The 124,992-nt window shown below is 40.1% G+C and overlaps 2 protein-coding genes across 3 annotated transcripts; one reads left to right on the forward strand and one right to left on the reverse strand.

Moving 5' to 3' along the window:
• Nucleotides 1-4,444: 4,444 nt before the first annotated feature.
• Nucleotides 4,445-100,780, reverse strand: LOC140284391 (uncharacterized). The gene is made up of 17 exons (XM_072378266.1): nt 100,665-100,780; nt 77,000-77,123; nt 46,857-47,012; nt 42,008-42,091; nt 41,588-41,755; nt 40,668-40,835; nt 38,320-38,550; nt 37,924-38,154; nt 34,030-34,267; nt 28,831-28,915; nt 26,389-26,479; nt 15,342-15,451; nt 15,123-15,197; nt 14,101-14,194; nt 13,964-14,004; nt 8,573-8,675; nt 4,445-5,612 (listed from the first exon to the last, which is right to left on the reverse strand). The coding sequence occupies exons 1-17, from the start codon at nt 100,688-100,690 to the stop codon at nt 5,295-5,297; spliced, it is 2,343 nt and encodes a 780-aa protein (XP_072234367.1). The 5' UTR covers nt 100,691-100,780; the 3' UTR covers nt 4,445-5,294.
• Nucleotides 100,781-104,159: 3,379 nt separating this feature from the next.
• Nucleotides 104,160-111,873, forward strand: pex2 (peroxisomal biogenesis factor 2). 2 transcript variants are annotated; one of them, XM_072378177.1, is made up of 2 exons: nt 104,160-104,251; nt 110,334-111,873. In XM_072378177.1, the coding sequence occupies exons 1-2, from the start codon at nt 104,248-104,250 to the stop codon at nt 111,320-111,322; spliced, it is 993 nt and encodes a 330-aa protein (XP_072234278.1). In that variant the 5' UTR covers nt 104,160-104,247; the 3' UTR covers nt 111,323-111,873. The 2 variants fall into 2 exon arrangements, with proteins under 2 accessions (XP_072234278.1, XP_072234279.1); XM_072378178.1 differs by having other exon boundaries at nt 110,337-111,873.
• The last annotated feature ends 13,119 nt before the right edge of the window (nt 111,874-124,992 follow it).

The following is a 124,992-nucleotide window of genomic DNA, read 5'->3' on the forward strand; positions in this document are numbered from 1 at the left end:
ACGTAACTATATATTAAAGCATTAAAATACACTGTCTAAAATGGATGAGGGTGCCTTTATCCTTGGCAAGACAAGTGACATTTACCACAAAAAAAGTTTGCAGTAGTGTCTTTGAATGAAAATGTTATATTGATGTTTTAATGTAATGGCAAAGTTCCCAGTGTAAATACTGTTGTCAGAATATTCTTGGACATCTTATGTCAGTACTTATGTGCTCAGTAAAATTAGCCTTTTCTAATTCCTTCCTTTTACTTCAATTGGTTTTGCTCGCGGAGAAAAAAAAGAACTATGTGTTTTTATGTATTTCCACCCAGCAAGTCCATTTTCAAGTTGTTGTTTTTTTGTTCCAGCATCACAATTTGAGAAGTTTTCTGATTACTGGATACACATTTGTATCACACCTTGTGCTTGTCTTAAACTGCTCTGTACTTAGTGTATATTTGGTGCTGCTGCTTCTCATTTGTGATTATGCTATGTTGACCTTTGTCACAGATGTAACTGGGAAACATAGATGGTTTGTCTTAGTTCTTATCTGTGTACAAGATTTTTAATTGTGCACGTATCTGTGCAAGATTTGCTGTTGTGTATGTAAGATGGAGCATTATTTATTCATTCTGACAAAACTGAATCTCTCTCTAGGTTAAGTTACGAGTTATGTTCAATTAATGACAGAAAACTTCCTGGTTGGGTTTAGTAATGACATTAGTTGGTTTGGGTGAGAAAATGACCATAGTTTGGGCTAATTTAAATGATTTTTCAACACCAACTTGGACACCATTTTATTGGGCAGTTTCATAAGTCACTAAATCCACTCTCGACATACTTAACACAGTTTTTTGTAGCCACAAACACTGTGGAGTGTATGCCGGAACACACTACTTTGTGCTGTTATTGTACGTCACTTGCAACTGTTCAGGGTTAGGAGTTAAATATACATGTTTAAGTTTAGATGTAAAAAATACAAGATTAAGCTAGAAATCTATACATGGTTAGGATAAATACACCATTCATGGGTCGTGACTCTCATCATGTCTGTTGATGCTGCCCTGCAGAAAATAACAGCCAAGTGAGATGTTTCCATTTTACAATTTACAGTACAATCGTGGATTTTGACACCACTGTATTTCAGAGATATGGACAAACATACCTATCACATGTTTTTGGTAATATTGGGCTTTCCATCTAGTTTAATGGACATGTGTGCTGTTCACCATTCCAAGAGCTTCTCGGTAATGAAGTTCCCATCACATTAATTTCCATACCAGTTTACTTGAGGTGTCTCTTACTTTTTCCTTTCGCAGATTCTCTTACCATTATCTTCCATTTCCACTGGACTTGAGTTTTTTTTTACCCCAAATATTCTGCTTTTTCTCCGCTTCAACTGTTTACCTCATTTGTCAAAAGTGTTTGAACTGCAACGCTACAGAAAAGGACAAAAATAACAAACAGCGTATCTGATCTGTACATAGGGAACAACATCAATAATGAGAAAAAGAAACATAAGAATAAAAAGAGGAATTATTCAGTCACTTAGTTGAACAATCAAACAGCCGCAAAAAGTAAACGCTGGACCACGGTATGTCGTGTCCCCATATCCTTCAAACAACTGCTCTTCATCATCTCTTTTAGGTCTGACCTGTACCTTCTCTGAAGAAGCTCTGCCAGTGTAAAAATCCCTCCTTACATTAATTTGACTTTACTGACAACTCAGTATGAGAATAAATCAAGTAGTATTGGTAACAGCTGCTTTAAATCATCCTCTGGGGTATTCGAGTTGAGAGCTGGTTGGAAAGTTCATGTTATTAGTTTCCGTGTTGTTTAATGGAAACAACAAAGCTAAAATTTAGTAAGTAAAGGGTTGTATTCCCCGCAGTGCTGCAAAATAAATCGTAATATAACAATTTAATGAGTTGGATCAATCTAATGTATGACATTAATACATTTTATTTGTCTGAGTGCTGCTTTCAGATTAAAACACACTGCCAACTTGTCTTTTTATCAGACAAAGCTAATGGGAAACACTGTAATCTTGTCTTGGGGGCAGTTTAATGGCTGTGGAGCATGTGATAATGCTGGAATCAAAATGTCTGGATGCCTGATTTAGCTGGAGCCATATATGCAAAATGGTTTAAGTTTCAGCTCATAGAAACCAGGGCAAAACTCACCTTTCACTACATTTAGTGAAGAAGAAAATGCTGAATTTAAGCGCAAGAGTAATGCTATTCATTCTAGGCCACCAAGGTCATATAAATATGTTTACAGATGAAAAAAACTGGTGCTGATTCCCTCTTCAGTGTGTGACAACATTAATAAAGCCTTCTGTATATAATCTGACGGCTTCTGCAGGGGCATTTTGTCACAGTGAAAATTAAACTCTGCCTACAGCTTAAATTCAACTACAACAGCAGAACGTCAGCATTTTGCTGTATATTCTATAAAAAGTAACCAGAGAAGGGAAAGACTGTCTTTTTCTTTGATTTGTTCTCGAGTGACCTATAATTTTACAGGAGATATGTGCCAGCTCTCCTGTAATTTTTTTCTCCCTTTTCTGGCCTGCTTTTCACATTTCTGTCATTCTTTTAATTGTGGTGAGACAGAACTCCATCCACTGTCTAATGTCAATTCATGATACTGAACTGGTCCCATTTGAAACATGTGGCTCACAGCGAAAGGGATGTTCCAGCTGCTGGATGCACAGTTTGTCAGAAAAAAGTGATTTACATTAAAGATACATATTCAGTCGTTAAAATAAAAGTGTTTCTGCATCAATCGTACCTCCCCAGCATCACAAATGAGTCAATGTTGTTGCTTGTTTGAGGTTAAGTTCTACGCTTTGCCTGGAATGATTTGCCATTTGTTTTCGTTAAACCAAATGAAAACAAAAAAAAAAATAGTTAGGAAAGAGTTTCTGTTAGAATCCTTAATTCAGAAGTGAATGTATGACATTGCAGACATACAATACATGCACAGTGTACACTAATTTCTGTTGGTTAACAGAAAAACTTGAAATCCCAAGCCAACGTTATTTAGTTGCAGATCTGCTTACAAAATCAGATTTTGAAAACACTTTGAAAGCTTTATGTATGATTATTAGCACAGGCAACCACACACACACCACATTGCAACCAAAGTGGAGGTAGTTACTCACAAAAAACACATCCTGGGCACAGGCACCCCAATCATTTGCATCTTGAAATAAGGATCAAATAATCCCTTGTAAACACAATAATGCGTGCTGTGATGATCAACAACTTCTTTGTCTCCGGCTCTTTTGGTTGAGGACCCACACTGTTCACAAACAGAGCAATGCTAATTTGGGATGAAAAGAAAATACTGACTTGCAATATTTTGCTGGTTTACCACATATTTCCAAGGGACCACACATACAGGAGCAAAGTACCACACAGGCTCATTTGATGAAATTAGGTTAGGAAGGAGTCTGTTCTGTGCTTTTCGTCTTTGTGAGAGAAAAGCTCATGGTGTGGAAATTAAGAGCTTGCATGTGCTTGTGTATCTGTGCATGTGTGTGTCTGTGCATGTGAGAGGCTGACTAATCCCTCCACAGAGCTGAAATGAGTTAAAAACACATCAAAGGGAAGCTTAACCTCTGTGAAACCTCACCGGGTTTTCAAGAACAACAAATGATCATTCTCCTCATTGTTTCCAGGGGGACTCTTTTCACCGCTGCGCCGCTGACTTCCCTCAGTCCTTGGAGTTTTCAAAAAGCCTGTGGTGTCATTTTTAATGACTGTGCCATTTGTACAAATGTGTGTGTGTTTGTGAAAGAATACACAAGCGTGGATGTGTGAGTTGGTGTGTGTGTGTGTTTGCACATAAAAAAAGGTATTTTTGAGTGTGACATTGCAAATGAGGAAAACTAACAAGGACCCGCAGTTCTGCAGAAAATCATTAAAATGTCCAACTATACAACAGCTTTGTATGCACAGTTCCAATGAATGATTTAAAAAAAAGGGGGATTGAGAAGACAAATGAGAAGGGGGCAAGAAGAAGAGGGCAATAGCACCTTGAGATCTGCTTTTCACCCAAAATTCTTGTTATCATGTTATAATAGAGATTTCTCTGCATAAATCCAGATATTTTCATGGTTCTTTTCTTGATTTTTACTTTCACGAAGCTCCACTCTTCACTTCAAATGCTTCAATATAAGAAAGAGGTATATGTGTACATGGGAATATATGGTATGAGCATGCCATATGTGCTAAAATCATATTTCAGGTCATTTACTAGAAAGATTTTACTGCAGATCTTTGTCTGACTCAGCAATATGAACTTTTAGAAGGGCCTAATAATACTAACTGCAGCAGAACAAGCATCAAGCTGGCAGAAATAACATATCATCAGCAGATTGAATATGAGAGAAAATGAAGATAAACATAAAGGCACTTAAATAAGGATCTGTTTTTAATTTTCTGTAATGATATATGGGTAAAAATACAAATTAAAACAATCAATTAACAGTAGGATAGGGATAGGATAAATCAAGATATTAAACAACATTAAACAAGATAAGACAACATACTCAATCACATACTCCCCACAGGCTCCCGCAGAGACTGAAGCACAGACATGCTCCACACACATGAAGACACATGGCCATATTCACCACAGTAAACACAGCACACATGGGGCACAGCTGTGGTGTAATCAAAGGCTGCATTACAGCCATTTACATCAACATCTGGGCCATGTCTGTGACTACTGACGATGTGCCTTACTTCATTTATCCATAATAAAACTCTGCTCTAGTGTAACACTAATTTACACCTAAATGTCGCCTTTATTTATCTATTATGTGTAGGTCAATTGCCATTTAAGTTGAACAAAAATGTATCTAATTTATATTCATAATAATGCAACTACAACATGAAAACCATTTCAGTGCTTAGTGTTATATTTCTGTTGTAAAACTACATTATTATTGGAAGACCGTAATAAGAATTGTTTTTGCTATAAAAACACTATCAATTGCCAGATTTCAAATCAACAAAACTATCTCTAAATCTGTAAATATTCTCTTAGACTGAATCTCTGTAGCCTCAGTACAAAGACATTTGACCATTTGCTGGTTCTGGGCCCTACCAGGAAAAAAATAACTTTGGGATTTGACTGACCTGCAGGACATTAACCTTATGCAGAGTACATTCCCCAGTGAGAAGCAAAGGGTCATAAAGCCATGACAAGTCAAAGTCTTTAGGGGGCTTCATTTGGCCAGATGCCGTCTCGTCCTCCCTGATCAAGCACCTTCCAGGAAGCGGAGGCAGCAGACTTTTTAGTTAGCTATCCCAGAACGCCTTACCAAAAGCCTGGGACTCACCTGACTTGTCTACAACAGCTCCACTCAGCTTATTAGAATCCCAAGAGTCCCCTGCCACAGGCTCGATGCTCAGAGGATGAAGAAGGCCAAGGGAGGATGGAAAGGAGGAGGAGGAGGTAGGAGGAGAGTGGGCATTAGAAGAGAGGGGGAGGTGGATGGAGGAGCAGTGCTGGGAGGTGGAAGGAAGTGAGATCTGTTGCTCCACTTGTCTGCGCATGGACCTCTCCCCCTCCAGCTGCCTCCGCAACCGCTTATTCTCCCTGCAGAGGATGTTTAACTAGAGAGAGAAAGGAGGACAAACTGAGACATATGCAGAATGAGACATCAGCATTTTTGAAAGTGTGTGACTGTGAAACAGATTGAAGGACAGTTTTGGGGGAAGTTTCAAGGAACCTTGAACAACCCACTCCAGCAGTTAAATTAATCAAATTACAAAACTTAATTTAAAGTTACAAATGCCATGCCAACCATCAAAAGTGAACCACCATCATGTTCATGACATGCCATTATGTGTCAGCTTTTACAGTTGCTTTCATGCATGTTGAAACAAAAATGCAAATGGAAAAAATTGCAAGGGGTGGGGGGGGGGGGTTCAGGAGTCTATTGTGCACACAGTTTGAAATGGTTGCAAGCAGAAGTCATGCGACGGAGGAAATTTCTACATGAAAACAACCAATTTGAGCGATCATTAGAGGTCGATTTGACACAAAATCACCCGTGACACAAAACAAATCGCACATCGTCAGAACATGATTGGGCTCCCCGAAACACAATTACAGACTAGCTAAATTGAGGGTGTTGTATTTTATTTCATTATTTTTCCTTTTTGACAAGGACATTTGGGTAAAAGCAGGGAAGAGTGTGAGTTAAAAAGTGGATTTAAGTGCAAAAAAAAAAGAAGCATTTGGTAGTCATTGTAAAGCATGGTAATTATATTCAAAATGGGCCTGTCGAAAAATTGTAATAAGCCAGATAACAGAGGATAAAAGATTTGAAATAATGTATTTTTAGCGATGAAGATGATTAAAATATGAAATTATGAGATGCAGAGACAGAGAGACAGTTACACTCATCCACATCTGTTTTGAGTGTGTGTGTTTGAATGTTGTGGTTAAAGAATGATGTCACAGTGATATGTTTGGTCGCGCTTGTGTGTCTGTGTGTGTGTGTGTGTGTGTGAGGGAGGGAGAGAGGGAGAAAAACACAAACGGAGATGAGACAGACACATTTCCGGATGCTTCCGCTAACATTACCCATCCAGACACTACACTCACACACACACACACACACACAACTAACACGCACAATAAATCTGAGCAAATGTATTACATCTGATGACAGAAATAGCTGGGTCTTAGGCTTAACCCTTGGCGAGCCAAAAAACATGTTGATGTGTCAAAACCGTTGTAAGTCGCTTAAAAGAGTATTTACTGTCATTGCCAGGCAAACATCCGTGAGTGTGTTAATTTTATGTTATGCCAAAAGCAATAGAACTTCCAGATGAAAAACACTGAGGCTGACATTTATAATTAACTGCGTTTTCAAAGGGACCTGTTTAATTTTCCTCATCTTTGGTGGCTCCAGATACTTTTCTAATTGCAAAGGAGGGGGGTAAAATTAAAAATCACAGCTTGTCTCCTCAACCTTCACATACTACGGGTGAACTGGTGCGCCAATGTTTGGATGAAAAGGATGTGAGGATGTGTATAACTGGGGCTGAAAGACAGACAGACGGATGGGGGCTTCGTCCTTTAATGCTGCTGCATTGGGGGACCGCAGCTTCCATTCAGAAGATTTAATGTGAGCTACGAACATTTCTGAGCTACAAATGAGACTTTAAATAGAGGTAGAACATTTTAGTCTATTTAAAATGGAGATTTAGCTCCTTTTGAGCAAGATGAGATTCTCAATGACATCAAAAGTAGGTTAAAATGTTTCATTCTAGCCAAATGTGTACAAGAATATTGTCTAATCTAAGTGTTTTCCATCTCAGCATGAAACATTTTGGACAGTAACTGAAGCATAACAGTCTAACTTATGAAGGTATTGCTTTCCATCTATCTAACCTTTGTCTCATTTAATTTTGAATGACATTTGCATGTTTGCATGAATTTAGCCTGACAGTTGGATGGAAATCATGCGTCTGCGCTCTGTGGCGTGGCTGTGGGGAGAGTGAGAGCAATGGCCAGTTTGTGATGAGCAAATAAAACTGATGCAAAGAGACACCAAACGGATTTCAAACAAAATCCCTTGCATATAGATAAAACTGAGCAAATTCATCCAACTTTTGAACTGTAATCTGCATGTGTTAGTGTGTGCTGGTGTGTATGTAACTGTGTGCAGAAGTGTGTTATCAGTGGCCAGTGAAGTGTTTATGCCCTATCCTTTCCTGACAGATGTATGTTTGCTTGTGAGTGGATTGTCCATGTTGGATCGATGTGTGTAATGATTCCCAGTGGAGATTAAGAGGTGCCATTACACACCTGACCTGTGAAACAACAACCCTCTCTTATTTTTGCCTGTCGCTTCCTCGGCTCCATGCTACTGTGTCTCTAACCAACAACTAATGTCAACATTAAAACTTCAACAAAAAACAGCTTTCCTCACAGCACGTCAATCTGCGGGCCACTCCACAAACTAACTAAAGTCAGGTGAGCCATTCCCTAGGCCCAGGAGTTTTGGAGAACTGAGGGGGCTGAGGAGTACTTTTGATTCCTCTCTCCTTTGGTGATTTGTTGACTCTTGTGAAGTTCAACGCAGTAAAAAATGTCAGCATTTCTCGAGAATATTCCTCTGTGTTTTTTCCCCACACATTGTTTTATCACAGCGGGCCATTTCCCTATGCTGTCATGGAGAGATCAGCACGGCTGTATTGATATACATCTTTTTCTGAGTTTCATGAAAGGGAAATCATTTACCGGTGGAAAGAAACGTCACTGCCTTTTCCCGATACGATTTGCTCTCCCCCCCCCCCCCCCCCCCCCCCCCCACTTTCCCCTCGCCGTATCCCCACCCCGCTGCAGACTTTTCACTTTTATCGTAGGAAGAGGAAATGGATGTCTGTGTGCGCCTCTGTGTAAGTGCGATTGTATGTTTGAAGTTGGACGCATGAAAGCTTCCTCTTCTGTGTGAGCTCAACAGCAGGTGGGCTGGTGTGTGGGTTTGTGTTTGTATCTGTCGGGTAAAAGGACTGTCAGGACCTGTTGTGTGCTTGTGTATGTGTGTGCACGCTCTTACTTGTTGATGCAGCATACCGATGGCCTCCAGGTTGCTTTGCAGTCTGGAATGCATGTCCTCGATTGTTTTGAAGTTTCGAGCAACACAATTCTTCTTTTCAGTGCTGTAAGATAAGTACAAGAGGTACACAAACACATTTCTATAAATGAAATTAACTTAGGACTTTGACGTCTTTAACTAGTTGAGAAAAGCAGAAAAATAAAAACTTTGCTTTTCAGCTGCAAACTTGAAATGTCTCATATGTGGTTTTGGTCTGAGAGACATATTAAGTTGACACTTGCTTTTACCTATTCTTCAACGATGATATGCATTTGCAAAGCAGTCTTTAGAAATCTAGGGCATAAAAAAGTTGGCATACATCATCTGCATTATAAACATCGTCATTATAACTTATTACTAAACTCAAAGATGGGTGAGCAAATGGGTTCCAGAAATCATTAAATCATATAAGAATGTGCATATAAAAGAGAAAAAAAAACAAAAAACAAATGCAAGCGCAGCCAGGGAACATTAAGAGTACAAGAAGCCATTTAAGATTTTAACTGTTTATTAAAACTGTTTTGGGAAATGACAAACAAATGTTAGGGTCTCGTATCTTCAGACCCAGGGCTGACTAAGGAATGACTATTAAATTAACGACGGTGGATAATGGTGCTCTGTGCGAGCTGAAGAGCTTGCTGCCCCCGCTTTACGCTCTTTCTTTCATGCCCCGATGAACCTGTCCAGTTAGCATTTGGAAAAAACCTTCTAAATACTTTATTGAAGAGTTCTTAGCCCATTAAAGTACCACTGTACCTCCCCTTTGTTAATTTTCTAGTAAAATAGCAAGCTGGGATTTTCTATCAGAGGAGCGGAAGGGAAGACAGTCCTGTTTTGCTTCAGTTGAGAAGATGCATGTGCTCATTGAAACGCTAATAAATGGCATCATAGTTCCTGTAGATGTGTTGGGACACACACACACACACACACACACACACACACACACATAATCATAAACTTTCGGCCCTATTACCGAGAACTTAAATAATTTATATTTGAATAAAACACTTGAGTCAAGCTACGAGAACTGACAATTTTTTTGAAAACACCATGAAATTCATTAGCTCCCTTGTATATGGCATACAACCATCTATAGTTAACTTCATGTACAATAAAATAGCACTGCTCGCGGCAACATTGCACAAAAGCCCGAACCAGTGTAGTATTCTAACGATCTCCACTGATTTCTGTTTAGATTTTTGAGTCAGTCAGATGCTTTTTTCAGCCATTTTTAGAGCAATACCATATTTCTTTCAAAAATCGTCCAACTTTTAAGTTACAGCGCTGAACAAAAGAAATGCACACAATCTTTTTCTGAAAAGAAAAGAAAAACAAAACATCATTCCAGGTAAAATGTAATGTAAAATGTAAAATTGAAATTTGGAAACATTTGGAAATAGCAGTACATGTATTTTTGGTTGGTTTATACAAATGAGAAAAACAAAATAAAACCATATGACAAAACAAATAAACCCAAACATGCACCAGATGACATCCCATCATCTGAATTACTGACTAAACTCATTTAGTTTGGCCAGTGTACGCCATTTTAAAGAGACCTCATTTCCCGAAAATGACATTTACAAACTGAAGATAATTGCAGCTGACCCTTGCAGATCTTTTAATTTCACACCATAATGATGATACAAGGAGCATTAATGAGAGAAATGCTGAAATTTCCTTTGATCTGTTAAATTGTAAATGACATTTTAAAGATGAGTTCCGTGAGTTTCCATCGCTGTGGCGAGGGGAAAACAGCAGGCACAAACTTTAAACACAAGCCAGCTCCATAAAATCCAAAGCGCCACATCTCCACAGATTCTTCAAATGATTTAAACTCTTTTCTAGATGGTAATGTGGTCTTCAGCAGATCATGAATCATCACCGCTGCTTAGACAACTGTGTGAGATTTATGCACTCGATGTGAGAGAGCGGCGATGCGCTGAGCGCTTGGCGTGACGCCCGTGTAAACATATGTTCCTGTGTTTACATGCAAACACAGATGAGTGTAATTAGCGGCCTAACCCAATCAGTGTGTGTATAATTACAGTCATTAGTGTCAAAGCCAAGCGACCATGCTCTCTAAACCAGGCAATAAACTACACAGTTTCTCCCTTGCTGTAGTCACACTCATCTTTCTTATTTACTGCTCTCATTTTGCTGTAAATTTTATGCAAGACTTGACTGTGTTCTTACACAGCCTCCTTCTTATCGCCTCTCTGCCTTTCTCTGTCACTTTGGTTCTCTGTGTTTGTACAAATCCTCTGCTGTGATCACTGGGTGCTGTTAATTGGAAGCACATCGTTAGCGGTGCAAGTGATGAAGCCTGATGCTTTATGAGCGCCTCCCCAGATGGGTTCGGTCAGACAGTCACTGAGTCAATGTTGCCACAAGCAAACAGCATCAATCTCTGCCTCTGTCACTCAGTGCAGTTCATACTGTGAACAGCTTTTCATATTTTCACAGGGTTTGAGATGATATATGAACAGACTTTTACAAATCACTTAATGAAATTTATAAGAAACTTCCTGTAAGATAATTCAATTTTCTCTTTTTTTATACTGCATATGTATGCCATTTAGATTTCTAAACAATCTTGTTGTATATACTACTTTCCAGCAAAAATACTACTCCATAACACAGGAGACATTTTGACGGTGTGGAGTTTTATCCTTACCTACATTTTGACACCTTGGACAACATGACAGTAGTATCCAGATAGTACTTTTACAGTGAAATCAGTTCTTGCTATCAAGAATTTATTTTTCTTAATTCTATTCTTCTATAATCGCAGCTATCCATGTTTTGTGGTTTAAGTGGTCAGAACTAATAAAAAGGATCTTGTGGCAAAAGAATAGCACTTATTGGAACCTTAATAAAGAAATGGATTCATGATTTCTCACACGCCGACAGCAGTGGAGCTCCCATGGAAAATGTTCAGGATACTCTGACAAATAGAGGATGAGAAAGGAATCAAACATCAGCTGTGGATAAAGAATCATCTGCTCTAGCTCCTGGGCCACGTACCCACCATGAAATTAACTTTTTACTTTCCGCTGTATACAAATGAGTGACTGTTTTTTCTCAGCTCGAGAACTTTTCCGTATAAGATGAAATAGTGTAAAGTCGAGCTGCTCTTCTCCCTGTCTTTGTGGGAGGCCGTTCGCCGTAGAACATCGTTTACTCAGAGGTGGAAAATCTAGTCGTTCCCTCCTTCCTGAGAGCCCTGTCTGCTCTGATCTGCTCTGTCTCAATATTTGATGAAAATAAAGGGAAAACAAAAAAGCTGAGGTTGTACTGCGGAGTGATAGTGGTAGAAAATACATTTTGAGCTCATTCTTCACTTTGCTGTTCCCTCTTCATCTTTTGATTGGTGCTGGCCAGATTTTCCTCAACATGCAAACTTCTTCTCAATCTCTGCTCTAAATAGCTTTGTCTTAGGGTTGGCCAAATTTGCCACGGGGCAGGAATCATGCAAATATGTTGCATGGTGACTTTAACAAGTAACAGAGGAAAAGGCTAGACTGCCAACAGGACATATAGGGCAATTAGGAACAGTGTTTTCTGTGAAAGTGTGCAACATTTGTTGGCATGAATGGACAAATACTTGCAGAATGGGAGGCAACTGAGAAGACATAGTGGTGGAGCGAGATCCAGATTGAGAGGGTGCTCTGTTTGTGACGCCAAAGCGGTGAAATGAGAACAATACAAAATGTTAATTTCACAGAGGTTATGCCCATAAAAGTGTGTAAGATCACAAGATTTTGTGTTAATACAGCCGAAGTGGACTTTCTGCTTTTACTGTAGGCTCAGTGTGGCAGTGCAGACACTCCAGCGAGCACCGTCAGAGTGGAGCGACTTCATTTGCCCATTCTACCATGAACCATAGACCTCAGTGAAAATGCAACAGACTCAGAGCTAAAATAATCGTTTAGTTCCTGAAGAAAAAGCTCAAGCCCATTTAAGTTCTGGGTGCTGTTGGTATAAATGCACCTATCATTATTACCTTTTACCAAATGTTTGTCTAATGCTGTTTTTCATCATTTTTGTGAGCAATATTTGTAAAAAATGCCATGTGCACTGTAAAACCATGCTCTCTTCGAACTATAAGCCATGTAATCATAGTAAATGTCTTTAATACAGGTATATCTAATGACAAAACCTTCCCTTCGTGTTGAGTGCTGTCAGTGATAACGGGAGCGGAGAGACACTCTTAAGATATACTCTTTGCCACCAGTAATGAAATATACACACAGAACTTATAGGGCTGCCATGCAAGCATTATGACATATCATTTTCCTTACAGATGTATGATTTTCATATATATGGCATTTTGAGTGAGTCTGTGTGTGGGGGTGTATAATAATGGAATGAAATAAATTAAGAATTCTCATAATAAAGAAAAGAGACCAGAGGAAAAAAAAAAGCAGAGAGAATGGATGGGGAGACACTATGGAAGATGCTTTCATTCACTGTTTTTATCTTGTTCCGTGTTATTATATTCGCTCAATCAAAACCCCTCTTATGCGCACGTCTATAAGAACTGCCTCTCTCACTCTGCCCCACTCTCTTGCTCATTCGCAATTATGAGGGAAAGACAAAGAAAAGCGATTCATCTTTCTGTCGCGGCCCCTTAATGATATCATTAAAATGACTGACAGCTTTGAATAGCATTGGGAACCTACCCCAGTCAAAACAAATCTGATCCGTTTTGGAAACAGAGCTTGGTAGTTCGTTAGGGGAGGGGGGCAACATAAAATAAAATGGGGTGAGGTTTGAGAGGGGTGTTAATGAGGGATACCTTGGGGGGTTCTCAGTGGCAGTATGGGGAGTGCTTCTGCAGGCAGGTGCCCATACAAACACCCTTTGGCCTACGCACACACCGTCCTTTCTCACTTCCATCCTACACCCAATCCCATCTGTGGCACATTCATTTTCATTGCCTTAATGAACATAATAAATATATCTCCGCTCTATTGATGAATGCTATTTGACAGCCATGGGGGTGGCAAGCAGGAGAGGATAGGCACTTGATTGGAGTGTAATCATTGTTAAAGGCCCAGCATGAATAACGTATTCAGATTAAAGAAGAGACATAACACATACACACACACACACAAGTACACACAGGTGGCCCAGGCCCACGGGGTGTTTCATTCACAACTTGGCACCCCTGCTGTTATTATCATCATCAGCTTTGTTCGGGCTAGATTGTGTGTGAAAGAGCGAAACATGGTGGGCAACGCTTTTGTTGCACGTGAATGCTTAACTTTGATCAGCTGGTGAATGTGCACAAATGTATGCACTGATACGCACTCTCTCTAACACACCACACACATGTAGATGACTCACAGTTTCCCGTCTTGCCAGATGCCCCAGTCTCCAATCTGGGCCTGTAAACAATTAGAAAATGAAAGCCAAACTTGTTTGTGATCGACTCTTTTGTCTCTGTTTGTAGTTCATTGCGTTTCCCCTCTGCACTTGTTCACCTTGAAGCGCTCCATGTCTCGTTCCTTCTCATCCACCACTTCTTTCAGTCTCTTTACCTCTGCCTTCAACATGTCATTAGCCTCCTGAAGATGTCTGACAAAGAAGGGAAGATGCAGAGACAGAGTTAAACTGAGAAATCTGCACAGAGAGGCACGCTACAACAGACACCTATTATCATCAAGAGGCTCTTGTTAACACGGCAGACAAAATATTCTGCCACACAACGGCACTGGTGCCTGCATTTCTCTTTCCAGAGCAGCCTTTAACTAGATGTTCAGATATTATGCTTGATGCATAAACACAAAGATATCATAGCTTACTACAGTGAAATTATTTTTCCACAGCCATTTAAAACCTATCCTGGTGTGCATCTAATCCAGTATTTTGGTATGCCTCCAACTCATGAGACTCCACAACTATAGATAATTTTGAAATTGTTTTATTTATGGAAGGGGGATCACATACAGTATTTCCTATTCAGAGTAAATGCTCACAGTCCATCAAAATGAGGTAGAACCATTCGTTCAGGTTTAAAGAAATTAGACACCTAGATAATGTGTTCCCCGTGCAAAAAGTCTGTTGTCTATGACATTTTAACATAATCATAAAAACAAAACACCTCTTTGTCTCAGTGTACATTGAGACAGAGAAAGAGGGAGACACACGTGTGATCAGGATTTTGCTGGGTGGAGAAGAAGGATGTATGTCACTGTAGGGGGGAGGGATAACACAGGATGGCTAGACTGTTCTGATCTGTGGGAGGAGCCCATGTCTGTGTACACGTCTATGTTTGCGTGCGTGTGTGTGTCTGATGATGCAGACATGCTGGAAAACTGCCAGTGGCATATATGTCAGAGTCAAGATGATTCTCTCAAACACATGAATAAAATACATGGTCACACATTCACTATAATCCCAAACTGACTCCCCAGGCTGCTAACTTTAGTTAACCTTCGGGAACAAGAATGCTCTGCAGGGTTGAGATACATCAATCCAGCTCTCTGCAGCATGCAACGCTTACTCTTTCTCTTTAGTGATGATGACCAACATCTTGTTTTGGGCCTTCATCTGGGCGGTGAGCTTCTCACTGGAGGCCCTGGAAGAGAAGGTGAGGCAGATGAAATCTAATGCTGGACCTCAAATTGTGAAAAACAATATATGTGTTTTAAATCAAAGACACACAAATAAATTACATTTAATTAGATGACATATCTGATGAGCTAACTTTAGTAGATCATACTTTTGTTCAGTGATCCACAGGTTCACATTTGTTATGACCTGCTGGCTCTCATGGCGAAGTTTTGCACTGTCCGACCGTGTATTCTCCAGCTCTGACTGCAGCGTGTTCAACTGAAATAAACCTTCAAAGTGTAAATAGTTGTGTAACCAAAGGCAACTGTACACAATGATGTGCATTGATTTTTCAGTTTGTTCTCTTATTACACATTTCTTATGCAAATTTTAAGCCCCTTTCTTTATTCACTGACTTGATTTGTAAAGTACAAGAATGCACCCATTTAAGACTAATACTCACTCAGTGTATCATTTTAAATACTTAATTTTGAAGCAGAGCATATATATTGTATTCGGTGTAAATGTTGGGGTGAAGAGTGACAGGTGTCACTGAAGAATGGTTAAAAAAAAAAGAGGGGGGTAAGACTTTAATAGCAGAGAGGCAAAGAAAAGGTAGAAATAAACGTAAAAAACAAAGTATAATAGAAACATTAGGAGAAACTGGGTAAATGAAGAATAATGGCGAATGAGAGAGATGGCATTTGCAGACAGGTATAAATAGCAAGGTGAGGTATTAGGCATGAGGAAGGAACGACGGAGGTAGAGGCAGAGTGAGGACGAGATTGGAAGAACAGTAACTGGATGGCACTGGCCAAGCTGCTGACTTTTTCATTCTGCTTATCAGTCAGGACCTTTCCAGGCCTAAACTCTGGGGACCCTGACATCTTACCCTTATCACCATAGAAACACCTTGATATACCATACCATCATCCCACAAAGACTTGGACAAACATAGGAAAACTTTCCAACATGTGGGCAATGATTTAGGCACGTAAAAATGTCAACGATTAACCTAAAATGTCAAAAATAGCACCTGCTGCGGCAAGATGAATGTCTGTATGTGTATTCTGACTGACTATCATAAAAACGGCCAAATATTTTCCTGCTGATGCGTAACTGGAAGACCCAGGAAACCTTAATGTAAGACACAGATGCTAAGAAAGCTGATTCTGATAACTTTGAAAATTAAAAGAAAAGGAAAAAAAAAACAGAACGCTGGAATTGATCAAAATGATTATATCATGACAAACTCTGGAGTCATGGGAAGAAGTCAGAGGATAAGCAAATGGCAGTTAAAACGAAAGGGGAATTATCAAGATGTAATCCATAAATCAGCAAGCGGTGTGTCGGTATGGTCATCAAACACCTATGACAACAGACATGCCAGGTTTTAGTTACCTGAGACCAAAAGTGAGCACTGGATAGTGAGAGTTGAGTGTTTGAGAGGTCATTGTCAAGTTTTTACCTGACAGACATGTTTGACCTGGAATCCTCACATTTTCCTTTCAAATCAAGGAAAATTGGGTGTAAAATGAAGTTGCAAAAATGACAGTGACAATGATTCAAAGGTCATAAAATGATGAAGAAGTACACTTTTGATTTAGGCCACAGAAGGGCTGCAATTTAGTCAACGAGAATTGGCAAAAAACTGTGAGAACAATGAAATTACATTTAAAAAAAAAATCATTATAGTTTTAAAGGATTAACTGAGTCAGGGCATCAATCGTAATTACATTTATAAATATTGTAAATCCTCCACAGTTTCTGATTTCATTTGTTTTGTCTCACACACTGACAAATCTTTAAACAAAATAATTTATTTCGAGAACTCAATTTCAAGTACGCGAATACACAGAAACATCTCAAATCATGTCATTTAAAAGCTAAAACAAAACAAAAACAAGACAGAAACAGCCACTCACACGTCACCTGCAAGAAGCCCAGCCACACACACACTGGCAGAATTTGCAGCATGCTGTAATGACAGTAATTACCTGTGGTCTCACATTAACATCTCCCTCCTGACTGTCTGACTGGCCCGGCTGGTGGAGGGATGTAAATCGCAGCACAAGTCTGATGTTGTGATTAGGACTAAATTACACATCATCACTCTGTTTCCACCAGTGTCAAGGGATGTAGTGAAAGAGTGTGTGAAAAAGAGGGGGTGAGTGTGTGAGGGAGACAGAAGGACATTTAGAGAAAAAGGGAATAAAACAAGGAGGCGCGACTGCAGGATGGGGGAGGAGTAAGGTAGCACACCTGCTTAACATTTAGATTGGTTTTGTTGCACAAATATTTTAGCAGAAGATTGGGGGGCTAAAAGGGGCAGCAAAATGCATTTATATCCAAGTTTGGTGATACCACTTGTCCTTTCAGCTTTATGCTGCTGAATATGAGTTGACTACTGCAATGCTGGTGAAAGATTTGGATTTTTTACAGCTGCTGCACAAGTATTTATAGTTTTGATTTCAACTAAACCTCATCGGGCTGAGGCTGACTTGTTCACTCCACGGGACTCACTCTTCAAAGCCAGTGGATACAAGATGGACTTCCCGGACTAACCTAGTTTTTTCTTTACTGATCTTTTACATGTAAATGAACTATCTTGACAAATCATAAAGCTACCGGTGGACTAAAAAAGGAAAGTGATGGTTGGGACTTCTGCAGGGAATGGTTTTCCATGGTGTCACGCTGCACATGAACTGAACATTTTCATGGATAAACTTCATTCACGGCTAACTATTTTTTAGTAATGAAAACGAGTATAAAATCAGAAACAGCAAGCACAGTTGTTGCGTCTCCCAACATCAAATCACAAGTGCTGAATACGAGCCATTACTCCATTCCACTCAGCTCATCAGAGCACATCCTCTCATCAAATTAATGAACACATTTATTGTTAAACACGTTTTTATAAAACATTCATTCATTCTGTCTAATTAAAAGACCCAGTAGGCCTGACATCACTTAAATATGCATACTTATCACTCAAATGGTCTGAATTAAAGATCTACAAGCATGGATGTGTGTGTGTGTGTGTACGTGTGTGTTGTATTAGTGCATGTGCTAGTATGATGGCAAAGAGAATGTGGCTTCCTAAGCAGGCCTTCTCACTCTAAGCTTAATGGTGGTAATCATGGTGTGACCCAACATTAAGACTCTCTGTGTGTGTGTGTGTGTGTGTGTGTGTGTGTGTTTGTGTGTGTCCTACTCTCCCTAATGGTGACTATGATGACATGTTCTCCATTAGACTAGTCAGTGGGCCACAGCAGATCTAGCATATTAATGATGCTGATGATGGCTTCTTTAATTACCTTCGTCTGCTGCTGCTGCTGCTGCTTGGCCTAACTCTCTCCCTGATTCCTTTCATCACACACACTCCTACGCATGCTGCTGGGTTGTTTATCAGTGGCTGCCACTCCTAAAATCCCCTATCTTGCATCTCCTGTGCATGAACACAACCGCATTATCAGCCTTAGAGGAAGTTTCTTGACCACTTCTCAGTGAGATGAAGTCCTTAATCTATGGCAGGCGATTTCATTTAAATCTGCACAGGTATTTGAAACAGAATAGGTCTAAATTAGAAAGGTATACAAAAATATTTTACCAATTTCATTGAACATGTCAGCACTGGTTATCTGTTGAGGTTTAAAGAAGTTGAGTTTATACAGCTTTTTACATTTACATTAATTTCCCCCCAAGATCTTGTATTGATGATAGAAGCTGGACAACTGTGGTAAGTTTTCTCCAGCAAACCTAAAGTTTCTCAATAGGGTTAAGGTGTGGACTCTTTGGTGACATATCCTTGTGATCCTTGTCATGCTCCCCAAACCACTTTTTCACAATTTGAGCGCAAATAAATCCTGTTGCAATCACTCTGAAAAAAAAACCTGTGCCATCAGAAAGAAGACAAACTGATGGAAAAACCTGGTCACTCAGTATATTCAGGTAGTCAGTCACCAGACCTCATATTTTTGGGTACAAAACATTGCTGAACCCAAACCTGATCAATGGAAGCATCCCCAGATCATAAGAGTGTCACTGCAGGCTTATACGGTCGGCAGTTGGCATGATGTGTGTTGCACTTCACCCACTGCTGTTGTTACACTGATGCAGCCATCACTCTAGAAAATGGATAAATCTGGACTCATCAGAGCATATGGCCTTCCTCCATTACTCAAGAGGCCAGTTTGATGGAAACACAACTAGTGGCTTCATTTAGACTCAGAGGCTACATCAGTTCCTTAAATACAGTCTATGTTTGGTCTAAAAGACATTAGTTTAGGAATAGTAACTGTCTATTTTAGGCTTGATTTCTTTAAAATGGGCAAGAGTTTGGACAAACTGCTGAACCTAATTAAATAGTAAAATCATTTTGTGAACTACCTTCTCAAAATAGTTTAATTGTCAGCAATTAAATGCTGAAAACAAAGGAATGTGAAGACTTGCAGGGTATCTTTTTAAAGGCAGGAAACATACACACACACATTCTTACACAGATGTAACGTTAAATACCGTATTTTTCGGGCTATCACCGAGTTATAAGCCACAATATCAATGATTGACTGCTAATGGGTCTATTTTCATACAAAAAGCGCACCGGGTTATAAGGTGCACTAAATGAAACTTTATTCAACTCACTTGTTGTAATGTGTGACTGATAGCGTTGAGTTTGAAATCCGCTTCGTAAGCATGTCTCTTAACAGGAGCCATTTTTGGGGCAGCAGGTATAGAAAATGAATGAATGAATGCACACACCTTAATGTTGAAGCACAGATCGTATTATTCTGTGAGGCTCGTGACTACGCATCTTAAGGCACACTGTCGATTTTTGAGAAAATTAAAGGATTTTAAGTGCGCCTTATGGTCCGAAAAATACAGTAGCTTCCATTTACTGAGGATAACCATTACAAAACCCTACGGCACTGCGACTTCAACCAAATTTGTTCAAACTAATTCACAACTTGACCAAAACCCTAATCAAAAGTTATGTTTTGGACTGAGCTTTGGTTTCCATGACAGCTACTGGTTGATATTTATAGTGGAAAAGGTCCAAACTGCTTGTAAAGGTTTTTAGTGCAGTTTTAAAATCAACAATGCAGAGTTATCACTGAGCATCGCGGTAAACATTTCCTCTGGAAAACAAGCATTTATGTGAGATGCTACGCTTGCCTAAAAAGGTGACAAAACTGTGGCAAATACTCTACTGAAATAAAAAATGATTTTCAAAGTTTCTTTTCAGGGCTCTCAATTATGGAAGTTTAGGCTCATTCTTTATTCTTTGTTTCTTAGACTAAGACTGACATTGATATGAGATGTGACACAAATTATTCTGTGATTTGTGAAGGAGGAATTTAACAGGGCAAAATTTGAGGCTAGCCTGAGATAATTGGATGTTAACCTTGGATAATTACAATAACAGCATTCTTGCTTACCATCATAAATTAGACAAGGTTAAATGAGAGGAGGTGTTGATCTGTAAAAACAAGTGTTAAAACTCAACCTTGTAACTTACAGCCTTGTTATTTGAGTCTGAACTCTGATTGATATGAATGTGTCTCGGAATGATACAAAATAAATCACCTCACTTGGATAAAAAGTGTAATAGTAAAGTGATACTTTAACTTAATATGTTTCATAAGAGAGAGAAATAATCTTGGAATGTCTTTTTTAATGTTTCATGACTTTCTTTCTGTATAAAATTACATTCATATTGTTGTGTGCTGCTTCCATGAATCTTTGCACTTCCTGCATCTGCTTCAATGCACAGAAACGCAGACTTGCAGCCTTGTTTCGAAGATACCATTTGACAGTTAAGATGGACCGAGAAAGTTATAGAGACGACATGAGAATATGTGGTATGTTTGTCTGTGTGACTGTCTGTTCCATCTCTCAAATGAATTACAGCACGGCAGCTTAATGAGCTGTGTGGGATGGTGATGGCACACACATGCACGCACTGAACAAATACAAGGCCATTCCATGGTTTAACGGTCAGACAATTGGAGCACTTCTTTTTATTCATCAACTAAACAAATGAGCTTCATCTGACTGTCCTCATTTCAGTATCATCAAACGTGTGCGTGTCTTTGTGTGTATAAAAGTAGTGATCTAGTGCAGGTCATTCTAAGCTAATTAGGCCAGGCTTGAGGCTTTAATTAGGTTTTATAAATGAGATCAATGATCAACTATGGCTGTTTCTGAGACCAATGCTGCGTAGCATCTTCAAAATTTTAAGAATCAAAACACACTAAGGCCCACACACAGTCGCATAACAAATAAGAACAAACAGAGACTTAAGGTTCTTCACACTGAGCTATTCAAGGATTTATGAGACGAGATGTAAGACCAGTTGTAAGTTGTCAGTAGAGCTGCCCACTGTACTGAAAATGTATTGTTATCAATATGCACAGTACAAATAAACAAAAACAACAGGAATATTGCAAAGATATTTTAACTTGAAATAGGACAAGCAAAAGTCTATTAATGAGGGCTGAATTCCACTCAGAGGACCTTCAGGTTTTATGGATCTCCTACAACTCCGTGGCATGAAAGGTAGCAGAAGTGGAATACAGCCCTCAGTATTACCCCAGAGATTAGTACCATATATTCAAGTGCTTGCTTACATATTACAGGTCATATCATCGTTGCAGTATTCAACAATGATATTGCATATTTCCTAATATCGTGCGCCCATTGTAGTCATTTATGAACCCAGTGAGGTGGAAATATGAACGCTAAGCTCTGAAGGTGCAGTGCGTTGTGATCCATATCCACTTCTTCAGACCTCACAACCAACTAGTCAGAAAATGGTGCACGTACCATTCTTTAAAAAATAAAACCCTAATGATGGAGGTAAAAGGAAAAATGTGTTTCTTTAAGCTCTGTCTTTAAGAGTTTAGAAAAGCAGAATCTGAAAAATATCGAGTGCTGCAGTTGAATGATACAAGCTGAAAACTCACTTCTGCTATCAAATGCCTTTTTGCTTTATATTTTATTTAGCACTATAATTCAACACACAATCATTTGAAAAATAAATAGAAATACCTCAACACCGAGCATACCTCAAACTGATACTTTACAGTCTGTGGCAAACTGAGACCATGACTTTGTGACATCCATCTTTGCATATTGTGAAGCACAACACGTCAACAGTGAATTAAACCTTTGCTGGTGCCTTTACAGGCGAAGATATGAATCTTACCCAATAATCCAATGTTATGCAGTAAAATCTTGTCTATTCTTGTTTGAGTGCTGCGCAAATTGGAGAAAGCATGAGCGAAAAACATTTGGCTTGACCAATTCACTGTTCAACCAATACAAAATGAAAACTGTGTTTTGAGGCTTTTTTTTTTCAAACAGGGACTGGGCTTGTCTTTCTAATCACTTGGCAAGCGCCCTACTGATTCAGAGTGATTAAAATCAACCCTGTCATTGTATTTCTACGGGATGACATCAGTAGTTGTTAAAAATTTGGGGCAAATAAAACAAGTTTCTGGGCATAAAAACATGCTCATAAACTTTTGCTGTCCAAAAACTTCTCTGCGGATTCTCATTAAATCTGTTTGAAACCCTTTTACCCCATGCAAAAAGAAGTTGAGGTAAACACACTAATGACTACGGTTGTGTGAGTGTGTGGCACAGTGAGAGTGAGGGAGAGGAGGATGACATGATCAGTCACAAAAACATGCCTCATGTTTACTATGAGCTGTTTTTGAACTGGACTCATGCAGAGGGGCAGAAGTGTGTGTATGTGTGTGTTCGTCGACTGTCGCATGTAAATCCTTTTCCCCGGGTTAGAAATTAAACACTAAACAACCCTAAAAAATACAAGGATGTATCAAATACATACCACACGCAGTGCTTACAAAGACATAGACACAGATCAGACAGAGCCATCCGAGGTTCAGCTTCTGTGCACCAAGGCAATTTGTAATATGGATTTCCTCTATAGGCCTCACTGTAGTGTACCATTTACCATTTCAAACCCTTTGATTTTTTTCACCAGTGGATAATTCATCTTCTGAGCATCAATAACAGAGATTTGGACCTAATGAAGGAGTTATAGTCACAACGGTCATCACAATGGTGTTTAAACACTGTTTAGAATCAAATTCAGTGAGAACCTCATCTGCTGTGGACATGATGGAGGACAGTTTGCACTGACGAAATGTGTGGAACTTTGTTGCATGTCTTCCCTCACTCTTTCTGCCCCCTTTCCTGTCTACCTACTGTCGAATAAAGGCCACTAGAGCCCAAAAAACCATCACATAAATAAGATAAGTGCACACAGTCACACCCATAAAGTTTACAAGGAAATCATATGATCAAAGAGTCGAATCATTTAAAAGCAGATATGGCTTTACAAGCTGTGAATTGAATAACACTGTGTGTACTGCATACTGAGCCTTCAGAGCTACGAATGAACCGAAAACTTCAAAGTAACCCAAACAAAAGCCCAAGAGGAGCTCCATTACAGGCAACTTTCCATATTCGTTAACGGCTACTGTTAACACATTTCATACCTGTGACTACCCGAGGATCCAAGAGATGCAAATTTGGGCATCACACGATGTGAACAAGGTTCTGTGCAGACATCCGTGTTCTCTCCAATCAAATTTCCCGTGACCTTATGCCACTACACTCAAGTTAGCATGTGTTTACAAAACCAAAATGGACCCAGAATTTGAACTGAGGGTGTTATGAAGAGGTCGGTTCCAACCAACATTTGTACAATTTGTCTTCAGTAAATAGAAAAACATTTAAACATGCAATAAGTCATGGAGAGAAACTGTACCAGATTTAGGTAAGTGTGTGTTGCAAGTGGTGTGAGAGGCTGTCTGTCAACACACCAAGAAGGAGTTTAGAGCCTGCCACATTCATCAGTCCGCCACCGTCATCTGATGGAGGTGTACTGCCTGCTTTATTACTCGCGTCTCTGTGGGATATTTGTGTCTTGAAAGAATAGTTTGATATTTCAAGTAAAAGATTCATTCAGTCTCTTGCTAAGAGTTTTTTGAGTGGATGGAGACCATTTTTTTTACATCTATCTACTATATAATTCCACAGCATCCTTTTATCTAAGCTTACTGCAGCATTAGGTCTGGATACAAGGAGAAACAGCCATAACATAGCCCAGAAACTACAAATATCTAGAAGCTTATGTTTAGTTTGCTCTGTGAGAATCTATGTATCTCACTTACCATTTAGGCAGATTTCTACCCAGCCTTGCTTGAACTGGGCCTATAATGAATGTTAATTTAATATGGGGTTAAGTTTTGATATGATATGACTTTTGATACAATAGGTGATCAAGTATTTGTATTTGAGGCAGTTTTGTAGGTACGTAAGATTGAATTATCAACAAAAGAACAGTGCAGTATGTTTTTCCATCACAATACTGGTTGTAGATCCATTCTGTTGTATCCAGCGGCATTTTGATCTGTTAATGTTGATTCTGCCCTGTAGGATTGAGCTGTGAGGTTCAAGACAAATGCACGAATGTGACATATTCTGAAACTTCTCCATAATGCCGTGCTACATGTAGCCCCAAGAAAAATTAACATGGTCATTTTCATATTTAGTTTTTTGTACAGATGAAACCGGAAAGATACGGTGTGTTAGTGAGCTTTAAAAGTGCTGGAAGGTGCATTTTGCTACCTGCTTTCTGGTATGTTATGAATAAGTACCGCTTGGTGAGTTTAGAGTACGGCTGGGGCCCAAGTGTAAAACCAAGTTGAAAAATGTATTTACACCAGTCAGTCCATTACGGGAGCAGCTGAAGAAAACTGATGCCAGTACAGGAAGATCACGCAATCTCCAGACCGAGAGGCCTCAGTTGGCTGGCAGGTTCAAACCTGCAATTTTCTGGCTGTCAGACAACAATTTGAACAACTCCACCACTGCCACCATTTATGAAAAAAACACTCTCTTTAATAATGTAACATTGATTTTCAAACATTTAAACAATTCAAAACAACTGACTCCAGCCACTACTGCTTCAAATATTAATAACATACTGTACCTTGACTTTACTCATGATAATCTATACACTAGCAGCCTTTGCTGGCTTTATGGAGTGAGAGACTCCTGACAAACTGACAAGTCATGAAACATTTTTGATCACAGGCAATAGAGAAAAAAGGGGCCAGTTGCTCTGCAAAGGCAGAGATGAAAGGATTTTTAACAGTCGTGAAATAGTTGAAGAACTCTTTGTGAGCACTGACTTGATCACTGTCTGTCCAATCAACTAGCTTCAGCTGGTGCCTTACTGGCCCAGGGCAATCACAATCGTCAAAACCCTGGTGCACCAAACAAGAAAAGGAGAGCCAAGCACATGGGTTGAATTATTTACTAGGACAGAGTAAAAATAGTAAGGTGAGGCACAGTGCAAGAAAGACAAAGATATGTGAGAAAAGAACAGGAAAAAGAGAGTAAGAAAGAAGACGGAAAGAAGAAATAGAGAGAATAGAAGGACAGGGGGAGAAAGTAACATTTACAGAATATGGTAAAAATGAATGAAACAAAATGCAAAATCAAGATCTGAGAGACCATCACAGAGCAAAGAAGCTTTAGACAGAATTCAAAATTTCTAAAATGCTAGTGAACATCACTTCTCCTTCTTGCTTTACCCTTAATTATCCATTCCGCCCTTTGTAAAGCAGCGTCTCAGCTCTGACAACCGTTTCCCACTGAGATTCACCCTGCTCCCAGTCAGAACATTAGGGAATATCAGGGAGTATTACACCCAGGAATTAACGCTCCAAATCACCTTGCTAGGTTTAGGTCCCACACACCCCCCCTCCCTCTCTTAGACAAGATAATCCAGGCTCTAGCACCGGATATATGCCACTAATCATGAAAAAGGTAAGGGAAGTTGCGGGGAGGGAAGAAAAGGTAAGGAAGACCTTGGAGGGAACGGAAGGAGAGGGTGGAAAGGAGAGCATGTTTATTAGTATTCATGTTTATACTTGGTAGTACAGTAAAGCTGGCTCAAATATTTGACCCAAAATGGGTTGGGTCAGCAGCTACAGTACAAAAATCAATGAACTCACTGGCTTAGATATCAACATTTAAAAAATGAAGCGGTATTATTGGTAACACTTTCTCTAAGAATATGCAGCAGTTCAGTAAATTGGCATCTCACTATGCAGGGAAGAAACAACATGGTACGCTAAGCTCTTACCCTAAAATAAACAATTTAAAATATTTACCTGCTCCTGTGCATCCTGTTTGTCTCTTTCAGCCTGCTGAAGGTTCTCCTTGAGCTCGGTCACCTCCTTTTCTTGCCGTACAGCCACCGACCTGCATAAACATAGAAAATAACAATGCTTATTGTCGTTCTCAAACACAGCTTACCTATCAGAAAATAAATACCTTGTTTTGGTTTTTTTTTTTTTTTACGAGCAAGCATTCAAATTTCTTTCTTGAAATGATCTCTTTTTTTTTACCTTACATGCATTTTCCATTCGTTATTTTTTGTAATTCTCCTAATAGCGAGCACAACTGTGTCACTTAGATATTAAGTGTTAAAGTGGGCCCATGAACGTGTGAGTATATTTGTGTGTGAGAGTGTGCGTGTGTGGCAGCCGAGCTAAGGGAATGTGATGGGGATCAATATGGAGGGGTCTATTTCTGCCACGCAACCGTGTGCCTGTGTGTATGTGAGTCGGTTAGTGTTTGTGGGAGTGTGCACACACGTGTGAGTGAGTTTGTGTGTGCCGGCTACCCTGGCTACAGCGGAATCAATACGACAAATGATTACCATTTCCACAAACCTCCCTTCACAACCTCGCTTCGGCCGCTCTTGAGCCTTCACACCCCCAGCAGCCTTCTGCATGCACATACACACAAAAACCAAAACAAACCACCCCCATCCCCGACGCACACTTTACTTCATAAACCAATAAAAAATGATGAATTACAAGTCTCGGAGTAATAAAAATGTGTGGGTATTTTACGGGGCAAAAGTTTGGGGCGCATCATCTGAAGTTAACATATTATAGATTTTTAAAAGAGAATGACAATTCAGCAAGTCTATTCAAATTTATTGGTGTTAAACTGACCTATTCAAAAATACCCAAACCTTAAAACAGAATTCATATATTTACTCATCTGAATTGGGACAAAATTGGATGCAATTTTCTTTTACACCGTACACTTCGATCAGTATCATTAATGCAAACAACAAAAAGAGGAGACGCAAGGACATACTTTCACTACACACAGCTTCTAACTTTGTCCGTGTTTTCTACAGATTTCTTTTGAATGGATTCTTTTCTTGATAAATTATAAATATCCACAGCTCCTTCTTTGAACCTAAAGTGCTCTGTTCAAATTGCACGGTTTAGTAAGATTCGATTAATTGTAGCTTTAAAAAATTGCTTAAATGACTAACTTTATGTGAAAGTGAACAACAGAGAGCTGCCAGAAATTAGAGTTGTTGAGGTCGATCGCACATTTTTCAGCCTAAGAAAGAATACGGATGAAAAAAGTATTCATCTCAAAAAAACATTGCGGTATTTAGGGTAGCATTACTAGCAAGAATCTTAATTTTCTTCTCTGATTATCAAAAGCATGACAAATCTAATATACAACTACTAAAATATACGCCGAAAACTTGTGACACAGTACACAGATTGATTGCCTTACTTTGGCGGCAACTTTAAAACCTATTATAATAGAGTTACTTGGTGGTAGGTAGTAAAAGCTAAAGCAGAACCAGACAGCCAAAACAATAAGGAAAGAGTAACCCTGATAGATTGGTCCACGGAGAGAACATATGATAGGATGAACAGAGTGGGAGAGAGAAAGGATAGAAAGAGAGGAGGCATCCTGTGGAGAGAGGAGGGGATTTCCCACAGCACAGATGGAAGCCATTAGTATGGTGTTGTTGCTTAAAAACCTTTCATGTCTTTGCAGTTATTAGATAATACTGGGTTAACAGTAAACAGCATGATTCTGCAAATGGATCTAATATGCAGACACAGCGATTGTTTTACCACGCAGTACCTAAATATGGTTTGAATGTAATAAAATGTAATAATTCAGAATGTAGACTATAAAGTCTCCATACTGAGTTTTAAATTGTCGGTTGACGATGAAAATGTTCCATGGCTCAACTTAACCAAGAAACTCCCTGAGACGGAGACTGTTGCAGTGAGGTCATGTCGAAGCCAAAGCCACAACCACAGCTATGTGTGCACAAACAGACGCACACAAACACACACTCTACTGGGTGATACATGCTTGCTGATGTCATCACCGCAGCTCTGGTAACACACAGGGGTCAACCGGGGGTCTCAACTTTGAACTCCTTGACCCAACATCTGTTTTCTCACCATATTCTAATATTACTGTTAGATCAGTGAAGGAGCGGAGAAAAACAAAGCAGAAACTAAATTAGTTTTCATGTGGATTGTTCTATAAAAAAGTAATTTGCAACTGACCGGCGAGGCAGGCTTTCTCCTTTGTACCATTGTGCCTGCACTGTGGGCTTAAGGCTGTTCTGTTCAACATATGTTCAGTTAAAAAGCCTACTGTATGCTGCCTGTAAAAAATCTAAATGTTTTTGATTACGGAGCTTACACAGGGGAGCATGGGAAACGGGATGGGAGAGGACGCTTCTTTCCCTCTTTCCTTCTCTCCCTTCTTACCTTATTTTCTCCTCTGCTAGCTTCCCCTCATTCAGGCACCCCTCCATTTGCCTCGCCTCCTCTGCACGAGCTGCCAACTCCTCCACTGAGCAGGAGACAGAGAGAGAAACGTGTGGGATAAAGTGCAACAGTTCACTCCAGACGCTAGAGCTTAAAATTAATTAAGTGGTAGACCTAATTTGAATGGCCATATGACAGAAAAAATGAGACATTCCTATTAATATATCAACAAAATCGCTTCAGAAGGCTCCCGAGGTCAGTTTGGTTGTGTGTTTTAATTCACCTAAAGAAACAAAAATGCAACATGAATGCAGACACACAGAATGTTAAATCTCTTCAGACCAAGGTTGAGAGAAGGACTCACAAATTCTGCATATATACTGAGGTGATTATTGTTTCTTGTCAAGTTCAGCATTAGTGGAGAAAACATGAACTGTGAGTCACCTTCAGAGCAAACGAAGAACTCTGCCACAGAAGAGGCACTGAATGCCTTTCAGAGGCGGAGAAAGAAAGAATTAACGCATTACATTACTTACACTTGAACATGGAAGCAGCAGTTCTGTTGGGGGACAAACGGAGTGCTCCCTGGTTTGGTCAATAGATGGCACTCTTTACCTTGAGCAGGCCACTTGAGCTCATACCCCTGATAGCAACCCTTCAATCACATTCTGTTTTCAGCCGTCTCCTCCGTCTACATGCAATAAAACCTCATTGTCCAACACTTAGTAGTTTAACACATTGAGTGGATACATAATAAACCACTATTCGGGTTTCTTGTTTAGGTTTGTTTTGAAGACCCTTAGCAGTTTGAATCTAAATTTTAGGACTTGCTACCTTCCTCCTTTTTTGTTTCCTGTGCTGTTTTGTGAGTCAATGTTTCTTCATAGCTCCTAAAACCTTTTCACTAAATTCAGTATTCATTGAATATAACATTAACTGTCAGCCATCGGTGGCCAAGGCTAGTGAATATTGAGAGGGTGTGCACACTGAATATGAAGAGATGTGTTTGGGGATATGCGTGTGTGTGTGTGTGTGTGTGTGTATGTGGAATATTTACAGGATGGACCTTGACTTTGAGTGTGTGCATGTCTATTTGACTGAGACAAATGGAAATAGAGAAAATGTTAAGTGAATTTCTGTAATGCTTTTAAAGCTGTGACAGTAGCGGTGGGACAGAATGAAAAAGAGGAAGCTAAAACCAATACAATAAAGAACACAATACAAAAAAAGAAAATCTACATTTCTCAGAACTAATAATAATTTATGGTTTCGTAGCACCTAAACTGTTTAAACTACAGCCCTTGGAAAATTGAAGCTGCAACTGGTATCGCTAAATATTTCATGATACACTAACACTTCTTGTGTGTCTGCGTGTGTGTTTCAGCCCGACCAGGCTATTTTACTGAACCTCAAGGTGAATGTTTGCTATGAATCTCAATAATCAATAAAGCAGGAATGCGAAAACTTGAGATGGGGATCAAATTCATATTCAAGGCATTAGTCTTTAGGTGACCTCAGTGACACCTCCCACCAGGGGAGGCCACAGAGAGAGCAATTAGCTGCAAAAAATGATCGTTTACACAAACTCTCCTATTTGCAGCCAAACATGCATAAGCAAAGGTACACTCACAGGAAAAAAATGTGACAACTTGCTCTATAACTTGAATTTCACAGAAATGTATTGGGAAAAAAAAACAGACAGATGGAATACTGGAGTGCACACACCGAATGCTAACTTTAGATAAATAGATCATTAAAAAAAGGGTATGTTTAGCTTAGAGGGGATTGATGACCAAATACTGACAACTTTTTCCACATAAAACCAGGATCTGCAGAGGACTGTAGATTTCTTGATACTTCTTAGTATCTTAAAAAAGCACATCAGTCCACACGCTGATGTCTGAGGTGTTTTCCAACCTGTTTTTAGTGGCTTTGTGAGTTAAGTTATGACAGTAGTCCACAATCTAAGATCTTCAGTCCCCCAATCTAAGACTTTCTTGACCCTTTTATTCTGGCTTCACAACTTACGGTATGTTAGTCCACAATCTAACTCTCTCTCAATCTCTCCCTCACAACTCCTTTCGTAGATGCTTCAAAGCCCATCATACAGCATCAGCCGTATAATCGCAGATCTGCGGTCAGATTACCCTGCTCTCGCAGCTAACCTTTAACATGAGAAGGATGAAAACCTTGCTAACCCTGAATCAGTGGTTGGGGCTGGGCTGGGTCCTGCCTGGCCCTCATAAAAGCTTCATAAGGCTTCATGGGAGCTTCCTTTGGCTTTGTTGGGGGATTCGTAGCTGGCTAAGGTGCTCCCGAGAGACATCCCAAAGCCTCCCAAGACTCTTTCTCTCTCTTTCTGAAGTTTCATAGACTTGCAACACTGCTTTTGGGTAGAAGCCAAAAGGTGCGGGCACACTGCCGCACACTGTCATGCACACAAACACACCACAAAAAAAAAAATCACTAATATGCAAACAATAGTGACTCACAAAGACTAACATACAGACAGACTCACGCACTTACACCCCAACACACTCCCCTCTTGCTCTCTCCTCTCCGCTTTATTTACAATCCTCTGGCAGCGGTACAAGGGCCCGGGGCTATAACACACGGCACCTAATGCTCAAACTGCCAGGTAATCTCATGTCTGACATCCCCCTTTGATAGAAACTGATCAATAGACTCTTGTAAAGGAGTCATTTTCTCTGATGTTTCTACCAACCACTTCTCTCTATCTCTAACTCTCTCCCCTTTCTCTCCATCTTTGCCCCCCTCTCTTTTATTAGCCATACATTTATAATTCATATTTTGTGGCTGGGCCGAGTTAGCTCTAAGACAAGGTGGGGGAGCGGGGGGCTGCTTCTTTGTGTAATAAAGAACAATAGTGTTGAAATGATAGGGAGAAATGCCAGTGTTTGCTGCTGGTTCCGGTGAACAACAGTTTTGGGGATCGATAGAGTGTGAAATGGGATTATAGCTAGTAATAGAGGTGAATTGGAGGAGAGAGGCCTGTGCACGTGTGTGTCCAGGGATCCAGATTGGATATGATCTCACACACAAACACATACATATGCACACACAATATGCACACATAATGATTTCATCATCTTTAGGAATAGGCGCATCAGCAGCACACAGGGGTGGTAATATCACATTTCTGTTTTTGTGGAAGTGTGGAAATAAGGATATTAAGTTTTACTTATGCTGTTATTTCATCAGCCAACCTTACAAAGATCTTCTTTAACATATAATGGACACAATCAGTTTATTGGAATATTTTAAACATCCCTCCACATTTGAATTTCACAGATAATGAACCTTCACTTTGCTCTTAGACAGGTTTGCATGCATTTCTTTAATTGCCTTGGTGTACTACATGTTATACATGATGCATAGTAATATGTGGCATGTACCAAACACCCAAGCATACCCAAGAGCCAAGCATGACTGACAGCCAATTTGACACATAAAGCCTTACACTATATTTAAGTATTTTCTTTAAATCTATCTTTTATAATCGCTCTCGGCTTTCATGTTTCTCTACCCCTGACATAATATGATTGAGTCCACCTGCCTTCAGACACTTCAGTCTCATTCATGTGACAGCCTCCCTTCTTTCAAACTTTTTGCTCTTCTCTTTGTGTCTTTCTGACCATTGAAACCTTTTGATGTAATATACATCACATTCAACTATGTCCATGTAAGCCCACTCTGAACTCTAGAATTCACACCACTAAACAAGTAAAATTACTTGTATTATATTAGTGGATTTAAAATCTCATCTTACTGGATATTTGATTGCGTTTTAACTATGTGGCAAAAGAACCATAAAAACACGACATACAACAAATAAGTAGGTCAATAAAGTGCATGTCAAATATTGTAAGATGGGTACTTTTGATAGCAGATGTTTGCTGATGAAAGCCTCTTCCAAACTGCTTTCTTTTCATGATTTTACACAACTCTGAGCCCACATTTCTATGACAATTTCCATTCTAATCTGTTTGTTTTCTACAGTCCACTCCGTCCTAAAACCCGATCTTCTGTTCTCAATCAACATAGTCATCACCACTCAATGCAATGTTTTCATAATAGGAAAAGAAGCACAACAAGCTCAAGTTAATAAAAAGGCTCTTTGTTCATGGCAGTAATTTCACAAGCTGACTCCTCACCCAGTCCATTCAGACCACTGCTATATCCAGGTAAACAATGCCCCTTTTGTTATAATAATGCATCTTTATTCTTCTTAAGTCACAACAATAGGCTCTACATTGGTGGACTTTATTTGCTGAGGTAAAAGCTGAATAATATGTGGTTTTGTGTGGAGAGTAGAGTTGAGGGAATGCGTTTTTGATCACAGACAAAGGCCAAGCTACACAGCGTTGTCCTTCTGTCTCTATCTTGTTAATGAGCACTGTTCACTGAGCAAGCCAGCCACTGTCTGCCACAGAGTGAGACCTCAGATTCATCTCTCTGCGGACAATAGGTGATTGTATGCGTGTGTGTGTGTATGTGTTTGTACCTTAGAGAAGCAATGTGTATGTGCTAATTAAAGCAGTGGGAGTCGGAAGAAATGACTGTGAGTGTGCGTATGTGAGGTGTTTGCCTGGCGTGACCATAGATATGTACGTTAATTCTTAATGAGACATTTCTGTGCCCAGAGAGACCCAACCATCAAAATTCCTGCGCTGACACACTACTACAAAGGCCACCATCGGACACATGTGCGCACTCACACATAAACTAGATCATTACCATACAGCTAAAGCACTGCACCATTAAATCAAATCTCTGTGTCCAGTGTGTGTGGATGTGTGGCGTGAGCATTACACGCAGACTGCCAGCAACTGATTCACCACATCGGTGGCTTATTTGAGCTAAATGGAAAAGCTAACAGCACTGTGGCTGGTTTTGCCAGTCCATTTTTTTTTTAGCAATCAATAAGAAAAAAAAAACCCAACAAGAGTAATGAGTGGATCAAACTGTGTACTGAAATTAAATCTCAAATCATTATAAAATAAAAGCAAGTTAATAAATAGATGCTACTTAGAAACCAAGGTGAGTACCAATGTAACTGTAATTGTTTATTAAAATAACTATATGTTATATTGATAAATATATTGTCAACTGTGATGTCCAACTGGACAGAGGGATATGTAAAATGAGTAAGTAAGGACTAAACTGGCTAATAGCTACCTGTCTCTTGGTGCTTGCTGTGTAGCTCATCCAGTTCTTGCTTCAGTTGCCTGCTGTATGTTCTCAGGCTTTGCTGCTCTTCAGTGGCTCTCCCCATCTTCACCCTCTCCTTCTGTAACTCCTCCTGAAGTCTCTGCACCTCTCCTCTCTGCACATCCACTTTCTTATTCCTCCTTACAGACTCTTGTTTGGCCTCCTTCAGCTGCCCTTCTGCCTGCCTGAGGAGCGTCACATGTACCTGCAGCATGTGCAAGAGCAAAGAGGATCAGTGAATGAGTGATGCGTGCATGCATGATGTCTGTGGCCAAGTCCAGATGAAGTATTTAACAAAACTGTTGAAAAATGCACTTCAAAACAACTCTAAGATATGTCTTCATACACCAACCACTTATGTATTTGATTTTCACAGAATGCTTGGATTTGCTTTTATCTATTGGAAACCTTGAACAAAACTCCCAATTCAATGTATTGTTAGACTAAAAAGAAAAAAAGAAAAGGGATTTTAAATGGTTTCAATTGTGTTCATTTGCAAAGCTAACTGAAAGCAAGTCAAGCCCTTAATATACAGGACAAATCTATTCACATATACAGTAACGTACTGTACAATATGTAGAGCTGTGCTGCTGACCCTTTGTGAATGCTGCTTGGGTGTTAGGCACTCACATGTGTATTAAGAGCTGTCTGTTGCTGCCTTCCATAGCTTATCCAAAATTCAATACTTAAGTCCAAAACATTTATTTTTTGTCATTTCAATGCATCATCCTTCAATTTCCCATAGAAGTCTTATTGTTAATTGACTTGAACTCAGACAGAAAATGCATGACTAAGCATTCATGTAAATCATTAACTCTTGTATAATTATGTGTATTTGCATAATGATAATGATTAATAATGTGTATATACATAATGTATGTGATGAATGTAGATGTAGCCCTCAACTTCTATGTCTCTACGTGACACAGACTGATTATGTGTTATTCCGCAGGGAGGACAGCTACATTAATGGACAAGACCTGACAGCAAGAGAAAATACTGTAGTTGGGTTTGTGTGTTTGTGAGCTTGAATTTATGTGCGCATGCAAATGATCTTGGTAAGAATAACACGCCATGCACAAATTAATGTGCAAAGGGAAACGCATCCACTTATGCATAAAAGGCTACGGACACACACGATATGTGCAGGACTGCCAGTAATGTTGGCACTCTGCCAGGCTTGAGTCACCACTTTGAGTAATTTGAATATTTAGTGTCCCATTGAGCTCTTAATTGGAGTCAATTTTACCAGCCTTGGCACCGTTTGGCGCTTTAATTAATGGCAAGGCAATTTGTTTCTGCCAGGCAATCACAGGACAATCACATGAGTGGTCGGTGTGGTGCCCGCTGCAGTGGTTGGAGGACCACTTTTTGGCAGCTTGAACTGCATCTTCAAATAATGTTTCTCAGCATGTATGTGTGACATTTACAACTAGATCCATCTGCAAACTGCAAGATTTCAGCTTCCACCCACAACAGGTCACGCCTAATTCAGGTTACGCCTGCTCACAATGTTTTAGTAAAGAAAGAAAGAGAGAAGCGATTATACGATCTTCCATTTCGAAGAAATGCATTTTAACAGTCATCGTAATGTAGAAGTAATTACACCAGCGGACTGTCTTAATTACAAGAAGTTATTTTGAATGCACTATGCTACTTTTCTCAGACATTCTGCAGTTTGACTTTATGCAAGTGGAAAGTTAAGAGAATGAGATTGGGTTAGGGGTGGAGGCGGATGAGAAGAGCATGAGAGGAGAGACAAGGACAGACACCAGGATCATCACAGGAGAATTAGGAGAGTTTTATAGACTCCATTATTACTGTCTCGCCAGCTCTGACTTCAGCCTTTTCACACTCCGAAAGGCGATCAACTTGGCCAGTGCAGCGCTGAAACAACAAACAGATACAGCTGCAAAGAAACGAGTCTTTGGTTTCTTTGTTAAAGGTTTTTCTGAAAGACTGAACATGAACGTTTGATAAACTAGAGCGTATATTCCAGTAGTAAACTCTAATTAGAACTAGAAGCACTGCAACTGTAGCAACAACATGTTAAACTTAATGTTCTCCAGTGATGGTAGAATGCAGAATGTGTACTCCTACTAATCCAGGACACCTTCTGTAACTGTTGCCTGAGTCTTGACAGACTGAGATACTCCTCATCAGGATGAGAATGACTCTGCTGATAGAGGCGAAGGTCGCACTCAACCATCAGTTTCTATGAGTAAAGACAACTAAAACGGATAGCAAAAACGATTAAAAAAAAACCTCAGACATAACTTGAGATCAAGCTTTTCTTTTTTTAAAGTGTGATTTCAATCAACGAGATAATAAGATAAAACCACCAAAATGCAAACAACAAATGGTCTAAAACAGAACAGGCACAAAATATATGTCTATGCAGTTCAATATTTAGGTTAAAAACAAATAAAGCGAAGGTGACATCGGTTTTCTATTAAGAAAACACAATGTGTCACAATCATTTCTGTATTGATTTGAAGAAACACACGTGCCGACAAAACAAGCTTAACAGCTCAACATTAACAAGTAATCTAGTTTTGAACAAACGCATATAAAAGACATTCTCTGAATTACTAAGAGAGAGAAAAACGAAAAATAGCATAAAATGAAATTTTAAAAAGTACCTCATTGTTTCCTACAGCTGAAAGTGTTTCTAAATTCATTATTTAAAGAAAGAATTGCTTAAAATATCACTTCTGGCGATCTTAGTCCATTAACTACTGTGCTTTATGTGGGTAAATTATGTAACTAATTCAAAAGTAGTCATCTTTGTAAGAAGGGAGAGAAATTTTACTTGTCCTCTGGTGTTCATCTTTATGTTGCGGTGAAAGAAAAGAGACAGAATTAAGATACCGTGCTCATACTGTGTACGTTTTTTAACCTTTCACACAAAAATGTAAGGTCCTGTAAAATCATACAGTAGTTTTATAGTCTTGTTTTAGAAGATGAAAAGAATTTTTTGAAAATTAAGATCTTGTAAACTGATTTTAGGGTTAGCTGAGCCCAACAGTGACATGAGGTAACGAATTAGCGGGACGTGAAGCTCCATAAGAACTCCTAACCTCTTGATAGGCGCCTCACAATCAAAGTCATTAGCCAGTGTAATAAAGGGCCTGAGATACAGCCATTCTTCAACAGCCTAACTCTTTTATAACCAACAGATTAAAGTTGATTGGATTAAAATGACATTCTGCCCGTCTGACCTTGGCGGCAGCAGTTAAGTTCATCCAAATTAAATTTCTCCGTAATAAAGATGATTCATTTGTTGCCTGACGTAGTAAATATAAAACAGAAAGAAAGAGGAGAAAAGATTAAGTGACACACACCAGTGCCCACATGCACATTTGTGTACACGCAGGCATACAAAGAGGTACACTCACATGCACAGGAATATACCCAGGCGTGCACTCACACAGGGAGATGGAAAAGCACCTTTGTGTGCGTGTAATGACATAAAAACATTAAACTGTGTGAACATAAATATATTCAAACATTCAATCTACACGCTATCTTTGAGAACTCGGGTAACATCTCAGCGTGACAACAAAAACATACTAAGATGTGTCATCTGTCTGCCCAATTATCATCTTCCACACAGCTTTATTGATTGTGACATGTAGAAATTATGAGGAATTGGGACAGTACAGTGAAACACAGCGTAAAAAGGATATTTCAAAATGATCACACTGACCGAAAGTTAAAAACTACTCTTTCACTGTTGCAAATAAATCAGAATCAACACAAATATGCAAAGGAAATACTGCAATCCTGGGTGTGTTTGTGTCTGGATTCAGACCATTGTGTCTATAGGTGGTGTAGTAACTAGTGCATGTGTGTACTAACCTGCTGTTTGAATGTGTCCACCTGCTCCTGCAGGGATCCCATGAGGCTCGTAAAATGGTCCACTTTTTGTTGACTCTGTCTCAGTTTGTTCTGATTGGTCTGGAGCTCATCCGTCAACTGGTCGAGAGCCTCCTGCGAGCTCTCCCACTGGCTAATCTTTTCCTGGTATCGCTGTTCCAGCTCAGCTAACTCTTCCTTCACTGAATGAGTTGCTAACTGCGACTCTTTTAGCTGCCATTTGGATGCAGTGAGTAAGCAGAATATTAGACCACCGACCAGCTTTAGATTAAGACATAAAACATGTAGGATGAATCTAAATCTAATGGAATACTGAGCAGGGAACAATGCACTTTTCTGGAAACTAAACTAAGTACATATCGACCAACTATCATTCACCTTTTTCTGTGAATATCGTAGTTCCTCTTCCAGTAGTTCCACTTGCCCTTGCACCTTATGCACTTTTTCTATTGCTGCAGTATACTTTTGTTTAAAAATGGCTATGGTTTCTGTCTGCTCCTGTGTTTTCAAAACAGCCAATTTTAGCTCATCTTTAGCTCCTTTCAGCTGCTGACGGAGAAGGTCCATTTCCATCTCTTGTCTCTTCAACTTCTCTGTAAATGCCTCAACCTAAAACCAAACACAGTCACAAGAAACACAAACGCTGACAAAGCAGTCACTTTCAAGTCAAAAGCTCATAGTTTGCTACTTACAGGTTCGTAATCTTATTTTGAGGGTCTTCTGAAACAGGTTTAGAGGCTTTGGTGTGGAACAGCCATAAATTTCTCTACTTTTGTTCACTACTTTTAGATGGCCAGCTGGACATAGCAAGTCGCCTATTGAATAACCTTACAGATTTGGACTGGAATCAGGCCTATTTTCACATCACAGACTCTCGCTGGAGGTCTATGGCCCATATCGACAAGCATCAATTACTGCGTTTGCACGCTACAAAAATGTAATTTGTGAGACGAGCAAAGATGTCCCTATTTCTGACTGAGTTCTTAGCTTGCTAGGTAGAGGCTGTTGGCGGGGCAGGAGTTGGCAATTGAAGAGCTAAAAGAGATAGGGTCACCCAAAAAAAGAGAAATTAACTAAAAAAAGATCAGTCAGAAAACCTGGTGTTGACCTTTAGGATGCCATAATGTTCCAAAACAATTAGAAAGGGAAACAGAACACAGTACGTGTCCGTAATACTTCATCTGTCATACAACGTGCTGCTCTGCAGTAACCTCTCTCATAATGACTGGGGAACCAAGGAAGTGAAACCAGCCTTAATCCCAGCGTTACACTTGGAATCCTACCGTAGCTCACCTCGCAAGGGGAGAGGTTGAGAAAGTTAAACCCGCTCTAACACTCAGCTTGAGTTCATCCACGTTAATCCTGTTGTAATCTGGATCAGAACATGAGGGTTTACAACTAATGACAGCCAACTAGTTAGATTTCAGTGGTTCACTGCAGCTTGGTTTAACCAGGGATTAACTGGGCCTTTCTAGGACTAACACTGCACAGAAGGTAGCATGACTGAGTGGAAAACTTGCTCATGCAAACGGAAAAAAAAGAGACCCGAAAAACCAGAGGGGAGGAGAGGAGTCATAAACTGCGATGATCTACTTTAGGAAAAAACGATCAACCACTGCAGGTGTACCACTGCAGGTGTACGGCCATGTGAACTGGGTAAAACCAAGTACTCAGCCAATATACACCTCATTTTATCCGAATGTGATGGTGGTGAGTGTCAACAGTTTCAAATGCACACCATGGAAGATGCACACACACACCAAACATAAGGTCACATATAAAAAAAAAATAGCTGTAGCTATTATTCTGCAGCTGTGGCTGTAGACTGCTTTTTGTTTTGCTCTGTGTCACAGTATTTCTTTCCCCACTCTCTCGCAGTGCAACCACTACCGGTTGACTTAACATCTCATATCTGTTACTGGATGAAAGACTTCATAACAAGGCTTAATGTGGACACTATGGCTTTCTTGTGACCATAATTAGGAGCGTGCGCTTTGGTGAAATAAACAACTCTCATTAAACATGATGGAAAATGCATTCAGCTCTCATGACCTAACGAACCTCATTGGGCCTGTCATTTGAGTGTTCATGGCTGTCACATGACTACCCAAGATGACCCTCAGTTGATAATAACTTTATTCTTATCTTAATCCTCTTTTTTTCCTAATCTCTTGGTCTGTGTTCATGTTTGAATCCAATTAGATGTGAGAGGTTGACAAACAGAGCGGTCATCCTGTCTTATTTAGTAATTCAAATGATGTGGATGGAGATATATGCAAGCTGACAACAAACTAAAGCTCGTGATTTAGATCTAAGTTGCATAAGTGCATCGGGTTTTGCCTTTTAAGTTGTTCACTGGATTAACACAGTAAATGTTTTTTTTTTGTTTGTTTTTTTTGTGAGATCATGGCTCATTTGATTGAGCACTGAAAGCTACAATATTTTTCTGTGGCATAAAGCTCAAGGAGGGTCTAACTTAAACCCTCCTTGAACTTTACGACCACCAAACTCTCAAATTTCATCCCGTCATGGAACTGATTGAGCTTGTTCAGACTTGTGCTGTTTCTGTGAGACAGGGGTGCTGGTTCCAATCCAATATACCACTTCAGTTTTGTGAGCCTGTTTCACAGCCACCAGGCCAGAGTTCAACTGAATCATGGATTATACAAGATATATCAGCTGCTGGAGGGAGAGGTAAAATTATCAAAAGTTTTTCTCTACCTTACCTGTTCCTGACTAATATGGGGCTGATCATGTAACAGCTGTTGTTCTTCATCCTTTCGGTTCTTATTATATTTGATGTCTATGACCTTTTGGCTTAACTCACAGGCCTCTTCCTCATGTGCTCTGACCTTGTAGTTCAAGTGTCTGACCTCTTCCTGCGGTGCTGTCACCTATGAATAAAAAAGGGGGGAAAAGGAAAACTGCATGTATGCATATGGTGTTGAAAGGCACACAAACAAACAGAAAAGACAGAATGGCAATGGCACTAGCCAAGAAGTGAGTCAGGCTTGAGAGTCCCAGTTTAGTCTCAGGGCCTGGTGGGAAAACCTAAGCACTGCAAACATCAATGAGGGAAGCTGCTTAATATCAAACAGCAGAGGACAGTTGCTGGTCTGGGCTTTTCCCTTGAGTGGATATGTCCAAGTCTGTGGGTGTAAAGCAGGACATTGTTGAAAAGAAAAGAAAAAAAGGGGATGATCACGAAACTTGCATGTGAATGGAAAAGAAAATAGCAAGGCTAAGACCATTTTTAAACCTGGAAACAAACTATTTTCAGAGGAACACAGCTGGACAAAGTTCTACTGAGATAGTTTATAAGCTGTACATTTTCAGGATAAAATCTCTCAAAATCGTAGTAATATAAACTAAAAAGTCCCACTAGACATAATTCGATTTAAAAAGAAAAACATCTCATCTGCTTCCGTGTTTCTTGATGCTTTTGTTCAGCTATCTTCATTTCAGCTCTCAGTTGAATAATCAACTGATCTGTGCTGAGGACCTAAACCAGCAGAAAAGACACTAGAAAGTAAATTCCAGTCAACTGCATAGGTTGGTATTTTGTTTCTACAGTGAAATTTCTGGTGAACAACATTTCTTTCTGACCACTGCAAGTTCATTCACACAGACACAGATTGAGATGGACCTCCAGGTGAGACGTGTGCAGTTTCTCTCGGCTCAGGGCCAGGTCAGCCTCCAGTTGCTCTTTGGTTCGGTCGAGGTGGACACACTCTCTGTTCTGGTCCTCCACTTTGGCTCTCAGGTCATCCTTCTCCCTGTTTAGTTTTTCCAAAGTTGTCTCCCTTCCAAGTAACTGTTAAATCAAAGTAAGTGAGCAAGTCAGTCATTCCTATTCAGCTCCCATATCATAGTGTTTTAGCACCCACAATTTAGAATAACACTTTAAGAAGGAAATTAACAAAATTAGGTTAATTCCAGGACTTAAAAGAAAAAGGATGGTTCTGATTTTTCACTCACTGCATTTTTAGAATAGCACCATGTTCTAGAAATTCATTAAACATTTAATGTGACTCATTTCAGTGAATAACAAAGTCGATGTTTTCACCTCTCTCTGACAATCAGAATGCTGCTTCTTGCTTTCCGTGAGCTTCTTCAGCAGCACACGTATCTTTATCTCCATTCGCTGTATCTGTATGACAAAAGCATTTTTCTCACTACTGAAGGATGTTGAAACTAATTGTGGTAATGCAGATATTTTTTCATTCATTGGCAACAATAATTGTTTTTCAGTAAGCAGGGGAACTCCACTGAGTTTGCAGAACTTAAGATGCATTATTCCAGTCTAAGGGAACAGTGGTGGTGGGCGGATGACAGTTCTCACAGAGCAACTACAGTTTATTGCACTCTTGGGTCTACAGTATCTCTGACAATTGCTTGTGTTTTCCCGTTTCCTTGGTGACCTTCCTTAATTACCCACTTCGGCTGCATGTAAGTGCACGTATATTTCGGTGTGCATGTCTGCACATGCTTTTATGTGGGTGTAATTCCTCACAAGTTTGCCCGGGGAAATGTTTTGGGTTTTTTCCTTTTTTTTTTCCTTTTTTTTATCTCGTCTGTCTGTGTTTGCCCAGTCTGCATCTCGTCAGGGTCTCTCTCCGTTTGAGGTCAGTGAAAGGGGCAAGGTTTGGTTTTGAACCAACAAGTTCTCCAACATATTTAGGATATTTTCATCTGGGCTTACCTTTTCCTAACATTTCAAAGACGTTCAGGCGCTTTTTTTTTTGCTATTTCCCTCTTCAACCTCTCAGTGGTTGAACTATGAATCAGATTATCTCCCCAAAGGAAGACCGTGTCTGGGAATCGGGAGATCAAGGCCAGTGGATTGTTGTCATGTACAGTACCAGCCAAAAGTATTGACGCATTTAACAATTCTGAGCGATACTGGATATAAATTATATAAATGAACTGGTTTTAGTCAGAAATTAAAAGATAAGAATACTTATAACGAACTTGCTTTTGAAGTACTGGATGCAAAGAAGTTTACATTTAATTTGCAACAGAACTTCATGCCAAAGTGAGTCAAATGCTCAGTCTCACCTTGTCCACCCCTCCCTAACTCCTGTCTGTCCTGCATGATCCAGGGTGTGTTTTGACCAGAGTTGAGGGCTCGTTTGTAACTGTCCAGAGGGATTGATGGAGTTAACTTGACTTTTTGACCTTTCACCTCTGGCTGTCGGCGGCCAGGCTCGCTTAACACACCGAACCTGAGCAGCGGCAAGGGGAGTAATAAAGAAAACGGTACCCAAAGTGCCATGCCTGAAGCTAAAGAACACATAAGCGTTCATGTAAACACTTGGACCCACATAAATAGGCAGTGCCGTGGACATATATAATACTTGTGGTGTTTTGTTTTCCATGAACATAAATAATAAAATAATACAAACACAGTCCATCACACACACATGCAAAGGAAAAAAAAAAAGAAAAATGACCGAAGCTTTTACTCATGTTAAAATTGCATTTCTGTTAATCGAACCCAGACCAGATACAGCACTAACTTCCAGCCAATTTTCAAATCTTTGCTTGATTTATCTTTGAGCGTGTGTGTGCTTGAATTCCCAATGTGAGCGTGTGATAGGCAGAATGGATGTTGATAAACACCAGAGGATGTCGTGTCAAAACAGACAACTTGTCAAAACGACACGCTAACTAGGTCAATCACAAAGTTTAAGAAGAAACTTTGGAGTGGAGCTTTGGTTTATGCATATCTCAGAGTGGATGTCTGTGCGTTGTAAGCTCCTCAACGAATCTGCAGGAGGGGACCTCCAATATCGAAGGTATTTTTAAATCAATGAGCTCTTAAGTGTATCTCAGTCTCAATGTGTTCACACATAACGCAAGCACACGACACTCAGCGTAGATAGAATCCCTACTGACAGGCAATGACAAGATAAAGAGAGGGAGAAAAAAGGGGGGACAGGACGACAGGAGGGGGGAAAATAATATTTGAACAGGTGGGGGTGGGGTGGAGAGAAGGGGATAGGGTGGGGTGGATGAAAGCAAGAAATGGAAAGAAAAGACAAGAAATGAGCAATAAGAAAGATCAAGAGAGAAAGCAAGCAGAGAGAAAATTCAGTAAGCTATTCTGATGGTTGTTGAGAATTGTGTTCAGGACCAACATCTCTCCATGTTCAACAATGAAGGCTTGAGCAACTCTGCTTACCTTCCACTGTGCCACTCTTCCTGTCTCCTTTCATTTCTGTTTATTTCCATTTCACTTCAACCTTCTTGTCCTTTTAAAAACATTCCATTTTAACTCTGTCATCCAATGTGCTTCATACAAAAACCATTAGTGCACCCTTTTGTAAACTACAGAGTGGCTGAAAACCCTCTAGGATGGAGCGTTACCAGGACACCGCAAATAAAACCAACATCCACAGATTTCTTTTTGGTCAAAGTTTCATTTGTTTCAAAACAGCCGACTCTAACTGGTCGAATCAATATTGAACAGTTGAAAATCTAAAGTAATGGGTCACCGAGACTGCTCCAGTACGAACAGCCTTAACCCCGACTCGATGTCTCTGAAAAAAAGAAAATCGCTTCGGCCACATTTTGTGTTTCTCAGCATCCGTAGCCCAAGCAAGCTGCTGCAAACTCACCCCCCCTCCCTCCTCGTGTCCTTTATGACACAAACTTTTAAATAGCAGCCCCTACTGAGCAAAAAGCATGCCAGGGAATTCTTTCAAAGACAAAGGCTCATGTGATGTGTTTAATGATTTTACTACTTCCTAGTTTTGGGAAAGTTTTGAACACTTTAACCTCATGTTGAAATTACAGCAACGCGTGGTTATTCACATGATGATGATGATGATGATGATGTGAGATAACAAGACGGGGGAACCATAAATAAGAATAGAGTATAAATATAGAGGAATTTAGACAAAATAGGAGTAGAGAATTAAATGGATTAAGGACCTAATGATCATAATTACTGCATATAAAAAAAAGCAAACTTCTGCATTTATTGAATTCATTTCCTGTGCCATTTTTGTAACTGGACTGTCAAAATCAGAGTTGATTCACTTTTCTTATCAAAAATAAAACATATTTGCCTTTAGTGGTTTCTAAGATATGGGCCTCGTGTAGAGAATTATCCAATCCCCACAGAAAAGGCAAACTACTTCTCTGATCTCCCGAGCAAAAGTAAGAGGGAGTGAGAGTACAATGAGGACTGATCAGCAGAGTACATTTAAAATGAAGGAGAGTGTGTTGACAGTATTTGTTCAGCTGGGCTAATGTTAGGACATATAGGGCTGCAGAGGAAAATACTTAATACAGAGTTCTCAGTTCCATTTACAGTAGAGTGGGTGCAGGCTCGCTCACTCTGCCGAACACACCTACCACTACCACCGTCCACATAATGATGGAATGAAGCGTGCATGCATAGCTGTGAGTGTGTGTGGGTTCATGTGTGGGTGTGAGAGAGGCCTTGTAATAGATCAGAGCAAAAGCATTTTTTTGTGCATAAAGCAGCGATCAGAGCCAGATGTGGAGCAGAAACCAGAACCCTGGACGGAGTGTAATGATCCATCCGTTGACTTAACAAATTAAAACCTGAGACAAAACCTCACACACACACACACTCACACAAACTTGTTTTTCTGTCTTTGTGTTGATTTACTTTTGGCATTATGCATTCCCTGGCCACGTACCCTAACACCTAACCGTAACTCTTACCATAAATCTGACCATAACCTTACTCTTACCTTACCCATAAAAACAAATGTTGACCCTCAACAATCCCTTTAAACGTGTAGGACCCACCATCAGGTCCCACCAAACACGTTGGACCCCACAAGTACTGTGGGCTCCTTGTTTTTTTAGGCCTTATGAAGATAGAAAAACAAGCACATACTGAAGAAATGCACAGCAAAGGCACACATAAAAAGTATGACTAAAAATCAATTTATGCACTCTACCTCAAAGTGGATTATAACGATTTAATGAAAATGTCATTTTAACTATAGCCCATTTAATGTGATATAAAATTAACTGTAGAGAATGTTATTAATTTAAATGTTCTTTCTATAAACTGGGTGACTGTTGCAAAACAGCCTCAAAAGCAGCCAGCACAACGCTGACCTTAACCCTCACACTAGAATTACAGTGAAAGAGTATTGTTAGTGAAGAGGCTTGTCAGTAGAAAGGACTGAACGTCATGTGCTGCTTCCCTTTTTCACAAATACAAGCCCTTGAAATTCACCAATGGCTTAGGGAAAAGTGTCTTTCCAACCTGGTTAATTGAAGGTTAAATACAAACCACTAAGCACTGACATATGCTTTTGGTGTATTGCAAAAAGGGCAGAGCATGAAAAGGTCTGAGAAGCTATGCAGGATATGAGCATGTGGTTTCTGAAATTTTACTGTAGTCCAAGCTGCTAAAATGCCACTTTGGAAGAAAAAAATTATTTTTTCCCATGCTTATCTACATCATGAGTGTGTCTTTTTAATAAGGGTCTAAATATCTGAGCTTCCCCAATACCTATTATTTTGACATCTTATCATGAGTGCCATTGTAGAAACAGACAATCCCTGTCACAGTGAATGTTACATTTGACAATTTCCTATTTAAATGAATCCCTAACCTGTGCAATCCTTCTTATCAGTCCCATTGTAGGAAAAGACAAAGCATTACAAAAAAAATTAATATTTGATCTCACATCCAGTTGATACGGTCTATCTTTATATTAACCTTTATTTTCCTGATATAGTTCTCTTAGTTTAGAAAATGTCTGTTGATATGACTAAGATGCAAAAATCTTCCCCTTAATGTTATCAATGTCAACAATTCCTGGTCAGAACAGAAGGGTTAAATTAGCTTTTAGATGTGACAACGCAAGAAAGATTTATGGGCATTCATGATTCATTATTCAAAGGAATGAGATAGCAGTTACCTTCTTTTCAGTGGTGTGACGCACACCAGTTAGTTCCTGCTGCAGACACGCCACCTCTTTGCTGGTATGGAGCAGCTGGTCCTGAAGCTTCTCTCTCTGCTGTCTGTCTGTGTTCAGGCTGGTTCTGGTCTGATCCAGGGCCTCCCTTGTTTGTAACTGTGGGGAGTGCGGAGACAGAAAACTGTAAAAAATGGAGAATAAGCGCAGTATGTCTAGTTGTTTAAGGTCTGATGCTGGCACACAAGCAGATGGCAGCTGAAGAGAGAACTGTGGAGAAGAGGTGCACATGGAGAAGGATGGGTAAACCATTACAGTGAGATAAAGCAAGACAAGGAGGAGATGAAAGTAAACTTAGAGATGTTTTCCTCTGCTTTGTCTCCATAGCAGTGAAAGGGAACATCATAAAGGCTTTGTGGAAGACCAGGGAACCCCACTGTTATAGCTTTGCCTCTGGACCAATAAAGCTGCTTGGATGACATAAAGTTGTAAGACACCAACTTTAGAGGACTGCTTGTTGAGAGTGGAGGAAGGGCTGCCAGAACCGGGGTCATTTTTCTATCTGCTCCCCATCAGAGAACAAAAGCATGCTTTTCTAAGGGGTATAATAAATCCCAATTGTCAGTTGTTGTTTTTAAACTCAACAGTCAAACTTGACCCCTGACTAGTGCGCTAAACATATGAGGGAGAGGCAGAAAAGCTGAGTTCTGAAGAGTAAAGTGAGTGTAGAAATGCAAGTAAGAACAAAGCAGGGAATTAGAGCAATTAAGTATTGCATTCTTTATGTTCTAAAGCACAAACTTACACCTACACCTCTGCACACTCCTAAAGAAAGGCACCATATTGTTTCATTTTGGGTCAAATCTTTGCTTTATTCGTGTACCTCAGCCCTGCCTAATCGAGCAGACACCGAGCCGCAGCTCTTCGACGGAGACTGAGAAAATAGTGGAGCAGAAAAAAAAGAAAAGAAAAAGCAGTGTAACCAGTTCAACACATTCTACATGTCCTGCCACCCTGCATGCTGGCTCACAGCTACACACACTCTGCCAAAGGGTTGCAGAGCGGGATCTCACCAGATAAAAACAACTTTGCATTCTTTTAGTGGATCATAATTGATGATTGAGAGGGATTTTTTTTTTCTTCTTCAATACAACTTCTGCTCAAACATGTTTATGGGGAGAGAAAACACTTCAAATCATTACTGAAACATGTGACACCTTAAAGCTTCAAAGTGGACCCCAAAACATTGGCAACACAAGCAAATGCAAATACTGGGTTAAAATGAACGCGTTTAACTGTGATGAGCAATAAGTTAACCAGAAGGGTAAGTCAGTGTTTGAAAAGGAAGAGCTTTAAGATGACATCAAAGAGTGTGCTGCTTCAATGTTAAGTTAGATGTATCTAATTTAATTGGCTGACAGGCATCCACACTGCTATAATACTAGCAGCAGACAAATGATTTTGTTTGGTCAAGGACACAGTAAAAGGGTTAATTTAAGCCTAAAACACATCACTGCCACACGCCACTCTGATATACCTAGAGGGGTGAGAGGAGGAGGAAAAGGCGAGAGAAGAAAAAACTGGAGGGAATGAGGCAGAGAGAGGCAGAGAATGATAAGAAAGAGAGAGAAAGGACAATGAGAAAAAAGCTAAAGGCCATTCCATTCATCATGCGTATGACTCTTTAATGTTCACATTCATTATCAGTGGTTCTTATTGGGGCAAGAGTGAAGCTGGATGGAGGAAATGTGAGAGGAAAAATAAAAGAAAGACAACAAAAGAATTATTTGAAGAAAAAAAAATCTAAACTATATTTAACCCATCCCTAAGTTTTGTTCGCTGCAATAGCTAAGTGATAACCGCACAAATATTGGTTCTTTATTGTAAGACTAGCCAACCCTCAGTGGAGCTAAGATGGTGGCAATGAGTTATTAAATATGGAGAGAGGGCAAGGGAGGGAAGTCGGAGGAGGAGGGGAAGAAGGATAGATGATTAACTGTGAAGGAAGTAAAAAATGAGGAGAATTCCCAGATGTACCACACTGGATTTGATTTAGAGAACGCTACCCAATTCTGTTCCTTATTTAAAAAGAACTCCCTTCCTCTGCGTGAGTGTGTGTGTATGTGTGTGTGTGTGTGTGTGTGTGTGTCTATCTACTCTGCTCTGCAGTGTGGTCAACCTTTCTGTTAGCTTTGTGTTGCACTGGGCCAGCTGTAGAGTATGTTTCACCTTCGAAGTCAGTGTTCTTTTCTAAGAGTCCTTTGTGGCTTGCAAACCAACCACATGCTGATCCAGGTGATCTTCTTTCACTTTCATCTGACACAAAAATACAGTTAAACAGTCTGCGCCATATGTACTCGCATAAAACTCCTGCAATAAAACAACGAACACCGAACATATATTTTACTTAAGTGTTTGATGCCACTACAGCTTGTAGATTTGACATACAGCCTGTGTACCAACTCCAAATGGAGAAATAAAAAGACTATGTTGGGAGGCATTCTTTCCATCTAAGTATTTTTTCCCCTTTGGATGCACTGAGAGGAGATGGGACTAACTAAGTCAAGATTTACCTATTAAAGATGATAAATTCATCTTAAGCTATAGCTTGTTATTTTACATTATGCTGACATAGTCTTGCACATAAAATAGGCAGCTTGGTCTCACCAGAAAACATGTAGTCGGTAAGTTTGCCCACATGTGCAAAGGTTGTAGAGTAACAATCCCTGGTTTTAAATTGTGAGATGTCAACACACTTTTCTTTTCTGTTGGGCAGTGAGTGGTTAAATGCTGCAGCAATGTAGATTTTTGTCACTCTCTGACCGTATCTTTTCAAACATGTAGATTTAAGCGTGCACATTATTCCTAAGCCTAACCATTTCCTTTTAACTCCTGAGGGAAGAGAGTAAGAAAAATATAGTTACATTTTTGAGTCCGTGAACCAAAATAACTCTTTGCACATTCTCTCATGAGATCGAGTTGAAATAAGGCAAATTCTTATCACTTCCAAGTTAGATGGCTGCATTTTCACATTTCATCATTCACCGAGATTGCCTCCTATACAGCTCCTCAAATCATCTTTTTGTTGTAGGAATCAGAAATTCTTGAAATGTGTCTATTTTCAAAGAGCCACCGAGTTCTGTCAGATTGTGTCTAACCATCTCCATGAGTCTCAGAAATGAGTTTTTCAGTGTTTTTTTCTAATCAAACATTTAAAATGTATGATAAAACTAAATGTATTTACACTTAAAAAAAAAAAAAAAACTCAGGGGAAACAACATTGATCCTTTCCAAGGAAGCAGACAATGGCTGAACCCCATGGATGAACAAGTGTGTGTAGGCCCGTGAATCGGATCCACGATCAAATCAAATTTTCATTAGCACTGTATGAAATTAGCTCTGTGTTAGATTAGTAAGGAGGTTCTACACACCATCAATAAACACATACAAACACAAACTCACAAACGCATTTACCATAAGTGCACGATTCCTGCTTTAAAGCACACACACGCACACAGAAGCTAGATGGTTTAAGATTTGTGGGACAGAGAGAAATTCAGATATAACTATGCACTTAAATTATGTACAGCATTGCTAATGGATGGTAACACTTACAAGCAATGGACTAGTGCACTCTGCAATATTGAATTACAATTGCTCTTTTACCTGGATATTCCACAAATGTTAGTGTGACTTCTGGGAAATAAAATACGTTTTTTTTTTTTACAAAACAATAGTGGGTGAATTTCAGTACCTCAGCACTGCTCAAGCTCTATGCATTTCACAGGGAGGCAAACGTTAATTGTTATGTCAAACCCTCTATATTGCATGAGGGATTTCAGATAAAATATGAACATGGAGCAATAGAGCACATCGTTCCACACTTTTTAAATATCATTACTGTTAATGTAAAAGCAAAAAGATGTTGCTACTAAAATAGTGCTCTGAACTTACGACTACGATCCATGATTAAAAACTCTCGAATACATTCTTTTTCAATCACATCATAAGACATAAGACATCACATCCAGAAATATATCTCTGATATAGTTCTACAATATATAATATGTTTCTATAAAGTCCAATCTGCATTGAGTAACACTAGCAGATACACACACATTTGTAGGGTTGGGCCTAAATTTGACTTCAGTTTTTTCACAGGAATAGTAAATAAATATATCTAGTCTTTCACCATAGTTGTCCCTACCATTTTCCAGGCGCAACAAATTAGCATTTTTTTCATCAGCATCTGAGCGAAAGTAATGGAAAAGCCTTTGTTGAATGTTCTGAACTGTTCACTTATGGTAAAGCTGCAGTCTCTCCTCTTTGTCTGGCACACAAAGAGGATGCAGGGAGACAGCACACAGCTTGAGTCAGTGTTTTTCTAGACATAACAGCAACTTTGCTTGCTAGTTTAAAGACAATAAAACCTGCATGACTACGAAGCCACCAGCAGATGTTCATCACAACAGATCAACAAGCTTGAACGTGTAGCGAAGTGATAAGATCAACCACAAAGATATCCACAGCCAAATTTAGTTTGTCAAGTTAATATGAATCATCATAGCAAAAAGAGGCATTGTGGTAAGAAAACTTTCACCTGCTTTACACCTAACTTGAAATACTAACTAATCACACATGAATGATGATGGTATGTGGGAATAAAGCATTGAGAACATTGACTGTTAAAGCGATGGACTGGATGTCTGAATCATGATGTTGTTAACGTTATGTAACCCAGGTCTGAAAAGAGCTTATGTGTTTGCTCTGTTCTAAACCTCTAAAATATAAATAGCAGTGGCTTTGGGCTTTAAAGTTTCCAAGAATTCTGACTGCCTTCGTCTTATGCAAAATATCGATCGCCTGTAATTTAGCAACTTTTTGCAAGTGTGATCGAAAGGATATAACCTTAGACTTAAAAAAGACACAATAGGCTGCAAACAAGTTTTATGAAGATTTGATATTTTCCATATTATTTTGTTGTTTCTATTTTTTTGTGCATCTGTGTAATCTGCACAACAACATGTTGACATTTCTGTAATCCCACCCCACTGTATCTATTCAGCCCAGCCACTGTCATTAAAGATTTCACCGTCTGTCAAAATCCCTCCTTTAGCCTAAGGTCTTTAAAGCAATGACTTTGAGAACTCTATAATATTGTTACATAATTAATACATCACAGTGATTTTTCTCATGTCCAAATCTGCCACCATCAGAGATGATTAAAAGTTCCCATGTGGTCTGTGTGACGTCTTAATTCTACAGTGGGGGAGTACAGGACCTTGGCTGGAGGTCCAGAAGAAAGATTATTAGATTTGTGATTTTATTTCAAATAAGTGCTTAAGTTTTGGACTTTCATATTAGTGGAGCTCCTACTGAGAGAGAAACCTCAATCTGATCAAGTCTCATTACTTTAGCAATCAAAGTTTCGCCCCCGGGGTTCTCTCCTCAGCTTCTGCCACCCACCTCCTCCCGTGTCCTTCCTTTTTTTTCTCCCCTCCACTTCTAAGCATCATATGTTTTTGCCACCAAGACAGAGAAAGGGAGAAAGGGAGAGTGGCTTGTGCAAATCCTTGATTGGCTAAAGTCTATCTTCCTCGTAGGATTAGGAATTGAAATGGAACATTTGAGGACAAAAGAAAGAAGAATGAAATGGGAAGAGACAGAGAGAAAAGGGAGAGATAGTGTGTTAAAGAGAGATGTGAGGTGCCGAGTTATGGGCACAGAGAGAGACAGAGAAAGAGGGTGGCTAATATAATTGAATTAAAAAGATGGAGCGGGGCCATTTCTAAGCAGGTGGGAGTGTGGAGTGAGAAAGAGCGGGCAAGATATTAACTTCTAATAAAAGAGAGATTAGAAAGTGGCTAGGAGGACTGTTCTGTCTTTACCTGTGGGAGTGACGGCCCCCACATAACCTTTCAATGCAATATGCACACTGATATTGGTGCTCAGATCATACCACACACAGGCAGACATACACATATATGTGTACCTGTGCACATGCTTGTGTAGGAGTTTGCACCCAAAAGAACCATGTGAACAGTATATATAAGCAGAAACACAGGACGTTGATGTGACACATGAGCACATTAACATAAAGTGTTATCAGCTTATATTCAATGATCCAACAAGCAGCAGTCATCAGATAATGAGGATACGGCTCTCTGGGAAGCCACCGCCATGCAGACAATTAATTAACTAATTGGTCTAATGAGCTTGTTAATGCCATGCTTTTTTGGCAGCCTGTGTGAATACATTAACAAGGCTAATTAAATTAAACAGGTGCAGCTTTCACAGCTGCCTCTCATGGATACACACATACAAAAACACACACGCAAATCCTACAGGTGTTGTTGTGTAGACGTTCGCTCCAATTGACTCTGATGTCTTTCTCCACAAAACCTTGGCATTCGATCAACAGCATAATGACATGCAGATCAAGTAGTGTGTACTCATGCATTTGTGTGTGTATGTCGGTGCTTGTGCCTCAATGGGCCGGTGTGCCTTTGAATGAAAAGTACAGCTCAATAAGCTCCACCAGCAATGGTAATCTGTATAATTGAAAGGGTGTAAAATAAGTGGGTGGAAAACTGATTGAAGCACTTTGATAACGGGTAAAGTAGCAAACAGAATCCTTGGAGGTCAACCGCTAATGTTAGCCAAGGATTCCCAATGCAATACAATTCATTTGCGAAAGATAAATGATAAAATGAAATAATCTAATGCCTTTAAATTTCATTCAAACATCAAAAGCCTTTTGAAGCTTATGTTGGTATACATTTTACAAGCATTTACCCTTTGTCTCACTCCATTAAGATGTTTGGTTAGTTGGTCAATCCTCATCTCTTTCTCCCACCATTTGTCTTTCAAACAAGGTGCTGAGTTCGTCCTTTGGACACACAATTTCATCAGCCTGGATACTATCAAGCCCCCTTTCTTGTTATCTCTGCCTTGCTTTAACTTAAGATGATGTTGTGTCTTAAGTTCAATTCCCTTAACTGAAGAAATAAATGAGCTAATAATGTTCAACCAGCACTTTGTTTTCTATCTTATATACTGATAAGGATATCTCATTTCCAGTTGGTGCTCTTTAATTTTTTTTTTTTTTTTACCAGTCGGACGTTATTTGGAGCAATTTGTCATTAAATGCACCATCAATAAAGTATGAAGTGAATCACTGAAATGTCGGCCTGATAGGCAATAGTTGTTAGTGTTAGCCGCTAAAAACTTAAACAGAACAACAAAGAAAGGACAGTCCAGAGTATTTGGTTCCAATATGTGACAGAGGATATATGATGCGAGTTCTAAATAGTTTTATTCACCAACTCGGGCCTGTGTTTTACAAAACTGTGTCTTACAAAGGAAGCCTACCAGCTGTGCTTGGTTGAACTATAGATGCAACTATTTGAGAATAAAACTGACAGTTGAGCATTTTTCAGGTTGGCATCTGGTCCGAGCTCTAAAGCTATTGACTGTATGCTCTGTACTAATGTGTTCCAGGGGTTATTGAGTACTACAGATCTTAAAACAGACAGACTCTGTGGAAGAGAGGGGCAGGGAGGAGTTAAATGTGTCCCTCCATCTTGCAAAATTACCCGTTACTGATGTGTCTCTGTGTTATTCTGTCCAAATGATGTGAAAGATATTTCATTAAAACCTGAAAAATTGTGAGCTTGTGAAAAGAAGAGCATAAAATCTGTCCTGTAACAATTGCATCGTCAGAACAGTTCTTTCTCGTTCTATGACATTTACTGGAAATTCCTGGGTTTCCCACCAAAGTGGTTCCAGTGTGGGTTTAGCTCCAGAACCTAACTTAGAACCTGTTCTATCTGTTTTAACCACCAAAGCTCTGGCTCCAGCCCTGAAATAAATGCTGATAGACGAGTAACAACCTCAAAAAAAAGCTTACATCGGCGGCTGGAAATGGGGTTATGGTGTCCAACCAGACCATTTACAATGCTGTAACCTCCACATTTAAAAATCCATTTTTAACAGAGTCTTAAGTCTGCCTAATTTAAGGGAAAACAATAAAAGGATGTTTGTCTCATGTTTTTTCCTGTTGCATATTCTAATATGACGTCTGTGAACGCTGCACCGCTTAGAGTCACATCAATCATCACATGTTGCCATTCATAAACATTGATTACCGTTTGGAAGTCCTGCTTAGCTTTGCACAAAGAGAAACTATACTGGTAATATCAAGACATGCTTTGCAGGGAAAACTAAACAAACACCGAGATCTGTTGTTTGTGTCTCCCTGCATTGTGGTCCTTGACAGAAATTCAAAATACCCTAAAAGGAAGGTCAAATATATGTTGGTGGAGTTTGCGTTTGAGTAAAGGTGTGACTCCGTGTTGGATCTCTGGCTGCAGAAAACCAAACCAGTTCTTGGACAAAATAAACTTAAACCGACTTTAACACCAGCTCTGATGCAGTACTGGAGCCGCTTCGGTCGAAAAGGGTACGGTGTTTGTGTGAATCATGCATCACTGGCTCACACAAGGTTTCATTTCTGAAAATTCTCATGCAACTTGGAGGATGTCTTGAGGAATTAATAGTATGAAGACGTCCTTTTCAGGTGCTTAAATGTAATTGGACGAATTTACACCTCTTGAAGTGTGAATCCCATGGACATCACCTAAGAGTGTGTCACCACCTGTGACTCTTCCAGCTGCTTCTGTCTTCATTCATATAGGCTTCGCATTAATAGTTGAATCTTTTGATGGGTTTGGTTTGGTTTGGCAGTAACATCAGTAAAATCTCCCTAACAGACAGTGTTGCGAACTGGTGGTTTGCTAAGCTCCCCCGGAGATGATACCACTGATTAATTTCCTACCTCCTCATCATCTCCACGCCTTCCCCCATCTATAGGTCCGCTTTCTCTACCATCCCCCAGCCCCTTTAGCCACTGCTGAATATTAAATCAGTCCCCCCTTTTTTTAATTTCCAGATAACCACCGTTCATTTTTCTCCAAGTGTCATATAGCCAAGACATGGTGTAGCAGCCTATATATTAGGGATGGCTGATATGAGTTATTGTTATCTTTTTTTTCCCCATTTACTGCTTGTGTGTAATTCTGCACATAATACATAACTAAATCAGTACCTGTACATGTGGTACGAGTATCGGATAACACCATTAGCAATTTCAACTAAATAAAGTGGAATTTCCTTCTATGACATGTTCGTGTTTCTGTGTTTAAGAGTAAAAAAGAACCTCGGTAGCATAAATATTGCCAGTGGTGTTTTGTGTGGTGTTTGTTTCCTCTATGCTAACAATGCAGTCTGTGTTTGAGTATATATATATATATATGTTTTTGTGTACATACCAGCAAAAGAAGAGGGGGAGGAGAGGTGCATGTATACTGCTGTTGTGTGTCTTCCACGGATTTAAATTTTGGCCACTGTGGTGGACACTGATATGAAAAAGGACACTTAGAGACCTACACAAGCACCCCAATGAGTAAACCTGTAATTTTGCATATGCAGTACATATGATATTTTTGTGCATATGAACTTGGTGTGCCAATACACACTCAACCAAAAAATGTGCACACAATTTTGAACAAACACACACAGACAAGCCATGGATGCCATCACTCACTGTCCTAGCTGCAAATGAAATCTCATTCTCTCTAACAATCTCTGCAGTCCACTCTAAAATATCTCCCTTCTGCCTCTCTAACCCCTTCTTATTCCGACTCTTCACTAAATCACACCCTATGTTTCCCTTACAAGTCTGCAACAATTAAATCTAGTTATCAAAAACAGATGTCAAAGCAAAGAGTATCACTTGTACAACACGTGTGCTTGTTTTTTATTACATTTTTACTTTACATTCTTACTCTTGCATTTTCAACCAAGAGAACCCTTTCCCATCCCATCACAAGGCCTTGATTCCATGTTACAATACTGGCTGCTATCCCGTTTTAGCATTTTCTCTTTTCAGTTGTTGTGTGCCTTCCTATCATCATATTACTTCACATCACCTTGCTTGCATAGCCTGGAACCTCGCCCAGGAAACTGGGGGAAGTGGGAAGTGATTTGGAAAAATGAGGGCAATAAAAAAAAAAACACAGGGATGAATGGAGAGATGTGATATAAGGTAATACGCTAACCCAATCAGCAGCCTGCTGTTTGCCGACAGTATAATCAACATATCGGCCTAATGTCATTACAGCTATATGAGAAATAATATTGCGTGAAATGATACTGCGGTGTGTGTGTTTTTGCATGTGTGGCTGAGTGGTGCACACATGAACAAACTCTTGTATCCAGACGTATGTATCAACAACAGTCCTGGCTCAGACAAACTCGCAAATGCACTGAGACTCAAAGATGCGAAATCCTATACGTATGCGCACACAATGAAAAGATTTACCCCACATATTAATTCACGAAGGCTTTCGGCTTTGCTTTCGTTGGAATGTTGAGAAAGAGAGTTTAAGACGATTAACTGATTGGTTGTTGTTAATGATTAGACATATAATATGGTTAGTTACTTTTTCAACTTTGAAAATTTTGTTCCGATACAAGATTCTAAAAATTAACAAATTGCATGAGGAGAGACTGCCCACTGGCTCTGACACAGGATGATATTAGTTAGTGTGTGGCTTCCATGTCCTGAATGCATGACGCCGATGATGGCCTCTATTGATGGACACTGGCGTGAAGCCATCACTCAAGTTATGGAGCTTTAATTGGACACAGCATAAAACGATAAACCAAGAAACATGCATGGCTGAACAGCCCAATGTAAACCATTAATCATAGCATAGGCAAAGACAAGTGGCCGCCACATACACAGAAGCACACACAGATACATCTCTATGTGCACACGCGCACACACAACTGCAGACGCATAATCGTACTGGTCTTTGCGCCACACACCTTGCATGCGTGCATGACACACACAAAAACACGCACACACACGAATACACGGAGCATGGCAGAGACAAGAGTCCCAGTCACATATTCTCATGATAGATGACCCATTTAACTTTGATTTCTGAGAGAAATGAGCTTGCCAGCGATACAGGGTTACCGCAGCAATGCACACGCACACACACTCACACACACACACATCTACTCACTCATTCATAATATGCAAAGATACTATACATGGGTTATATCTATGAACTCATTTGTCCCTTTACATTGTCTATAAATGTTTGTTTCATTTGGAAGACCTGCGGTAAAGCCAGTTTTTTCTTTCACTTACTCCTGTTCACACACACACACACACACACACACAGTGCCACTTATTTACAGGAGGGGACTTATAATATGCAGATGATTTGTGATGTAAGTAGCACAAAATTCCACTGGTTATAAATGCAAATCTACAAACACACACATGCAAAAGAATATTCACACAGTTTTACCTGCTCAGAAAAACTGCACTGTGCGAAACAGAAGAACAAATCAGACGCACCAAACAGTTCGTTTACATACTTATATTTTCCATATATGCATTAAAAGTAGAACTGTCTTTACAGCAGCAGAGCAGTGTTGTCAATATGATTTGGTCCAGTGGTGTTATGCACCCAGTTGCTTAAGTTCATCGGTTAACTAATTACCTCTACTGTGTATCTCAAATCTCTCTTTCAAACTGAATCTGATTTGATTTGACTGTTTCATTACTTCACCACTGCAGCTCATGTGTAGTCACAAAAAGTAGTTCCGTAGTGCCATCTCATCTAGTACTAAAGTGAGATTAAAAAGAATATGAACCATTCAATATCCCATATGACCCGCTATGATGGTGAGACAAGGTTAAACGACTTGAACGTTATGTTAGTAATGAAATGTACATAAAAGCAAAAGGCACAGTAAACATAAGCAGGGAAAAACCTCTTTTTATGATATGGTATAGATAGTAGAGACTACCGAAAGGGAATTAAGAAGAACATTAATATTTACATTAAAAAGCAAGATGAGAAGTGAGTACTGCTCTGACTGGAGTAAGAGGGTTTTTCATTGATTGAGAGGATAGAAGAGTGATTGAGAAAACTCAAGGTCTCTGTGTCAGTGTCAAAAAGATGGACACAGTAACAGAACAAGAGAGAAATAAACTTTTTTTTTTTGGTGTTATTTCCCAATATTTCTGCTAACAAGTACGGCTGCCAAATGCTCAATCATTTCTGTTCCAAATTTGCTCCCATGAGCAACTGCTTTTTGCTAAGTAATGATGTTAATCCAGACCTTTTCCTGTTTGCTTCATGATTGCAAATATCAACACCCTACAACCAAATGCTCTCCACCATAGCCACTGTCCAGTGACTTATGAAACAGCGTTGATATTTAGACAGATGGATGGTCTATTAGAAGGATAAAAAAAAAAAAACTTCAAAATGCACACAAACACATCCAACACACACACACACACACACACACACACACACACACACACACCCACACGTCCCATGCAGCGGTTGAAGCCCCTCAGCGCTCCTCTGTCCTCACATGCTTGGTTTCCCCATCTAATTGCTGCCATTCGTCAGTGGGTTTGTGTGTGTGTGTGTGTGTGTGTGTATGTGTCTGTATCTCATGCACTTTGTGTTTTTGTCCTTCTCTCGTGGCTCTGTCACTGTGCATTTACAAACAGCTGTGGTGAAAAGAGGGAAAGCACTAAATAATCACACAAACAGGTAAGAGCGGGACGAGAAAGACAGAAATATAGAGAGACAGATGCATACATACACACAGAGTTGACAGAGCCATGGGGCATACAAAACCTGTCAGCATTTAAACCTGATGGCGTGTACAATGGCTTACCAAGTGGAAGTAGTCTCGCATATTATGCCATCGTTTTTTTTTATCAGAAACAATAGATAGGTATTTTATTTTTACTCTATAACATTTTTAAAAAGATCAAAATCTCTCTTCAGGAGATGCAACAGAAATATGTATATTTACTCTGAGAAGCACATTAGTCTATCTTCCTACAGTGAAGACATTAGCAATGTGATTTTGTGTATAAAATGCAGGCATATTAAGGAAATAAGAGGTGTATGTGCCCCCCACCAAAAAAAAGACAACAGACACAAAGAAAAGATTTATACAGCTGATTGCAACTTGCTGTCACTTTTGTGCTGCACTGACATTTTATCATTACGATTAAATTAGACTGTTTGCACTCATCAGCAGTCTTTGCTGATTAGTAAATTATGCTGTATATGGACAATGTGTGTCTGTGAGATGTATGACAACATATCTGTGTTTACTTAATAAGAAAATCAAAATTATTACCCTTTTTTCCCCCCTTTGCCTTCATCCATACTTGTGTATGTGCACGTGTGTTCAACATGATAATTTGTCAGCTGTTGTGAGGGGGGTAAACAGATAAGCAATTCACAGCCCAATCCTTCATCCTGCTCTGATTATAAATCAGCTGGAGCTCTCAGAAGCAATCAGCAAGCGCAATCTGCAGCCGCCACAGACACCTTATCAATCAGAGGGGACCATCACACTGTCACACAGACACATAAAGAAATACACACAAATGTGTACAGCTCGGCTACCACCGCCGCATACACACACACACCCTTGGACATAGTAGCAGATATGACGCAGTTCTACGTCCGCACACTGCAGTCTCCATTGTCCTTTCAAAATGTTCTTTTCTTTCGTCTCTTTTTTCCTTGTCTTGTGAAACGGGTTCGCTTCAAGTGAGCCGCGACGACACTCTTATCCAGCGAGCTGCCTGGCGGCCATGGAACAGTGCAGAGCAAGACACATCACTCCTAATTACAGTCTGATATTAATAACAAAGAAAAATATTAATCTTGGAGGTAAACACTAAGCCGCTTAAAGGAAAATTGCAAATAAATCAGATTATCTTATAGGAATATCCTCCAAATAGGCCAGGGGGGTAATGAGAAACCTGGGCCCAACCTCTCTTTCTGTTCTTCTTCCCCTCTGTCATTTCCCACTCCCCATTTTTCTGCCGGATTGAAAAAGGTGTGACTGTGTGTACGTGTCTGGCTGTGTGTTTGCGAGTGTGTCTGTATATATATAAAGCTGCACTGTGACCCCCCACCACTAGCATCGCCTCCCTTCTTCTCTCCCTCTCTACTGTTGCATTCATTTTTCACCTCCAATTTTATTTTTTCATCAGTCGGGGGGGGGGGGGGGGGGCACCGCCGAGCAGATTCAATTAGGTTCTGTGATTGGGCCGCTGGCATTCAACGGGGTCACGGAAAGGTTAAAGAATTCAGTGGCACAAACATGATTATGGCTCTGTAGCATTTGATCAGAAGTAAGGTTTGTCACAGCAACGTGGAGCTCCTCTGTTTCTTGAACCGGGACCACCAGTTTGGTCTCTGTGAGAGCCTTTCTGAAGTGTTAGTGTAATTGATTCTTCCACTTAATGATAATTACATGCTGAAGAGGCCGACTATATTCCAGGCTTGGAGCCATATGTAGAGATATATGGTGAGAAGATAAAGTAAAATCATTCTAATTTATGTATGAATTTATCTTAAGAAATTTGGTCAAATCTTATAAAGATGAGCTAATCAATAATTGATTGATTTGTATAAAACTTGAGAAAGGTTACAATTTAATCACAATGAGTTAATGCCGTTTGTGATGTGTATCTGTGTTTAATTGATATGCAAGTTGTTAAAAAAGTAGAATTTTCTGTTAAAAAGGTGAAGTTTTATCACTTTTACATGCATCAGGTCAAACTGGGTGGAATTATTAGAACTGTTGAGTTGTATATATGGAATATCCCAAGAAATAAAAGCACAATGAAATGTTTCCAAAGCTTTAGAGGTTGTCAAGAAGTTTTAAAGTTGTCATAAAACTGTTTAGACACATCAAGGGAATGGTGCTAAGAGGAAACTCAATGAGAGAAGTTAAACTGTGCAAAAAACACAACGAAAGACATCTGAAGAGCTTCAGGCTGACCTTGAGAAGTAGTTACAGTCTGTGTCATACATTGTATACTGAACCGAGGAGACTCCAATGGGCAAAGGCCATGAAGGACACCATTATAACAAAAAAGGCACATAAAGGCAATACTAATGTTTGGAATAACGTTCAAGGACAAGCAGTCGTGTTTTCTGAATAATGTTTGACAGACAGGGAATGTGTAGGCAGAGCTATTTGGAAGTCCAGTTTGTTTGTAGGCACTGAAATGAAACCTAAAAAGAAAAAAGACCCACAATAAAACATGGTGAAGCTTCCGGGAACATGTTTTGCTGCCACAGGTCTTGGAGGTCTGAATGTATCAAGTGAGATGAAATCAGAGGATCAGCGTGGCATTTTAAAGAAAAACATGTTCAAGTCTTAAAGACAAAGTTTTGGGGAAAATTAACTGATGGATAAATAAAGATAGAGTAAAAATGTTTGGGATGAACTTGCAGCATTGTGTGTGGCATTAAAACAGTAACTCTGAGCAGATGGATCAGCACTTAATAAAGTAATTAAATTAAATTAATTTAAAAAAAAACTAAAAAACATGTATACATTCGGACTGTTTTATCTGTTTTATCTAATGATTGATTACTTGCTGGTATCACTGGAAAGAAAAAAAAACTGCACAACTGCTGGCTGCATGGAAAGTGACCTGAAGCACATTAAATCTAATGTGTTACAGCTATAAAGAACTCAGAAAGAGTAATCTCTTGATTTGTTGGTCAACTGACCTTTTTTGCTGGTTTTGAAGCTTTGCCTCCTGGCCTCCCAGCAATTGCACACATCCTTGGCTGTTCATGTAAAGATTATTGACATTTGCTATCATGAGATTCAGTGGGTTCCCCTACTGTAAGGTCTTTAATCTTAATGGGTTATTCCACGCATGCAAACAAGATTCTTACCACACTGTAAGTTTTGACTTCCTTTTTCTCAGGAATCATCACTGTGGTCGATGTGATCCCTCTGTGGCTATATTCTGTAAGCAATGAGGAGAAAGTGCAGTTTGACTGTGTGCAGGTCATCAATCAGCCAGTAGCAGGGATGCACCGAGATGCAGCGTAGAAGATTTTGAATAAATTCACAAATGTCAAAAATCGATCTTCTACACATTAACTGAAGAGATTATGTTGACAGAACGCAAAAGGAGATATATTTCAGAAAAACACAACTGGTTGTAGTTGCTGCCAACCAGAGGACCGTCGAACAAGCAATGTCAAAACTTCAAACCACTCAGAAAGAGTGAAGTGAGTTACAAACTCTATTGCAACTTTTATTGCCAAGGATTTGTGTCAGTATTCGCTCTGAGAACCAGAGCTTTTGCTTCAAGTTGCACACTTTGGAGCCAAGATACAAATTAAACATATTGACGATATTTCATTGATACAGTGATCCCAGCACTCTACAACAAGACAGAAAACAAAGTCCCTGAATAATTTAAGAAAGCAGGTAGGATAGCTCTGAGATGTAGAAGCACACCACATTGCTACAGAACTATAACTGCGCACTTTATCACAGTCAGATAGCTTCTCATGTGCTCCAAACAAAAGCAGCGATTCAGTGACTATATGCTTATTGCACATATTAAGAGGATGTTGATTAGAATTCTGACAAACAAAACAGAAAAAAGTCTTCATAACAAGTCAGAGTCATTGAATGAAAGTTTTACTTGAGTAAAAGTTTGTTTAATAAAGGAGCTGTAAATTAAGTGTTCAAACTACGAACTGCAGAACACGGGCGCATGTAACACTTATCATTTTAACAATATCAAGCATGTAATAATACAGCATAAACGCCAATATCATACAGCCTAAATGATCAAAGTGATTTAAATAAAAAGAAATGAATCCTTTTTAAAGGGTAAAAAATAATATGATTAACTTCTGAAGTGTAAAAAACATGTGTGCATATGAAAAAAATGTTTTCTCTGAGGAAGCACATCATAGAATCCTCACTTTTATATGTTCAGTTCTGTGTTAGTTACTCTGTTTCAGCCACCAGCTGGCACTGGTGCATATTAACCATACGATGTAATTAAAAGATGGATAAGGTCACAGTGACCTCACCCACTGGTTTGGGAAATGTGTCTGCCTTGAGTTTGTCATCCAGTCGCGATCATAGTCGTCCTTTTGGAATTAGAAATGGCCATATTTAAATAGGAAACTGGAAGAGATGCGTACAAGCTAAATTGATTAACAAAATATGCACTATACTGAATTATAGAGGTACTTATCCAATGAAACTGTAATTATTTGTGAGAATTGTGTATTGACCTAGCATTTCATGGGACGTTTACGTAAATATACACCAGAGTAACTTCAATCAAAGAAATGCACATTGTGGAGTGAGCTACTTGGACACCAGGAATGACCTTAAAAGAAAAATACACACTAGACAAGAACATAGCTGGGTTTAAGCACTTGTGTAAAGAATGAGTGACCAAAGATTCTTCCTGAAATACTTTTATGGAGTACAAATAAGTCCAACTAATCAAAATAAAAGATTCACTTACCTGGTAATGTGTTTGTGTTATCAGTTGAGGCACATGCTGTCTGTGTTATGTTAAAAATGTTAAAACTAAATCTTTCTGCGTTTGGTTGTTGTTGCCACTATGTACAAGTACGTGTGAGCACAGATGTACTTCAATGCTCGGCCTCCATAAAAGAAAACATATAGATCTATACACGGGAACATTCAGTCTCTTCCCATCTCGCTCTCTCTTCCCCACAAACACACACACATTCGGAGAGTAGCAGAGTAATAAAGCCCACCCTTGCAGTGAAATTAAAGCTAGTCAATGACACCGTGTGCTGAGTACACACTAAATCATTTTTATACCCAGATGAAACAGCCAACATAATACTAGTTCGGCACATGTATCCAATCCAATATCACCTGGAGACCAGGAAAACAAACAAAAAAAGCAACTAATCAAATCATATTGGATGTGTCAGACACATGTCAGTACAGGAGATTAATACAAAATATAGGAAACATGGTACAATAAGAGCATGAGTTCTTTTTTATATTCAAAGTGACCAAGCGGAGTGCACATTATGAGATATTGGATTGATAACAAGCTGTGATGCTGCTGTTCACTGAGTATAATAGAACAATGACGCTACTCCTGGGTAAGCAAAGATTGCAATGTGATTCTAATGTGTTTTATAGACACAAGCCCTTCACTGAGAGGAAATTGTGTCAATAAATAAGCAGACTCGCATTTAAAAACAAAGGGAATCATAGTCAATGAAAAAGAAAAAATGTGCAGATATGTACTGTTATGGAGTTTTGTTACTATCAGAATGATATACAGCAGCTTCACACACACACACACACACACACAAACAAACACACATTCAGTGCTGTTGTATGCACAGTTGAGTCAACCTACTCGTAAAAGCTCAACTTGGTCAATTAATTGTCCCAGTATACATGTACAGCAGGGGATTCGGGTTATTGATGGAAGTATGTCCAACACTGATGTGATGAACTGTGTGAAAAAATGTTTGAGACATTCTGCAGCTTCTAATATTCTCTGTGGGAGATCATTGTGCATGTGAGTGTAGCCGAATTCGCGGCACAGATGTTATCTTTAAATGACCTGAATGGCGATTTTGTCAGATGACACTAGGGTTGAAAAGAAAATCAAGATTTTATTAGAGAAGAGCTACATCCTTAAAATGCTTTATGTGACCGTGAGCTGACACAGTTAATGGGCTGTTTTTCCATCACGATTTCTGACGCACTTAGCTGTCTGACAAAAGAGACAGAATTAAATGTGAATGAGAGGAGCTTTATGGGGAATCTGGCTGTTATTAATATTCACTTACACTTTACTGTATTTACAAAAAGATGCAAAAGATGACACTTTGGAGGAGCATGTTTAGTGCTGCTGGGCCCATTTTTAATCCACTTGGGCATACACATGCAGGAATAATTTGATCCCCAACCGCATTATGAAGGAGTGATAGTCCGAAGTTTTCAGTTGGGCTAACATGTTTATGTGGATTTTAAATGTCTGGTCAGACTAACACAATTCGTGTTTTTTTTAGTGTTATCCAGATGTGCTTATTGTGAGATCAGACCCCTGAGATCATGTCTGTTCCATGGAGATATACATACTTTATACATTACCAATGTGATATACCTTTGTTCTTTTTTTTAAACAATGTTGCATGCATGCTTTTTTTCCTTATAAATCTAACTTAATGTTAAATATTAAGAATATAATAGAACAAAACTTGATATTTGTAAGACTTTCAGCAACTGACATGTAAAATCATCACGGTCTCTGACCTACAATGCCAAAAAAGTTACAATAGTACCTACATGCCTGCATTCTTCTTTTCCCCCACTTGTGCCTGATATAGCTCATAAGTAGATTTATTTTACACGTTTAGACATCTAATTTTGGGAGCGTCTGTCAATCATCTTCTCTGAAATCAGTGGACATCCTCCTCAGTTGAGGAACGCTAGCCAGACACAACCAGTCAATACATCTGTTTGGTACTACAGTCCCTTGCTGCAACCTAATTGCCAACGAAACCCTCAAGTATGTCCCACACTTCTCACTTCTTGTGAACCCCACCCCCACCGAGCAATCCCCATTCCATTCTCAAGATGGGTATTTACATGCCCCACACCGTGGAAAGCAAACAAGCTCATTTAAAAGTTCACATGCTAATGTGTGACATTTAATCCAAACTTTACACGGGAAAAGGACACGCTACAATAGATTTTGATTCCTTTCTTGTCTGTGAATCTCATCATCTTTTTACTTCCATATTTATGAGTTGAAAAGGCGGGACACCTTAGAGGAGCATAGGGGGAGGGCAAAGGGAGTTCACTGTCAGAAAATTGGGCTGGCTAGTGTAGATGCATCTAAGAGTCTTGTTCTCTGTTGATATTGCTGATATGCACAATTCATTGATTGTTCTTTCTATTTGAAGCCTTGCAGCAGAAAGAGGCAGATAGCTCTTAAGTAGCTTACTTCAAGTGTTTGGAATATTCATTATCCACAGTATTTCCAATTGATTATCAAATCTTCATGTCGGCAAGCTTCTAGTACTGTTTTTGGCAACTTCTCAGTATCATTAGCTGAAGGACAACTGTCTGCATTATCTGCTGTAGCTAATTAACAAAGTTAATTCCTTGTGTTGGCCAAGCCACAAAATGAAAGTCTTAGCAGTTGTCTGGTAAATGTACTCTGCACAGTCAGCCAAAGACAATTTTGCAGAGATACAACACTGTTGTTTTTCTATTTCAGAGGAGTGGAAAGAATGGAAAGTGGAAAAACCAAAAAGTCAGCCAAAGGGGCTGTGGCTGGGAGGGCCAGCTGGGTCTGTGTGTGTGTGTGTGTTTGTGTGAGTGTGGTCGAATGGCTGACACAAAACCGCATGCACTGCATATTAGATTCCCATGTAGATTTATGTCCAAATTAGATTTTATTTGTAGATACTGTGTACCGGGTGCTTGTATGTGCGTATTTGAGTGCATTTGTAGAAAAAAACAAAAAGTACATTTGAATAAAAGCGAATGAAACAATTGTTTTTGCACCTCACAGAAAAGTGTCTCCACTCTCTGGTGAAACTCTGGACACTCCCTACTGTGTCATACCACCTGCATTCTGCTGATGTCCAATTACAGAGAGACTGAGATGGTATGAAAGCCAATTAAACAATAATAAAAAAAGAAACTTTCAATATAGCCTAATCGGGATCTTAATTGGATGTAAACTAGTTTACCAAGATTTGATTTTGACTCAATTTTGGCACCTTGTGACTGAATGTGGTCTTGTAGACAGCTGCTGTATCATCAACAGCAAAAGTTTGTGCCTGAGAAGAAAATGAAGGCCTACTTTTAAGGTGAAAGTAGTTGGGACAATACATTTATTGTATTTTAACTGGTGTTTGCACAGTGATTAGGATTGTTGCTTATCCAGCAAGAAATCTCTGGGGTTGAACTTCAACAGCAGGGGTCCCTAACCCCCTGATCACAGCCCAGCACTGGGCAGAGAAGCTTAAAGTACTTTAAAACTTAAAATAAGCCTATAACAACCAATGTTAATAGTGCAAGAATGACAATAAAAGCAGCATGGGTGCAGAGTTGCACCTTTCCTTACTGTAAGCCTCTCTGGCTAAAAGTGTAAATGAAGCAATGTTTGCATGAAGTCGGTTCTTTATTAGTTCAGTTTTTAGATGGACTGTGCCCCTGTGAGTGGGTTGAAGAGTAGCTGACGAGAAAAATCTGCAGCTAAATGTTCACTGGTTGGTAAACTATTGATGCACATTTCCACTCGTTATTACATTACAGGTGACAGAATGCCTTCATTTTCCTTTCTTACTGAACGATATGTCCTTGTCAACTGTTGTTGAGCTCCTTGTTCATTCTGCCACCCACTGAACAGATTGCGGTGAAGTAGTTGCTGCAACAGTATGACAGTATTATGAACTCTACAGTAATATACCGATATGAGGCCTCCTGTGTTCGAAAGTCAAGAGGGACTGTCTAACACAGAAAGCAATCAAGGTTTGTCAAAAATGTTGGAAAAAAAATGCTAGAAGGGTCTGAAAAATCAAAAAAGTCAATCAATATAGTCGCCAACAAGGTGACCCATCAACAATGCCAGGCAGCAGCAGCCCGACTGTGAGGTGCATTTGTGAACTCATTTTCTCTGTTATTCTACATGTAAGTGGATCCAAAATCAAAGCACAGATGTCTGAAGTCGAATGACATCGTGTTTGTTAAATCAGCGGCTGCTAGTTAATCTGTGCGGCTCTTCAATGACCAGTCCTACTGTGTTGTGTTGTCTGATTCAGTAGAAATAAAACGCAGTTTATGAGAGCACAGAGTAATTGCTAACACTAGTTGACAGTATGTGGAATGGTTGTAGGTAGTATTCTTTAGTATGATTATCAATAATATGATCAATATTTGTTTATCGTCATTTTTTCTCAAAATACCAAGATTTACTTTTTGACCATATTGCCAAGCCCCATCATAAACAAAGGACAGGTGAAGGACAGATGTTCGCTACTCCCCAAATAAAAGGAAGAGTAACTGGTGCATAGTACTGATAATGTTTTTACCTTATCAGTCTGTCATCAGTATCTGTCACAGCAAAAGGGAGTCTTGGGGATGCCTGCTTGAGTGTGAACTACCATAAAGGTGGTTTGTCTGCTGGCCTGAGCAAAATAAAACCCAAATTTGAAAATGGGTGTGGTCAGAGAACTCTCTGGTGTCACAGCTGGTTTAATGCCATCTCAAAACGGTCTCTTGTTGCGAGTGCTAAAGAAAAAGGTTCTTGATGTACAATGAGTGAGGTTCTTTCACTCTCACTCTCTCCACCTCTCTCTCATACACACACACACACACACACAGATGCACACAAATCGACCAGGACAGGCCAGGGATGAGCACACCCCATCTGATCTGTGGCCCGTTCATTCATTAGACCCATGCTCCCCCCTATTGATTTCAGCTTAAGTAATGAGAAAGCTTATCCAAAAATCTTTAGCATTTGGGCTCCAACTTAAGGGAATCAATGGGGCCATTTCCCATTTTGAAAAGCACATATGCGGGGGTTTTATGTATGTTGAACGGGACAAATCCAGATGCTGATAAATCAATAGTCCTTTTTGTCAATGGACAGGCATGCTTGCACATACACATACATGCATACATGAACACACTTGGCTGATAAATGGTATTTTTGAGGCAATTAAAGTGAGCTGTAAACATATGAAGGCCAATCAATTGGTCAGTGAGGTCTATTATCAAGGCTTTAACACTGATTTAGAAGGGGCTTTAGTGTGACACAGTCACTTATGCAGATCAGCAGAAGCTGGGGGTCGACACAGAGAAGTGCTGCACTGTGCTTAGCTGCTCATACAAGATGCCACCAGCACAGAACCCAAACTGCAGTAGTTCAGAGAAAAGGAGAGGAATTATTTCATCGTTATGATAAAGATTTTCACTAATGTGAACTAAAAAAATTCAATGGCAATAATATAAACTGTCACTTAGTCACAGGCACTGCTAAAACATATACTCTTAAAAAAAAAGGTGAGTGGCTGGAACGAGCTGTGTGCTGGACAATTCTATTTCAGGGGAAATAGACAAGCTTGTCAGGAGAAAAATGAATGCATCAGTGTCCCCTCCTCTTCTCTCCACCCTCTTATAGTCTGGTAGATTTGGTGCATGTTTTGCTGAGGCATGACATTTCAATTGTGCATCCAATCAAATTGGCATAGAGGAAGGTTGGGGAGTGATGAAGGGAGTGGGGTAGTACTGAGGGTTTCAGACCAACCGTTACCATGGTGAATCATCTCTGTCAAAGCCACCAAGGTCACAACTACTGACCTGCAGTGTTATGGGATTTCTGATTAGCAAACTGTAGAATGACATGAAAATTCTCATTCTCTTTCTTTGCTTCTTTGGTCTATTTTTCAGTCCTCGTGTCTTTTTTTCTTATCTTTATTTCCCCTGTCTAAGTAATTTTACTTTTCTCCTATCTGGCTGTTATCTGTGTTCATCTTTCTATTTAGTTGCCCTACTTTTGTAAAAATGTATCCTTCATTTAGCCTCTTTCCTTTATATTTTAGATTGACTAAATGTGCCATTATGAGACCTGTAGTGTTTCTGAATACATTATGTATGGCCTGTGCTGTCAGTGGGCCCGAACACAGCCAGCTTCGAGTCATTACAATTCAGTTGGCTAACACACAGCCATTGTGCTAGTGTGGGGTTAGGGGAGATGCTATAATAAAATATTGAGGGCGAGCAAGGCAGCTGCAGATGCTAGCTGTCATGTGTGAGCGAATGAATGTTATGACAAGCATGTTTAAACATTCATGTGGGGAGGATAGTTTAGGAGGGCTTTTCATTAACACCAATATGTCTTCGTCTCCCTGGTGCAGATACTGCTGGTGGAAGCATGGCAACAACAGGGAGGAGAGGAATTAACATCTCGAGAGGAAACTGTCAGACACACACATAGAGAGAGGTAGAAACACTCAGCACACACAAGCATACACGTTTTACACTGGCTGACTAACTCAAACAGACACCAAAACAACTTTCACTTATTTACCAGGACAACTGTGTCAAATTGTAACATCGTGTTCTGAGCTGATCAAACAGCTTACAGCGGGAGGGTGCAACACGTTCAAATGAGAAGAAACAGGAGTGCAATGGGCTCTCACATCAACTACAACAATGATATGAAAGAAATCATTTTTCAGATGGAGAAGAAGGATGTAGGTTTCAATGGCAAATGTGCGCCTCCTCGATGTTGTTAGGTTGTCAGAAGATTTGACCTGTTAGCAAAAGAAGTGAACTAATCTGTCTGCATAACCCTGACAGGACTGGATGAAAAGAAGCTTTCAAGTAACAAGCAAGGTTTAGAAATGTGATAAGGAGGCCAACACTGTCAATGTAAACAAAATTAATATTTTTAATCTCTCACCATTAACATATTTGAAGTGTGTCTGCAGCCTGTGATAAAAAGGACATGGCAGTAGTGCAGCACAACTCCACTTCATCCTTTAGGTACTGTGGCACAGGTACACACACAGTAACTCACCAAAACTCCATCTAACAAAGTGCAAAATCAATACCTATTCTAATGATCTCATGAAGCCAAATCAAAGTGAGGGACAAAAAGAAGCATCACGTATTCTCAACATAAGTGGCTTTGACTTGCAAAGTGTGTTTGCATAACATGAGCTATAGTTAATGTCATAAATGGCTTTAAATGCTGCAAGGTGCATTAAAAATATGCCTGGTCATCTGTTTTTACCCACACCTTGATGCAAATATTTGCAATGTTAATCTAGTTTTCACTGGTCAAGCAATCCCATTTTGATATTCAAATGTGGTGTGCATGTGCGCCAGTGTATGCTCTTGCAAGACTGATCTAATCAGTCTTAAATCAGTTAATAAACCAAGGACACAGAGGAGATGACTCAGCTGATGTGAGCATGAGCTAATATTAGCATCTCGCCCCCATTCAAGACCTGTGCTGCACAATTTGGTCCTCCAACTGCAGAAGTGCAGACTTTGGACATTAAGGCTGCAGTTAAGCTCACAGTAAATTCCATTAGTACATTAGTAAAAGAGACATGACCTAGAGCTAAGGTTGGATGCAGTATTTAATACCTTATTTGTTTTCTAAAAACACCTTAGGTTCTTTTGAAGGATAGCCTCGAAACTGCTCTTAAAAATTAAACCAGGATTAATTCAAATTAGTGAGAAAGAAATAGATATGTAAGAAATCCAGTAATAGCAGCCCGATCTGATCTGGTGATACAGATACAGGGCTTCTTTTCCCATCAGCGAACAATCATTCTGAATACATGATCGCTATTGCTTGCTTAGCTATTGAAATCTACCTGCTGCCTGTTGTGCAAGTTGTTTCAGGTGACTACAAAGTATTTTATTCATTCACTCAGAAATCTACCCAGATATGAAGTGTCCGTGAAGCATAAAAATAACACAAAGTGATGAGAAAATGCAGCTCTCCTCTAGTGTTAAAAATGATTTACTTTTCTGAGCGTTCTCCATCATTTAGCATGAACATCGACTGATAATAGTCAGTGGGTGATTGATAAAAGCACACTGGAAATGCGCAAAGAAAGCCACACGATTGTTTGTAGTTGGCAGGTGGTTGTCCCTTGGGATAAGATAATATCTCTCTTGTCACTCTTTAAGGACTCTTTTCTGAGCTTCAATGCATAATGTAACTTGTATCCTCATTTAAAATGATTCTGATGCCCCTCTAATTAAAAGTCTAGCAATGTCAAACATACAGACCAAACTGGGAGCACTACGCCTACCACCATTACTTTCAATGTCAAAATGATCTCATTTAAATATTAATGATCAGTTGCATATCTATTCATTAAACTCACCAGCACACGCCACAGAGGCAATCAAATACACAAATATGATCCCTCACTTCATACAACCATACGCGAGCGCACACCAGGAAACCATAAACTTGGCATTAATTGTCAGTCAGAGGATGAGTCTGACTCAGAGTAAGCAGTTTGCGACACCACAAATCTGGGGGACTTCCTGTAAGACATAAATCTGTTGCGTTCTCACTGTCTGTCTGGCATAGGCACAACAAAGACTCTCTTGTCTGGGTGTCTCCCTCTCTGCTTTCTTCTCAGCATTCATTAGAAACAAAAGCAGCTGTATTCAGGTTCAAAGACTTTCCTCTCTTTCAGTCACGCAGTAATTCCCTGTTGTTTTTTTTTTTTTTGCTTTTTGCTTTCCTCTTATTTTTTAATCATTTTCTCTCTCATTGTCCTCTCTGAGTCCCTCTCCCTCTCTTACTCTCTTCTGTAAACATTGTCTCCTCCACATGGCCCGGATAATGAGTGGTGGAGCTAAACGAGAGGAAACACAGCTCACCATTAGGAGGGGGAACGCTGACTGAAGGTTTTAAATAAACGAAGAGAACTTGAGGCCAAATTGTATTTCCAAGGACATAAACTAATGGAGGAGGCAGACATTCTTTGAACAAATACACACTCTGTTTAAACTACCATAATAGTTGTAAAAATATACATGTTCGTGTGGATCTAACTGACAGACTCAAGAGGGCAGACAGAAATGTGTGTATGCAGCAACCCACACAAATGCAGGCGCTAAAACATAAACACTGTTCGCATACATCTTGTGTATTAAGTGTGAAAAAGCCTGTTACCTCATCTTCAAAAGCAGAACAATAAGAACAAAAAAAAAGCTTGTCTATCTCATTGGAAACTAATTAGGCAAACATGTTTTCTTAAGTGTCTCTCATATGCTCTCAGGCATGGAAATCCCCACCCACTTATAAACACACAGAGGAGACCTCTCTGACGCTCTCTATGGGGTTAATTGGGTTATCTAGGCTGATTAGCATAACTAATTAGAATCCTTGTTAGCGGATAAGTAATATTTATTCAATTAGCTCTTTGTGTGTATTATGAAGCTGTGCATAGATTTCCGTCACCACTGGCAAAAGTTCAAATGAAAATGAATGCAAAGCTAAGTAGGCATGAAGTGAGATCTGTGGGTGTCTCTGTGTGCGTTAAATTCATCATTTATCTATCCTACGCACACAGATGCTCACCATCAGGTAACAGACACCACTGACACACACACACACAAACACACACTCACAGACGCAAGCTGTAGCTCTTAAAGGCCTCATAATGATCATTAGGCGTCTGATTAGCATAATTAGCACTGTTAACCACATGAGCTGAGTGGACCCAGACTGCGCCACTCACTCCACCTGACACACGTCAACCTTCAGCTCTTTTCAAGGCTGTGAAGGATACTTGTTCCCATCAGGTGAGTTTATGGCACATTTGCATTGACAATGCCGCAGCTGATGTTTGTGGTGGTTAATATGAGCAAAAATGTCCAAAGGGATGATTTCTTTTGTGAAGTCAAGCAGCTTGTAAAGTGACAGTGCTCTCGGAGTTCTATCAGTTAATAGAACAACACTGAGCTCTTCACACCAATGCATTTATTCATGTTTGCAAATGCAGATGCTGCCTTTTGTTTGTGAAGCTTAACATGAGCTCAAAGCCAACAGTAACCCACGAAGAAGCAAATCAAGAACACTCCAGCTCACATGTAAAAACTCACAAACACACTCCAACGCTCACAAATAACCAGAGAAGGAAAATGAAAGAGAGAGAAAGAGAGAAGGAGCGCTACATTTACTGAAATTAAACATTTTCTCATCAGCCTGAGGGTGCAGCAGGCCCACTAATGTATTATTCATCCCCACTTCACAAAGGAACATTAATCAATTATGAAGATATGAGGATCTTAAAGTATAGAGGAGAGACGAAGAGCGGCTCGTTCGTATTAATATGCGGCCGCAATCGTGTGCCCCCACCCCCCCTCCACCCCCTTGGTCCTCAAATCAATATTTTGCAGATTAATTTGGAGCTGTTGCGGCGAGATGGCAGTACGGAAGGAAGTAAGGGTGTGGGGGTGGAGGAGAGGAGAGTGTCTGAGGTCTGAATTAAGGTGAAGTGTTCTGTTGTTTTATTTTTTTTTCAAAGATTGTGTAAGTGTGTGTATGCACATCTGTGATCAAATTTGATCTTTGCGAAACTGCTATAGGTAAACAATACAAGTCTTCTCAATTAAGAAGCCCTGATCATGACAAAAATGGAGACAAAAAAAACAATAAACACAAACCTTCGGTGATAGGTCCACAGCGGCATTGAACACAACATTTTGTGTCATAATGACATTCAATGCAGCATCATTTTGAACTGGTGTTGATGGTTTCACTGGAATATACTACAGTGTGTTTTTTTTCTCCTTATCCCTTTAAGCAACCATGATTCAGTTATTTTCGGTGACTTGCACTTGCTTTATTCATGCGAGGAAGATAAGTGCTGTGGGTATACTATCAATAACGTATAAATATAGCCACAGCAGCTGACAAATAGCTCAATTAATGCCGTTTGTATCCATATGCTGATTAGCAATGTGCAAATTACTTTACACTTAACATCTGAGTGTTTAAAAAAAATGCACCTGACTATCAGACATAGGCTTCAAGTTTGTCCAATGCCCACTTTTGGAAACATTTATTGAACTGCTAGTTTAGTTTGCTATTTTTTTTCTTTAAACTTTCAGTTCAAACTTCTGTCTGATGTGTGTTGTTTCTTATATTTGGTGCTGCATGACAACTACTGGAACTTAAGTTTTCCTAGAGAGAGAGAGAGAGTGATCTGACCTGGGCTTGAAGTCTCAATAGGTTGAATAAACAATAGTTACTTAATTCAACACCGGTTCTGAGTCACCCAGTTGCCCTCTAACTGGCTTTGCGTGAAATGGTGCAGCTTTACTCTCCATTTAAAGAAAAAAAAAAACGCTGTGAACGCTGATCAAATTATTTAGGACAAATACCGGCCAGTAATGACTGATGTCCAATCGATCAGATCTCACTTCGTGACCCTGTTTGGTCGCTTACGATGTTATAAGACTGCGTCAAGAAGATCAGGCGGAGGAATACAAAACACAAAAATCTTCAACAGAAACTATCAAAATGATGATAATCTTGATTGTGTAAAATAAATCAATACATAGTGATTCAATAGAACTACTGTAAGTGGAAATATACATTATTTTAATTTGGCCTTGTGTGTGTCAGACTGTACAAAGCTACTTAATTCATACCGAAACTGTCTGAATGATGACAAACAACATATTCTGAAGATCAAATTTTGTGGCGATCACCGGCATCTGTGACTGTGTGCGGGACTGGGTCAGCAGATCAATGTGTGCGCCTGCACTGCAGACACACCAGTGAAACAGAAACACAAGCAGCGGGGAAAAAAAGATATAAAAACATTGGTTGAAATTATGATTAACACAACAAGCTCCACTTACTTTACTCACTGCTCTGAGACTCTGTAATAACACAAACCACTAATTAGCAGCAGTGCAAATGAGTCAGCTCACAGGAAGCATAAACAAAAAGTAACCAGACAACACACATATAAACAACTAACAAGCCAGGGTTTACCACAAACACAAATGCATGTGTGTTCATTTCTGCAAGCCTGTGAGTGAGTTTGTGTGTGTGTTTTAACCATAAGCCACAGAAGACAGTAAAACAGCAGTGGGTATAATTTAGTGACACCCTGTAAGGAGGTGTGGGAAGGCCGTAAAAAACTCTCTCTTTTTAATCCCAGCCGGCGATGCCATGTTTGTTACCCAGGGCTGTGAGATATGCTAGTAATTCATCACACACGCCACGGCTTCCTGTTAAACCTGGCTGCACATGGAGCGCTTGTGGCACAGCTGCCAAACCAATATCGTAAAAAAGAAGACTTTGCCACTCCTCAAGCAAGCTTCTAAACAAGAAGCATGCTGCAGAGAAATCTACTTTAACTAGTCATTTAATAGTTTAGTCAGTTTCAGAGCTGCAGTGAAAATGTCTGTTTCGATAAGAGAAATCAGTTCTTTTCAATGCAGAAACAACCTTGACATAAAGAAATTTAAACAGCCGGATGAATAACTATTATAATACATTTGAGGAGATGAGGAAAGATTTCTATACAAGGAACGATCTAACCCAAGATTTAGAAAATTTCACAAAAACTTTAAGGCTGAACAGAACGTACTGTTAGATTCTGCGGTGATTGTTGGAAGATTCTTCTCTCTAATGTACTCAAATAAGGAAATGTCAAGTCCATTACCTTTTGCTTTTGTTGTAAATTCTCTCTCAGCTCCCTCTCCAGAACAGAGTTGGATATTTCTTTGGTTTGCGCCTGGATTCCCAGGTCTTCTGCCGCAAATCCTTGCTGGATGAAGGGATCAGTACTATTAAAATAAAGAAAAGGAGAAAAAGGAGAGGATGGCAAACAAACAACAGAAAAAAAAAACTGAAGAAACAAATTAACATAAAACACTTGTTTGAATACATCAGTACAGATTCAAATAAGTATTTTTTTGTAATAGGCACTGTGAGGAACTACTGTAAAAGCCTCTGGCAGGTTTTTGCCATCATGTAATCTTTTCATTCATTCATACATTTTTCAAACCTCTTTCTCCTGTTAAGGGTCACACGTGGACTGGAGTCTGTCCCAGCTTGGCCGGTTAAAAGTGGGGCACACCTGGGACAGATCTTTTAGCATGTTTACTGAATATATTAACATGTCATCCCAATTGCAGCTGTGAAAGCTGATCATCGTGTAATTTGAATATTCAAAAATAAGTGATTTTCAACAAATAACATAAAAAATGAAGATGAATAAAACATAACAATAATATGAATGCTGAGAGAACTTTGATATTAGGCAAGAGGATTTATAAAATGCCTTCAAATTTAAAATAGTGTAGTGTATTGGGGGTGATACATAATTTTAAAGATTAAATTAAAACACAAAAAAAGACACAATGGCACAAAGACCCAAATTAATTGGTGCAAGTCGAACAGCACATAGACTTGTTTCTACCTGCAAGACTGTGTGTGAGTGCATGTTTCCCGGTGGTGAAAACACATAAGCTCTGCCCAGACACTATTCTGAGTCACTAGTGACAGCTGTCACACAACCAAGATGGGGGGGGGGGTCTTACAGTAGTGTGTGGGACCTTTCATAAAACACACACAGCCACATGTACTTAGGCGCAATCAAGCAAACGCACACAACTTCGTATTCATCCACCTCATGAGATGAGCTGTTCTGATGAAACTGCGCAGATTAAAAATTTGAAACTCACATTCGATGAAGTGTGTTGACACTTGCGCACCAATCAGACAAGGATTTGACAGAAGAGACAAGAGTGAACAGAGAGCGCCGAGAGTTAAATCTGTCACTTCAGGACAAGAAAATAAATTTCAGTCAAATTTGTCAAAATTTGTCAGATTGTGAAAAAACTGACTTTATACTATGGTCTCATTCTGTGTCTGTAAGAGAAGAGTGAAATGTTTGCACTCCTCTTTCATCAGTCCACTCGATTGATGTGAATTATCACTAAGCATAAATGTACAAAAAGAAATGACACTTTTTTGTATTTTAGGATCTTTTAGATCGACAAAAAACATTTGGTATAAATGTTTTTCATTTCAAAACTGCTTCTCCTGCAAGATTGGCAAAAATAACTAATCAATCCCAAATTCAGGAGATGAAAGGCCAAAAATGGGAAGATGTTATAAACTCAAAGAGGGTTCGGAATGAAAAGTTACTGCAGGCAGTTTGATCCCTTTCTTTACCTGCACAGCAGGGTGGTGGACTTGGAGAGTAAGTAAGTGCGTGTGCAAGCAAGTACTACAGAAAACACTGAGTGGGTGAGGAAAGGAAAACTAATATGTATTCAGATAAGATAACAGAAATGAAAATGTTGCATTATGTAATGGCACCTAAGCTTCCACGTTCATTATAAGCATTAAATGAAAATGAGTAATTTAACAAGAGCAGGAAGTTTAACCTCAAACATTTTAAATGTCTTTGGGAAGGTAAATATGAAAACATGCAGAAAAATTTGGTCTTTAAAATGTCAAAATGCTAATTTATTCATGCCATTCATGGCGTGTGTGTCTGCATGTGTCTGCATATCATTATAGGCCATGATCATGCATGTGATAAATGAGTCTATATAACTTACAATATTGTTGTGTACAATAAGTAGCAGGCTTAACAAATGACACAATGTCAAAGCAACAAATGAGCAGAAGATTCCTGTGTAAAGCCATAAGTGTTGCTATGATTACTGTGTGGACAGAGAGAGCAGGGTGAGTGAATGTGACTGAGGACTGTGTGTGTGTATCACTGTGAGCGTGTGTGATATTAAAGCAAGCTCTCGATTTCTCAAGCTGTCACTCAGGCCTATTAAGCAAGGATAACAAAATTAGTCATGAATATGCAGTAATAACATGCAAATTGCCACCACTTCCCCCACCCTGTGTGCATGTGGGGGTGTGTGAGTGTGTATATGTGTTTGCCCTCAGGGCTGTAGACATTGGCTCTGTAAACCCAATTCTTTCTACATCATTACAGCAACAAGGCATAATTCATAAGAATAATATAAACATGCATGTAGCCTGACATGAATGCACAAGCAGACACGTGCATGTCCACGTAGAACCAGGACAAAGGTCCCCTGCGCCACTCTCTTCTCATGCCAGGGCTTCTTTTCTGAAGGGTGCCTTTTTTTTTTTTTTCATCTGACAAAAAAAAGTTTGGGGCTCCTTTTTCCATGTCGGTGCATGTGAAGACACCAACATGTAGATAGTCTGTTGCCTCCATGTCCCCAGGGTGATGTTTGACACAGCTTGGGTGCTGCCACAGCAATTAACCTCCCTGTTAATGAGGGGGGCTCTGTCAAGCAGCCAGATGGCACCGCCTGGCACGCTGCCATGCACACACATGTATGCACATATGCCCACACAAGTGCGTTCCCGGATGCACACATATACATTTAAGAAGCACCATCTCTCCCCCCGCTGCACGTCTAACTGTTGCTGGTTGTCAGCAGCCCTCAACAATTCCTTAGGCAGCCCCCTCCTTCTTCGTCTTCTCCTGCATTGTCTTCTCCTCAGCGATCCCCTCTTCCCTCCTTAGCTCCATCTCTGGCAGCTGCTTATCCATGTCGCAGCACTGCAGATGTCACAACTCACCAGCTGGGGGAACAGCAGGGGAGGAGAAGAGAGGGAAACATTTGAGAGGAGAGGAGGAGTTAGTTGCATCTCTGTTTTTGACAGAGAAGCAGCCAACGAGATGAAGATTTATATTTTCATATATGACTGACTAATCCACTTAGCCAGATTAGTTTTGTAAAGATTGTAACTTTTTCAGACGTGTTTTGCATAGCTTTTATGAAAAAGGCACATCATATCATTCTGAATTTGGCATGATTATTATAAAATATCTATTTATATTAGCAAGTGCATGTGAATGAGTAGGTAGGGATGCTATTCGTGCTCTGCTTTGTGTGTTTGTTAAAGAGTGTGGCTGTTGGCACACTACATGTCCATATAGCAGCCCACCAGGCCAGCGTATTGATCAGTTAGCTTGGCCTAATAGGAGAAGAGGAGCCTGACCTGGGAAAGTCAATATGGAGAAAAAGAGACATATCCTCCTCCTGTCCTGAGAGAGAAGAGGGAAAGAGAGGTCAGGAGAGAAAGAAACAGCTCAGAAACAGAAGGAGGTGGTAATGTGCATCTACACTACTACTGACATCATCTGGACACTGAAATAAGGAAATACATGATCACGATAAAAATAATAAAGTTAAAATGATGAACTTCAAGTCCCCTGCTGTCTAAATCACTTGTCACTTGTTTTGAACACAGAAAAGTTTGAAAAAGAACGCTTGCACTGAGGGATACTGCCTGTGTGTAAGATAAGCTAAGTTCCTGCCTTTCCCATATGACAATCAGGATACTCTGTCAAAGCTTCCTTTTTTTCCTAACTAACTTTCAGCATGCCACTGCTTTTGGAAAAGGAAAACAGCACTCAAGTTAACTCAAGTGTAAAAGACTCTGCAGGAGATTATACTGAGGGAAAATAATTAAAAAATTGAGGAAAGACGGAAAGGAAAAAAAAAAAAACTGACATCCACTCACACATCAATACATCGATAGATCAATGTGTTTGTGCGAATGTGTTCTGTACACCATTTCACCTAAAATATATAAATAAACTTGTAGATAAACAAAAAAAGAAAAAGTGGAAAAGAAAAGTAGATAAAAGACTTAGGTTTCACCACACACACACACACACACTTACCTGGCTGAGTGATGCTACCCTGGAGGGTGGCTTCAATCTGATGTGTTTAATGTTGATGCTGTTGGCAAGAAACACTCACCCGCTGTTTAAACCTGCCTGTCATTTCATTTCATGAGATCTGATTTACTCATTGCATTTAATTTTTTTTTTTTTTTTATCGTTCTACGTGCAGCAATTTAAAACGCACAAGGTGTGATGCAAATCCCCATATCTCTGACAGCAAGTACACTGACTGAGGATCCCTCACGCCCTTCGGAGCCTTTCACACGGATCGGAAAGAAATCCTATCCAGCCACAAACTCAACTGTGCCACATTGTGCAAGACCACTGATTCTTGCTTGGCTGGGTGCTTTAATTGGCTGCACTGCAGGCAGTCAAACTACTGACAGTTACTTTTGACCATATTTGGATGTGTTTTTTGTTTCAAATGACAGCTTTTAAGAAAGAAAAAAAATCAACTGACTGCAGTAATATGTCCATGTATGGAAATATGTGATTTATTTATATCAACTTTTGGGTTGAAGAATTTCCTTGCCAGAACAGACATCAATGAATAAGATGCATGATAGTTACATATGTACTGTCAATTTCTTTTTTTTAATTTACTGGATAGTTTTGAGGTAAATACATATATATATTACTCCAATCATTTTCCAGAAAGGTCTACATTAGAAACAGTCTTTGTCAAAAAGTATTTAGCGGTCTTAGAGAACCATAAGAGAACTGCATGTTGGGAAATATCACAGGCATTTGCATAATGCCACGGGGACAGTGGTGTTGCTCCCGAAGGAGCACCGCCTCTCAAAGGATCGACAGAGTCCCTGAGGCCAACTGCGCTATCTTTATCTGCAGGGGGGTATTTGTGCATATATGTGTGTATGTGTCTGCTTTCTTCAAAAAGTTTCTCATTATTTCAGTAGTTGGAGTCAAGTGTTAGAATTCTTGAGAACAAACTGGTTCGTTTATGAACCCACCAGGGGAGTAAATAGAGATCATCAGAAATCACTGATACGAACTATGTTTGGATATACGTGATTGGATTTGATGCGTACCACAGGCCCAGCAGGCTCCTCCTACAGCCAAGTCCTCAGATCATTTTCAGTCACCTACAGCACAATGACATCCTGATTATTTAGTCACCCCAGCATTCGAAGCAGTGATTATACAATTTGTTGTTGGCATGAATAATTGTGTAATCTGTTGCTTGAATTCAATCTTACATACTATGATCTACAATACATGACCTGGCCTTTTAAAAGATTGCCAGATTGCATTTCTGAACTAATCTTTAAATATTCATATAAAGATCCATTTTCTCCCTTCAACTTTAACTTCTCATCAATACATATCATCTGGCACTGCTCAACAAATGAAAATCGTTTAGTAATAGCTGATTCTCTTGGATGCCGTATATTGTGATGAAATTTGACAGCTCCCAGGAGTATAAATGTGAGGAGTGTCACCTCTGACTAATTGCTAAGAATTAGCATCCCGTTAACTCAACAACATGACAAAATTATCAAGAGAAAAGAGGTGAAAACAATAATATACAAAACACATCTGTGTAAATAAACTACCGGAGGCCAAAAATACCATGCTAAAAATGGAAAAAATAATAATAATATCAAAGATAAAGGAATGAATCACAGATAAAATTAGAAATATAATTACTCTACTTTGGATTTCCTCTTTGGAAATTTGTAAAAAAAAAAATAAATCTGAAGCAGCTGTACTGTAGGAGGTTACTTCCTCTCAAAGGAGAATGATGACAAAGAGACTTCTCATGTGAAAGGACATAAAACCTCAGACAGACACATACACACAGTCTTCAGCTCAAAAACCCTTGGCATCATCCTGTCTTTTCTTTCTCTGACTGAATGTTTGTGAGGAAGACGTAGAAAATGTGGCAGCACAGTTACTGTGAGGTCAGCTCAAATTGTAAAAAGAGGAGAAAATTAGTGGGAAAAAGTACAAATGAACAGAGCTTAATAAATAAGTAAACACGGGAAATCTTTAAAAACAACAGAAAGAGCGAAAGACCGGAGGACTGACAGAGAGCCACAGCAGCACTGCTGAAATATCGGTCACTCTATCGCTGTGGTGACAGGGGTCACTCGAAGAAAAGGAAATCAATGGTGGCAGCAGTGACTCACAGGTCAACACGTAGCCCTGTGTGTGAATGTATGTGTGTCTGAGCATGCTTTAAATAAGAGTGTGTGTGTGTGGTTCAATTACGCATATGCTTAGTGTGTTCAAATTGGAAACTGTGCATTTGCCTTTACGCAGCACATAGGGTAGTAAAATGGCAACCTACATTAAAAAAAAACACAAGGTGGTGCACATGGAAAGCTGGGACTTAGTCCAATGTGTGTGAAATAAAATTCCTGTCCACTGCGAGAACAAGATATTTTTTCAGGGCACTCATTTCAAATAGAATAAACATCCTGGAACGCACAGAAAGTGAAGAAGATGACACTGTTCTAAATTGTAGTCAATCGCATTGCACATGTACAGTAATGTCAAGTAAGGATACACACAGACTAGCTGTGCAGCCGTCATCACACAGCTCCAGTTGTTGAATCGGTTTCTTTCAGTCTTACTAAACAAACGTTCCCATATTTCCACCACTTTTTAAGCGGAAACACTAATAGCAAAGATGTACCATCAGTAGATGGCACTGCACGTCCTCACTTTCCAACCTGTAGAACACGACACGCCCACTAATGCTGTCACAGTTCGCACTTAAAAAGCTGCTTTGTTTTTGTTCCAGACGACGATCAATTTAGGTTCCAGATCGGATCATTTTTCCAAATACTCCGAACAGTTCAAAAGTAGGTGCGCACGCTGGAACGGGACCCGTTTCGTGTTGGCTGAAAAAGGGGGAATTTATGTCAATCTGGCCACTAAGGCATTTACATCGAGACACAACATTCTCTCCCCCTTCATAAAACATTCATATTCTACTGCAGCTGCAATGTGACAAAGCGAGGACCTGGCAATTGTAGAGGTCAGTGGCTAATATAGGTAGGCTATGTGTGTTTGGGAGTGTGGCTGCATACGAGTGTCTGTGTATGCATGCCTTATATACCCTTGGGTTAGCAGGAGTTACGACCTGCTTACATTATTAAGGTGAGTAGTAGGCTGTGTTATGTATGCCTAAACAGCCAGTCAATTCATTACAGATGCAATCCCCTAAGTACATGAATAAGCACACGGCTTTCTCCCTTTCGCTCCCTCTCTGAACTGTAAAGGAGACAAAATATTGGTGTGATACAGAGCGCTTTAGATAAATCAGAAACAGGAGCAAATTAATAATAAGGAATAAAACAGCATTAGCTGATTAAGTATGTATGGTAGAGTGGCGGCTGTAATTTACAGGCAGCTGGGTTGGGTGTCCGGAATAAGGTCTCATTACAGATCACTGCTATGTGTGTGTGTGTGTGTGTGTGTGTGTGTGTGTGTGTCCGTCCAGTTAGTAATCTGTCACTAGTGGTCTCAGCTTTATGAAAAGGCCTGCAATCTATGATAATGAGCCATGCAAAGGTTATGACTATGGTAAATGCATTTGTTAGTGAGAGTGCTTATGTTTATAGGTCTGTCTGTGTGGTAATGACACAATACTGTTTGTGTGGTGGGATAATAAACTATTAAAAGTTAAGTCAGTCAATCTTTTTTCAGCATATTTTTGTCAAATTCAGCTGTTTTCTATATTTCATGAAACCTTCAGGCCCCTCAACTCATGCACATGAAGTCTCTAGTCTTTTCAAATGCCTCCTTAAAACATGAAAAGGCATTTTTGTTATTATTGTAGTCTTGTCAACATGAATCTGACCTAACTCACCTAGAACCATGTAAGAACTTGTTAAGAAAAGTGCCATACAAATAATGTTTTTTCATTATTATTTTTGTCATCATTGTTTGTTCGTCATTGTCAAAGTAATACAAAATAAATCTTATAAAATAATTAAAACCTTTTTTGTTCACAGCCGCGGCTATGTTGATGGAAGAAAGACAAAGTGGGTCAAGGTGATCCACATAATTACTAAATAGGCATAACGGTTGTGCACAAAGACCAAATGCTCAAAAGCTAGTCCTAGAATTGTTTATTTTCCATGAGGATGAACACAGATTTTGAACTAAGCTCCCACTCATTATTTTTAAATTGGATGCATTTTGTTTTGTTTTTTTATATAAATCCTTTTCTGTTGCACAAAAACAGATAACTGGTTTTGTAATGCTGACCATGTCTTGCTATAGTTCTCTCCTACTGGATGATCATTCTTGTTCCTTAATCAGGAGTATCCTAATCAGATTCCCTACAGTTACGTTCTGGAGGTAAGCATTAGAGACATCTTATGGAAGAAGTTGAACTTGATGCATGGAGATGTTGAAAAAAACAAAAAGGGTGCCATTATAAATATATTTAGACAAACTGAGAAACAAACTTAGAAGTTTGGTATTGTCAGGAAGTGGCGATATAGATAAGGTTAAGAGAACAGGACTTGACAGTTACTAAATAGAATTAAATCCCAGAAGAGAGAAAAACAACCCTATTCCAGTTATAATTTTGAGTTTTTACAGGTCAGGCCCAGTGATGAGCAGAGACTAAAGGTAAAGGGTAACAGATAAATTAAAAAGAGATAACAAAAAGCGCTGAAGTCCAAAAGGTGACTCAGAAAGAGAACTCAGGATCTCAGGACACACAGATCAGTCCAGGAAAACAAAAGTCCTTCACGGTGAGTTATCCATTGAAGGGAAAAAACAAAGTACTGACGGGTCCTGTGCTGTGCATGAACTAAGGCTGGCTTTTCCAGGAAACGGGCTTTGTACTGTGGCAGAGGTAGTAGTGGCTCCAGTGTTCAGTGATCCAACGCGATTGAATACTCTGTAATAGGCCAAGAATTCTGTTGGCAAGCAAAAGGAAACAAAAACATGTATTTATGTTATTTGAAAAACACAAAAAGCCAGAAGTAGGCCAGAGTTGTACCACGTATGGATAAGCAACGATCTGGCAACAAGAGAGCAGAAGACTGGAGCTTAAGTACTCGGCACACGGCAGCAACCACAGGTGAGTCGAATGATCAATCAACCAGCCGTCACAGCAACCGCCAGGAAGTCCATAGCACAGCACCGGGAACACAGGAAAGACCGAAAAGCATGACAAAAATCACAGACCCTCACTACTGCAGTTTTGCAAAGAACTTTCTGTTGGGTACAAAACCCATACAAATTTGGCCATGCAAGCACAACACTGTGCAGAGCAAGGCCTTGACCCTTAATACTCAGTCGTAAGGTTGGATTTTTAAACTCTGGAGACGGGGACCTTGTCTGATGTCTCCTCTCAATCGTTTCTGTTATGAATTTGCTTAAATGTCTTACTTGCAGATGTGGTTCAGACCACATGAACACGTTTTCATGTGAAAATAATCTTTTTAATAGGGAATATGGTAATTGTTCCTGTCAGCAGGTGTTAGCCATGTTTCTTCTTTATATCAGATGGAGCTGATCAACCAGTATGAGGGAGCTGATCAACCAGTATGAGGGACAATCTGGTGTTTTCTGGAATCCCGGAGCAGGCAGACGAGGATCCTGAACTCACAGTGAAAAGCTTCATTCAAAATCAGCTGAAACTTCCAGGAGATGTAGTGAAAAACATTACTTTTCACCGAGTCCACCGCCTGGGAGGGAAGAGACCTGATGCCCGCCGACCGAGACCGATTGTGGCCAAGTTCGAGCATTATCAACAGAAGGTCCAGGTGAGGGGCCGCGGCAGGGAGCTGAGAGGAACGGACTTCAGCGTCAACGACCAGTTTCCCAAAGAAATCCTGGAAAGACGCAGGGTTCTGTTCCCCATCCGGAGAAAGTTCATGGAAGGAGGCTCCCGAGCTGTCATCGCGGTGGATAAGTTATTCATCAACGGGCAGCTGTACCGCGACCAGGAAACCACTCCTTGGCTCTTCTAAACTCCAGGTGATCTGTATTCGTTAACTTGTATAAATCATATCACCATAGATGGTACATAAGTAACTCTGAAATAATCTATCCAATTCACAGTTATCTATCAAGGCAAAATATATAGCTCACTGCCAGTCTCACCAGCATAGGATATATGCAGTTCATATTTGTTTATTTGGGTATGTTTTTTTGTTTTTGTTTTTCCTTTTTCTATCTCACACTTCCACTCTTTTGCACTGTTTTTCTATTCTGTCTTTCTTCCCCAACCCGCTGCGTTTCCACCTTAATAAGTAATGTTAACAAGCACGGCGCACATAGAGTTTTGAGCAGAGCACATAATCAAGTTCCACACAGCATCGACAGCGCAAGTACATATTGTAGCAAGCTCATACTGACAACTGAAACACCAACAATGGCATGTTCACGGAAGCATATATGCACACACACGCACGGGATGCTTTTAGCAAGCATCCAGCACTCACTGCGTTAGTCTGAGCATGTCCACACTGAGGTTTATCTCATGGAATGTGCATGGAGCTGGGTCCAGAGAGAAGAGATTAAAAATCTCCAATAAATTGAAGGATTTACAGGCGGACATTGTTTTATTACAGGAGATTCATTTATCAAAGACTGTAGCTGATGTTCTCACCACAGCACAGTTTCCTCATGTGTACTCAGCCTGTTACAACTCCAGACAAAGAGGTGTAGCCATTCTGATAAATAGAAGAGTAAATTTCACCGTAAACAACACAGTTATAGATCCAGAAGGTAGATTTCTAATAGTTAATTTATCTGTTCAAAATATGAATTTATGCATTGCAAATATATATGGTCCAAATGTGGATGACCCCTCATTTTTTCACTCCTTTTTCACTTCACTCTCTGATCACTCAGATAACACACTCATCATAGGAGGGGACTTTAACATGGTATTAGACTCAGGAGTAGACAGACTCAGTACTTCAGGAAGTCAGCGGAACTGGCAGTCCATGAATATTGTTAAACAGTATATGAAAGATTTTGGTCTTTGTGATGCTTGGCGCTCCCACCACCCCACTCTTAGAGAATACACCTTCTTCTCACCGGTACACCACTCATACTCAAGAATAGATTATTTCTTAGTTAGCAGTTCCTTGATGAGGGATATTTCAGACACCAAAATCCACCCCATCACTATCAGTGATCACGCTCCAGTTTCTATCACACTGAAGAATAACAGAGTTACACCACCAGCTAGGAATTGGAGATTTAATACATCATTACTAAAAGACCCTGATTTTATTAATTATTTCAAAAGGGAATGGTCTGTATATTTAGAAAATAATGACCTGCCAGGAATGTCAGCTTGTACTCTTTGGGAAGCCGGAAAAGCAGTTATGAGAGGCAAAATAATCTCTTTTTCATCGAATAAGAAAAAGAGGGAAAGTTCAAGGAAATCAGATTTAGAACTCAGGATTAAATCATTAGAAATTGTCTACAGTACCTCCAAAGAGGAACACACACTGAATGAATTAAGAAAAGCTAAACTTGAATTAAACAAAATTATTGATAAACAAACACAGTTTCTCATACAAAGACTTCGCTTGGAGAACTTTGAGCATGGCAATAAATCTGGAAGGTTCCTAGCTAACCAACTAAAGAGAAACAAAGAGAAAACAACAATCACTTCTGTTAAAGACTCAAAAGGAAATGTCACCCATGACCCCGATGTAATCAACAATGCTTTTAGGGACTTCTATAAAACCTTATATTCATCACAAAATGATCCATCAGACAGTAACATAGATCAGTTTCTTAGTAATATCAACCTTCCAAAATTACAAACCGAACAGGCAATGGCTCTGGATTCAACTCTTTCAATAGGAGAACTCCATGAAGCCCTTCAACATATGCCTAGTAACAAAGCCCCGGGACCAGATGGTTTTCCAGCAGAGTTCTACAAAGAATTTTGGACTGTTTTGGCACCTGCATTTCACAAAATGGTATTACAAGTTAAGCAGAATGGCAGATTATCCCCACACATGAACTCTGCTAACATTATCTTGCTACAGAAACCAGGAAAAGACCCCATACTTCCATCCAGCTACCGCCCAATATCTCTAATAAATGCAGACCTCAAAATAATTTGTAAAGCCCTCGCCAAAAGAATAGAAAAAATAACTCCACTTATAATACATCCTGACCAGACAGGTTTCATAAAGGGTAGACACTCATCCACTAACACTCGCAGGCTAATTAATCTCATAGACTATTCTACCATCAACAACCTGGAAACCACAATAGTCTCTCTAGATGCAGAAAAAGCATTTGATCGAGTGAACTGGAAATTTTTATTCGCAGCATTAAACAAATTTGGGTTTGGGTCACATTTCATCAACTGGATAAGGATATTATATAGCTCCCCAAATGCGTGTGTTAGGACAAATGATCAAACCTCTCCAAACTTCAGTCTGCAGAGAGGTACAAGACAGGGTTGCCCACTTTCTCCCTCACTTTTTGCTATTTTCATCGAACCTTTAGCAGCTGCTATCAGACAAGATAGAAATATTAAAGGCATCCAACCCCAAAATATTGAGCATAAAATAAGTCTTTATGCTGATGATGTTTTACTTTTCCTTCAGAACTCTCAAACGTCTCTCACTCACACGATCACACTCATAAATAAATTCTCAGCACTTTCTGACTACTCTATCAATTGGTCTAAGACCACAGTTCTGCCCATTAACTGCAGAGTCCAGAATATACCTGCAATCACTTTACAGTCAGGAAATATCAGATATTTAGGCATAAACATTTCCTCCAGGCTCTCAGAGCTAACAAAGCTAAATTATGTGCAATTATTAAAGACAGTAGAGGACGATCTCTCTCGTTGGAAGTCCTTACCTATATCACTTATGGGGAGAGTTACAACCATTAAAATGATGATACTACCAAAAGTTAATTATTTGTTCTCAATGATCCCCATAAAACCATCTGCTACTTGGTTTAAGTCACTAGATTCTTGCATCTCCAAATTTCTGTGGAAAAACAAACCACCACGTATTAGTTTAAAAACCCTACAGAAGACCAAGGACAGTGGTGGATTAGATTTACCTAATTTTCAGCACTATTCCTTAGCCAATAGGTTACAGTATATATCAAAATGGTTTAAACCTAGCCCAATAGATGAACCATGGATAAATGTAGAACAAGCATTGTGTGATAATCTGGAAATCTCTGACCTGCCACTTATTAGTCAAAACGTAAAACATCACAAATGTTTCAAAAGCATTAACATCAGCACCTCTCTGACAGCCTGGTGGGAATTTCTTAAAATAACAAAGTCTTCAATTGTCCCATGTAAGCTTACACCCATCTGGAACAATCCTGACATACTGCAAAACAAAAAAATGCTAAACTTTACTCTGTGGAAGATCAAAGGAATCAAACATCTGGAACATATAATCCAAAATGGACATTTTATTTCATTTGATGAGCTCATATCACAACACGAGATAGGCAGCAATAAATTCCTAGAATATCAACAACTTAAGTCTATAATAACAAAGAAATATATCCTCCACCAACCAGACTTACAACTCCCGACTAGGGTAGCAGAATTTCTAAGCATCTGCACCCCAAAACTACTATCAAAAATATATAAATTATTGTCTAAAATAGATGACACAATGTCTCTTCCATCCTCAAAATGGGAGGCAGATTTATCCATCAGTTCTAGTCATAGCTTCTGGCCACAAATATGTTTGAACACCTTCAGAATGACTCAGAATTCTAATTTACAGCTCATACAATACAAAATCCTTCATAGAACACACTATACAGGACAAAGGATGTTCAGGATGGGTCTAACACACTCAAACATCTGCTCACAGATGCACAGATAACACACCTGATGATTATGCACACGCTTTGTGGTTCTGTGCGCCTGTCCAGAAGTTCTGGCTTGAAGTCTGTGCGGACCTATCAACATGGCTAAAGTGTAGCATTCCTGCATGCCCCAGACTGTGCATACTGGGTGACTTAGACAACATCAACATGGAAATTAACTCAGCACACATGGTTCTCACAGTGTTATGTATCGCAAAGAAAACTATTCTCATGAACTGGAAAGCGAAGAACAATCTGTGTATTAACCAGTTTAGAAATTTTCTTTTAGATTATATTAGCATGGAAACAATGTCTGCCTCCTCAAAACATCAATTGGCTGAATTTAACTCTCTCTGGTTCCCGCTGATTAGCTTTATCACATAGTGGTGGTGGTGGGTTGCTGTCCCGTCGCTCTGGGCGGTTGGGTGTGTGCTGGGGGGGGCTGTGTGGCTTCGGGCGTCTGGTGGTCTCGCGGGTCGTGGGGACCGGGTTGGTCATTGCTGGGGGGGACTGTGTGTCGGGCTTGGAGGGCAGTTTTGGGGGCTTGCGGGTGGGACTGTCTTGCGGTGTGGGGCGGGGTCACTTAGAGGCCTTGGGGTGGTGGCTGCTGGCTCTATGCCGGGTGGCTGGGCCGCTCCGGCATGGGTGGTGGTGCTGGGCCTGGGCCCTGGTGGCTGGGCGCTGCCTTGCGCCCGGGGGGGGGCCCTGCCTGTGCCTGGAGGGGCTGGGTTGTCCTGGACGCGCCACAGTATGGGTGGGTTGGTGCAGGTCCTGGTGCCGGGCTTGTTGCTCTGGGACCTCCAAGGTGTCCGCAGATGGTTGTTTTTTTTTCAGGGTGTTGGGGCGTGCGGTGGGGGGGGGCGGTGCTTTTCCCCTGTTGGGGGGGGAGGGGTGGCCTGTGTGATGGTGGGTCTCAGGCCCGGGCTGCTGCGACTGGTGTGACCGGGAGGTTTGTTTGTTTGTTTTTTGTTGTTGTTTGTTTGTTGTTTGTAGAGGTCCTCCGGGGTGGGGTGGGGCGGGATGGGTACCTTCTGGGGGTACAGTAGCTCCCGCAATATGGTCGCTGCAGGCCCCGAGCCTGGTGGACATCAGCCCCTCCTGCCCTGGGTTGGCTCCCAGGTAGCGGGGATGCCTATTGCAGCCAGTCCCTGGCTGCCTTCTCCGGGGAAGAGTAGCTCCCCCCGGTGTATATCCCCATACCCCTCTCCCTTCTGGCTCCTGTACACAGCACACACTCACACATGAAGGGTTTTGGGGGCGTGTGTGTTCGGTGGGGTGTAGTGGATGGGGCCACGTAGGTGGTCCCCTTTGGTTGCACTCTGCAGTTCCCCGCCCCTGTTTTAATTACACCTTAGACATTACTACTTATCAAACACACACTCACACACACACATTAGGTCTTGGGGGGTGGTTACACTGAGTGGCATCTGGTGGGCGGGGCTCTTTGGGTATGTAGGCTGCCCAGAGGGCCGCGCTCCCAGTCCTACAAGTTGGGCTGCCCCTCAATTTTAATCGCTCACTATTAGAAAATATTGAAGAGCCAGAAGGGTGAGGGGAGGGGTCTTCTTCCCACACCCCTGCTTCCTGGTTGCTGCTCGGGGCGGGAGGGGCCAAGAGGATTAATTAATTGTTCTGCTGGTTCGGGGTCTGTGGTGGCTGGGGGGCTGCTGGCCCCCTGGTGTGCCCGCTGCACTACACCCCAGTGGAGTCGAGGGAGGGAGGACGTGTGGATGTATGGGACGTGAAAGTGTGTGTGGTAATGATTGGGCCTGGATCTGGGACTTGCTGTCGCCTGGCCTGCCTGTGCTTCTCCCGATGGGGGGGCGGCGTTGCCTCTCCCCGCTGCTCGCGACTTCACCCACCTGTGGGCACGTCTTGACTCCCAGGGCACTTGGCCAGGGGCGCTGGGGCAGGCGCTGACCCACTGCGTGGCTGTCTGGGGCACTTGGCCCTCCTGGGTATTGGGTGGGGCCTCTGCCGGGGGGTTTGGGGGCGCTCGGGCTCCCGGGGCCCGGGTCCAGTGCACGGCCCATGTCTGGGCGGCTGGGACCTGGCGGGGTCGGTGGGCTGTTGCCCCTGGCTCTCTGAGGGCCTCTGCCCTATGCTTATGGGGGCTCTATCCGGGGGCTTCCTCTGCAGTCTTCTGGGTGGATGCGTGGTTGTCCCTGCGGTGGGCTTCGTGGGTTCTGTGCTCCGTGGGGGCTGCTGGTGGCCTGGGTCTTGTGGCCCTCTCTGCCTGCTTCTGATTGCTGGGGGGGGGCTGTGGATTGTGGCCCTGTACACTTATACACTCATAACTAACCACGGTTACCATGTAGATCCTGTGCCATGGGTGTTGCATGTTCTCACACACACATTTATTAGCCCAGTAGCATGCTCGCTAAGCAGTTTATGTGTTATCCTGTGGTTTCAGGTCATCTCTCCACAGCTGTGTTGTATGCGATTACCGCTTCTTGTGCTTGTTTTTGTTTGTTTGTGTGTTTGTTTTTTCTCTGCTTGTCTGCTTTCAGGTGCTCCTGGTGGCGCTAAGGCTGGATTCCCCTCAGAGGCCATGGATTGTTGTCTGTTTTGTTTTTTACAGGTGTAGCAGCTGGTTGTCTGGTTTTTGTTTCTATTTTTGTTCTGTTTCCTCTTCTTTCCTCTTCTTCTTTCCTTGTCCCCCGGTCCGGTTCAGTTCTATTACATGTCATATATTGTAAACAGAAATAAATAAATGGGCATCAAGGGGAGCTTTACATTTATAAAACTTCCCTTGGCAAAGCAAATCTGTTTGGCATCAAAGGTATTCAGACTACAATTCTGCTGCCATAATGCTGAACAGGACAAGGGGGAAAAAAAAAAAAAAAAAAAAAAAAAAAAAAAAAAAAAAAAAAAAAAAAAAAAAAAAAAAAAAAAGATGGAGCTGATCATTGATGTGATCACTTAACACTTTATTTTGAAAAAAAAAGCTTCCATCTCTCTCCGACTGCATTGACTGTTGTTTAAAAAAAAAAGGCAAAAAACATTTTAAGAGACATTTAAAAATGATATGTATGCTAAGTTTCTGTTTTTATGCCGCTTCTGTTTAATTCACTGTTGATTTGATGTCTTATACATATCTAGCTTTTATCTAGTTTCACTAATTATCCTATTCTGTCCCTTATTGTTGCATGGTTTTAGACAGAGGGACCTGTTTACACGATGTTATGATCTATATCTGCTAATCTTGCTTCCAGCTGCTTTGGGCTACAAAAACCTTGATCAGAGGTTTCTTAATAAATATGGGACTGCAACAGAGTAAGTTTTAAATAGGCCTGAATGCTGACTCAAAAAACTTTTATCGTAGCAACTAAATCACTTACGGAGATTCTTGTGAATGAAAGCCAAAGGGTTCGAACTACTATGACGTTGCTATGATGATGCTTCGATGTAAAAAGTAAATCACCTTTGTGACACTGAAAACCCGGGGTTGAACTTAGAGTTAACTCGCTAAGCCTCAAATCCTGATTTATAATACAGACCCCAGGTCATCTCCAGATTAAGGCTTTGGCAACAAAAAAAAAAAAAGGAGCATCAGATAAACTGTGGGAATAGCTGCTACTTGTACTCAAAACACGACTGGTAGTACAAGGAGAAATAGTTGCAGTACTTCCACTGCAAGAAAGATAAAGACTGACATTTTAACTTAAATTCAGAGAATCTGCTTCTTCTCTGCATTCAACTGTCACCGTCCCTCTCTCTCCTCACATTTCATTTCTTCTTCTGTTTCCAGCCTGCAACCTCCTCACAATCTCGTCTCCTCCTGTCTCAGTCTTTTTGCCCCTCACCCACGCATCCTCATCCCTAACATCCCCCCTAACCACCAAACCCCCTCACCACACACACACACACACACACACACCCTCACTTTCCATTTTCATGTTTCTTTTATATCTGAAAATAGTCATCCATTTATGCAATCATCCCCCTTTTTCACTACTCCTCCAATTCTTTTCTCTGGAGCTAGGTCAACTGAAAGCAACAGAGGAGAAAAACAAAAGCAGGAACATGTGCATTGTGAGTCACCAGATCACAACAGAATGTGATGGATGAAAGAAATAGCATAATTCAACTCATAGTGATAGTGACTGCAACGAACACACCAGCATCTTGTTCTACTACATTAAAGCCTGCATGTTTAGAGCGAGTGTACAGAAAGTGTGGGCTTCTATTTAGTCCAGAGAAAGACTGATTCAAGTATGAAGTAATGTAACCATGTTTATAGCCTGAGGGAGACAGAAAAAACATGTTCTGTGTTGTACTTTTGAAAAGATAGAATACTGGATCACATGTAGCGGATGTATTTATCAAACAGTATTTTCAAGAAGGGAGAAAACTAAATAAGGCAGCAAATGACCACTGACAAAAACGAAATCTGAAATCAGCATACCATTGAAAAGTGATTTGAATCATTAAATCTGTGCATGAAATTGTTGATGAATTTTCTCGGAGTTGGCTAATATTCCTGCATTGGAGCAAATCCCCTTCACCCGAAACAGCAGCTATTTTCAGCTTCTGTGTTAAAGTCCTGTAAATGAAATCTTTGGTTTGTTCTGAACATAAAACTGTAATAAAAGAATGATCACACAGATTAGAGAGCCACAGTCATCCAGGTGCATCAGGCTGACTGCTTACAGTTCCGTCCTGTGACTGATATATTAACAAAGGTTTACAAGGGCAGAGCTTTACATATGTAAGTTTGGCCTTATGGCTGACCTTACAATGCACTTAGTATCCTGTACGGGGAGTAATGCTGCAACCACTCCTACAAGCCATTTATTCCAGCTAACGACCGTCAAGCACTCATAAATCAGCATTAGGAACCTCTGTCGCCCTCTCTCTCTCTCACTCAATAAGTCTCCCCTTTCTTTGGCTCCCTCTCTTCTTCTGATCTTTTTTGTACGTTCTCTCCTTCTTTCCCATCTTCACTGTTGGTTATTCATTATAGGTCTAACATTTCACTATTAAAAAAACTCTGTGCCATTATCTAATCTATCCAATGTTAATTTTTGACATGCCGTTACCTTTTCCTCTCCTTCTTCTAACTTTTATTCCATCTCCACTTTCGTCTGTCTTCGAGAAACCTTTTTCCTCCTGCCATTTGCTTATGTATCTCATCCCCCTGCCATCGATTCTATTTCACCCTCTCTTTTTAAAAATTCCTTCTCCAGCAGATAGAGATAGCGTCCCTGAAACGTCTAACCTGGTATTGGCACCTCTATTGATTTTAATTAAGCTAATTAGTTCATTATTCCAAGGATCAAACAGGGGCATCCATTAGTGTATGGGGGTGGGGGGTGTGGGAGGACTTGGGGTAAGGCTGGGTTGGGCGGTGGTGGGTTGTGGAGTTAATATGGTAATGAAGACAATCAATTATCACTCACAGCAAAGTCATTAACAACAGTATTAGCATAGTCAACCATCGCAACCCCTTGACCTAAACTGCTCTGTCTTTCTCTCTCTCTCACTCCCTCTCGCCATCCAAGCAGCTGCCACATGAGCAAATACTTAAGTGTGCGTGAGGGGGTGAGGAGAGTGAATGATAAAGGTCACACTGATCAGGCTGTTTTTAATGCAGACCTGAATTGAGTTTCTATATCATCTCATTGACTTGAGCCGGGCAGTCACTACTACACATGGTTAGCCAGGTTTGGAGCGCATGCTTTTTGCATCATGTCCAACACATGAACTATATACAAGCTGGACAAACTGATTACACTCTTACAGAAAATAATTCATATGAGTTCATATGCTATTAGAATTAATGTAGCTTAAGTGTGGAGGAAATGAGTGTTCATAAATTTGTGTCACTGTTGTCACATGGAAACAGTTTGAAGCTGAACTTAATGTTTGAAGCTAAAAAGTTGTGGTCATTCTGATTGCAGGGCTCTTTTTATTAATTCCAGAAAAGTTGCTCTATTGGAAATAAAGAGGTCTCCACTCAAATGTAGAGTAACTTACGGACGTCCTTCATGATGTACTGTTTTCTTGAACTACAGCCAGGAAAGCAAAATGGGTATTAAGAATGTCACAACTAAGTGGGCTCCACATGACAGGAAAAATTATGTTCTCATTAGCGTGGATTAAGTCATGAAACCAATTTTCTTATTTGGTTCCCGGGCCTTAAGATTTTAATAAGCTCTGTTCTGTGGTTTATGGGAATGTCATAGTCACTTTGTGAGTCACACGAAAAATTCAGAGACTCATCTCAGCTGAGGACATAACTATTATTCATTTATTGTAGATTTTTTTTCTATCATGTGGGTGTTTTTGAATTTGATTGGAATGGCAACGGTTTCGAGAAGCGCGCACAAATGGAAAGAGGACGAGATGAGTGGATGAAAGACCGAGCGAGTGATCTGATCCAACCTGATCCCAATGCCCAGCCCACAGAACCCCGTACTGCAGATCAACAACTAAAATCTGATTAAGACTAATACTTAGGATGTCTGAATGATCATCCAATCATAGTATAATCGAGATAAAGGAACATTGATGGGTTGCCTAAAAAGACTGAAAAAAAAAAAAAAAAAAATTCTATGAAAATGACAATTGAGTTTTTTTCCCGAAAGCTAAACACTCTAATAATGGCATGACCCCCCATTGTGCTTAAGTTTACATCATAACTCCAATAAAATCCTGTGTAAACATTTTTTTAGTGTAGCTGCTGCTACTGGGGCCAACCAATGATACCATAGTAGTTGAGAAGAAGAGTGTTGTTAGTGTTTGTTGTCAAGCTGAATATGAAGATTTTTCTGTTGTATTTCCTAGTATTGAGAGTAGAAAAGAAATATTATTTGCGTGCACCCAACTAAGATTCCTCACATAGGAGTTGCTGGCCATTTTAAAACAAGTATAGGCATCAGCAATAAAGCTACTTGTATTTTAATACATGCTTGTACTGTATTCTGAGAACGTACCGATTCCATCTCTAATGCATGACAAATAGGTCACAAGCTAACTGCACTAGTCTAAAACAGAGAATACAAGCCTTGGATTTCATGATATTATGACCACAAAACAAACTCTGTTTAGTGTCCATTAGAGTTTAGGCCCTTTGTGCATCAACAAAACCATACACTACGATTCAATCAGATGTTAGCCAAGCTCCTATTACAGAGTTCATTGCATCATTTACATGGTGGAACGGTCCATAAGTAGCTCTAAATGCTCCTCATTTGATTGGATTTCACATTATGGGCATTAGGGCAGAAACCCACTATTGTCCCCTGACTGTCCTAATAGACTGTTGAGTGAGGCAGTCCATTTGTTTGTATTCGTTTACCAATCTTGACTCTAAAATCGTACAAACTAACATAAACAGACAGAGAGGGCATCATTTACGCCGGGTGAAAATGGAGATCAAAAGCTTAGAAGATGGTTCGATACGACGGCAAGCGACTATGTTCCCACAAACTGAGTCTCTTTGGTTGCCTAAAGAAGTGACCGACAATAGTGACAGTTAACGTCTTCTGAATGATCCTGAACACAGGCCCTACGGCCACCGGAGAAAATGTCACTACTTATCATCAAGATACTAAATATCGAAATGATTAAATAAAGAATACATTTTCAGTTAATGAGCTATTCTATCTGTCCACTTTCGTACACCGATGAAAGCGTTTCAGCCAGCAAAGGACCAACAAACACAGTCTAACCATAATGATTCTCCATCTTAACTCACCATAACGCCGCAGTGAAGGTAACTTCAGCAGGGACTGAATAAAACTGCAACTGCAGATGCAACCAACAACAGCAACAGGTCTCACAGCTAAAGGAAACTAAAAAAAGGAGCAGCAGCTAGGTGTGGCAACATTTGTTGTGGAAGGACAAGTGCAGATAAAATAAAAGTAGTAGGTGTGCATTTCGCAGGTGAGTCTAATCTGTCTGTTTCCAGGCCAAAGTAAGAAGTTCAACCTACATTACAGCTGTTCTCCTCTGGCTCTCTGTTGTGAAAGGTTATCTATGACATCCTTAAGCTGGAAATTCTCTTTTTTTTTCACTTCTTCACAGCTGTAACCTCCTTCAGTTTTGCCAGTTGCTGTAATATCGTTGGAATATGCATAGAACACTGCTGATAATATATGTGAACGTTAATGAATGCATTGGTTTTTCTCATTATTCTGTCCACATGTACTGTGTGACAGCTTGAAATAAAATGATGTACTGTAAAACTAATTCGGTATAGGCATTTGGGAAAAAAAACCCATGAAGACATTGGCTTTTTGTTGCTAAAGCAATGTCATTGAAAGTAATTAAGTTTTACATTGATAAAAAAAAATTAAAAAATTGGACAACTTTGAATAGTAAGAAATGCAAAGCACTGCTTTACGGTAACTTAGAGTAGAGTTACATTGTACACAGCACACAAAGTTGGCCCTCTGACCTTCTCCATAATAGCAGATAAGTACTTTGATGTATAATAGACCATAATTATTTTTCTGTGTGCAAAATCCACTCAGAAGAGTGAATATTGATAGAAGCCTCACCATAAGTGAAATGGAACAATAACTTAAGGTCACTACATTCAGTTATGATGATGTCTTTAGTCCTGCATTGTGTTGATGAAGTCTTGAAAAGAATTATTCTGTATAAAGTTCGGCAGAAGATTTTTTGCACTCAGCTTTCCACCTCCAGTGCACAAAGAATGAATGATAATTTGTGGCTTCCTCAGAAAAATGCTTGAGGTCACAACCTTAGCGGTAATTATAGTGGACCTTCAATGCTCGACTTACTCTTTAGTTTGTATTCAAGAGTTGAATGTATCTTAAACCAAAAAACACTTGCCATTATGCATAAACTGAAAACTGTTGAACAGCTCCATGCTGTCTGTAATTGCTTTTCTATAACACTATTATACTAAATTGTAATATTATTATATCCAAACAATGAGGGACTTTCACAGACTGTACTATTACCCATATTCAGAGTTATTGCCGCTGATTAGATTGTATGAAGTGGGACATGCTTTAGCCTCTATTAGCATACACAAATAAAAGATCCTGGAAACAATACCGTCGCAGAGAAAAGAAAAGAAAGTCATGAACTGCTTTCTTCTCCTTTTCTTGCTTTCAAATCCATTTTCTTTTCCACCGTCATAGTTATTCATGCTTGATATTGCTTACAAATAGACTTCTCATCCTATTGACATATTCCACCTTGCTTACTGCAGAATTCTAAAGAAAATGCCTCCGCTTAAACAGATACGTAGTTGTAGTTCAATAATTTATTAATTTCAGTACATGGACAGGAAAAGCGGTCGTCTGCCAACCGGATAGCTGATGGTTCGATTATCAGATTCCCCGGCTACATGTCAACAAATGCGATTATCAGCGTGTGAATGTGTGTGACAGAGAAAAAAAAATGGCATAGATTAAGATGTAGTTCCCTATGAATGTGGCTTGAACTGTAAAAGTGCTAGGAGTAAACATCTAGACTAGAAAAGTGCTGTAGAAACACATTCCCCAGTCCATTCTTTGAATTTATGGGTAAGTCATGCTTGCAGGTTGTTTGTGTGCAGGCACACGCAGGGGCAGACGTGACCTTCTTCAGGCTGTTAAGAGTCAGGTTGTGCTCAAAGTGAACTTTAAATATCTAAATCATCAGAAATTGAAAAGGTTTTTCTCAAGTTGTCTTCATCTTTATGTCTTCTATTTTGTGGGAACACTGTGAAATATCTTTCGAAAAATGTTAATGAAGAACCTCTAGGCTCTGAAACTATTATGTCATCGAGACTGTCATCGAGATTAAAAGATAGAATTATGCAAGGCAGAAGACATTGATAAAAACTTACGTCCAAACTGGAAAGTCTGCATCCATCTTCCCTTTGCAAATCCTCTATGGTCTGAATAAGCAACTGGTTCTGGTCTGTCAGGTCTTTCATATAGGACTGCAAGAAATCCACTTTTTTCTGCAAGCATAGGAGCACAGAAGGATCCGTCACTGAGAAAAAGTAGAAAACATTCAAAAGTTCTTAAAAAGTCAGAGATGAATTACAGCAAACCCTGATCCACAGTGGAGTCCAGCAGCGTAAATACTCCTGATACACCACAATTATCTCCCTTTAACTTTTTTTTCTGAGCAATAACATCCCACCAAATTCTACATTGAGACTCAGAAGTGGTAATGAACATAAAAGGATTATTTATCTTCGTATATTAGCTTCGGTTTAAGCATGCATGTATTCCCCACCGGGACTAACACTGTACAGTATCTCCTCTGACATAAAAACCTTGAACTCCATCTTGGGAAATCTGTGTTTGCCTGATGTCCCTTTGAGAATAGACTAAATGAAAACAAAACAAGGACTATACCCTCATGTGACAACCTCACAAGGGAAATATAATAGCCACACAAACATGATAACAGAATCCGAAAATGTACAGTATGTTTTCTTTAGTTGTTTGACTCTTGTGTCTTTGGGGTAGTTCCATTAAGATGGAGAATCTGATTTTACACAAAAACACACTGGATGGCCAGTCAATATCATCCCACTGTGACAAAGTGAAACACACACACCTAAAGACAACTAGTGGAAATGGTGGTGGTGTTATCTACTGAATATATCCTCAGGCTCTAATTCCACCCCAGCAAGTAGTCTATGCATTTTTAACATTTGGACTGGGCTGTATAACACTAGAGCGTATAAGGAAGGCTCTGACACAATGATATTATCAACAGCTAATGATGACTAAGCTTGGGAAGAGTGTGATTTACTGTCTTTTCAGAAATATACGTTCAGACAGGCAAAAGCGTCCACTGACATAAGATGACAGACGACTCCACTCGCGGCCTCTGTGAACAAACAGGTGGAGATAGCGTTTAGTAGATGGCAGCCCATTCTCATGGACCGAGTATGAGACTTGGCTGCTGATACTTATCACGCACTCTCACCATAAACATCGATTTTTTTTTTTTTTTCTAAGAGGGATTTACAAAGTTTTAACTGTTGCAGTGCAAAGAAAAAAAAAAAGAACCCTTATAAAGCAGATATGGAGAAAAACAGAGCAGACAACACAGTGGACAAGTTAGGTATTCAAATGCTATTGTGTATTATATAAGTTAAGCTTTCGAGGAGGCCAATCACTTAGCCAAATGAATCCAAATAAAGCGACAAAAATCACTCAAAGAAAATCACCATGAAATGCGGCAATATTTCAACTTATCCTGTCGATCACAATATTCAAAATACTGCACAAAGCACCAACATACTTCAGGTTTCACCTTAATGAAGGAAATTAATTAGTTTTGACATGCCCTGATTTACTTGAGTTTTAAAACATGTTGTGCACTTGTTTCCTTCAAGTGGCACTACAGTGATCTGTATAGCTTTGATATGAAATTAATACAGCTCAGATAAAAAGGAATGCTACCAAATTTGGACTCAAACTCCCTTAGAGAAGCAGTGTATACTGTCCCTTAATGCATAACAATGACATATCGTATAGCTTCAAATGAAAGGAACTTCACAAAGGTGGCAAATTTGACAGTACCTTAGTAACATGCTAGGGTTGTCAATGTATTTCTTTAATTTGCCTTTAAAAAAAAGCAGATTCCTCGGGTATTCCAACATTTATGAAAACATCACAAATCTGCAACGGGTTCACAGAAGAATGGGTGTTGCACTTTACATGGACAAGACTTATGATTAACTGTCCACATCAACCTTTAAGACTTGGGCACTCCTGGATTCTAAACACATAACCTTGTTAAGTAGGCCTTCGGCTGGGGCCGGCTGACCGAAACCCATCTCTGAAACCTTGTTATTCTTGCTTTGATGCACAGTCCAGCTCACACAGGCTACATTCAGCAGCTAAATGATGTCACATGACAATCTTGATGATTAGAAACCTTTCTTTTTTTAAATATGAGTGTGGATCTGTGTTCCTGATCTCTGCTGCTGAGATGGAGACATAATGCAATTTGCCACCTGTTACAAGTGCTGCGGCTTTATGAAAGCACCGCTGTGCTTCCTCCTGTCATTTGTCTGACAGGACAGAGGTCATCTTCTGATGTTTGAGTCAAGGCGGACAGGATATTCTTTGATTTGAAAATGGATGGATTATAACCTAATGAAAATTGACGTGGCCAAAAATCAAACATACTATGGATATTCTGGGTCTGAATAGTGAGGTCAGTAATGTCTTTTTTTTTTTAATACATATTTCATGCAACTAACTTCATCCATGAGTGCAACCAAAGGTCCGGAATGTTGCAGGGCCCTAAGTAAGGTTGCACTGTGCCCCCAGTAAAATCAAGGAAATGTCTGATTGCAATTTCAGTCATTACAATATATAATATTACTAGGGGCTGAAGATTTAATTTGATATTTTGACGTATTGTCCAGACCTTTCTGTTTACAAGAAGAGAGAGAAAGCTTCAGTGGTCAAACCCTATAGTGCTCAGGAATGCTTTTCAATCTGAGCTTTGTCTGTACAAAACTGTGGAACCACTTGTCAAGGAGGAAAGGACACCGAACATCTCTTTGTAATTTTGTAACAACAAGTGCTGAACCTGATGTTTAGTTTAATGTCTATGATAATACTGGGATCAGTCCACAACGTATACTTGAAGTTCCAACCTAACAGTGCCTTTGAATGACAAAATGGCAGCGGTGAGATTCGAACCCACGCCTCCAGAGCCACTGGAGCCTAAATCCTGCACTGCCGGGAACTAGGCGTGATGAAAGACACTTACCTGCAAACGCTCCTCCCTCGTTGCATGTGCGCTCAGTTCAAGGCAGGTCCACCTCTGCTCGTAAAGTCTTTTAAACTCTCCTAGTAGCTGCTTAGCGTTCTTCGACTCAGCTGGCTACTTTCAGCTTTTTTTGCTCCTGACGTAGAAGACAGGTGCGAGGTGCTAAGACCTCGTCTCGATACCTTCGGGTCTTCCTCTAATTCTAATTGTGTGCAAGTTGACTGCATTGAGGTACCTGCAATTAGACTAAAATAAAAGCTAAACTAGCTTACACTCATTTTAAAGAATTGTTACAGAGTAAATCTTTGAATACCCTTTTAGTTTTGTGAACTGGAAAATTCGTTTGCCTGGTATTATGGGTTGTTTAAGCATTAATTGGGGTACTTTATATGAATTACCGATGTTTCTTGATCAACTTCGTTGGTAAGCGCCGTCACTACAACAGAGGACCGAGTTAATTATTTATTTCCATGACAGACCTGCTCTTTCCCTCCCAGTTCGGCGCTACGTGATATGATTGGCTTATTTTGTTCCCTGACTTCTAAAACATGACGTTGGTAAGCGCCATTGGTTTATTTTCTTTAATGGGCGGGGCACAGTCGTATAACCCGGAAAAACAAATTGTCTTCAGCTCAACAGAGAGGAAAGTTGAATAGATTTCGGCATTCCAACGATAATAAATGGGTAAATATGCATTTATTACGTTACTTAGAAAATAGAAGTCGACCCAATCGTCCCCCATGTCTTGTCATTTCTACGGAAGCACCAAAGTGACACGTTCTCTTCGTTTGAACGGTAGAGATTCGCAGTCTCACATCATTACTTCCTTTTTGCTGTTTATGTAGTCAACTGTTTTGCTGGTGGTTTTGCAGCATGTTTCCATGTAATATTAAATCGTTTTTGGTGTTTATTGATGTAATCAGTGCATAATACTTGCAGTTCAGTTGACTAAGTATACGGATAATTGATATTCATTTTGAGCGTGGTCCGGGTTTGTCCCTAGGAAACGTTGACATACCTTGTGAGACTGTACTCCTTCAAAAGTATGTTCTGCAGCCCTGCAAATAATCCCCCTTCTTGCCCAAAATAATCGGAGCTAGAGATCAAAAGCTTCCGCATTGAGATTCAAGGCAAAGTTGATCATATTGATTTTCAGGAGACTACTCACTTCATCGCGCTCATCCCAATCGTCACTCCTGTGCTCTTATCTGTCTTTTGGTTATATCTCTCCTTTCCACTGGCTTTGACTGTACTACTCTCACACACTCTGCCAAACCAAATCCCCTCTGTGATTATCACATAATGCTCTTGCCTTATTATCAAAATGGAACAGATTTGTGTTTTGTTGTTGTCAAAGACTGATTGACACAAGCTAAAAATAAGTAGCCAGTGCTATTATGAGGAAAATGTGGCGCAGCCGATTGTATGACATTGAGGAACGGGCATGCATTCGCCTCTGGAGCTGAACACTTGGCTTGATGAGTGTGGTTTTTAAAGGAGTCACAGAAGTTAAATTAGGTTGTGATTTCAGAATTTCCAGATGAAGAACAAATACAAATACATCACGGAGAGAATTTTACCTAAGGTGAATTTTGACCTATTTAATGAAAAAGAAGAAAGATTATACATTCCTCTTCATATGTATTTTCCACCTAACCCATAGTCCCCAAATCATTCCATTCAAAGTAACAAGAAACAAAGAAAAGTTTTTAAGTCTTCTCATTTTAGAAGCTTTAAGACATTATTTCCATTGTGACTTATGTATGTTGTTCTTTCAAGCCTAGGGCAACACATATGTTGAAGCAAAAAAAAAAAAACATTATGATTAAAGAAATACATATTTTGATAAACAATAGGGAGAAGTTGCTCATCTACAGTATAAGCAGGACTTTTAATTTCTCAGTTGGCTTTTATTTCATGTTTCTATTTTCTTCAGAAGCTTCTGAATAAAAGGTTTTAGTGGACAGCTTTAACTTTTCCAGAAAACACTTGGACTTTAGAAGTTTTTTAAAGCAAAAGCTGTAATTGGATAATCACCAATTTGACATTTAACTGGATTAAACTCTGTTTATTCATTATTGATATATGTATCATTCTAAAACTATTTTGGTTAACTATTTAGTTATTTTAGATACACGTTGCTGCATATTCTGCCTTTCATACTATAGGGCTTGATAACTTTGGTTAAAGCGAATAAATCATCTATCTTTCTTTCTTTTTCTTTTTCTTTTTTCAAATTTGCAGTTGAGTAACTGCCATGGACACAATTCAAGAAAGCACAATATTTCTTTCAAAAGACATCAAGGAACTAAACTTCTACTTGGAGATGAATGAGAAACTTTCAAAAGTAGCTTCGGCATCGTAAGTTTGACTTGCAAACTGTTCAATCTCTCAACCCCTGTTTAGCCTTCACATTTTCACAGATTTTGCTGGAGACAAAGAGCAGTGTCCCCTCAGAATTTTCTACCCCACGCACACTTGTAAATCGTTGAAAAGGTTTAAAAAGCAGACAAAATGTTTTCCCATTCATTATCCTCACGCTTTTCATGCATAAAGGGAGGTGAAGAAATGTGCTGATGACATATTTCACCAGATAACACATTTTATTTGCAGAGTTTCTCTCTCATTGACTCCTAAGAAAGACACTAATTCAGTTCTCTCATTTATTAGCTGTTCTAAATTTTCCTCCGCATTCATTGTGCCTTTCTGCCCTCTAAATGTTTCATGACCTTTTAAGTTGTTTTTTTGCAAACCCTTGTACTTATTACTCATACAGCCTTAGCATACTCAACCTTTGTACTCATGAAATCAATTAATTCTCTTAAATAATTCACCTTCTGAGCAAACCAGATTAAGCAGAGCACATTCCTGTGTGTCAGCTGAGCTGCTATAACTGATGCTTTCTTTTTTTTTTTTTTTTCGCTGTGTGCATGTGTGTGTCCAGGCATTAACTCGGCTCTCACCCCACAGCTCGGAGGAGTCTTGGGTGATTAGAGAAAGAGGGGAGCCTTGATAAAGCATTAGTGTGTGATGCGCACACAGCCTGAAGATCCCTCTGTGTATCTGCTCACATTCATTTTTCATGAAATAGACTCATAACAATTAGTCTGGTTACCGCCTGGGTAATCTTAGTGTCCCCGTAATGCCTGTGGTCTGTGTATGACATCACTCTCTTAAAAGTTCTAAACCTGACATTCTCATCTGTTTTCATAGTGAGGACATTAGCAAGCCTTGGGTAATGGGTCCTCACTCGTTCCTGGCGAAAGAAGCGCATTGAAATGAGGGAATGAGAGGAAAAAATACTCGACTGGAGTGGTCAGAGATATAGGTTTTATCCAACAGGGCTTTCACACAAATTAATTTAAATGAATGAAAGAAAGAAAAGTTGTAATCCAGTATCCTTTGCCAGTGCATGACATGTTTTTCTCCTCAAGCATCATAGAAAGCCAAGTGAACATTTATGCATTATTTCAGGCGATACATTATGCTATCAACTGCAGCAAGATGTTAAGGAAGTTAAGTGCTACAACACAAAAGGTGGTTAAATTGATACTTTTGGGTCCAGTGTTTCCAACCGTGATGGAGTGATAGCCCTGTGAGCTGCTTCATTGCATTTCTGCTGCAGGAGAAGCTAAACGCGGTCCCCCAGAGAATCTCCATCCTTCCAGCATCCCCCAGTCTTTAGTCCCCTGGCCTAAACACCCTCATCGTTCCCCCAGACACCAAAGCCAAGGTCAAGAAGAAAGTGCGGTCTTCCTCTGTCTATAGGCTATTCCCTGGATACCCGCATCTCACTAAAGCCACGCCGTGTGCTTCAGGAATGTTCCCTCCTCCTTTGTTGTGACCGTCATTCTCAAGGTCAGCTCCCAGGGAGACGTTTGAGCTTATCTGTTTTTCCCCTCCCTTATTTTCTCACCTTACTTATCTTTTCACCCAGGTTTCTGCCTCACTGTATCCATAGACGGTAGCTCAGCCCTCCCAGCTGGCCGTTTCATGACGTGCTGTCTGACTTGCCTGTCTCTCTGTCTGTCTGTCCTTCTGTGGGGTAGCTGTCACTACAACCCGATGTCTACCTTTCAGAGGACCCTTTGCAGCTGTGAAGCTTCAGGCCAATGATCTGTATGCTTTTCTTGCCTCGTTCCTCCTTCCTCTCACTGGTCATGGCCCCTTTTGCCTTGAAGCTATGTTGCAGTGTGTTCCCTGTTAGATTGGATATTGTTGTTGTTGTCTCTAAGCTATGGCAGTCAGCCTTGAGTCAATGTGCTATCTTTGTCTGAATAATATACACAAGCTAGGAGAACAAGAAAGAAAGAAACTCTCATCTGACCTGAATCAAAATACCCTTTAAGATTGCCAAGAATATGTTGTCAAAGTATTTTAACAGCTTTGATTGAATGGCACGACCTAAGAATTTTTCCAATTTATTTATTTATTTATTCATTCTTTTTCTGCCGATCTCTTCCTCCTCGCTGTGGAACTCTGTTGGTTGTTAGCCACCAACTCTCCAACAGAATCTTTTTTGTCTCCCAGTCGGTTTTGCTGACCCTCAAAATAATGGCTAAGTCACTTTGGGCACACCTGTGTGGATTCCTCAAAGAAGGGTTTCCCTTGTTTATATCTTTATATATTTCTTGTGTGCACATGCCATACTGTCTGTCCTCGAACACACACACCGTTGTTGCTGTGTAAACACAGGCATCGACTGTGACTTTTGACTATTACATAAGGAACATGGATTTCCAGCTGTCCACGGTAAAAGCTGTGTAAATTTAAATGCTTAATTTTTATAGGCAGACCAGCATTGACTCAAGTGTCTGCTTGTTATGTATTTGGCAAGTACTGCAAGTCTGAAGGGAGGCTGTCAATAGCAATCCAAGCTATTGATATGGCAGTGGGCAGGAGATGTTACTTGGCCCTCGACTCCAGCATCCCTCTGATCCCTCTACATCATAATTACATTAATATTGACAGACCCTTGACAATAGTCACATTACTATTGATAGGTGGTTGTCAATACCATGTTTCCCCAAATAAAACATATTCATTCATAACTTGTAAACTGTTCGATAAAAAGCTTTGAAAAGACTATTGGACCCGGCTGGGTTTACTCTCCCGAGAGGGCTGCTGCTGTGACGGGGATTTCCACCACCTGGCAGTGTGTGTGCTTGTCAGTGTGTGTATGCGGAGCTATGGACTGATAGATTAACTTAGCGCCGCATTAGAGCTCTGCAAAGATCAAGGCTGTCCTTAACATACATTCATAGTCGGACGCACACACACACATAGGCACGTAATCTCCACATTTTCTCCCATCAAGGAGAAAAACTTTCAGATTAAGCTAAACAATCAGAGCCTGTTTATTGGTTGGCATATGCATTCAGACTGCCTCTTATGTTTTTTAATCCAAACTCCACTGCCGTCACAGTCGAGGTTCTAGTCATTAAACATGGCAGCATTTCAAATGCAGCTCAATGAATTTGTCATACCTGCTCACTTCAGCGTGAATTCACTCTTTTCCATTCATTTGCTAATTCTGACTTAGCTGGATGGTGTATCCTTGGTCTATCTAAACGTTTTAAGTAACACAGATGGTCCTGTTAACCACAATAAAACCCCAGCATTGCCACTGCATGTTAGAAGTTTGTTTTTTTCCTTTTTCTTTTTCACCTCCTCGAGAAACGTCTAAAGTGACCATCATCTCTCTCTCATTCTGTCAAAACTGCCATATTTACCCAGCTGAAATCTCTTTTAAAGCCTCGTGACAAATCCTGTTCAGTGAGACACAAAAGCTACTGTCAAAAAAAGGCCTCTCAGTCCCTCTCTCCCACTATCTACGGCCTTCTTGGTCTGTCTCTCCCTGCGTTAGTTAGTCTTCCACTTCTTAAGCATTTCAGTTAAGGAAGGGGCAGATAAAACTGGAGACCTGTGAGCAGTTCTGAAACGTATGCAGCACAAAATGGCCCAGACGTCACAATGGTGGGATCCCATATGGAGTCGAATCTAGGGGGGGGAAAAAATAGTTCCGCATTTGGCAGATGTTTACGGTGTACCAGAGACTGTGCTGTTAGCCTAATCCCTAGTGATGTGATTTGTACACACACCCCTATCTCCAGAGGGAGCAGGCACCATGAGCCCCTGGGCTTCGCCTCCTGTGTGTGTGCACGTGTGTGTGTGTTGGTGTAGGATTGTGTGTGTTTATACAGTGGAGAAAGCAGTCTAAGACCCCCTGCTCCTCTGCATGGCGCAGCTCAAAGCTTACATTAAGGACGGGTTTTACATGTGAAAAGTGATTTCCGTTCCTATGTATAAAGAAAAATAACCTTCCTAACAGGATGGGCTTCACCTCCAGGGCCTCATTCCTCCTGACGACAGAGTTGTCCTTTAATAGTTGTGCTTCTGTATATAGTTTGTTCATGACTTAAACAGGGCAAACGTTATGATTTCTGTTGATAAGATATTAAAGAATCGTAAGTCATAAGACGCTAATGTACTTGATCATAGTTTTAGGGACAATTTCTTGTTTGTTTTTGCCACATTTTATTTGTATAAATTAAGTTTAATAAGTTTAATTTTCCTTGTTCACTTCAGCAGAATGTCATTTTCACAAAAGGCTCTTTTTCAGCATTTAATTTGGTTAAAACAGTGTCATAATGTCTAGGAATAGTGGTCCAAATTAAACTAAAGTAACAATACTGTAAAACAATACTGTAAAATTGTTGACATATGTACATATTTTTCTTGATTATTATTTTTTTTTTTTTTTCAGCAGGTTTAGAAACTGAGAGCGACCAAAAAACGGCAGCTGGAGGTCATGGCTCAGATCCTGAAGTTGACCCACACACCCCAGTGTTGCGCATCAGCCAACTGGATGCTCTGGAGTTAGACTCGGCCCTTGAGCAACTACTGTGGACCCAATTCTCTCAGTGCTTCCAGAACTGCCGCCCAGGTGTGCTCACCCCTATTGAACCGGAACTGAGGGCTCTGCTTCATCTGCTGCTATGGCGATTCACACTGTATTCTCGCAGCACCACTGTGGGCCAGTCTATGCTGAGCCTGCGCTACCATAGCACATCTTCCTTGTCCCCCCGGTACAGGCCTCTTTCCCCAAGTCAGACGTTGGGTCTGGCCATACTCACAGCAGGTCCCCGCTGGCTCCAGGAGCGTTTTCACCTCTTGCTGCCATGCTTTGGTTTAAGTTCCAGAGGCTCAGACTCTGAAACAGATGGTGGTTTGCTCCAACAAGGTCTTCGCAATGCTCTGACCATTGTTTCTGGAATTGCAAAGTTTGCAAGTCTAATTAATTTTCTTGTTTTCCTAAGGCATGGCCGTTATCCCGTCCTCGCTGAAAGAATCACAGGAGCTCAGGCAGTTTTTAGCCAGCCCAATGCAGTCAGGGATGTAACTTACCAGTACATGAACCGGGAGCTGATGTGGCATGGCTTCGCCGAGTTCCTCATCTTCTTGTTACCTCTGATCAACACAAGGAAACTGAAAGCAGCTATGTCTTCACTTATGTTTAGGGAGAGAAGTTCTGATGAGAAAGGTGGAAGCGAGGCACAAGAGGCGTGGAAAGAGTGTGGACTGTGTGGAGAGTGGCCCACCCTGCCTCACACAGTGGGCTGCCAGCATGTTTTCTGCTATTATTGCATAAAAAGCCACAGCATTGCAGACGCCTACCACACTTGTCCTAAATGTGGTGCAGAAGCAAGGCAGCCTGAGCTGGTCAAGATGGAGATGCAGGTGGTGGGCAGATGATGATCACGTCCTGCTGTGTAGGAAGAACTGGCGTAACATTTGCCCGAAGTTTGCTGCGCAGTGAATAGGCACATGAAGAACCATGAGATGTTAGTATGTGAATGTATATACAAAAGGATGGAGTTGTATTAGAACACGAAGAAATAGGTTTAACTTTTTTTTTTTTCTTGAAAGACTTGATGATGTATATGTTTTTGTGACTGAACTTCTTTATTATGTCTTGTCTTAGCACACGCTCTTATGCTCTGTTTAATGTATGTGTGCATATATTGACAGTCTTCTGCGCCCTCTGTTTCTCTGGCTGGACTTTGGACAGAACTATTTGTCTTTGGTGCACTGGACAGACTACAGAGAACCACACAGAGCATATATTTGATGAGTGAATGTGTTGATTTATGCTCCAAATTGGCTCTGTGATGGTGCGCGTGTATGTGTGTGTGTGTGTGTGTATGTTTGTTGAAATGGGAATATTTGTTCTGATGAAAAATGCAGAAAGTCAGCTGAATAAATAATGGGAGGAATTTCTGATGCCTCTCATCATGGCCAAATTAGCATTTGTTGTGTATTTTGTACCTAAATTGTATTTCAACATCATTAAAATTGATAGAGTGCTACCTCTTGGGTGTTTATTTAGTTAAGTGGAGGAGAGAGAGATGAGGGAAAGTTATAACAATCAGCACACTTCTCTCTAGACAGGCCTGGTCGTTCTAACTCCCATTATCCGTTTTCACAGCACCCCAACATGCTCAAGATCAAGGGGGCAGCCGGGGGCTTGGATTGATTCACACACACTCACTTGACAGCCATCCTCTCTTTTCCCTTGGTCTTTCTCTCTTTTGCTGCCTTTCCATCTCTCTCCCTCTGTAATCTCAAGGGCCCTCGCCCCTTTAAGACTGTAGTAAACTGTACCAAAACCCTGGCAGTCGTCTCCTTCCTTGCAGGCGAATTACTCTCTAATCCCTGTAATGAGTCCAAAGATGCTTATTTATGCTGGAGTTAACCTCCACCAGTGAGCCCAGCCCCGGGCCAAACTCACCCCAGCTGAGTGAAGGCTTTCCTGGGCTGACAAGAGAAGTGGGATGTGGGGTGGGGTGAGGTGATGGGGTGCACGGGGAGGGGGGGTTCCTGCCTCTCCTTCTCACCCCCTCCTCCTGCTCTGATCAGTAGTACTTAATTGCTGATTGCCAGGACGATCAATTGGAACTGCAGGCATGATAGAGAGCCTATTGCGGGGAGGCTGGTCTCAGATCTACCAGCTCAGACAGACATCACACATTTGCACAAAGATGCAGTTAATGTTTTTGCTGGGTGGAGAGGACAAAGCTTGAAATGTTTGTCCTCGTGAGACACGTGAGTGCCCTGAAGAATACTGGGTGGGTGTACCAGCAGAGCTGATCTTAAATTATTTATGCTACTTACTATTTGTCCTAGAATTTTTGCAGGTCCCTATGGTATATGTCCTTTGTGGTAATGCAAGGCCAAAATTAATCAATTGTATGGTTTAAAGCACCTATGGAAGTACTGAGAAAATTGAAATACGCACCTTGAAGTGGAGGTGACAGTCCTAGATAAGGATTGGTTTGACATTATGTAAAAAAAACATGGGACTCATCCCGTGAAACTCGGAGGTCCTCTTTCACATCAAGGACATTTTGACTAATGAATCCAACACTAATGCATATAAAGCCAGAGACAGGAAAGAGAACTGGTTGTCAATATTTTATGCACCACATTACATTAATGTGAAGCAAGTCCCAGAAAGTGAGATTAAGGAGATGTTTGAGATTAAGGATGCATATATGATCAACCTTAATGCCACTGGGACATGTCATTGTCTTAACATTCAGACAGACTTACAATCCAAACCTTTTTGCTGATATTGCTCTGCAACTCTAATTGAAGTCCCCAATCCCCAGGAAAGAGAGGAGATAAAGAAGAAACATTGCATTAAAGTCTATTAATTGAGTTAGGCCATGGATTGAATTAGTTGGAAGTTGGAACAGGGCTCTGGACTTAAGGAAGGTAGCTGGGGCTCAGTTAAGTCTATCTGTCTTTGGATCTTTTCTAATTCGCAGGCTCCGTGTGGAGAAGAAAAAGAGGAAGAAGCCCAGATTCCCAGCGGCTATGCAAAGCAATCTGCACATTCACACGCAGCCATTTAGGGAGCAAATTGGCCCTGTGCCCCCTCTGACGATGGTTTTAAGAGAAAGGGAATTAGGGCGTTGAATCCCTAACTAGATCTCCTTCTTTGATGAGCCTCTTTATCCGTCTGTCCCTCATCTCCATTTCTTTGAAGTAAGGCGTTGATTTTCCTGATTAAATAGTTTTTAAAGTAAAAAGCTCTTCTCTGGGCTCTGTAATACTAGGTACTTTACAGTACCTATTGTAGGTTCGTTTGTGTGCATGCTTGTTGAATGGTCCATCCGTGGTCTTTAATTGGAACGAAGCCCTTGGCTTGCAGATAATATAAGGACAGTCCAGGCATATTTTTCTCTAAGAAAAATGTTATCATTAAAGCTCATGCCTGGCTTTTACCTCTTCATTTGAAATGTCTAGAAGGACAAAGAGAGCCCTGTGTTTCACTAATGAAATTAAAGAGTAAAAACATCTGCACTTTTTCACTTCAACAGAATTCCATCTCTGATCTCTCTGCTGATGGCGTGAGCTTTTACCTACTTTTCAACAGGTAAGGGAATCACATCCCCCTTGTATTGGAGAGATATTTCCAAGAACTGACATCACTTTTAAAGAGTAAATAGCATTATTTTTAGGCCAAGAAAACATGAAACAAAAATGTTTCATTTATTTGTTGACACTTGAGAGGATTTCTGACACCTGTATATCTTTTTCTTGTGGCATGTCCAATACGTCAGTGGGAGTTACAAGCATCTCATATTTCATCTATTCAATAAAAGGCATGCCAAACATAAAACACCAAAATTCCTCGAAGGTAGTAAAATCCTAGGTGTGCCGAGGTTCAGGGCTGCAGCCGCTGCAGGTACGTGTACTATTATACTTGTTTCAACACCTGCCGGGCTTTGGATACCACCGGGCCCAATTATCTTAGTCTGCCTTTTCTTCTTAACCACCTCTTCAGTCTAACAGGTCAGGGGGACAATCAATCAAACCTAAAATAAGGAAGTAATTTCCTGGGCTTTTATCATGGTGTTGAGGTTTTGTCTGGTTGCATTTCACACAAAGATGGAGCAACACTGGTTTGGGAATACGTGGATCGTAGCCTTTCCTCTTTTGTTTTTAAGACCCAGGATAATTTGGGATTTTTATATTATATATATGCTCACCCCAATATCTGCAGTCTGGCATGAGCAAATACAAGATCATAAAAACACACTGAACAGTGTTTTATCTTATGATATCAGTCAATAAAGGTTGTTCTTCCCTATAACTTGAAAAATATGCATCCTCATCCACCATTTCAGGGGCAAACAGCATGCATGGATTCAGTCAGAGCTATGATAGGGGGATTCATAGGAACTCAATATTGTATGCTTTAATATACTGTAACAAACATTCTTTTGATTCATCCCATTTAAAACTCACTTTGAAAACAAACTAAAACTACATTTGTCGCATACTTCCACCTGGTACAAATGTCCCATTATAAATATAATAGTATAAATCTTCACTGACTTCATATTGAATAGCATTCTTTTAAACAGTATTGAGGTATTTGGAAGAAAAACAAAAGTAACATTCTTAACATGTTTCATATTCAATATTCACTTACCGTAACCCAAGACCAAAGAGATGCAAGCAAACTGTCTAACTTCTTTTCTGGTTGTAGGAGGGAGGACAGGAGTAGTGAGGGGACAGGACCGCAGGCCATCATAGGGATTATACACAGGTGTGTTGTGACCGCCTGCAGTAACCTCTACCAAAGCCAAGCTCGTTTTTGTATGTGCTTGTGTTTGTGTGTGTGTGTACATGTGCATGTTTTTAGCCATCTCAGTCCACTTCCTACTGATGTCTAGAACAGACTAAATGAGCAATAATCTGCACACATCCCTCCAGATGGCCCAGTGAATTTCCTGTGGCTTAAAGCACCAGCTGAGCTCTTTGAAAGTTTTGATAACTTCTGCAAATGTGATTGAACCTCTGCTTGTTCAGGAATGTGGTTCAGGACACAATGTGCCCATTTCTGTTTTCCCCTAAAAGAGATTGAAGAGAAGGCATGAACTTGGCTCCAGTGCTCTGGCACATACTGGGTGTTAAAAAGTTAAAAGAACAAAGTTACCTTATTCCATAGTGTGTACACTGATAATTAAAGATTATTAGAATCCTTTTAGTAAATGTAAGACCCATCTTGTCTAGAGTTGTATGATAAACAAATTGTCAAAACTGTTTCTCTATCTCTTTTTGTTCAGGTATTTTTCTACCAATAAAGGTGTGCACACATAAGATTAATTTCTTTAAGTCTATGTTGTTAGTGAGCAAAAAGCATCCAGATCATTGTGCAAACAACCAAAGTTGTCAGCATCTAGAGAGGAGGAGAGTGGAGTAGAGCAGAGCTTTATTCCCCATCATCCGTCAATCAATGCTACTACCAGGCTCTTAATACACATAGGCAACCAAATACAAGTAGGAACACGTGTAAAGCGCCATGAATATTTGATAACGTTCTGCCATTCTGACCAGCATTACTTCAGTTTGATGAAAGACTCCAGTGTTTCAACTCTCCAAGCCAAGTTGAGAAAGAAAATATGTAGAAAATATGTAACAAAATAGTGGCCATGAAAGTAAGGAATTTCAGGAGGGGATCCTCACTCAGGCAAAGAGAGATAATATGTAGATAGCATGGAGTTTCTGTTTGGCAAAGATAACCAGAGGAATCTTGAGTCGGCAACACTGAACAATGACAACAGCGGGCAGAAAAAGCATAACCCTGTTAAGTATGAGGCGGCCAGGTAATGACAATATATTTGTGCATTTCAGCATCTTGGAATCTCCGGTCTGCAGGAGAAAATGGAAATATAATTTTTGTGGTTGCCATGGATACCTGTGTGTGAAGGTTGCGCTGCGAGTCTTGACTCCTCCAGGAGATCAGTGATCCGCATGTGTCAACCAGCATTAACCTGCTCAGTCCAGCAGATGCACCGAAACACACGCGCACACACACACTCACACACAAAAGAGTTGATAACACACAGGTGGTGTAAGCCTACAGAGTAAGGATGTTCTCTGCGCCTTGTGCTGTTTGTTTTTAACTTAACTTTAAATGTTTGTGATAATTATCACCCGTCATTTGCAATGTATTTCTGGTAATTTAGCTTAAAATGTAGTGTATAAAGGTTGGTTGAGAGGATTGTTCCAACAGGAACAATGCCAACAAAAGTGCAAATTTATACTCTTTTAATACTTTTCCACATATACGCATGCTATAACTGATCCTTTCAGAGCACAGTCAAAAAATTTGCCTCGATCTGCACCTTGTGTTGTTAAAGGTATACCGTGTTTCTTTACTACATTTCCACTACATTTCTTTTTTTTTTTTTTTAAAAATTGATTTTCCATGAATAAGACTTGGGACCCAGAAAGAGAGCAATCCCCTCCCCTGGGTGAAAAACTAGACTATGTAATAACTTAACAAATTCTTATAAAAAGAGCATAAACTGATACACCAGATTATCTGAAATTTCAACTAAGTATCAGTCCTCTGCCATTTCCATACTTTGTTTTCATCCTGTTCACAAACACAGCAGATTTTCTCAACAGGGCCCCTTACTGACACTCTGGGCTCGTCATCAAGTATTATGTTCTCAAGTGTTTGTGCTTGTCTTCTGAGCCAAGCTGCTGGAGTCCTCTCTACCCCATCCACAAAGGCCTACACAACATTCAGCAGTCATATCTCTCCTTGTCTATCTAGAAGCATGGCGTGTTTTCCCTTAAAGTCAAATTAAAAAGGTATGCCAGAAAAAAGAGCATATCTGCAATTCAGAACACATTTTTCTATCAGACAGGAGATATATTGCCGACTAAGTATTGTCAGATGTTGGCAAATTCCACATATTTTTCATATCCGGCCCACTGAAACTTGGGGCCGCTTCAAAACTCAAGGCGTATCATCGACAAAGACTCTGTTTGACCTTAGGAGCACACGCAGAAATGAACCAAATATTCATTCTGTTTTGTGTGAAAATATTTTCTCTGATCTAAATGCAATATCACCGGCTATAAATCATTTAAGAATTCATTTGGAAATCATTCGAAAAACACATTTATTTGGGGGTTGTTCATCAATATATGTGGCTCCCGTGGAAGGTTTTATTTATATATTCATGCATTCAGTAGATTCAGTTATTCATGTATTCACTCATTCACAAGGCCCAGTCAGTGGCTCTGCGTCTGGCCCCGTCAGTGTGTGCGCACATGTGTCTGCGTGACCTGCGGCGTAGCCCTGCTATGCTGCGGGCGAGTGCTGTTCCCCAGGGGGCTCTCATCTTTTACTGAGCCCTGACAGAGGATGGAGGCTGGGAGAGGGGTCCGCTGCATTAAAAAGCCTTTACCTAGCTCTGATTTATCACCCCTGCCTCACACACTTACACACATACACACACAAACCCGCTTACCAACCCCACACCATCTCACCGTTCCTCGCCGCAGCTCAACTCTACACTCTATCAAACACGCAGACATATAGATGCATGCGCATGCCCAATCTCACACACACACACACACACACACACATTCATACACCATCAAACACATACTCATTCCATCATAAGATGGCTGCCTTGGAGAAAAAGTGAGGGTGCAACGCGCCGCACTGCACCACAGTGGTGATTTTGCATTTTAATGGAGCTCCTCTTCTCCCACTCCCCACTCCGTTGGTTATTCTGGTGAGTTGCAGGCTGGTAGGCAGGGAGCCAGCAGCTACCTCACCACAGGAAGACAGAGTGACACAATTACAGGACAGCGTTTCCTAGGTACATCACCTGCAAACAGCTGCATTTGAAAATGACTGCCACCGAGGAAAAAATGGGAATATACAGATTGTCATTAAGCTACAAAAAGCAGCCTAGAGGACAGTCTCACCCACACAAAAACACTCCTAATTACACATGAAGATGCACACACAACAATAAGAAAAATTCTTAATCAAACCTATAGTCATACACTTACAAATAAGACGTGGACAAAAATGAAAATTATTTTAAGTGAATTCCAGCAAACAATAATAATAATGAATAGCAGCAGTCACAGAAAGAACACGACACTCTGTCCTTGAGAGGGTCCACGAGTTGATAATCATATTCATTCATTCATTCATACATATGGGCGGAATGCATTTGCTCCATCTTCTCAGTCGTGCTGATGAAAACTCAGACCAAAATAAAAAGAAAGACAAAGACTGAAGGAAAGAATTTAATTCAATAAAAAGCTTTTTTTCCAAACACACATTAATAAGAGATGACTGTGGAAGAAGTTGTATGTTTTAGCATTACTGATTTTTGTCATTTTGATTTCCATTCAACCTCTATTCAGACATGAGATGCCAGGTGAAATGGAGGATCTCGTTTAGGTTTGCTGCATAAGATGGTAGCGTCACGTTTGGTTCGGAAAAACAGCGCAGTTTTATTCAGTTATTCAGATTTTGTGATCAAATCCATAAAGTGAAATTGTTTTAAAATGGAGAATGTGGAATGTGTTTTTTGCCTGCAGTTAAGCTTAGTCATGCGCCTGTTTATGCACTTTACGTTGTTCTTATCTAACTATTAAAGGGGTGAATTTGTCAGTGCTTGAAGACTTGATTTCTATGACAAGGGCAACATTGATTTTTATTTCATTTCTTTAAATATGGCACTGAGAAATATCATATTTACTGTGCTTTTTCTCTTGTCTTTTGTTTTTATACTTGTACCGTGTGTATGTGTGTCGCATTGCAGATTAGCTGCTCGTCACTCACATTCTCAGACATTTGACAGTTGGATGTTCATGATCTGTGATATGTGTGTGCGTAGGGGATGGGCCTAATATGCTGGCCATATGAAGCCATTTGGTTTTTTTAAAGCAGAAACATTTTGCCACTAATCTCTGTCTTTGTGTGTTTCAGTGTTTTTGTGTGTGCTGAGGAAATGGAGGGTGAGAGGAAGGCTACTGCAGCTGTTGCCTCCAAACCCATAATTCATTGTTGGTCATGCTACAATCTAGATTACATCTTTTGCAGCTTAAAAGTGTATTTTTCCTATAAACAGCAATCTGCAGCTCATAAAAATTCATTCTGCCTCAGCATAAACAATCCCCTTGTCCTCTCACCCTTGCATATGTGCGTGCGTGAGCGCATGTGTGTGTGTGTGTGTGTGTGTATACATGTATTTGTCTGTACGGCATAAACAATCCCCTATACTCCCGTCAGGAACACAGAGTGATCCATCAGTTTCTCCACGGAAAACCAATTTCACTGGAGATGTTCAGTTTTTCTCAGACACACACCACATATCGTTGCAGAGAGAGAGAGGAAAGGGGAAAAGAAAGGACACACAGAGAATAGAGGGAGATAAAAAGGAATGGCAGGGAAATGGAAAGAGGAGAGACAGAGACATACAAAATTGAGAGGAAAGGACGTGTAGGGGAAATGACAAAATAAGAAAAGACCCCTTTTGCTGTGTTTGATAGAACATATGGCTTTTTGCCATCTCATCAGTTCAATGTAGACTGTAAAATCCCTAGTCTTTTGCCCTGGCCCTATATGCACCAGAAGATGACACATAAGGCATATAGGTTTTACATGACTGCTCCAAAGAGGGAATGACAGTTTCAACCTCTAAACAGTTGTGCTATAATAGTAAAATAGGGAATAAAGATGAAAGACAAAAAAAAAAACTGAGGGCTTTTTCTTTTTTGCTTTTGACCGTTAAAGCAGAAATGTGGAATTATGAGCAAGGAGCAAGGCATGCTGCGGCGGCCCAGTTTTGCTTTGGTGATACGGACGGATGACAACATAATTACACAGAGGCATCTCATAACACGTGATTAAACAAACAATGCATGTCATCTCCTCCGAAGGTCCCCATTTCTGGCGTCTTTTGTTTTCACGCATGTGTTTCAAGAAAAGCGGCATTGCATGTGTTCACGCTCACAGGATGGATAAGGAGGTGAGTCCGTACGAATATGTGGGTGCACAAGACGTAGTCAGACTGAAGTATTGTATGCGGGCGAACAAGAAATGGACAACAGGCTAATGCATCTTTGCAATAATGGGCCTAAGTTGAAACAAAATGAGAAAGGCCTTCATTTCAGAGGAGCTGCATTGCCACTAATGACTAGAGGGCCTCCAACTGCCATCTCAGCCTATTATAACTTGAAGATGGCTCCTCTATGTTTTTAAAGATGAATGCAAATTAAAAAGCATTAGGCTACATTCATTTGCAGTCTTTGGCATATAGGCCACTTTTGGTCCGAGGGCCACTTAAGGCTGCCTTATTTCTTCAAATGACCTTGAAATCAAAGAAAGAGCAAGTTTTAATGATTTAGAGAGCTCTTAAAGACTCAGAAGGAAAAGCAACACAGCGTCTCATTAAAATTTTCATTTAAACATTAAAAAAGCTTTTTGTTACAAATGTTCTTGCCAGGAAACTCAGTTGATATACAAAGAGGACCTTAATAATGGCCAGCATCTGAGCCAATTTGATGTAAACGCATTTCCTTATATGTTCAGTTGTGATTCTATAAATAAAAAGGCGCACTTATTTGGCTGTTGCAGAATTTTCTTTGTGAGACTCAGGCCCGTGTGTTTGACTACCAACAAGCTGTGGAGCATTGTGATTAGGAGCAGGGGCTGTGGATGACCAGGGGAATGCATAGTGTCACTTTAAATTTAGCTTCTATTTCCTCACTGCCTGCCCTTCCACTGCACATTGTATGATTTCAGTTTGTGAGGGAATTTGTGTGTGTAGGTGAACAAAAAGTTAGACATATCCCATCACCCTTTAAATTCCTTCAATACCTTCTCCATTGCACCTTTATTTCCCAATCGACTCAGAATGCCTTGTTAAAACCTAAGAATGGCAGCTCAGCAGCCTTTAAAATGTAAAGTGATATTACAAAGCCTGACACGGTGATCTTTGTTGCTGTGGTGTTGTTTCAGGGGTCCAGTGAATGTAAAGAAAGCGGTGCCTGTGCGGAGTTAAACGAATGTGTGCCAAAAGTTTCACACTGTGGGTTGATTTCACTCTGAGGGAAAATGACTGTGACACTATTTGTTTGTTGCAGGTGCTAAGCATGGTAAACGGCAAGTAAAGGAAAATGTGTCACATATTTTTCAATGTTTGGCATGTGGATCCAGCCCCTCAATAACTTCACCTCTCATGTGTTTAGTTATTTACAGCCCTGACAACAAAAAGCCTTGAACTGTTCAGCAAACTACACAGCACCCTTTGAGTCACAGGCAAAACAGGAAATCAGGCTTTTGTCCGCTCGAGATGGCATCAAAAACACCTTGTTTCATCTGTCTTAAGCAATCCCATCTTGACGCCTTCACACGTCCCCATGTGGGGCTGTGCTGCTCCTCAGAACAGATTGGGAAACAGCACGATCTGCCAGGGAAGTCCCAGCGGGCTGCCATAACATGCTCGTTTGCCGACGCACCTCAGTTGCACTGAGCCCATGTTTGATTTCTCTCAGGTCGCCCCTCCTTTTCTTTTCCTCCTGCTCTCACTTTCACTTTACTTCTATCACTTGCTCATTTTGCTGTCTGAATCATCTACTTTTCTTTCTTTCTCTCCCCTTCTTCCCTGTCCCTGACACTCAGCCTCTGTCAACCTGTTGGCCTGTCTGTAGGTGTCTTTTTCTTTCTCTCTTGGGCCTACCTTCCTTATTCTCTCACACCTCCCGCTCTTTCTCTTTCACTTTAAAATACGTGTTAGTTGGCTGTGTGTCTTGTGGAAATGCCAGCAGTGATTGTATCCTTCATCCACAAGGCAGTAATAAGGCAGGTGTACTCCTGCCCCTTCCGTTTTCCTCACCTTCTTTCTTTCTTTTTGTACTTCAGAAATGAGGTATTGCAACTGTAAACACTAAAGGCAGGAAGACCAAAAGAAAGATATAGAGAAAAAGATTAGATTGCTTTTTTTTCCATATGTGACTTTGTGTCTGACTTTTGTTGACACCTGGCTAAAACCAGAGAAAATGCTGTTAATGTTTTATTTATTTATTCATTTTATTTGCGTCTTTTGTTCCCTAGCGATACACTGCTGCCAACTGCGCAAACAATATTCATGACCTCATTTATTTAAAAATCACATTGAAATACTTCTGTGTGCAAAACATTGGAAAGTTTTACAGAATCATAAGAAATAAGTTGAAAAGTTGCATTACACCTGTTTGCCAGAAAAATAACAGGTTCTCTTTTGGTGTGTACTCCAAAATAAAGCTAGCAATAAATAATAAGATTTCATGTTGACTATTTGTGCACGGGGGACAATAGTTCCCTGATTTCTCAGGTGTAATACTTTGGTGGATGCATCACAGGTGTAGAAGATATTGTGCGGTGGATAGAACCCAGGTGCAGAAGTTATTTTCAGTCTATGCTGTTAATCACCTACCTGACACTGAATTATGGCTTGCATTTTAGTTGTTTTAAAATAGAGTTCCTTTAGCCCGCATATACTTACGTAGGAAAAAAAAACAAAACAATAAGGGCAGGATAAAGTCAAGAGACAATATGAATGTGTGCTCTGTTTTATCGTATCCAAATTTGGGCACAAAGTTTGAAACACATTAGAAACTATAAAGGATCTGAAGTTGTCTGCCTTATTATGATTTTAAAATTGCAATTGCTATGCAGCAATCAGGACTTTGATGCAAGGAACTGATTAACAATTAAGGTCACAAATTGCTGTTAAAGGATTATATCTTTTTCTATTGTATTAGTTTTTTGCAAGGTTAAACCACAAATGCAGCAAAATGGAACATGAATTTATTTGTGCATGCATCATCAATTTATGATTAAATATGTCCACATTGATACTATGGAAAAACAAGACACTATATGGACTCTAACATGTTTCATCCTTCCTCATTCTTTTCTATTCAGTTTTGTTGTGATTCCTTGAAGAGCCAGAATGTCACAAAGGTGCACATCAGAAACAGACTGTCTAAATATCTGACTATAAGCTGTTTATCCTCGTTAAATGATGACAACATAGTAACGCCAATACACTAGTAGCCTCAGATGTGATGTTGGTCAATATCTATTGACAGACAAATCATTGTTGTTGTTCTTTCGTTTCGTCATTGTCCAGACCCAATGCATGAGGGGCTAAACTGGGAGTGAATGTGATTGGATTTTCAGTCTCCATCATTAAATTCCCATGCGGGGAATACTAATTCCAGTATTTAGTGTGGTGATGCTAGGGCTTGCTTTCATCTTAAACTGATTCCAGTCTAATTAGATTGGGCATGTGGGGGGTGGTGGATGTATCCGTCTGGACTAATCCCTGCCTCTCCGTCCCAAACATTGTATTATCCAGAGAAAATCCATTGGCTGCAGGCTATTCAAAGCCAGATCTGCCTCCACTGCATCCTCTGTACTGTATCATCTGGAAAGCTGTGGCTAGGAGGGTGCACTATGCAGTGAGGGTGGAACCTAATGGTCATGAGTGATGTATGGGTTGCAGAAAACGCCATTTAGAATTTACAGTAAACCTTTTATCGTGTATTCAGGGCAAGACCACTCACTGCTGTGGCCTCTTTAGCAAAGCTGCATCTATCTAGGGTGCCTTTTTTAATATTCTATGAAACTGCAGTATGCCACTCAAATTGGGTGGCCCTCAAAAAAAGTTACATCAAAATTGTGTTTTAAAGATTTATATTTTGATCAACCGGAACTTTCCAAAACCGTCAGAAACACAAAAACTCACAGGCACAGCTGTGCTCAGATCGTCCTGTCATCCAAAACACAGTGAAAATACAGTGTAAAGAGGTCCCTCTTCTAGGCGCTGAGAAGGACAGAAAAATGAAAGGCCTTCAGCCATTGTTCTCTACAAAGGTCAATCGCAATTCAATCCCATAATATAGAAGGGGGGTGGGGGAGGGCTAGCCCAGCAACTGCCTGCTTTTTCAGGGTGAGCAACAGGAAAGGGCCATTCAGCAGAACAGTTGCACCCTGTGAGCTGAGCACATTCGTCAAGGGCGAAGGGTGAATTCAGAAGAGGGGAGAAAAAACTATTTTCGAGGCTTTTACATGTCGCGGCTGTTTCACACTACAGCGTGTGAAGCCAAACTATAAAGGCCACAACTGATTCTAAGTGAAAAAAAATTCCCTTTTATTTTTGTTGCCCTTGTGAAATTTCATTAGGTGGATTTAACAACTTGTGAATGTCGGCTTTCTCCGTGACCCTGACACTGGTGGCGGACACGTCTCGCTGGCAGGGTGTGATATATTGTGTTAAGGCGTTTCTGAGGTGCAATTTTTAATGGGACAGCCTCTGTTGACCTCACATCTAAAATGTCACCCTCTTGTCTGACACTAGCATCCATTTTGCCTCTTAATAGGATTTTAAAAGCAATATATAGTTGGGGTGTAAAACACAATGTCGCATGCATCTAGCTATAGACCTATCTATCAAATTTAGGGTAGAAAAATAATGTTCCTTTACCAATTTTAAGAAATGATAAATGTTCTCTGCTTTCTCTTGAGGCTGTCCATCTGC

This window comes from Leuresthes tenuis, unplaced genomic scaffold (assembly GCF_036924035.1).
Source record: "Leuresthes tenuis unplaced genomic scaffold, fLeuTen1.0.hap1 SCAF_24, whole genome shotgun sequence".
NCBI classification, from domain to species: Eukaryota; Metazoa; Chordata; class Actinopteri; order Atheriniformes; family Atherinopsidae; genus Leuresthes; species Leuresthes tenuis.

Excerpts from the sequence above, each read along its gene's own strand:
- LOC140284391 (XM_072378266.1), bottom strand. The coding sequence starts at position 100,690 with ATGGATGCAGACTTTCCAGTTTGGAC. Across the intron at positions 41,756-42,007 it reads ATTCTGATTGTCAGAGAGAG|TTACTTGGAAGGGAGACAAC; the intron begins GTGAAAACATCG and ends TTGATTTAACAG. Across the intron at positions 38,551-40,667 it reads CCCATATTAGTCAGGAACAG|GTTGAGGCATTTACAGAGAA; the intron begins GTAAGGTAGAGA and ends GTTTGGTTTTAG.